Source organism: Anopheles coluzzii, chromosome 2 (assembly GCF_943734685.1).
Source record: "Anopheles coluzzii chromosome 2, AcolN3, whole genome shotgun sequence".
Classification (NCBI taxonomy): Eukaryota; Metazoa; Arthropoda; class Insecta; order Diptera; family Culicidae; genus Anopheles; species Anopheles coluzzii.
Genome location: NC_064670.1, coordinates 87,106,472 through 87,229,533, shown reverse-complemented (window position 1 = coordinate 87,229,533; position 123,062 = coordinate 87,106,472). Strand labels below are relative to the sequence as shown.

Below are 123,062 nucleotides of genomic sequence, written 5' to 3'. Positions count from 1 at the left end.
CTACAGCGTTACTGTTTGTATTCGGAAAAGCAAATCTAATTGCTATCGGTTGCAACGGCACCACCCACCAGCACACGTGCAAAACTCTTGCCCGTACCGCAGCAGCGTGTTTTAAAATTGTTGCGATTGAATTCGATGTAAATCACACCTCCAAACCACTGTTCCACATTCGCTCGCTTTTAATTGCAGACAAACCAGAAACGGATGCAAAACTCATCCTTTTCTGCTCGGTGCAGTCGTTGCAGAAGCGAAACAAACTAGTGCACTCCCATTCCATTGCGCTTTGCTTTGGTGCGGTTTGCGAGGACAATCGTCAAGAGCACGTACTGTGATGACAATTTTCCGACAGTGCATTGCAAAGCGTTCACGTACACAGCGTTCCTACCGCATTTTCACCACGGAGGAAGAAGGATGCAAACACACACACATACTTTGTTTTACGTGTTGTGTTGATGTTGTTCTTGTGTTGTACCCCCGGTTTTCCGCAGGTGAAAAGGAATGCAACAAGAAGGGAAAACAAAAAACGGTGTCACAGTCAGTACGTGATGTGTTTTGTGAGGGAAGATGAATGATGGTCGCATTCAGGACTAGAACAAATCACTTTTATTCTTACCGGTGTAGTTGTCTTTTGTTTTTTTTTTCGCATTTCAATACGACGGAGACGCCGTAACATTTTGTCGAGAACGGATGTGTTTTAATCTGTGAAATGTAAAACCACACCTTGCAGTGCTTCGCCTGATGCGGGACGTTCATTACAGTGCGGTCGGTTTGTGGGACCCATCCATCCGTGAGTGACGGATCTTCATCAGCTGAAGAAGCGGGAGTTTGAGCAGAAAAACAGTGAACAGCACCGCCGCGTATCTTAGCATCGCGAGTAACGTACGAACCGGTTGCAGTTCCTGCTTTGAATGTGCACGATCGTTGCAGAGAAGTGCACACTCGGTCGTCGAACCTACGCCACGCCGCACTCGCTTATGACTGTGAACATGCAACCTGCATCAACGTCATTCATTCGACGCTCCTTCCATTGCAGCGAACTGTTACGACCGCTAGTGCAGGCCGTTGTTTTCCTGCAAAGGGATAGGGGAAAGCGCGCGGGTGCCAGTTTAATCAAGGAAAATGACAGTTATTCGATGTGCAGCAGTCGATTGGATAAGAAGGCAGCTCGGTAGCATAATTGAAAGAAATTGTCGCAGGTTCAAGGTTATTTGGTGGGTGGAGGTTACCAGGAATCGAATGGATCGATACGGTCGAGTTTACAAATAACAAACTTTTTATGGCGTTATATCTCAATTTTTTATACATCAATTAGAGTATGAATACATTGAATTGAAGCATTCAAGTATTGGTTGATGTAAATCTTCTTTCGAAATAAATCGTAATAATGTCCACAAAACAATGATAAACATGGATTTTCATAAATACATTTGCAATAAACCGATAAGACAATGAAATTCAAACTCAATAATTATAAGTAAAATTTAACTTATTACTGGCATTGAAAGCCGATCGAACAACAACTTTGCTAATCGGACTTTTTGGTAATGAAATACTCTCGTTTAAGATGAAAGGATATACGCACCAAACAAACACTGCCGACCTTGAATGCTCAATAACTGGTTATGGTTACTTATGTCGATGTATAGTGCACTAACAACACGTGTTATATGCTTACGTCATACTGAAAGTAAAACTGGTTTTATTGCCTTTCTGTTGGCGTTAATACATTATTATTATGGTTTTTTTTTATAGAAAAGATTTTTATTGTACAAAATTTAAAATGGTAGACATGGCAAAAAATGAAACGTTTTCTAGGATTTTTATGCTCTTTCAATATTTAGCGAATGTTTTACGGTTATTTTTCTTAATCTAAAAATTTTAATAATAATAACTGATATTGAAAACGCTTCAAACTATGCCCTAACGACAAGGGCGTACGCATCCACTTACCCTTCGTGTGGGAAAAAAGTGCTGAAGCAAAAGTTTTAGCCTTGAGATATATACACAAGGGGCGAAAAGGAAAATCCTTGGAAACAATTATCTATGCTACGGTTGCAGCGGGCAGAAGTACAAAAAAGAGACAACACTTTGTAGCTACTAGAAATGTCTTTGCTAGGGCACTGAAACTCGAATGCCCGTCATCGTTGTTGCGTCTTGTAATGAAGAGTACCAGTCGAAATCCGCTAGGGGATTAATGAACATGAATCCGATACTGGAAAGAACTTTTCCTGTCTCATGTATCGCCACTTCCTATGGGATGAGAATCGAAGGCCGCCTCCGCTGGGAGCAACAGTGTGTAGGTGTTTGGCGGTCGGTTAGAAGGCTTCCGACTTTTTTTAGTTCCCCATCGTGTATCACGACTCTATCTGATGCAATGTGAAGCATGTAGTGAGTTTTTGTTGCTTATTGTGGTATTACACATTGTCAAACTGTAACTATTTGCTTTGAGAATAATTTGTTTTGGTGTATTAAAATATTTTGCGTATTGAAATATTTTGTGTCTTTTTTCTTGCAGTTCCCAGTAGCAATGCCTCCGATCCAGTGTGTGGTACGTATACAAATTATTATTTTAGTAGTAATGCAGTGACCCAGCATAAGGAGTTGAATCCACTCCTGTCACTCATGAGTTATGCGTAACGCTCGTTAAATGGCACAATATTATACAATTTATACAACGTATGAGAAGTCAAATAGTTGGTTCCATGGTTAAAACAATGCTAGTACATACAGACTGCATATGTATTTAAAAAATGAAGAAAAAAAACATTTAAAAAAATATATCAAACAATAAATGTATCGAGAACGTAATGGTCGTTGCTCTCTGTTGACATTTTTGTCAATTAGTCTATATTTAGATTTATTTGTTAAGGGGAAAAACCGTTTAGTGGGTTAATCGTTATGAGACAGTCCGATGTAGTTGTGATATTTCTTTTTAAATCTACAGTTTAGAAAAAGTCATCTGCTATTTTTTTTTGCTTTTGAAATTGAAATTGAAAGGACTTTGCTATGATAAAAGCTTTTCGCATAAAAGCTCACATTAGCTCGAGCATTCGAGCAGTTGCTATCCAATGTAGCGCAACTAGTCGAAAGCTTTTTCTTTGCAAGCTTATGCTAAGCAACATAACCCTTATCATCGCAGATGCTTCTTTTTGGTGCAACATTGTTCCTTCGAGTTGTTTGAATGCTAATTATAGAGTGAATAAATGGTATAATTGTTTTATTTTGTCAAACTTTACGAATTATGTGCTTTATTGGGACTATTTAGAATTAAGAATTTAAATATTTATTTAAATCTATATCTCTAATGCAATGCAATTACGACTGCAATTTATTTATTTTATCTTTGTGTTATTACAAAGCATAACTGAATGAAAAATTAATTTTAAAATGATTTATTTGCATTATTGTGTATTTTCAATATGATGGTACTGCAAAACAAAATCAATTCAAAACACTCCAAGTATTTCCATTTAAGAAAAAGAAAAAAAAAATCGTAATAATAATGTAAGTTTTGCTTATGCTAAGAGTATACATTTAAAATATTTTTAAATAAAATACCTTCAAACATTGTTAACCAGCCGAAGTTAGATGCAACATGAAGTATTGCAACTTTGTCAGAAGGGAAGTCAAGCTGTCGCGCCGCTAGCTGTCAAATTAAGATGACGTTTTCCGTTTATCCGAACTGATATTTGTTTGTTTTTGATTTAATTTTTTATTCAAATTTTTCAAATATTTTTTTATTTATTAAATGTATCCGTTATGCTTTCTTGGTTTGTATGTATTTTTAAATAATACATTTGCGAGTTCGTTGTAAAGCATCAACGTATATGAAGTAATTTTATTAGTATGAAGTAATTTTATTTGGATTTAAATTAATTGTTCACTCTAATGAGCGCAATGATTTTATATATAAAATAAAACGGTTCTACAGTACTTACTCTATCAAATTACGTATAAGCCCATAGTTTGCAAACACGGGAACGATGTTCGTAGCGGATACTCTGACTCAGCTTCTCAGTCGAGTAAAGTCCGTAGCGGAGAGCAGAACGCAATTTTTTTCTCGCGAGTTTATTTTTAATAACAAAAAAAAAAACTTTGCCCTTCCGTGCGGCGTGCACGGCAGCTGTGTTGTGTTGTTGAGTTGTTAAATTTGCGTAAGTGTGTGAGTGAGGACGGTGTTGGGTGGAAAAGAGAACCTGCAATGTTTACAGTGGTGTTGTTGTTTTTTACATTTTTTTCTTGAAGAATCGCACTTAATTCAGCTCTTAGCAACCGTAAAGGGTTGTTGTGAGGTTTGCCTTTTTGCCGGAACGCCTCAACTAGGAAGCGTGTCAGATATTTTTGTTTTCAAAGCAAAGGGCGATGGTAATGCATCGAAATGTACAGTGGCTGAAGCTTGGTGTACAGATATTCGCATAGCGTTGATGTGTGCAAAGTGTCAGTGAGCAAAATTGTTGTGAAAGATGATTCTTTCCAATCCGATGATCCGACATTAGCCATCCTTTACATTCCATAAGCACGCAAAAACGAGTCATTATTTGCGAGGCGTGTTATATACATTGCTGTTGTGGGAGAGATGAAAGCCCGTGTTACAAACAGTGAATGAAAAAGAATTGAAAGATACTTCAGTGTGACACATAGCGTGAGCAAGAGAGAGAGAGAGAAAGAGGGAGAGCGTTTGCCTGCCAATTCAGATTAGGAATATGTTTGGGTGAAACAAGCGAGACGAAGTGAGGAAGGCAATCAAAAAAGGAAAACAAACCAACTATTCAGCTTGGTCGTACCTTCCACTTTCCGATTCCCAAGTAAATAAAAAACAAAACGATAGATTTTGCGTTCACGAGACCGGTTTTTGTCAAATAATCTGTCGCTGTTTTTATCCCAATGTGTAGGGTAGTGATATGAAATAAAGGAATTAATATATTTCAGACACCATTGTAATTATTCCATAGTGTTGTAATACTGCACAATTGTCCTTTGGTGTGTATTTTAACATCAACATTAGAGGAGAAGGCTACAGGAAAGAGTCGTTTTGCAGAAAGAGAAACTTTTTTCGTTGCCAAGATGTTTGTATCGTGTGCGGGATTTGTGGTTGCGTGTGCGCGCGCAGATGTGTCTTGGCATTCGCAGTTGTGTATCTCCGAGGCGAATAGTGCACAGAAATGCAGTATCAATGACAAAAATTTGTTTTGCTAAAATTGTTCAAAAAGCTCAAATTTGCAAATGCTTGTTTGGGTTTTACTTGACCCGTTGAGATCGTTTTGCAATGAATAGACATTAAAAAAATAAACACACAATTTTGGTTCAATTGTAAGAACAGAAAACAACGAATTATATGCCACATATTTTGTTTCCAGCTTTGGATGTGGTCATTTTTCTTACTTGCTTTGTACTATTTCTGCCATTTTTTTTATTTCATTGTTATGCTGCTTTTGAATGAATCAATGAGTTGTCGATTATTTAATTATTAATATTCATTTATCAAAGCTACATTTAAAGCTACAGTGTGTGGAATATTTTTTTTTGTTTATAAAAAATCGATTAAAAAATCTATTAATATTCGTGCATAATAAATAAAAAAAATGTCCACAATTGAAATAACAACGTATCAGCCCAATGTGCAACCCCTGTGCGCTTTACGAACAACATCGACGGGGTTGTTGCGTACGCCACCCCATTTCAGTCGCATCGATTCGTCCGTACACTCAAGTTCGCGCTAGTGTTTTGCGTACGTGTTTCTTGCCGCATTGACAACCGGGCGGGCGACTTCGATTGACTTTTCTTAGTAGTAGAAAGTTTACTGAAGCCTAAAGCAGGCACACAGAATATCGCAAAAAAGCGTCAAATCAGTTGCGGCCGATTTGGTAACGCATAGTTGTGATGGTTGTGAAATTAATCCAACCGTTGCTCTGCTCAACAAATGAGGGTCAGTTTGTCGAACGCCAAAGTAAAACATTTCGATAGTGGAACAGGGGTGGTTTTTGTTTTGTTTTTTTTTCGTGTCGCTGCTGTCGCTTCTGTTGCTTCCGTCGAGGCACAATGCTAATCGTGTCAGTGTGGCAGCATTCTGTGCCCCGCTAGTCGCTAGCCGCAGTGAATATTTGTGTTGTTTTGATTTTGTGGGCACTTGCTCGAATTCAAAAGTGAAGGGCCGTTCAAGCACTGGCTTTGTCAGTGGTCGTGTCCTAGGGGGAGAGGTTAGTGTGCCGTGCACGAAGCTGGGCTGGCAGCGAAAAGTGTCGCTGGAATGAAGGAGAGCCAATTCAACCATCGTGAACTTTGCAGCATCCGTGTCGAGCCCAGTGCTGGGTGTGTGTGTGTGTGTGCGCACTGTGTCGTGTGCAGCTGTGAAACCAAATAATTGTCTCTACCATATCATATTGCAGTCCAGGCGGGCACCGTGGCACGGTGGTTGTGCTGATTAGAGTGAGTGTGCAAACATGCCACGACTGGTGTGATGTTCCGTGGTGCTAGAAGTGTCGAAAAAAGTAAATAAAAAAAAAAGTAGATAGCTAGCAAAAGAAATAAATACAATCGCACATCAAGTGCTGTTTGCTGTGCTTGACGCGCGGGTGTGCGATGTACGGTGGCGCGGTGTGGCGGTGCCTGGCGGGGCAGAATTGATAAGAAGTGTAAACATCGCGAGTTTCTACGGCGCGCGAGGCTCTCGCGTGCGATTTTCCTTCCCTCGTGCTGCGGCGTGTGTCGTGCCCTGCGTTTGAAATCGAGCATCGAGGGTAATTGCAGTGCGCGTGTGTGAGTGTAGAAGCATCTTGTGAACTTGACCGGAAGATAGCAGAATCGATCTCTCCCCGTCCGAAGGCATATTATGCTGGTATTGATGTGGTGAATGGTTGCATTTGAGTGTATGTGTGATGTGTGAAGAGGCCTGATGTGAAAAGCAAGAGATAAAAAAATAACAGGTAATAGCAACATGATGCATATGATTGTAGTTGGCAGTTGTGAAAAAATGCCGAACCTAAGAATGTCGTTTTTCGTGTGTGTCGTCAGAGCACAACATAGCGAACCAGCTAAAGCTAAACATGTATGTTATGTACAGGGGATAAGAGTTTTAGTGAGCAAACGTAACGAAAGCTAGTTCTTTAAGTTTTTAAATAATGCTCTGATTTGTAACATTCTTGACCCGATTTTTCCTCGCAACAACACCGCTCTGATCTATAGTGTTCGTTATCAAAACAGTCTTTTTTGTGACAAAATTGATATCTGATGTATAATTCCTACCTTTATGGGCGTATGTTTCCAGCAGCGGTTATATTTATAAGTATCATGACGTATTTAAATCGCACCAACTGCAAAGCTATCATTATCGTCATCGTTGTTTCCAGTAGCATCATTACTATGTTTATGCAAACTGTTTACGTAAAAATGTCAAGACTACATCTAGAAGTGCATTTTTTTTCTTTTGCATAAAAACAAGTCGACTAGTGTTTGGATAGGGCCAAGGTAAAGGCCGAAAGGGCTAAGGTTTGAAAACTGTTCCATTCCTATCGAAATCAGCACTGGCTCAAACGCAGTGTGATTGAACCGAGCGAAGGGCCCCGGTTACGACAGGGTCGGGCTTAAGTCGGATCCAGCTTGGCCAGTGTCAAACGCGCCTCAAGGTGACGTCGCCTTCATTATCAACCTCCTCTCCGGCAGGCACCGTCACTGTGTGCAGCAGTGGCCTGTACGACTCCATGGCTCCTCGTTCCATGTGCGTTGTTTTTGCTCTCATCTCTCGATCGGTGACTTAGTGACTATGCTCTTTAGTATCCGAATTTCGGAAAAGTGACAACTTCACGCCATCACAACCGCACAGAAGCGTGAGGGTTTGTCCTTGAGCGATTTTACTGCTCATTTATCATACCTGACTTTATCATACAGATGAGTCTAATCATGCTCTTCATGCAAGGACCGACGTTTTTCGTATGCATTTGGGCCTGGGCCTTCCCCACTGCTGAACAGAGCCACACAGCACAAGAGAGAGTGTCCAGCGATCGCAACGACATCAACAGTGCGGCACCGTTCGGACGACAATGGTGATGTAATATTGTTGAACTTATCAGCTGACAACCACGGTGACGAATGTGGCTGCGATAGCGTACGTTTCTTGCCGTCCCTTTTATTTTGTTATTTATATCTCGTGTTTAAATTCAGCCTCCTGGCGGCAGGAAACCAGTTGCGGTTGACAGTGCCTTTGCTTCGCTCTTCAGGGCTTGATCGGCCGGGTCCGGTGAAGTGAAGTGTGTGAAGTGCAAATAATTGATCTGATTCCGATCAGCACAGAAATTTAATTTCACATCTTACGCAACACCAATTGAACCGTTTGAGCTGGAATTGATCGAGAGCATTTGCACGTGGAAGTTTATTTGATTATAGGGTTTTTTTTTTGCTTCTCTCGTTTCCTCGAACCCTGAAATCAGCTTTGATTTCGTATTCCACAAACAAACATGCTCGCAATACAGCAAACAAGCACGTGTGTGGCTTTTGTTTTGTTGAAAAGTATCGAATGTCATAATAAATCGTATCCCTCGGCAATTCGCTAGCTCTCTCCTGCTCTCTCTCTCTCTCTCTCTCTCTCTCTCTCTCTCTCTCTCTCTCTCTCTCTCACTCTCCCTCTTTCTCTCTGTCTGTCTCTCGTTTCTTCTTGAACCAGCGGGACGCGTGCAAGGGCGCACATGTTATGCAAGCGAAAGTCAAACATCGGTTGGCGTTCAAGACGCAAGATTTTGGGGGAGCCCCCTTTTTTATATATGCGCTTCAATCGAGCCAAAAGCAGCCCATCTTGAAATGTACAAAAGTTAGTCGTATTTGCCCTCATCGGGGCCTCTCATCGCGCCTGCACTGCTGTCGGTGGTGGTGGTGTTTGCGTGAAAGTGGTTTCACGCAGGCGCTACTAAGCGAGCCGCAATCGTACCAAAACTCTTTAGCCCGGCGCACCGCACTTTTGTCCCCAACGTGTCACCATCAAAGGCTGAGAAGACAAGAAGCCTTTCCGTTTGGTCCGGTTTGGGGCTGAATTTTGTGTCCACACTTGGCCGCAAAAACGCACTCCACTCTACCGGTGACATCGACACTTTAAAGCTTGACTACGCAAACCTGATTCACGTCTTGCGCGTGTTCCCGTGTGTTCCTCGCTCGCTCTCTATTGCTGCGGGTGAAATGAGGGGGGTGCTGGTGGTGGGGCACGGCGTGAAAGTGAAAGTTAGTGTTCTCCTTCACCCGGTGCCGCGGCCAACCCACACGACCGATTTTGCGCACCCCATTCCCATGTACGCAGCAGTACTCCGTTTCCGGTTTTCCGGAGGGAAAGAAAAAGAAACCAAACTGCTTTGCCTAACTGTGAAGATCGAACGGATAGAGCGAGCCTAGATCGAGGGAAAGAGAGACAGAGAGAGAGAGAGAGAGAGAGAGAGAGAGAGAGAGAGAGAGAGAGAGAGAGAGAGAGCGAACAACAATGCAGCAAAAAAACTTGACGGTTGTACTAACCATACAAACCCTCATTCCTCCCGTCATGGTCTGCTGGGGTCGAGGAACAAGTACGCCACTTAAACCGCAGCAGCAGCAGCAGCAACAGTGCAGCAGTTCCGCAATGTTTTCTGCCGTGGAGCGTGGTGAAGCGTCGCGAAAGAAAGTGCGCGCTGGCACTGTGGGTACGGATCTATGCACTTTCCTTATGCGCACAGACAGACAGAACCTTTCCTCTTTTCGAATTTGTGGGAGTGGATGTGTTGTGAATTTCAACTAACAAAAAAAAATCTATTTAATTTGGATAACAATTTTTTCTCTCCAAGCATTTGGAGCATGCTAATGTAATACGCTGTAGTTGAGTGAAAAGAAAAAATGCAAACGTGACCGCAGTCGATGTCTGTAGCTTCCTTCAACCACCCCCACTTGCGTGTGGAGCTTCCGCTGGCGGAAGGTTGTTGCGTAACGTTTAGTGCGCGGTTTTGGTCCAAGCTCACCTTAAGCACTTGAAACAACTTATCAACGTGCGCAGCAAAAGTGCCATGCGTGCTTGTGGTCGCCATTTGCGCAAGGGAGACGTGCATTACCACACTCTGGCACTGTGTACGTTTGGTTTGTGTTTTTTTCCAAAGCACATGGAGAAAGCTCGACCAAACCTTTTGCTTTTTTGTCATCTGGAGCTCCTAACGGTTGACGGTTGTTGTTGCCGCGATTGTTTCCTGCGCACACCGGTGCAGTGTGCACTACCGCGATTAGGTAAAGCAGGTGAAGGTTCCCTATTTGTTCAACCGTTTGACGACCTGGAGAAAGAATTGAACCAAGCAAACTGATGCCGTACGTGTGTATGTGTGCTATGCTGTCGGAGACAAACAAAGCCCAAGGGTTACAAACACACTCCCAAAAGCTTACGTCAACCTGATCGGATCGGTGCGGTGCAGTGCGTTTTTATGCGTGCGGTCGCGTGCATTTGCATGGTGGGCATAATAAAATTTTCTGTGACTTTTCATGCGTTCGGTGGTGTTGTGCGCGGGATCGGTGGCGTTGGAAAACCGAGCGGAGTATGCGTATGCGTTTGCATATGAGGGCGAACTGAGTGGGGGACGAGCAGCGATTTCCACCGAGTTCGTTGCCTTTGGCTGGTGATGGTGGTGGTGGTAGTGATGATGGCCGTGGCACTTTACTGGGCGGAGATGAATGTTATGCGTTTGTCCAAAACCTTTGCTAGCCGTTCGTGTTTTTCCAGCTCCTTCTCGCCCAATCGTCTCCGCCAGCTTCCCTCACGCTCAGCAGCAGCAGCAGCAGCATTCCTCCGTCCCTGATGCTTAGAGGTCGGTCGTTGGTTTCGGTTGTTTGTTTTGGTTTTGGATTTTGGGCTCTCGAAATAGTGCGGCACGTACGTGCGCTGTTGCATACGCGGTCTGGTCAGCAGCCGTTCGATTGGCCAACACCGCCACAAACAGCATCGGTCAGAAATGGTTTAGCGTTTAGCGTCTGAACGGTCTACGGATTAAATTGCGGGACAGTAGCATAATAGTGAAACATATACGAAAAGGGACTTTATTGTTTATGTTGAACGGATTATGAATTTGGAATTTAAATTATTGCTACACATATTTGGAACGTTTGTTCTTTCGCGTAAAAAAGGGCTTTGACAGCGCTTGGTTTAAATAGTCAACGTCGTTGTAGTTAAAAAAAATTACGCTCTTTTGAAGAATAAAACAAAAAAACAAATCAATTCAAGCAGAGTTTGGGTCTTCTCGTGCCAAGATGTTGCTGGTATTTTCAAGCTTCAGATAACTGTGTGATGATTCAGCTGAACACGGGTCTTTTTCTCTGAAACGCAACCCGAGTAATCCACATGAGTAATCCTCATTGTATTGACGGAAAATTGCTTTTTTCTCTCACATTATAGATCTTCATAATTGCTGGTAGTCCCCGAGATACGCGGTACCTCCCATTCGCGGATTTAGAAATACACGGTTTTCTGAATTTGACACTTGTTTGAGCAGATTGTACTGATTTGACATATAAATTGTCAAATGAAAAATCATTTTCCATTCGATCAAATTTTAAATTTAGTTCACAAGTTTACCGAATAATTTTTAATATTCGGTCAGAGTTATATCCAACAATCAATTAAGTTTTCAGAACCGGTTCAAGCAAACTTACATGAAAGTTAGCAACCTTTTGGTTGAAAACCGTGAAATACGATATGCGTGGAAATGATAGATACGCGGATTCTTCTCGGTCCACTTGTTTAGCATATCTCGGGGACAGTCTGTATAGACCTCGGAGGATGGGAGTATTAGACCAAATCCAATTCCAATTTTAAGGTTTCGCACAAGAGATAAAAAGTGGAATTACATGTTATGAGGAATCCGAACCATACGAAGTTCAGATAATCCTAGTGGAAAAATAATTACACGTAACCACCAAAGCTACCCATCCAGTTGACACTATCCCGTTGCACAATCAATGGCTTAAAGACCTCCACGAGCAGTTCATCGTGGTAGTGTACATGGAATAATGCATAACCGCGGAACGCGTCGTGTGAAGGGCAGTGCATGGTGATGACATATTTGAATCGTTAATGTTCTTCCTCATCGACATTGATGAGCTGACGGGAGAGATATCGTCGCGCCCAAGTGGTTGTGAAAAACATTGCCATAACAATATCCTCCCATCACTACCGCACGCACCGTTACCGTTGGTGTTGTACCGTGTTTGTTTCGTAAAGCGGAGCAAAGGAAGAACACTCAACACCCATCGAACGCTCGTCGCAGAAGGTGGGTAAGCGTAGTAGAACACAATTCTCGACGGTGTGAGAGACCGTGGGGGGTGGGTGGCTTTTGGGTTGACATGTCTGTGTCTTCGTTGGGTGTATTTAGTGTGTGCCTGCTAGTAACAGCCACCAACATCTACGGCCAAGGACGAAGGTGTGTTAATCGTCCGTGCGCTGCTAGGCGGAAGTCGTAGTAGATTGATGTCACGCTTCGAGTGTCACTTTTTCGCGTAACGCGAACCGCGAACCGACGGACTGTAAAAGCCTCTTCCACTTGCGACGGATGGAGCACACCGTGAAGTGTGTGAACAAATTGTTCACACACACACACATACACTCACTCACTCACACGTACGCAGCCCTGCTGCCGTGGTGAAACCAAGAATAAAGGTATGTGACGCGTTCCTCGGCCCTTGGATGTTTATCCGAAATGTAGGCGTTGTCACAGTAACCTTGGACTTGAATGTACTGTGGTGCCTGGTGCGCAAGAATCGTATTTCGGAAGGCCGTTTCGTTTCGGTTGCTAGATTGTTGGTTACGAAATTGGCGGAAGCTGCAAAGCTCGTTTCACTCCAATACACTCAAACGCACACACACACACTCTTACTGCAAGAGGCAAGGTCTATCGGCTAGATGCATCCGTTTTATTATCATGCTCCTTGGGTCATATGGCCGATAGAGGTATAATCATTTATATTCCGGCCACACTAATGATTATCTGCTGCTAGAGAGTAAACCGTGACTCACTACGGATCGATGTGTGGCCTCCACTTGGGCACGTGGAGCAGGGTTGGCATTGATCCAAAGGGCCAAAAACTGGGCCAGGCTCTGTGTTGCTGTTCATTTTCTTGGCAGCGTTTGATGGCATGATAAATTGTACGGATATCAAGATGAACGGAAATATTCGTGCATGTTTACGAAGCGGTTGTAGATCAGACGTGCTAGAAAAGGGAAAGGCGAATCAGGCGTGTTGGTGTTGTTTATCCACCAGCTGATACACACTATCATAACGTACGACTCCCAACCCGTTACTATAATTGAATTAGTTTTCCACGGAAAATTACCAAAAATACGACAAACTGCCATTTATTTGCACGATGGTTGAAACAATTTTCACCGATCCTGAACTAATTTGATTACCAAATCCCCAACTATCCGGTTCTAGTACGGTTCTCTTAAAGCTTTGCCGGGCTAACCACACAGCAAAGTGTAAGCTATTTTTGCTCGATTGTTTTCAATTAGTACACTAAGCTGCAACATCATGCAGGACCACCGTGCCTACCGGACCGATGCGGTTAGTGGCCGATCGGGCAGGAACGTGACCATTAAGATTTAGCCAGAAATCGACATTTTCGAATGTGTGCTTGTGTTTGAATGTGAGATTGTGTGTGCGAGCATTTGACATTGAACAGTATCATCGTATGGCAACGTACATGATAATGTGTGTCTTTAAGGAAGAGAATCGGCGATTTGGGAACGATGCCATCGGCTGGCCTGTATTGATTGTTGGGGATATTAGTATGCTTCACGTTTTAAAGCATGCGTTCTGTGGGGTTTTCGTTTCAAGGGCGTTCGGGCGCAGAAATCCTACAAGTTATGGCACGTGGAACGGTTGCGCACGTGTAGCGTTTGAATTGTGATGATTGAAATCGTTTTGCAATTTTCGTTCATTGTACTTAACCAATGGAGCTAATGATCGAAACTAGAAAGTATTCAGCGAAAGTTTGTTGGCGAAATTCCGTATTTTGTTGTGAGGTTGCCAATTCTAGTTGTATAGCTTCGGAAGACTATTATTAAACGAAATATAGATAAAGACTAAGCAACTTTAACAATAGTCCACAAAATAGGTTTTTTAAACATAATTATAATGTTATTGGGCAAGTAATTGTAGTTGACGAAGCTGTTGTGCAATGCACAACGTTCACCAGAACACCCGAAAAGGGCAAACCATTCATGTTTGGTTTCTGAATTAAAAATGCATAGCACTGCAGTCATTATGAACCATTTCTAAGTTTGCACGGAAATTAGCTATTTGATTATTAAAAAACACCCTGCAATGATTTTCTAGCAATTTGCGTTTTATTGTTTGTTTTGTTTTTCCTTTGGAGAGAACTGTGAGTGTTCGTGTTGATAGGCAAGAGATATAATTAATTAAAGGTTACACGAAGCGTATCCAATCAGACATTATGATGGCCAGGGTGGTGTGAAAGTAAGTCAAGGAACCTTTTTCATCTGCCCTGTGTGATAATTTAACGTGCCACGAATATTTGCTTTTATTGATGGCTGAATTTGTGCTTGTATAAATGGCAATTTTTAATAAAGTCTTAAAGCGATTTTACGCTCATTCAAGATTTAATAATATTTGTTAGTAAATTAATAAAAATAAATCGGTATTTAAAGAGTTGACGAGTCTAAATTAATAAAACACACCTTGCTTAAGAGAGTGCAAAACAAATGAAACAAAAACCATTCGCTCCCATCGTGAAAGGTTAATTTTTATTTATGAGTCTTTCAGCACCTTCGGATGGGGTCAGACAAGCACTATGTAAGAACAGTACAAAACGTACGGGCAAGAAATAAGTATAAACCCATTTGCGTGGTTTTGTGCTGAAAGCACTGGACCACAGTGGGGACAGCGTAAATGAAATAAATTCATTCCCAGCCGTGTGGGGATGGGAAGTTGCATATGAATACTTAACAAGAAGGATTTTAGCGGTGCCCTTGTATCTCAATATTCAACTCGTTTACAGCAATTAACTGGTAATCGTTTCCCGATATACTTAAAGTAGCATTAACAGTCATTCTCTTGTTTCAAAATTTATGTTTTGGAATTTAAAATATTATTTCCTTTTTGGTTGAAATCAGTTGCTTTAACAAACTATGCCACATCGCTGTAATATTGTTTTTAATTTTTAATTCTGTGTGATTTGAATTATATTTTTTTATTTATTCTATAATAAATTAAATTATATATTTTTTTATTACCTCTGCATGTCAATACATAATCATTCCAAAAAAAGGAAGAACACCCTAATATAATCACTAAACCATCATATATCGTTTGTACTATATCTTCGACTCTGACCGCTCGCCACTACGGTTGCATCTATAAAATCCATTTACGATCTCACTTTGCAGCCTACTAATTTGGTACGAAAGCAGTGTAGCATCCTTCCCCATCGAGTAAGTGATAATGGGAGGGTAACAGAACCGGGTGTCCGCTCGTGTAATTTTGTACCGCCCCAAAACATAACCGTACCGTATGCGGGGCTTACTATAAAGTACTACGTCTTCACGTGTCTTTGCAGTGTCTGGGTTTGTAGGTTGTCTTTTTCTTTACATTGAAGTTATGCTCTTAACGATTATCTTTTGGGCTTGGTTATTATCCTGTCCCATTAATCCTACCCATCGCAACGGGGCTAAAGCTAGTACGATGGGGGAAAGTAAATTGTTCAATTAACCGAAATAGTACGGCACCGCGCACACCGTTGTCAGCGTGTGAGAGAGAAAACAAGTGCCCGTGCGTGCGGCTTTCCGAGCGAGAAGGCACTTTTGTAGGTTCGTATTTTACCTTAAATGGGTCTCGGTGTTGAATGGTAAAATTTATGCAAACAAGCACTGACTTTTTCGCGCCCAACAGCAGCAGCAGCAGCAGCAGCACTGTTGTTCATTAGCATAAGGTAAAATTGCTCCTGTCAACGACAATGATCTTTGACCAGAATTTATCGAAGATTGTTGGGTATCGGGCTGTTGCCTGGTTGCGTAATGATTTGCTGCAATCTGAGCAGCGGCGTTGGGTGTCATATTTTGTGAATTTTAATAAGGATGCTCACGGTAATGGTTATTAATTGAGCTTTATCCTTGCAAGGCTGGAGAGATAAATCGCATCTTTATTCCGAATCTGTTGCCCTTCTCGTCTTCTGTTTGCCATTGTATGATCAGAGAAAACTGGTAAATCTGTTTAATGGAAGGCAAACTTGTTTTAAATAAAAAAAAGCTTTCGAACAAATTAAAATCAATATGCGTCATAAAAAAAGTGTAACGAATCAATGTTTGTTATTTCATAAGAAAAATAAAGTGAACAACTAAACCTTTTACCAGAAGCATGTATTTATTAATCCGACATGTTTTGCTGTCGCTGTGCATGCTGCTATCCACCAAAGGTTGTCATAAATCATGCGCCTCCTGATATCATGCGCAGGTCGCAGGTTGTGTGTGTAGGGTATGTCAAAAACGATTCTAGCTAATACAAAAAAGCATAGCAGAATTTGGGGCAAGTGTGCCACCTTAAGCATTTCATGTTATAACTCATTAAAACCCGTTTATCAAAAACCGATTTATATCTCATAACTATTTTACACCTATTTTCTCACTAATAACAAAGATTCCGTGGATATAAGTGCAAACAAAACTGTTTTGAGGCGTTTTAAAAAGGGTCAACAAAGACGTGATGGGGCTATGGGGCAAGGGTGCCACTCGTATGGGGCAAGACGGCCACATGGGTAAAATAATTGAATTTCTTGGATAATTGATTTTTTTTACTAGTGTACGTGTTCCCACTTGTCTTGTGTCACCAATGTACAATTTTTGGCCAAAAAGTGTACTGCAATATCTTAGCTACTGATCAGTTTTTCCGGGGCAGAATTCGCACCTTAAAGTGCACCATTCCGCTGCACGCTACAACAATGTTTACATATTTGACAGCCCACGCCTATGATGTATATTGGCACACTTGCCCCAAATAGAGGTGGCTCTCTTGCCCCAAAAGTTGTAACTTTTTTAAAATTGGATTTTTCAGCGATAATTTTTTTTTCGACTAACCCCATAAAAAATACTTTTCTTAGCTTTACGGTGGTATAAATATTGTCTCAGTTCATTGTTCCTATATTTTTTAACGCTTATTTGTTGTGGTTGAATTTTTTTATGTTTCTGCCCAATTTTGAAATTCAACATAAAATAGTTGAAAACGATGAGAAAAATTGATTAATCTATATGAAATTTGGCACAGTAACGAAACGTCTAGTCATTGGAACGAAACCATCAGTATACTCAATTGGTCATTTAACTAAAGTTTTAATGGAAAAAATGCTTGGTGGCACTCTTGCCCCAAATTCCGCTACCATATCTTGCCCAAAACAGCCCATCACGCTGATCCGTGGCCAGGATCCGTTATCGACGGAGACACCGACACCATGTGACCGGATCGTTCGCCGGTTTGCCCTCGATGTGCTGTCTATAGACTGTTTGCCGCACAACCAGACGAATGTCAGCCCGCGCGAATCTATTGTGCGCTTTTGTGGCCGCAGCTCGCGAAGCTACAGTACACTGTGCGCGGTTAGTTTTGTTACGTTAGTGGGCTGGTCAACATGATGCTGGTTCGGTGTTGGTGGTGGTGATATTGGGAAGGCAAAAACGCACCTTCACTGTGTAGTGTTTGTGACATGCTATCCCGCGTTGCCGAGGGTAGCGTTAGCGTGGGTCATCATTGGTACCAGGGCATGTAAATGGAAATGTTTTGTTGTTGTTGTTGTTGTTGTTTCGCTCCATTCGTTCGTGTGTGCCTTCCCTGCCACACAAAAATATCATCATCACATCTTCGTTCGTTTCACTCCGGCAGCGGGGTGGTAAATTAACACGCGGCGGCTCCACTGCGATGTGCGAAATTACGTTGCAAGCGTTTCGCGCTCGAACGGATGCGCCCGATGGAACGGAAACCGATCTGATTGATCGTGTAGATACATTATTGACTGGCGGCAGAATTTCCCATGTGTGTTGGTGTCGCCGGTTTGTGTTTGGGTATGTAGTTATCGTTTCATCGTTCCGGAGACGGACGCACCGAGATCGACGTTTGCACATACCATTCATAGCGTCTAACACCTGCACAATGATAATTGTGCCAGTCTGGAGGAACACAGAGTCTTACCGTTCGTTCCGTTTTTAATTGCGCCTTTCGATTCGAGCCCTTATTGAACGAATGATGCCGATGTCTGAAGCAGGTAGACATTTGTCGAATTGCTGTAAATTACAGTGAGTTATCTTATTTATGCGCTAAGTACGCACTAGTTGACACTGATCAGCTGCTTGTAAACATCCTTAAAGGAAATGAATCGAAAATGAATTCTTTTGAAACCGTGACACCATCCGATTGAATCACAAATGAACACACGTCACGAGAGAGGGTGGCTCGGTTTGGTCGAAGGGTTCAAAAAGTTTACCACTTCACATTTATCACTGTCATTCATTAGGCACACGGCTCACGTGTAACCTTCTTCGAAAGGCGAACATTTATGGATGTGTTTTTTTATTCTCTCTCTCTTTATCTCTCTCTCTCTCTCTCTCTTTTTCTCTCTCTCTCTCTTTCTCTCTCTCTCTCTTACTCACTCTATCTTTTTCTATGCGGTTTGCATATGGAAACCAATACACCACTTACAAACGCCATGGCGTTTGTCTGTCGATGGTCGATTGAAATTTCACAGCTTTTACGATATGGTCGTACCGACTGTCGTAAGGTGTGCTGCTCGTTTAATTTTATGTCATTCTGTGTCAAAGGTAGTGCATTATTAAGCCTTACATGTATTGGTATATTTCCTGAAGAAAAAAAAAACAGAAAAAACTAAATCGACAAGTTGAAGCTAAATGGACGGACGCAACCTCAAAGCACAATAACCCTCACTATCGAACAAAAAGCCTACGCTAACGTTGTTCGGCATACACTAATGTTACGAATCAGACCGCACAGAAAGCAAAAAAAAAGCAAAAAAAACGCATACTTCCCTTGCTAATAGTGCCATAAAATTAGAGGTCGTCCTGACTCGTCGGCAGCATTAGGTATTCCACACTCGCCCAACCGCTGTGCAGTGCCTTCCCGCGAGCTACTACACGGAGAACATATTGGGACGAATAAATAATTTATATTGCAAAAGTGTGCTACTCGTTAGCGGTGACAGTTATTCTCGGTGCTCGGTCCTCGAATTGGACGATAAAACGAGGCAACAACGATGACGCAAATATCTGTTGACGATACAAACCGCACCTCGGTCGGCCAATTTCCGAAGGTCGTATGAGATTTGAATGACAAAATCTGTTCTCCACTATCCCGCGTAGGGGTGTGTGCAGGGTATAGTGTGGCCGTTAATTAAACTACAGAAAAAGTATCAAAGCAATATGATTATACGTGGTACATCGATGTTCTCAACGGCGAGATTTAAACAATAGATCGTTAGATTTGAAGGCACCTATAAAGCAATCTCGTAGTGTGTTTATCCATAAATTGTTCAAGAGATAAGCGAAATAGTTTTTAAATCATACAGAGCTTCTTTATTATGAATTCTAACCGTGGAGTTTATTAAACTGTCCCCAGACTGTCTCTTAGTCGCGAATCACGAAATTTAGTCGAAATCTACGGCATATTTTTGGTTGTTTTTTGTGTTGTATACCCACCTTCATGGTAGGCAATTTAAGACTCACATGATTGGCAAAAAGTAGACTCTTCGTAGAAATACCTTTTCGAGTTTTGAACTGGTATCAAGCACCGTAAGGCACCAAAAACATACCAGTTGAAGGTGCAAATTTCTTAGAAATATACCCTTATTAGATGATTATTTGAAAATCTCTTCATGTTTGTACCCAAACTGTGTTTCTAGTCATCTTTTTTATGTTGGCAAAACAAATCAATACTTTTGGGTTAAAATTGACCATTAGCTCGGAGTAATAAAAAAGGAATGCTCTATTACAACTATTTGTAATTGTTTGAATATTAGAGTACATGAAATATTACACCTATTTATAGTATACATGAAAGTTTCGAAAAATATTAGTTTTACACTTTAGTTTACTTCCTTTGTATCATTAAATAACATCGCGACAATCGATTAATGATTTCATTTGAAGATTGCATAGTTTTTTTTTTATAACTGCAGCATAATTTCTTTTCCTAAAGGCAGAACATTATTATCGCAAAACCGTCCAGCACGCTTTACGGCGCGTGTTCCACCGTAAACCATAATCATTCTAAGCCACGAGGCCGCCGCACGGCGCCGTCGGTCGCGAAATATTGTGCGTGCAGCACGAGGCGTTCCGTGCCATGCGAGATTTCGTGACTTATCGAATGCGTGTTCCAGCCATCGCGATGCCGGACGGATTGTCGAACATCGTCATCGTCCATCTTCGTCGCGGGATGTTTTTACTTTGTGCAAAGACCTCCGTGTGCTTCACGTGCTTTGCGCTGGAAAAACGTGATTTTTACACCCACAAAAGTGGGGAGGGAGTCCCCAACCGTAGCGAGGTAGCTTGCAAGGGGAATTCTGTCCCGGCGCAAGCCCACCCCAGGTGCCCCTTCCGCTGTAACAGGTGACTTACGAGGATTGCGGAGCAGTTTTGCATGCTTCCGAGCGCATGCGGGAAAGATGCTAGCTGGTTTTAATTAACCCCTAGAAACACCCTACGGGTGACTGCAGCCGGTTTGCGGTAGATGGCGGTTCGGCCGTTTGTGAGTGGGCCTGGCGTTCACCCGGTCTAAAGTCTAAAGATAAGTGTGCACGTTCACCTGAAAGTTCAAACCCACCACCGTCACGGGTTTGATCTGTTTCTGGTTCGCCGTTCATCACCGCCGTTCATCGTCATCATCACCATCATCATGATCAGCTGCATAATCCGGGCGGGGATTGGTTGGGAAACAATTATCCCGACCTGATCGCTCCCTGCCCTATGATAATGTCTCCCGAGATTCCACCGCTTTCCGACTGTACATCACCCTCCCTCTAATGCGTATCTTGAACACATTTGCTTGAATCAGCCGATTGGAGTTCAAAGTTCGCGAAACCGATCTTGCCCGGCTGGACAGGGTGACGACATGTTTCGTATAAAGTGTCTCGCCGGATCGACTCACGTTCCTACTCGCACGACCGGGGAGACATGCGATGGTTGTTAGCCCAAGAAATCTCATCTGGTAAGACGATTTTAATGTTTCCCACCATAACCGAGGCCAATCAATTTGCGGTGATGAATTTCATTCGGAAGAGCCACACACTACCGTCAAAGTACTTTTGCTGATGTGGTAATAATTCGATAAACTGTGCAATTTCTCTCGCATCATGCACTGGCGAGTGCAGGATGTTGTGCATTGCTGTAGCAGTTTTGCCGGCACTTTTACGCTTCAGCTGTCGTTGCAGCTTTGTTGCACCGTAAAATATGGTGAAATATGCAATATAATGTCTCGCTCGTGTTCAAACTCCAACCATAACAAACGCATTCCTTGAATTTCGTTTGCCGGAAATGTTTATCGCTAGCCTGTGGGTGTTGTCGGTGTGGTTTGGAATCTGAATCTGAGCTAAAGTTGTGTGCATGCTGAACCGGTTCGAGTTAATGTAAACATACTGTTCGAATTTATAATTGACCGTTTGTAAAGAGATCCATTTTATGCGCCGTTTTGCATATGAAGTATGAAATATCGAGTACTGGAATGTATTCCACTTTTTATTGATTTAAAACTGGACTTAGTGGATCAACAATTGTTAGATATAGCAAATTGTTTACTTTTCTAATACGTTGTTAAAATAAGATATAAAATAATAATGTTTATGTTTATGTTTATGTTTATTTGTCTATCGATGGACAATAATGCCCTCTCGAACCATTTTTGCAATGTTTTACAATGAGTTCTTTACAATGGATTACAATAACATAGAACATAAAAATGTGCACTATGGAACCAAGTTTAACACAGAAACACGATCATTAAACTCAGTTGGCGAAATCCTCGGCTCAAAAGCGTCGCTGACTGCGTTGAAAGCACGGCACATGAGTAGGAACGGGTCAGAGGAGCCAAATTGCGTTCTACGGTCGTCGAGGGCCAACATTGCCCGAGTCCGGAGCGGCCTGGCCGGAACGTACAGGTTGATGGCAGCCAGTAGTGACGGAGAGTCAATACGGCCGTCGAGAAGTCCCGTGATGAACGACAACCTGGCTTTTCGTATTCGCTCACTTAGGGTGGGTAGCCCGAGTAGTAAACACCTAGTCCGGTAATCGAGCCTTTGGTTCCATGAGCGAAGTGCAAATCGTGAAATTTTGCGCTGGATTGATTCCAATCGAGCTAACGGACGCGCTGCAGTTGGCCACCATACGATATTTGCATATTCCATTAACGTGCATATTAATCAACCTATGCATTTAAAGGAATGATCTACAAAACTATTTTTACAAATTTACTGCAACATTAATTATGAGTCTTTTAAGTTGTTTTATTTGTGACTTTCCAACAATAGCGCTATGCTTAACTTTCAGTAACTACTATTTTTTTCAAGGTTTCAATTCATATTAATCTAGCTATTTTTCTCGCGCACTGAATTGAAAGCTTCTATCATCACCATCTCAACATAAAACGCTCGCAAAGCGTCTGCTTGTGCATGTTTTTTCCTGCGTGAGGATTAGTGGTTTTATGGCTCACTACTGCAGTGTGAGATCATTACAAAGAAAAGAAAAAAATAATAGCTTTTTGCAGATGATAGCGCCTGTAATGGGGTTTACCTTTTTATGCGCCCTCTGTTCATCGTGCGGTGTAGCGATGCTGCATTTTGGCAACTAACAAAAAAAACGCACATGTTTGCAATTTTTATGGCGTGAATGCTCTTTGTCGACACGCAGCGCGGTGCATTTAAAATGTGTGATTGACTGTGCACATTGTGGTTGAGTGCTTCTCTTATCATACTATGGGATTTGGGAGCAGTGTAAGGTTACGTGTCAAGACATGGAGTCTCACGAGGCTCGTAAATTACACCGCTGCCGGATTCAGTATGCAAATGAACTTTGCGATGTTCTCTTTTTGTCTTAGTTACCAACTACCACGAAGGGCTTAAACACAACTTCATGTAAACCGTTGTCATTTCACGCCGAGGAAAGGCAAAGTATCGTACTAGTCCGTTGTATGGATTTTTGGTTTCAAAAGCAATTTCTTATGTTACTTACTTACTAGAATGCACAATATACCATGCTAAAATTGAAATAAACATCCAAAGAATAATTATGAACTTTTCACAGTTCGCTGGAATATGCAAACGCATATTCCAGCTGCTTATCTAGTTCAATGCAAACATACAACGATCTATCTCATGATTCGTCGCGATAAGCGATAAGATAATGAATGTAGAATGTTTTATGGCTGGGTAAATGAAATAAACGTGTGTACTTAGCCAAGTGCAATTAGTTGTATGGGGGAAATTTTTATTAGGCAAAGTATCCGTGGCAAAAAAACAATATCTAAAAAAAGCTTTACTTGAGGTGCCTGTGTTTATCGGAAAAATATGCTCTCAATTCATGGAACGACATACGATCTGTAACTAATATTATTTTGCAGAAGTGTCCCAAGGCTTCCGGGAAACAATATTGTGTGTCTTGTAAGCTCTGGTGGACTTTCTGCACTGCTTTGGCATGTTCACGAAACGTGGTGAAATTTCACTGCTGTTGTCTCTATTGATCCTGCATGCTGGCATGTTCCGAGAGCCGTGACATCGGTTAGCTGAGTTCCAAGAAATGTTTCATCAGCTTACCAAAATCCAATCAAGCGTTTTTACCCCAGCTCTTCATGGCTCGTTGTTTGACTCGTACTGGTTTCAGTGGCAACCAGTCTTTGTGGCGATTTTGATTCGAGAGCTTTATGCATAAGACACCTAAAGCAATACGGATTGCGACAGCATTCAAAATCCTGAAACATTTTCTTTACGATTTTCACTTTATAGTATCCCAAAACTAAATAAATATCTCAACAAATATCTTTAGCATATCAAAAAATAATATGAAATATTGATTCGATGTTAATTTGTTTTGACTGTCTGTGGTTACAAAGTCTGATAGAAACATGTAGTGGAGTCAAAACTGGAATGTTTTGTAAATATTTTCATAAAAAAAGATTTAAAATCTTAATCTATTTAACAAAACGTAACATAATATTGTAGTATTTTTACAAATTAAATTGGTGAAATAACAAAAAACGTAGTTATTCTAAATAGATAAAAATTAATAACAGAGTTTTTAAGCACTAGTTTTTAGCAAAATTGCTCGTACAAAGTCAACGAATATCATAGTAATTGAATTTATTTTTGGGTGTCAGTTTGCTTTGCGGCTGCAAACCTTTCCAAAGTTTACGGTCGGATATTTCATATCAAATTAAATTTCCTTCGGCTTGGTTTCTCAAAGCGCATGGATCAGATACAGTGCGATTTTCCACCTCCAGAACTGAGGCAACCTTCCGTTCTTTTCCAGCAGAACAATTTCCGGCGCATAAACAAATATCATCCGGGTGCCGGATGGAAGGATGGGCACGATTTACCGATAAGACATCATCCCATCCAAAGCAGAGGTTGAATCATGACGATACCTGTCGGGAAATCACATCCATTCATCCACGTGTCGTGTCGTGGGTGGAAGTTGATAAACAGTTAAGCTACTAGTAAATTTCTGTGTCAAAATATGGTACATTATTTGCAATTTGCAGCCAAACCGATAACTCATTTACTTCTCGAACTGGGAGTAGATAGCACAAATTCGATAAAAAAAAATCGTTCTTGTGTATTCTAGGGATGAAAGATGGCATGATTAAATCTGCTCACTGTTTTCTTGTTAGCCTTGTTAGGGAAAGTCTTTTCAGTGAATCATAGCGTGCACAATTTCAATGATAATCAGTATCAATGTAGCAAATCACAAGCGTCACAAGCGCAATCAGCAACATCAAATTTTAACTACATTGTTTGTTTTTGGCTAAACGACTTTATTGGCAAACACATTTCTATCAACTTTTTAAGTATTTCATGTGGTTGTGAGGATACTGTTGGAGAATGAGACACGATCGAATCAAAATGGGCCTTAAAGCTTGTTTGCTCAAATGAAGTGTGTGTACTCTTTTTGAATTTGCTTTGTTATCACATAACACATAGGTTGTTTTGTTGTGAAAAATGTTTCAAATCTACTTGCCCTCGGGAAAGGTTGTTGTCCTGCATGAAAGTTTTAACAATTATCCGATCTTTCGGATGTAGGTTTCTGTAGGTTAGACGATGATTAGGATTGCACTTGATACCGGCTGCTTTTACAGTGTATTTTGACACATTTAATCTCACAAACAAGGTCTCGAATTTTACTGATTTGGTCAAGGATGGTGATATCTTATTGGCATCATAATGTATTTTGAGATGATTTTGATAGCTAACCGTTGTTTAATATTGGCCAATTCTCACACTATCCAGCATACCTTGGTATTTAATGGCGATCGGATGATTTCCACACCGCAGAAAATTTAGTAACGTGAACGATGTATTACAAAACATTCGACTGTTGGGGAAACTTTCAAGTCCTAAATTTACACACAGCCACCGAACCAGATTTCCTTCGCCTTTGATCGTCTCAAATTAAAGCAAGGTTTTAACTATTTCATCAACCTGTCTTACTTCACTCTCCAGCTACCTCGAGGCTTCTTCATCTGCTTAATCATTGAGAAATGATACACATGTTACACGCTGATAAGAAACTCGATGGTGACAACTATCCGGTTTCCTCCTACTACTCTAATAATTGGTAAACAGAATGAATTAAAATGTCAGAAAATGTTTGCCAAGACAACAGGGGAAAGAGTTCACATTTTTGGTAAAACCTTGGCGACCAAACCACAACCCTGCTGCAACGATGCATGAGTTTCAACCATTTACACCAAGGTGATGGTAAGATATGCGATGCCATCGAATACTTTCAACACTCTATTATATAATGAAATTAATCTGTTCATCATTTCAACAATTCATCTCTAGTTCTGGACTTAATCTGTTGCCCTCGATGTAAAATTGCACAGCTGGCAAAGCGGAGATTAGCTTTCACGCTCTGATTGATTGCTCCATTTGACGTTCACGCTGGCCAGGGTGGATTTTTGGCAACGGCAGCGAAGCAGATTTCCGTACAATAGAATTGCGCGCGCCACTGCTATGGTGTATGCTTTTAACTTTCGGAAGAAGCCTTCGTGTATCAATGAAGGTTAGCTCCATATTGGGAGCTGCACGCTCGAAAATAGGTGTGCGCAAACGGAACATTGTTTTTCGCTTGGTTTGTCGTTTGCTATGCGAGTTGCTATGTTTGCTGGAACTCGGAGTGTAGCGAACGCTTCAAAACGCGTACGGCTTACATTTAGACGTGGATACGGCTCTTTTGGTAGGGTACGGCAGTAAAGTTATATATTGTTTTTCAAGTCAAACTGTTTACACTGCTTAAAAATCTACCTTGGATTGTTGCGTAGTGAGTTTGAACAGCTAAGTGACTGTAGATTTCATACCTTTCATACCTGTTTCCTACGTTTGGGTTGTGCTCTATGGATTTGTGAGGTTCGTGAATAGAATTTGATCATAAAAGGGAATGTCGTGTGTTTCGATTTCAACACATAATATTTCTTTTCGTGCTTCGTGCTATTTTTAAAAGTAAAATGTACCACTTGTGAAACATGAATACCAAGCCATCCGGTGCGAAACGACTGTGCCAACTAACGTGCACTTACGTTGGCTTCTTTTTATCTTGAAGAAGGTAGTACAACAAAAAAAGTACACATTAAACATGTTTATTGTCACCCTACAAAATCGCTCGTTTTGCCCATTAGCGCATCGGTGTTGGCGCCGTTCTCGGGATCGTTCTACTTTATTCTCCTTCACACGCTGTGCAACGCTGTCGCCGGTGGTGACGCTGTTGACTCATCCGAAAAAGGTAGATGACCAGTGACACGGATGACACCTGGATAATCAAGATATATAGTTAAAGTCAGTCAAGGTGCTGTGGTCGGTCGTTGTTTACCTCGCGCCGCTTGCGTTCGGGAGGAACGGTCGACCAAAGGTGATGCGCAATTCCTAACGGTTACCGTGGTAAGACACGCTTATATTTCCTGTTTCTTTGTCGTTTGGTTCTCGGGCCACACAGCGTTTGGTGTCGTAGCAGGTTTTTGCGCGAAACTGCGAACAAACTGCCTTATGTACTGCAAGGCTCAGTAAGTAATTATTGGTTATATCGATTGTGACATTTTTTGTGTACTCAATAAATGATAATATATTGTTTAGCGTATTTTTAAGCATGCCTATACAAAGCATCGAATTGTTTGCAGATACCATAAAAAAAAACAATAAACAAAAGCTCTTCTTCTACCATTCTCTCGCTGAGTATACTATAGTTCTACTTCCGATCATATAAAAACCACCATTATGAAGGCATTTATATCATTCATGTGCATCGGAATGATCGTTCATAGCATCGAGGCATGCTTCGAAACGTGTTATAGATTGCTATGTACTAAATGTATGTGCGAACATGCACACCAAACCTCTACTTTAAAGAGCTAAAATAGGAAGACAGTGAACGAGAAGCAGCAAATTTACCATAAATGTGAGTCAAATGATATGCGCATGCCGGCAAACGACGAGCTTATCAGGAAGTTGTACCGCACAGCATGTGCATGCATGCGCACATATGCGTCGGCTCGGTGCAATTTTCCGTCTTTTGCATCGCGCACAGCCGCTTCCCGTCGTTGTTGGAAGCGTTGTTTATGTGTTGCTCCCTTCACACAAGATGCAACTCACTCGTTCACGGTCGATTGCACACACACACAAACCTTTGCCGGTGACGTCACCTAGCTTGAGTTAAGTCATCCGCTGTTGTTTTGGGCAGTAGTTGAGATGTGTTTACGCTGTATTCGATACAGGAAATGGAGTTGTAACGAGAATACCACCGCTAAGCTCACTAAATCGTAAACAACATACTTTTGATTCGCTTTTGTACAACATCACATATTATTCGTTTTTGAAGCGAAAAACGTTTGAAACACGAAAAACATTCTCATTAGTGTAGAAAAAAAATATCACACAAATGTTATTGGATGTGGATTGTTTTTAAAAAGAAGCTAATTGAAAGGGATTTGCTAGCAGGAAAAAGCATCGTGCAACAAATGACTTTAAGTACTAAGATTGGAAGATAACAATGGAATGGAGTAGTAGAGACGATTGTTTGTCTTTAAATGTTGTTTCGCATGTTAGAAGTTCGTTTACCCAATGTTTCTTTAGTGCAATAGACTGCATGAGATTGTGTGGAGATTGTTTTGAATACAAAAAGTGTAACGTTTTGTAGTTCTAAGAGCAGCATATCAGTGATCTTATGTTATTTGGTCTTTGATAACGCTAATAGACTAGTTAAAGTTGATTATTAAGATTTATGGGAGATTTAGTGTCTCATTTTAAGTATTATTAGCATTCAACGAATCGTTCAATTCCTTTCAAATTACATAATGTATAGAGTAAATATAACATTTCAACAAAGACCACCTTCAGCTGAATGCTCCGAATCAACCAATAGAGATAATGCTCACCAATATACACATGTACTCAGTCAAAATCAAACAATAAACACCATCTTACTGGAGCACTGTGCTTTCAGTACGAAACAGTGAAGTGCTTTTGCTTCTGTCGATGCTTTGTTTCCTGCCCAACCGTTCTCGGGACTATAGACACTCATCGATTAGAGTATATTTTTGTTAAGAGCTGACGCGAACGTTTGTAACCGTACAATGCAGCACAACGGACCAAGTGCAAGTCAACAAAATAGACACACGAACCCAGCACACGTACACGTTGGATTAAATATCCCACTCCAGTCTATTGGTCTTATCCAAGGCGACCGGTGACGTCAAACGGCGATCGACGACGGTCGCATTATCATCGTTGCTCGTGCGAAACACTCGCCGGGTGTTAGCAGTGTCATTGATTTTCTCCTAAACCCAGTTCCTGCCGGACAGAATGCATGCCTCGCAAGTCATTCTTTTGCAGCAAAAAGAAAGGAACAAAAAGTGCCACCCAAGTGTGCTGAGCTAGAGATAGTAGCACAGTATAGTCTTTACTTTTTTGTGCTCTTCGGGAGAACATCGAATCCTTCCTAGATCGATTGACATTACATGACTATGAAGTGTTGTATGGAAGCTTCTCTCGTGTGTAGCTCGTTGCAATGCCATCGCACGCGCGTAAATATTTGACCCCACCGTCGACGGAATGTGGCGATGATTGCTTTCCACTCTAAAAACGAAGGCTTCTCCAACGAGTTGTGCCCTGTGCGGAAATAAACAGCATCCAAAGCAAACAGTTTACTCCGTGTAACTCCTTTTTGCCATACAACTAGCGGCTTGTTGGCACCGTGTGGCTTCCGGTTGCACGCACGAAAGTCCTTGGTAGTGCAATATTGTAGCTGATTGCTGCGTCTGATAGTACTTGACGGTCGGTTATCCTATTGAGCAGAAAATGGTCGTGTAACGAACTGCAAATTGTTGCTTTCTTCTCATTCGTCATTGTGTGTGTCGAATGCCATTTTTTCCTATTCCTTTTTTATCAGAACTCGGATAACATTACGTTTTCTATCATTGAAACGTCACTAATTTGTCACCTTATCCAAAACAGCTGCCTGCTGAAACCAATTATACCTTAAGTGACCAAATCCGTCGGCAGGATAGCGCGCCTTACGTCTAATTAAGTTGTTATAGCGGTGTGCCTTGGTGTGTGCCGCGGCCAACCCGACCCGGTTTCGGTCGGCCCCATGCGCACGGAGCGGCCCAGTGCAATGTGCGACGGCAGAGATAAATTACGACCTGACCTCGGCCGTGATATTGAACGCCGTTTTGCTAACGAAGTTTACAAACAACCGCCTGTAACTCGTACGAAGGTGGAGGACATCCGTCATCCGTCGGCAGGCGAACTAAAAATAGTGCTCCCAGCGTTGTCGAGGCTTGTCTTGTTCGTACGCTTTCTTTATGTATTTTTTTCTTCTGTTCCTACATGTTGTTTTTCCGATAGAACAAGATCGACCGAATGGATGTAGCACTATTTATCGTCCCTTGTGTTGGATCGAGTAAATTAGAACATCGTCTCCAGCTCTTCCAAGCTTCTGAAAATGACATGTCATGGAGATGTTAAAGGTCTCCCAAGATAAAGAATCGAGATGGTACCTCTTTGTGACGGAAGTGCTAAATTTGCAGCTTAGTGATAGGTACAAAATAGAGAAAAACACGTGCATTAAACGGATCTCTTCCGGCACGGAAAGCTCTCTGCTACATCGGTAGCACCCAACCCGACCAAGCGACGATGGGACACCGCATCCGGTGATGAAACTGTGGCATCTGATAACGCCGAGAATCACGATGGCTACATAGTAACATCCCAACAGTATTGTACCGCCCATGTGGTTGCCACTTTCATCGGATCTTGTTGCGGACCGCTATGGGGACGATGCGAGCTTCCACTGAAGGGTTGCAATTTATGGCTTGTTTACACTGCGCGGCAGTACGCGTCTTGTTGGATGCATCTTGTTCACTCAGACCTCGACCCAGTGGCTGCTGATACTTAGCATACCGTAAACTGTTCTGTAAACACAAACAAGCACCCACATCTCGGGTGCGGTTTGCGGACGGTCTGGCGTGTGAGGGTGGTTCGTGATAAGGGCCTGAAAGTTTCGTAGCGACATTCGACATGGTTTCTTGCCAGTTGGTGGAAAAATTATCGCCTTCAGTTGGAAAACTAATTGAAATAGTTTCATAAGAATGGGACGGGGCAAGGGTTGCGTTTACATGCTACACATGATTATGGCGCTATAATCTTACTAAAATATATGTCTTCTTTTGATATCATTTTCAGGAAGCCGTACGTCGACAGGTGGACAACGTTAATTTACACGCGTACATTTGTCTTAGTTCAAGATGGTAAGTTTCCATTTGATTCGTGACACATAACACGCATTATTATTCTAGTATGTTTAGCTTTCAACATATATATTCTTAACCGCCCAATGCTATGCTTAATTGATGATAATAATTGATGAGACGGTTGTTCAAGAAAATTCGACTTGCAATTTGTAGAGGAGAAGCATAATATTATTCTAATTTAATAGGTTTAGCATTGAATTTGATATTGATCTTGATTTGATTTAAACTTTGACATCAACATATAGTCTTATTCATGATTAAAACATATTTTACATTGAGTGGACCTTCAAACCAGTTTACTCTCGATCCATGTCAACATAATGTTTCCTCTAAGACACCAATGTTTGTCTGCAAAGCATCCATTAAAAACAGCAACTCACAATGTTTGCCTCTTCCGTAACAACACTTGCCTGGTTGTCATCAATTTGTTTCTCAAATTTATTTATGTTTTCAACCGCTTTGTTGACTAAGTTGAACTTCATTTTTGAAACTATGTTAATCCGTGTAAATAACATAATTTTCTATTTAATGCGTATACATTGAAAAATTACGATTTTTATGTCGATTTTACAAATTCTAATGGAATATTCTAAGTTGCCATGTATGTTGATGTAAAAACAATGCCGTAAATCATTAATCAATTTACCTTTTTTCACTTTGATTTTGTAGAAATACAATAGAGTTGCCATACAGTTGCTACAATACTTTATGAATGTATAACGATTTCTAGTAGAGCCAGAAATTGTTGTTTTACAGATAAAAATACATGCCTTAGAGGCAAACATTGATGTAGATCGTCAAACATTGGTGGTTTAGAGCCCACATTTAGCAACCAAGGTTGTATCTTTTTTAACTAATTCAATACTGCAGTAGCATCACCATAGTTATTTTTTTTTTTTGCCTGTGATCTTCCTACGTCAGTCCTACGTGTGGTGGCACGGTCCATTTTGGGCTTAAACCCATGACAGGCATGTTGTTAAGTCGTACGAGTTAACGACTACGGTACGGTACGGAACGGTACCACGAGACCAGCCTATTGACCGATCTTTTGAATTACATACGTCATATTGAATGAAAGTAATTAATGAGAGTTTTTCTTTACTCATCAGGCTACTTCACCGGCAAAGAATCCTCTCCCTGTCATCTCGCTAAACAGTGCGAATTTCAATGATTGTAAGGATCTTGACTCGATCACCTTCGTAGATACCGTCGCATCCTTTGCTTTCGCAACTTGCTACCGTCCGACCAGCGATGACATCGACAACGATCGCACCGATTGCACCGACAGCGCCAACGCTGGTCGCTCCCTCTACCCCAGCCGTCCTGCCGTCTTCGTGCCGTTCTGCCGTGCCGGTGGTTACAATTCGCAGTGCTGAGCTGCCGAATACCGGCGACGGTACGGGTGGTACAAACGCCGGTGCCGGTGGTCGTTTGATACGCAGGAAGGAGTTTCTGGGCGAGTCCAATCGTACCACATCGCTAAAGACACTGTCGTGTGATTTGAGTGAGATTCTGGTGAAAAATCTAAGCCTGAGACGCAGCGAAACGTCCGAACGGCGCCCACACGCCGACACACTCGAGCAGCTCGAGCCAGCGACGTCATCGGGACCGGTGGTGCAGCAGCACCCACAGTGCATCGGCACTGAAGGAAGTGGTACTATCGACGGTCGTGTTAGTAGTAGTGGTAGTGGTGCCGCTAGTGGTGACAGTCGCGCACAAACCACCCTGTGCGATACGTTCACTTCGGTGAACAAACTCATACGGTTGAAGCGCGTTTCGAGCGATGGTAACAATCTGAGCCGGCTGTCAACGGTAGTCACGACCACGAATGCCAGCGGTGGCTGTGGGGGAGGACCTGGTGGTGGTGCTGGTGCGAACTATACCAAGATCTTAGAACCTGATCCGGGCAAACCGCCGCCGCCGTCCGGCTCGTTCAAGCGGGTGGAGATAAGTGTGTGCGAACGAACGCCCAGTGTGACACAGTGTGGTGATCATGGTCCAGACCGTCAACCGCCAGTGAGTGAATCCGAGTCGGAAAGTGGGGAAGAGTGTGCAAATAACGAATATCCGAAGCAAAGGGCAGCAGCGCCAGTGCACAAAAGTGTCATCGTGAACCAGCTCGATCAAGTGGACGAGCACTGCCCGCTGCTAGCCGTGAACGAAGATGGCCGTGCGCCAACCGCACTAGCACTTCAGAAAAAGAAAGCGACCCTGGTGTTTACCAGAAAGAAGATTCCAGAAGCAGCGGCGACCGTTCGCCGTTCCAGTGAGCGTGATTTAACGTCACCTGGCGTTGGTGCGTCATCGTGTAGTGCATCGAAAGTGCTTGTGCGCCGTCGTGTGCGACTCAGTGGCGATTGGTTGGGCAGAAGTGTGGATAACGGTGAGAAAGTCGAATTTAAAAGGCGCAGCTTACAGTGGCCCATCGGTTTAACGTCCGGTGATAGCAGAACGACGACACAGCTGGCCGACCTCGTCGAAGGAAATCGGCGGGGCGGCGCAGATACTGCGAACAAGTTTCGTCACTCCTGGAACGCACCAGGATACGACATACTCGAGGAAGACTCGGGAGTCGAACGAAGGGGTGGAGATTTTGGGAAGGTGCGTTGACTTTAGGACGTCACGTTTCCTAGTGAGTGATGATTTTGACTAATATTGCTTTCGGGTTTTTTCGTCCACAGGACTTTGCCTCTATCATTCACAACCTGGCTGGGCTAAGGAATCACCACCTTGCGAATGGGACGCATGAGTCCGTGTCCCTGCTCGAGCAGCACTCGCCTCAGATTGTCCCGACGCGGGCAGCGCGCCCGACCTCGCTCGGAGGCTCCGGGCAGGGGCTTCGGCGGGGTCCAGCGAGCTGGATCCAGTCGTCCCCGATGGTGCCCTCGAGTGGGGTCGCCGGTACGGGTGCTGGAGCTGGACCGGGCGGCGGTGGCGTCGGGGGCACCGGTGGCAATGGGGAAGGCAGCCCGCACACCGGGTCGTTGACCGGTCCGGTGCCTCGCAAACGGCGCTTTGAAGCATTTCTCAAGAATCTCGTCGGCCGGCGACCGTCGAAAGAGCCTCCACCGGCAGCTCCTCCACCACCGCCCCCGCCACTGCTCAGCTCGCCCGAAATCAAGATCAGCAAAAGCCCGTCCGAGCACAATCTGGCAGACATAGCGCGCAGCCGGCTGAACATCTCCACCACCTCGCTGTCGTCCGTGCACCAGCGGCTGTGGTCGGTGGTCCCGCTGCTGAAGCGCGATGTCAGCTGCAACAGCCTCGCTTCGCCCAAGACGACGCCCCTGCTGCTGGACAGCCACATGGCGTCGTCCGGCGAGGGTGGTGGCGGCGGCCCGGGGCTGCTCACTCTCGGCGGCCTCAAGGCGGGTGCTGCCGGCGGTCCCCGCGGTCTGCGGAAGTGTGAAACCGTGCTGGCACTGACGAACGCCACCTCCCAAACGCTGGAACCGATCCGGCCGCTCAACCGGCTACGTAACTGTGCGTCCGTAGCCACCTGCTCCCGTTGTTCTAGTCTACTGTCACTGGCCGCGGCCGGTTCGCGCTACTCGCTCAACGCATCCAATGGTGCGTTCGTGCCCGTGTCCGCGACCGAGGCACACGAACCGACCGAAGTGCCGAAAAACCCGAAAAAGGGCTCCCTCGACGGTGGCTCGAAGCGGAAGTACGTCGGCAACCTGCTGCGGCTCACGACGACCAGCTGCTCCTCCTCCAGTTCGTCCTCGGGCGCTTCGTCGCCCAGCTCGTCGTCCACGCCGTCCTCGTCCTCGTCCGGGGCTTCCTCGCCCAGCCCCAACTCGGCGACGGGCAGTCCGGCCGGTGCGTCCGTCTCGTCCAAAACCGTTATGTTTTCCCCTAGTCCCACGCAGCTGGTACCGGTATCGCCGATCAACAGCCACTCCGCAACGACGACGACGACAACGACGAAGGCCTTAACGCCTACGATTAAGTTCACCTGCAAACTGTGCCTTGGCGAGTTCAGTGCCGAGAACCTGACCCGCATCACGCAGTGTGCTTGCTCGTTCTGCACCGAGGTAAGTTACGTCTCAAGTTTCCCAAAACTTTTGGAAATCAATGTCTGCGAAAACCCCGGGAGCAATCAGTTTTTTCCTGATCTCCAGTTAAACCCCAGCGTGAAAACCATATGGTACGATCATACCAGTTCACTCCAGCTCTGCTTAGGCTCGAGCTTGTCTGGGAAACACTCATGTTGGGTTTAAGAATCGGTGGCATGTTTCTAAATCACTGCTGCTATAGATCTAACGGAATTCCCGCACTCTTGAACTAAGACGAACGAACAGTGCTCTAGAATGTCACATGGTGTCACTCTAAGTGTGATACGATACATGCCGCTGGTGTTAAATGACGGATGGCCTCGGTGCGCGACAAGTACCGTTTTATGCCATCGAACTTCCGTTGCGTGTGAACTCGCACGATGCTCGATTACAGATGCAGTGCCCCCCATGTCTCATACTATAATTCCTTGTCGCACCAACACACCTTTAATCCACCTTTCCGGAAGGACAGCTAACACGCTTGCTCGTTGGACTCCCATAGAGCTGGTTTGGTTGTCTTGTTTGAAACGAAACGTAAGGGGGGGGGGGGGGGGTACGTGCCCGCCACTGGCCACAGATATAACTGTAGTCCGGCGCCATTTCCGTAGACACAGACACAGCTCGTGGTGTACAGAGAGAGAGAGGGGGCACTAGCCATGATGTAGTTCGTGAAAACCGGTATCGTTGCATCCGCGGAGAAGAGTCAGTTGAGTGTTGAGCACACATTCGGGTCATGTGTGTGCGTACGTTTGTATGTGTGTGTGTGTGTGTTTGTGCAGTGTAGGTACGACTAGGAAGCCTGCTGAACGCGTTCTGTGTGACCCAACAGTTTCGCGTCGTAAATAAAGGGCGATATCCGCGATTGGTGTGTGCCATCTTTTGTCCAATGCATGACCCGGTACATGATGGCCGGTATAAAAATGTAGGCACAGGCTTATTCATTCGCACGCTTACGCTTACACTCATCATTCAATCTCAAGGTGTGTCACCGCTGCCGTTATGTATAGGTGTACACCGTGTTGTTTTGGCACTTGGTGCGCATTGCTAATAAAAGCGAGACCACATTATGAATGGCGCTAATAAAACAAACAAATGGAGAGTTGCTTACGATGAAGCCACGCAGAGAGCTGTAATAAAATCCTTGCCCAAGCCAAAACTCATCTCATGTATAGCACATTTCGCTTACATTTGCTCTGGTGCGCCCTTAAGCTCTTCATCGAATCTAGTGCACCAACGCACACCGGTCGCGTTAAGCGTAATCAACCTTATTAGCTTGTTATCTTTTCAGTATTGCTGAGAGTAACCTACACCTCATTTCCACCTTGAACCACCATAACCCGAACCGAGGGCGAACCGAGCTGGGGAGGGGTGTCTAGTTTGATCTGCAATTTTCCGCAACTTTCCAGCTCCTGCTAGCACCGCCTGCAGAAGCACTTTTTCAATGCAGCTTACGGGCAGTGCTGAAAATAAAGACGTTTTTCGGGGCTACGGGGTACGGTTGCTCTACGGAAGGATGGTGATGCCACGAAATTCTCCAACCGCGTGTGGTACGTTGTACATAGTGATGAGAAAGAGAATGAGAATGATATACCGACGGTCCCAAATTAACGGCAAGATTCCGGTTTGGAACCGGTTTTTCTCTGTCGGGGCAAATATTTGCCATTTGATGAATTGCATGACATTGCAGACATTCTTTTTCAGCTGTGTGTTGTAGTAGCTAGGCTATTGCTACCGATGCTGCTGCTGCTGTTGTTGTGTCGTCAAAAACTCATCAATGTCATGCTTGCTTTACTGCGCATGTATTAAATAGCGCAACAAAAGAGAGAGAAAGAGGGAGGAAAAAAACACCTAACGGGTCTTGTCAATAGCGCACATTGTTATCATTGCGTTCGGTTTGGGGTAAAGGATTTTTTGATAATGTCTAGGTGGCATTAGTATCTGAGATTGGGGCTGTTTATAAAAATAGAATATGTTTACTCATTATATTAACTTCTTTTTTTATCTAAAGGTAGCTAAAGCCATCGGTTTATTACGTAGTACGTTTTAGGTAGTTATTAATATAATTTTCATATCCAATATGAGCCGTTTTGTGTGACCGGATAGTTGATATCTGTTGAAAGGTTGAAATTTTGCAAGAACAAGACCATGCGGAAGAAGAAGGAAATGAATCGATTTTGGGCATGCTAGTCCACAAGAAACTATTCTAAAAATAGCCAGTCACGAACAAGCATTACGATGTATAACTTATTATAAATTCGTCGTTGATCGATTTTTTAAGCGAACAAGTCCGTTCCAGTGTACTCTGAAGCATTCGATGATTGATTTACTTCATAATGTCTTCCCGTTGGGTGCTAGTTTCTTCATTACAAAAATCACCTTAAGTTCGTCTGTAGATATTTTGGTAATTAACATTTGCTTCTAATTGGTTATTATACCCTACGCAAACACTGTAAGTCCGTTATCGCATCGGCAAATAACGTGTCCAGCCTGCAAGGCTTCATACTGCTTCGGTTTCATCAACAGCACATCAGCCCCGTTGCTTTCTCTTCAGCAAGCCAGTCAGCCGCCCTGCACTACACAACAAAAGACCGTCTAAATTATTCAACACTGCAAACACACCACTTCATGGCGTGGAATAATGTCAAGCAGATTTTGTCCCAGCACAGTGCGCGCGTCGCCGGCACGGCTGCTACCACTCATCCACTACGCCCTGCGTCCATTTTTGAATGGTTAAGAAAAGGCTGGTGTGCCTCGAAGTCACTGAACTCCTGCTCGAGAACTCCTCGGTCCACTTGGACACTCGGCAAATCGTGTTTGCATGACTTTCTTCAAATTTACATCAACCCATGTGTGTGTGTGTGTGTGTCTAAGGCTGTGTGTGTGTTGTACGTTTCACATGGCAATGCGATTATGCATAGGAAGCCATGCGCCTCCATCGCACGCCTGAAGCACGCAAGACGTTTGTTTCTCATCTGTGTAAAAGCAGCAGCAGCAGCCGCATTCATCGTATCTGCGTTTCTGCGTTCTTGATGATGCCTGCAAGAGCGACTGCCGGTGTAAATTAATCCACCAGTCAGCAACATCGCTGGGTGCGCCCTCCAGTCTCTAATGATCTGCAGCTCCCAACGGCGTACGCTCTGGTTTGGCATGTGCAGCGGCTATTGTGGCGGGAGAGGTTTGTAGTGTTTTCTTTCTCCAGCGTGGCTATGAAGCGACCCGCCATCTAGGAGCGTAAATTTACCCCCTTTACGTTGTGTTGTATGCATAGTTGTTATTCTTATCTGTCTTCATGCAAATTCTTGACAGGCTGTATGCAGTTCGACTCGTGTAGCATATCAGTGCGAATTATTGTATACACTGTTTCAAACTCTCCCTCGGCGATAAAGCTTATATTATCATGTTTTTTTATTATTCTTTTAAATTGTTCAAGCTCCAAAGGAGAAGATAATATAATTGTTTCAATCTCAAACAAGAAAAAACATGATAATAGAAACTGTAAAGCACTCTTTTCAACAGTTTTGCTCCCCACTTTACTGATGCCACCTCCGTAATTGAAACTTTTTTAATTGTTTGTATTGCGAGAACGTGCTGCTAGCTTAAAAAAGGATAGAACAAAACGAAATCCCCCCGAAGGTCAGTTGCAATTCCCCTCTTCAGTCACTACAGGCCGGTGAAACGAAGTCGACAAAAAAAGTGTATAAAAAATGAGAAAATTAAATGGAGCTCACTTACACGCTCACCAGGGTCAGCCTTTTTTTGTGTTAAGTAGATTACATAGGACAGTGGTTGTTACCTTTACCCTTCCGGGGCACACAGGACTCACAGCGCTGTGGAGCGATTTTGCACAAAAGTTTCCTTTTTATTTGAATTCTTTCTTTGCCGTTTTCCGTACCTCACCGGAACACCGCTCACGCTGCACCGATTTTGCCCACTGGACGTTTGATCGTATTTCTCTCTCTTTGCTCTGATCTTTCATCTCTGTGGTGGAACAAAGTTTTGCTTTCGTAGCGTAATGCTGTGACTGTGCTGTGATTTAAGATACCGCCCCAGGAGAGCACTCGGATGTGTGGCATTTTCTAAACGGCTTCTTGCGCTGGTGAATGGTGCCTCAACAATAAGAATTGGCTCGCCAACGTATGGCGTACGGGAGAGCGCTGTTTCGGTATAAAATTCATGACCTACATTTTTTACAAGAGCGCCGCGTACCATTCTTTCGAGACTGCGTAGGATCCTGGATACAAGCGCCCAACGCCCTTGCATGTCTGGAATGAAGCGAAAAAGGGGAAAAAAAGAAATGGCCCGCCGAGTGGATGGGATGGAGATTTGCGTTTCATAATGCAGTTTCTTTGTGTTGCATGAACAGTGTTTAGCAAAAGACCGACACTTTTATGCGCTTTATGTAAGAGAATAATTATTGCTATTGTTAACCATTTACGGATTGATGGTAGAAAGAAAATTACAACTACTATAAATCTCTTCACTTGATGGTTTTTTATTATTATCATTGATTAAATATGGAATAACGTAAAGTGGAAAATGTGGAAAAGCTACACAACTACACTTCGTACTTTGCTGAATGCAGCTATCAGCGCAGTGATTTGAGGTTTCTCCACACACCCATCCGCTAATCGTTCCTCGATCGATGCCAGATTGATCAGCAGCTGGGAGGAAACGCGCGGTGGTATTTCCAACCGATTGACGACCAAATGGATTTCCGTCAGAATGTCCTCCAACGCTAAACCTTTCTGCGTTTTTAGCTGCTGGATTTCTGCAACACAGAGCACATGAAGAATGAAAAAATAAATTATTTCAAAAGCTCATAAAAAAACTTAACACATCATAGGCACACATACTCTCATAACACGCCTTGAACGACTCCTCGTTTAGCAGCCAGAATATTATATTATTGATGTCTTCCTTCAGCGGATGCCCGACGCAATTGTACACGTTCACCTCCGTCACTTTTTTGTACGCCATCCAAGTGCTTTGCAGTACGTTCAGCACTTTTCTCATATCGCCCCCAGCCAGTGTCATGAGCGCCTTTTTACCGTCGTCTGTCACATCGATTCTGCAAGACAATAGGGCAACGTTTTAAACTGCACCTACTCGCAACAACAAAAACGAAGGCTCGTCGTTCGTTAGAGCGTTTGTGCGCACATACCCTTCCGCCTCGATGACGTGCTCCAGACGGGGCAAAATCTGATCCGGCGACAGCGGTGCGAAACGGAACCGCGTGCAGCGCGACTGGATGGCCGGAATGATTTTGCTGAGATAGTTGCAAATGATGCAGAAGCGCACATTTTCCGTGTACTTTTCGATGATGCGCCTCAGCGCGTTTTGCGCATCATTCGTCATCGCGTCCGCCTCATCGAGGATAATCAGCTTGTATCCGCCCTTGAAGATTGTTCTCGTGGATGCAAAATCTAAAATCTGTCCCCGAACGATGTTGATGCCCCGGTCGTCCGACGCGTTCAGCTCGAGCACCATCGAGCCGAACGATTGCGGTTTGTACAGCTGCCGGGCACAGGCCAGAATTGTGCTAGTTTTGCCCGTGCCGGGAGGTCCGTAAAACAGCAAGTGTGGCAGTTGTTCTTCCTTGATGAATTTGTTGACTGTTGAACGATAAGCAGAAAATGAACACACAACCAACCCCAGGAGCCAGGCTAGCAACACCCGGGTATTGCTCAACGCCTTCGTTTCAAGGACGGGCGTGTAGCCACCGGGTGCCTATACTTACTCGTGCCAATGATTTCCTCGTGTGAAATAAGGTCGTTCAGTTTGGCCGGGCGGTACTTTTCCACCCACGGAAGGTTCGATTTTACGTTCGCATCCATTCTAACGAAACTGTACACGAATAACACCGGATTTAATTCGATTTGTTGTGGAAAGCGCTACCGCAATGGATGGATTACATGCACGCAATAACAAGCAACTGTCTGACAGAATGTGTTTGTTTTGGCGCGCTGCCCAACTTTGACAGTTTGAGAGGTAGCGTTTATACCCCTAGTTTGAGAGGTGAGCAAAAGTTAACCCTTGTGGCATGGCAAAGCACGTGGCGGGAATGTAAGATTAGCACATTTCATGGAAAATTGAATAATGAAACGATTTTTTGATGTTCTTTCGCTCTATTTTTGTCGTTTTTTTTTTATTTGATTATAAAGATGGTGGTTATAAAGATGGTCTAATACAGGCTCATTTATTTACTTTTTTTGTCAGTAAATATATATTTAAAAAATCATTCCAATTCAATCCAGGCCAATTGTTTTATAATACTTTACATGGTTTACATTGTTAATTGAACTCATTCATTTTATAAGTTACACTTTTAACAATTGTTATCTCTCTTTTTTATTGGATTATATATAATTTTATATTTATTTTTTTATTAAAAAATGTGTTGGAATCCTAATGTGCGTTCGAAATGTTGTTCATACCGTATTATAATGTATTGCATTTTTTTCAATTCCTATCGCGATTTAAAGCCCTACAATGAAATCAATCGTTAATTAAATGACAATAATGAAATATTCAGCATCAATACCGTCCGGAATTGCCTTTCAACCGATGATTAAATGCAATGGAAGTAACGATCCACTTGAACACAACCCTCACATACGCCATTTGTTCACGGCTGGGGTGTGCGGCTCGGGATGATCGACGCGTTTGCTAAAACTATTCGACCGTCTTTTCCGGCCCTCTCCTCTGCATTTCATTTAATATTCTGAGCGGATAGAATGGAAGCTGCTTTACGGCTCCCAATACTTGCTCGCGCATTCGGAAGTCAGCCGATAAATTCTCGAATTACGACGTGGTGGTAGTACTCTTCCAATTCAATGCTTCTTCACCAGTGTCGGCAGGAATTTGTCCGCTTCTTTCGTTTTTTTGTGCTACCGGTAAAGAAGCTTCCCAATGGTTGGAATAAATTGCACCAAGTACGGAAGCACCCTTTTACAGTGAGATCGTTTAATCGAATATTCATTCACCCGTACCGACTCGCTCGTAGTCGGAATGCCGAAACGTGAACCGTATTTCTTAGCAGTTCGGGAGACTGCAATAAAGCTCCGCAGCAAGCAGCACACTGTCGCTGTAATTTAATGTGCTGCCTTGTCGCTTCCCATCCAACGTCACGATGATCCCGGTGACATTATTAAACGGTGCTTTTCCTTCGGCCAGAAGCTCGAAAGCAGATAAGAAGGTTGTGTACTTTTCATGGTACCACAGCATCCATATCACACGCTACCTTCTCTTGAGGTGTCACATATCGAGATCCGACACATTCCAGCCAGCTTTTCGCTGCTCCGATCCAGCTTCTGTGCCGTGAACCGCTCAATCGGTTTTGAATTACCAAGAGTCTTAGCTAAACAATTTTCGTAAGTGGTCCAGCGGCGGAATACGACCGCGGGAGCGGCAGACTATCGCCTTAGGTGCCGATGATGATGATGATGGCGCTGCGACTGTAGTCATCGTTTCGTTTTCTCGATTAAAGCTCCTTTGCCAACGGGCCTAGAGCCGCTGTGTTCTCAGCAAACAGGATGTTGTTTTTGGGCTCGTTTAGTTCTGCACTGTTTACGTAAGATACTTTTTAAGCTAAGCTAAACTCAGCTCTTCACCGTTTCCCCGTGGGGAGCATCGCGGGAACGAGTCGGTCGCTGCTCGGCTGGGACGTCGCTAATCGATATACGAATGTGATGCTGACGATGCAGAAGTCGTTTGTGTGAGGTTTGCCCGAGTACGGCTTGCAACGTTTCAGTGCGGCACTAGCTGATGATTATCGAAATCCACCAAAACGGCTGCTCTTAAGCTAATGCGGAAACCGTAAAGAGAAGGCACAACTCTTGATAAAGTGTACACACTCGTCGCGATGACTTGAAGCGGATAGAAATGATTCAATCAACAAACCGACTGAGTGGGTGTGTGTTTATCCGTCAAGAGAGTAGGGGCAGGGTAGAAGTAAGAATTTATGTTGAAAGTAATATCGACATTGCATCACGTGCTACAAAATTATAGAGAAATGAATAGAATCGAATACATCTGATCTGGTTCTGCGTGTTCGTGGCAAGAATCTTGTTTCAATATTTCCTTTTTTTGCCACACGGATTGAATAATTTGCTCAAGATGTATCAGAACGTATAAGTTCTTTTGTATTTATTTTCGTTATTTTTTGCAATCATTAGAATTAATTGGACGCTTCAAACAACGATCAAATTCTCGATCGTTCGACGCCAGATCGAACGATAAGTGATACTATTAAAAGAAAAAAAATAATCGAATGAGTACAAAAAAGAGGCTACAAGTGTTTTGACTTCGTTGGATTGAAGCTTACTTAAAAAAAGAACTAAGCATTAAAAGAAACACCAATTTCAAGAGGAGAGATCAAGTGGTTTTGTACGCTTGACCGTTCAAGAGCAATGCCTCTCGAAGAAGGTTAAGCACAACTCATACCCAATTTGCAATCTGATCTGACCCACTGGCAATTAGCTGGTTTGCAACAAGCCTCTTGACGCTTATGAGTTCGAGCTTATCTCTACCAATTTGATTGATCGTGACGGTGCCGGGCCAGCGGAAAAACGGACACCAATAGAGCTAAATATTACGCTAAACTGGCAATTGTTCCTTTCAACGGCCGACCGTTCATATGGCACAGGCGAAACGAGCGACTTTTAGTGGGTGTTGATCGTTTTGCAATTTCAGATACACAAAAGCACACGATCGCCGGGCAGGCTTGGGGGTAGGCTTAGAATGAGGGCGCACGCTTCTCGCTCGTTATCTTACGGCTAGAATCTCGCGGTCTCGGTATGTCCGGTTCGTCATGGGCCGGTTCGAAATCGGAACTTGAGTAACAATTACCGGGCGGGAGATCGATTACAACATCGTCGTTAGACACGCGAAACATTATTGTACAGCCCATCGCTTCATGTCGGACCGTTTTGAGACGGACTTGCTGCGCTTGATAAGCATCAGAACACGGAGGAGGAGAATTACCGTTCACAGCGTCGAGCTAGCTGATGAACGTTCGATAAATGACAAAATGTCGGTTATATGGACACGGTTTCGATCGGTTTGCAATACACATCACACCTGGTTGCAACTAACGCGTGGCCCAACTGCATACACAGATGTGTGAAATCGATCGGTCAGGAAATACAATGCATTTAATTGTACGTTAGTGAGAGGATGGTGGAACATTTGCATCATGCAGCGGGATGGGATGGTGGGCAGGTGGCCAGAGTCACGAAGCATCGATTATCATTTTGTAATCACTGCTATCGCGGTGTAATGATACTTTTGCGAGGGAATATTAGTCTCTCCCGTACTGCAATACACGGCCACCTCCGCGGCCACTAATGTTTTATTTGTTTTATATTTGCAACCGTTTTTTCAGTGTCCGAGCTTTACTTTGAATTGAATTTGTTTTAATAAGTTTTAAAATGTAACGATAACGGGACGTTAAACGACACAACTTAATTTAGCACCAATTACGATGTATTAAGTTAAGACATCAGTCCCTAATTCAATGCCCATGAAAAGACAGCAAACTGACGCCTTCGAAAGCACAGCTTTAATGAAGAAACACCAGATGAGCGACACACAAAAAAGAGACAATAAACCCTTCTTTTATGTATGTGCCGCTTTTAAGACTTGACCTTTGTCACGCAAGACGGAAATGGTAAAATGGTGAAGAAATTTTTGGATTGTGGCGAAAAATTTAAATAATTGGTTGACCCTCACATGGAAACGACTGACTGCCGGTGCAAGTGATTGGTTTAATTAATTGCATTTTTGTCCGAAGGGGAAATGGGAACAGCGAGGCGAACTTGTGCTTTGTGCAAGCCATTTTGCCACTCGAGCTGTGTGTTATTTCTTCATCATGGTTTTACTACATTCGTTTGGATTTTAAATGTTAAGTTCGTCGTTTACAGCATAATTTAATTTAATTGTTCGATCATTTCATCTCTCCATCCCCAACAGTGCATGACGGCCTACATCGAGTTTGAAATTTCCGAAGGTGCGTACGAGGTGTCCTGTCCGGATGCGATGTGTCCCGCGCAGGGTATCATAACGATCGCGGAAATAACGGCGCTAGCGTCATCTTCCCTGGTGGAGAAGCACCACCGTTATCGACTGAATAGAGGTGAGCTAGTAAAAAATACCCGTAAGACTTGTATTTATTTACTTTTCAGATCTGCATGTGTGATTAAGTTCTAATAAAATATAATTCTTTATTCCTTGATTGTAACAAAAAGTTCGTATGATGAGTTTAGGAATCAATTTAAACAACTGTAATTGATTACAAATTGCAAAATTTAGTTGAGTTTTGAGAAAAAAGAGGAATTCCTGCTAAAATCAATCCATATTATCAATATTCGTATGGATTGGTGATAGTGATTTAGTGCAACATTTTTAGTTTGATTTGATATATTCAGATTAGTATTTTCTAATAAAAACAAGATTTGAACTTTTAATCATTCTAAAGGTAACAACGTTATTTGTGAAGCAATGAGGCCCTCTAACAGAAAAGTTTAGAGACCCCTGGTCTATAGAATGCAGTATTTATAAAAGATTACATAGTACTAGGTTAACCCTGTAAACCGTGCTCAAATAATCTTACCGCCTAGGGCCCCAGATACCCTAAATCCACCACTGCTACTACACAGCTCATGAGTAATTTAAACGTCATGAAGGCTCCTTCTTAATTTGAATTTGATTTTATTTAGATAAATAAATAAGTATAACGCAAACTATAAAGATTGAAAATTTTAGTTACTTAATTATATGGTTATTTTCATTGGTTTTAAAACTCACAAATATCAGGCTTTAGGCCCAAAGCTGCTATAATATTCATTATAAAATATTTAAAAAAATAGTTTTTATAAAAGTTTGCCTTTGCCAATTTGATAAATATTGGAATAAGCTTCTCTTCAATATTTCAACATAATTATCCTTTAGCCACATTTTCTCACCGAGTTATGTGAGAAATGAGTTACGTAAATTCGAGTTACGCAAATTTTAAATTACAGTACAATTATCTCCAACAATTGTCAAATGAAAATTAAATTACATTTTTTCTAAAAGTTTGAAATCGCTAAAAAATAAAAATGAAGCGAATTTATCACTAGAATTGTATTTAATAAGTAAATAATTGCATATGAGTACTAAATTTAATCGTAAATAACTATTTATCAACTATCTTTTGGATAAAAACTTGATATTCGACATTCGTGAAAATTAGAGCTACGCGAAATTCTTCGGAACACAATATTCACGTAATTCGGGAAAGGACTGTATCTATTTTTGTTACCAAAACAGAATTTTACTAAATCATGCGTTAATTAACCTTTCCATAGAAAAAGACAATTATAATAGCTTTTGCATATGCTGTTCTAAGGAAATCTCCTAAATTTAAAAATAATAATGTATGAATCATCTGAAAACTATTTATTTCTAAGAGGATGTATTAAAAAAACAATAGGATAGTAACTAATTTCAATGCCATGGTCAATTTAGCGCATTCAATGCGGTTCTTTATAGCATATATTTTTAATATACGTGCAAGCATTAATTTTGTGCTGATTGAATGCATCTTTAAACTTTATAAATTTTAAAAATTATCACAAAAGAGTTGTTCAATCCAAGAACAAATTTGCAATTAATGGGAATTTTCTCTTTTCCCTTCAGCTAAAATTTCTAGCTCTTTCAACCAATTTAACCACAATTATTAGTCTGAATCAACTTGAATCTGTTTCAAGCGGCATCGAACGGCGACATTCACGAGATGCATTTGTCACCAGTTTGTTGGCTGCACGCCAAACGCTCGCTATCTTTCTCACTCGACTGCTGTAAACCGCGAAAGTACAAAATGCAGTTATTACAACCGGTTAGGATTCGTGGCGAGAAAGTTCTTCTTGCGATGAGCGAAAATTCCAAATCAAGCTTCTTCTCCCAGCCCGCCCGGGTGGTTAGCGTGAAAGTGTTGAGGTGTCTTATGTGGAAACGTATTCAGCTTTGAATGGGAGCACAACGGCGTGGAATGAATGAAATAGTTTGATTAGTTTAAGTGTCTATTTAATTTGTTTCTTTTGTTAAAGTCAGTGTCATATAAGTTCTGACGAACGGATTACAATCATGTTTAATTAAATGACACTGTATTCTTGCGATTGAATCGATCAAGAGTTTGATTTAGACATTGCTGCCCACATTCAAACTGAGCTAAATGAAACGCATGGCATTGACGTTGTACATCAAGAAACGCAAACAAACGATCACGCCACCCTTCCATGATAAGTGCATGGGAAAGCATCGCCCTATCGATGAATTATTTCATCCAGAAATGATAAATCAATCCGCGGCGAACGGACCGACGTCCGTTCACATTCGTACAGCCGGACGTTTCCACCGTCACGTCCTGCCTGTGGTCTCACTAATCGCGCACTACGACAATGACGAGCAGTTTGCACGGTAGTAGCAGCATCAGCAAACCAACCAGTACCAGCAAATGGGATGAATAATTTATACAAATCAGCAGCAAATGTACAAACCGTCCCCACAGCAGGAGCTTTGATTTATGAAGCTTCATCAATTCGCTCTCGCATAAAGGGCGTACGAGGCATAGGCCACCGGAAGCTTCAACGTTTCCCGAAAAGGGATTAGCATGTTAAGTTTCGCTTTCCGGTCCGCTGCTGCGGTGAGGTTTATTAGCTGCCGGCGTGTTACATTTATTTGGGGACGCACACAAAAGGAAGCTTTTCTTTTCCGTACGACATACTAAAGCGTTTGTACTTCTTCTCTTTCACAGAGGTAGAACTGGACCGATTCCGAACCTGGTGCCCGAAAGCGGGCTGCGAAACGATCTGTCTCGTTGGGCCGAGGGAGCAGCAGGCAGGCGACCAGGCCGGAGCAAACCAAACAGGCTCCTCGATCTGCTCCGACCGTATCGTGCCACTGTCGCCATCGTCCTCCAGCATGCCGTCGCCGTGCGCCGTGCACTGTCCCACGTGTCGGGAGGACTTCTGTTCCGGCTGTAAGAAGGCGGTAAGTTTTTGGGTTTTCACCTTTCACAATTTGATCGAACCATTTAAAATTAAACACGGAGAAAACTGGATGTTTTCATGCTAATAATGGTTAATATCAAGGACCGTATTTCCATACCTTAGCTACACTAAATAAGAAAATTGCCCCATTTTGTAATAGCTGCTATAGTTGTTTCAAAATTGTCAGAAGATTTCCAGCGTTTACCGCTTTACGCTTAATTACTCCGGACACTCAGTCATATTCTGACGCGTATGAAATCGCACTTACTAGATAGTTACGTGATGGACTTGTTAGTCTATTCCCAGAAACATTTAGTAAGCAGTTGATCACATATAATCGTGATACAACTATTTACGGATAGCGTTGCATTCTAAGCACATAGAGTGTGGAATTTCTTCGATATTCGAATCTCAAAGATTCATGAACCTTCAAAGAAAGAATCTCGAAGGATTCATTAATCTCGTAAGATTCATGAATCTCAAAAGATTTATGAATCTCAAAAGTTTTTGTATATCTAGAAAGATTTTCGAATCCCTAGGGATTCATTAAACTCTAAGGATTCATAAATTTCTAAAATTTATAAAGCTTAAGCTTTTTGTTATTCTTCTTTTTTTGCGTAACAACCTACGTGGTTATGCCAGCCTGTACAGACTTATGAGACTTATTGGAAAGTACCACGCAGTTGAACCGACAACGGGCAACTTGTAGGTGGGATTGGGCAAATTCAATATTTTGGAGATCATACATCTCTAAGTATTAATGAATCCCAAGAGATATATGAATTTAGATTTATAAATCTCTTAAGATTCATAAATATTTAGAGAATCAAGTTTTTTTTAATATTCATGGATGTTTGAAGATTTGTGAATCTTTACAGATTCATGAATCTTTGAAGATTCGTGAATCTTTAGAGATTCATGAATCTGTGAAGATTCGACTCGAGATTCGAATCACTCATTACTGAAGATTCATATGAATGAATCTCAACGAAAGATTCATGAAAACCAACACTATCCGGAATCGTTCCGAGTCGTTCGGAGCCGGAGTCGTCCGGAGTCAGTTGGAGTCGGAATCGGCCGGAAACAAAGGCAACGCATAACAACATACGACGACACCGACTCCAAACGACTCCAGGCGACTCCAATCGACTCCGGACGACTCCGAACGACTCCGACTCTGAACGACTCCGGTAGACTCTGGACGACTCCGACTCCGGGCAGCACTATTGGTTCGGATTTTGCCCGAGTCAGACTCGGACTAACAATAGCCCGGAGTCAGATCGGAGTGCGCTCCAAAGAGCACATCACTATGGTGGACTCGGTCCAAATGTGATTTCAACTCATGGCGGGTATGTTGTTAGATGGTATTTGAGTGCAAATAAAGAAGCTCAATGGACATTGATATTCCCTTATCTAATCGGTATGAGTATCGCAGTCTGGTATGAGTTGGTGATCAGTTCCAGAATCTGTTTGAGTTCTGTATAAGTTCCACGAACTGCATGGGTTTAGAATTAGTTTTAAGACCAGTATGGGTTCTGGATGCGTTCCAGGACGGATATGAGTGTAGGATGAGTTCCTGGTATGATCATGAATTTATGATCAGCTCGACGGGACATATGGTTATTGGTGACGAATCTGTTCCAGATGGGCTCAGGAATAGTTTCAGAGATTGTATGGATTTAGGAGCAGTTGCCAGACTGGAATCAGTTCAGGTTTAGTTCCTGGATCGGTGTGGGCTTAAGATCAGATCGATGTCTGAGATGAGCTATGGAGCCGTTCCAAGAGCGGATAAGTTCAGGAACAGTTGAGATCAATTGCAGGACTGGCATGGGTTTATCTTTAGATCCAGGATCAGTAAAAACTTACTAGTCATATCAATAAATGAACAAATGCATAAAAACTAACGCTTTCTCTTCGGTGTCTCTCTCTTTCTTTCTCCCATTGTGCAGTGGCATCCAACGATGTCGTGCGAGGAAAATTCGCGCCGCCTCGCGGTGGATGGCCAAACGGACGCGTTGGGCATCCCGTTCGACAATGATCTCATCAAGTGCTGCCCGATGTGCACCGTGCCGATCGAGAAGGACGAGGGCTGCGCGCAGATGATGTGCAAACGGTGCAAGCACGTCTTCTGCTGGTACTGTCTCGCCAGTCTGGACGTAAGTGTTCTGCATCTTATCGTTGTGCATGAACCCCACTAACACCTCTCTCTCTCTCCCCAATCCCATTCCAGGACGACTTCCTGCTCCGGCACTACGATAAGGGCCCGTGCAAGAACAAGCTGGGCCATTCGCGCGCTTCGGTCGTGTGGCACCGGGCCCAGGTGATCGGGATCTTTGCCGGGTTCGGCATACTGTTGCTGGTGGCGTCGCCGCTGCTCCTGCTCGCCGCACCCTGCATAGTGTGCTGCAAGTGTCGCATCTGTAGCGGCGCCGCCAAGCTGGAGGAGACCGAGGTGGACTACGACGATGCAGCCGTCGCCCTGCACAGCAGCACTGGGCCGCAGCGATAAAGGGTCTACGAGTCGGCACCATCGACCGAGAGGACATTTTGGAGCACGGTGAAGCCGACACCTGCGGCAGCCGTCTTAGGAGTAGAGGGTTCGCGTTCGGTTTCCGTTTTGCGCGCTTCCGAGGGACAGGCGAACCGTGTGGTTTCGATTCGCCGTCCTCACAGTAGCTACAGAGCTGAAGGGAAGAGACTTCAGGACTTCTTGCTTACGGGTTACACACACAAGTAGAAAACCACACTGTACACATACACACATACACACCGTGGTGGTGATGTTTTAAACCGTGGGCTCCTAGCAGGCAGCCACGTGCGAACGCAGTAGGCTGTTTTTTCTTATTCTGTCGCTTCACGTCAGTATTGTGGACTACTTTCCTTTCCATTGTTTCTTTACATTTGTAAAGCGTTTAGGTGAGGGAAGAAAGAGAAAAAAGTCGTTCGATGCACATCGTACACGGTCCGGTTTTCCCCTAGTTTGTTTGTCTTTGGGTTTAGTTCCACATCCGACTTGATGTGCTTACCGTACGTTCTGCGATACATTTCGGCCGTATTTGCGCATAGAGTAGATAGAAAAGATTGGTAAAACCCCCGTTCCGTCTGAACAGAGCATTCCAGAACGTGCGAATGGTGAAATTCGGGAATCGAACACGGGTGCTGCTTACGCGTCTACGCGGGGAAACAACGCGCGTATTTCGTTTACTTTGCTAGAAAATTAAACTCCGGCACCATCGCTTCATTGATGGTGTGCATATTTAAAAGAAACATATATAAGAAACAAATATATATATACAAACATATATCTATATACAGAGAATACAAAACACACACACACATTAACCATACGAACGTGAGCGCAAACAGTGCAAGCCCGCGCATACATTAATTAAAGTGAGTAATAAAAGAATTGTGATATTTACACACGTGTGATTGGTTTGCAATTGGCATGCGACGCGTTTCGCCCAATCGCTCTGCGTACTGGGTCATGTCCCACGTGCTACAACGACTCCATGCGACTGCCTGCGTGGTATACTGTGTAGTGTATATCCTTTCCTCTCCCTGACCTCTTACCACCCCCCTCCAATCTGAAGCTAGCCAACTTCATGCATACACATAATCGCTTCGCAACGTTGTACTTATGCTGTGCGTATATAACCGCTGCAAACCTAACTCCTACTCCTCCTCCCCAAACCCATGTCCTTTTACCGTCGTAATTTTTATTCTCTCTGTCTCTGAGTGTGTGTGAGTGTGTGATGGGAGCAAAAGATCGAAGCCGATTTTAGTAAAATAAACTAAGCTAGTTTACTGCAAACAATTGCAAGCTTGCACTCTGCGGTGCACGATCGCGAAATACAAACATAAACACACATACAACACACAAAATGTGGAAGAAATTTAAACGTAAATAAAAAAAAAACCCTGTTTGTAGTTAAATTATTCAATTTTACCGATTAGTAAACGAATCGCAAATGTAAGCAAGTGTGCGGTGGGTGCGTGTTGTACAAAAACAAACAAAAAACAGGAACGAGGAATTGTTTGTTTAGTCGTCGTCCTTCCCTCCCATCCCAATATACTTCCACCCATTTCTTCGTACTTATAAGCATAGGGAAGTTTAGAGAAAACGTGCGAATGGGGTTGCATTAGAAACCTTAATTCTTGGTGTGTTTTATGTACGTCTAAATATGTTTATATGTGTATGTGTGTGTGTGTGTGAGTTTGTGCAATTTGGCAGAAAGATGAATTAGAGGCGGACTCCACAACAACAGCTTTGCAGTTTTAATGCAATTAGACAACATTGTTGTCCACAATTGTACACATTTTGTTTAAATCGCATGATCGCGTGCAAGTTAAATAAACAAAAAAATCCACTTACACACGCACACACACACACACACACGCATACACAAGAACAGGAAAAAGGAAACCGTTTGCCGGGCAAAGCACGCAAGAAACATTCTATCGAACGATCTGGTGATAATTTTTAATTATGTTTTAGTCGATCGAAATTCAAATCTAACTGTTAATAAACTGTACTCAAAGTAAGAGGCTGTGTGTGTGTGTTTGCTTTTGTTTCTTTTTCTCAATCTCACCAAAGCGCAAAGGGGGAGTCATCAGCGGGCGGGTGGTTTTGTTTTTAAACGCTGTCTTGCGGGAATTTATTTAACTATATAGATGTGTTCTGCACAATCTCTCCATTTCTCGCTTCTGGCTACTGCCGCTGTCTTTCATCCTTTTCGACTTTCGTGATCCAAAGTGTTGCTTCCGACCGAAACTTCTTCAGTCAAGTTATGCTACCTTACAAACTAAGCTTTCGCTTCAAAACGAATCCGCATTGCCTTACGATGTATGGATTAATGGGTTCCATAATCAAATATAATGTCGTCACTTTTTGCCCTTCCCTTCGCACCTCGGCCCAACTAACGTAGCTTCTTACACAGCTCTAGGCGCCTGTGTTTGCGCGTTCTTGCAAGCTCGATACAATGCAAAGACAGGAGGAATGGTTACTGGTAGAAAACGAGTGACCAGTCCGTATCCATGGTAATCCAGCGTGGTTGCGTGGTATTGCAGTACCAGCAGATGAGAAGATGAATCGCAGCATAAGGAAGGTTGTTTGCTACGCGGGGTCGATTTTCGAGCTAGCAGCCCGGAAGCGTTCGAAAGTAGAGGGCCCCAGGCAAGGCGCTCGAGAGAGAAAACAAAAATTGTGGTTGGTTTAAAAATAAAACATGTCAAATACTTCCAATCTTACTACAACCAGTAAAATAGCAAATTGGTCACGCATCGGGGGCCGCTCTCCGTTCAGTCCATTCCCCCCCTTCAGAGGCTCAGTGTGGCCGGGGTGGCGGCATCAGCTCGGCATCCGATCGAAACCCGTCCTTCGCAATCAGGGTCAGCAGCCGATCCTCGGTGACCGGATTGCGGATGCTTTCCCACACGTTCTTGGCCGTTTCGTAGCTGTTGGGGAACGACTTGTCCGTGCGCTCGCGCATCAGCACCCAGCCATTTTCGAACTTGCACTCGATGATCTTGTTGTTCAGCTTGCGCAGCTCCTTCGTCAGCTTGATCTCGCCGTAGCTGTGCTCCATGCCGCCGACGTACAGCAGCCCCTTCTTGGTCGGCAGCATGCCCTGCCCGGTTTCCTCCTTTATCACCAGCCGAAAGTCGATCGAGTTCATGTGATGCGGTTTCCACTTAAGTACACGCGGGCAGACGCCCGACTCGTACGGATCGATCGAGGGCTGAAAGATCAGCCCGTCCGGCTCGTGGCCCAGCCCTTTGGTGAACTTTGGCCCGAGCAGTGCCCGCGACTGCATAATGTCCCAGAACTGTTTCAACCGCACGCCGAACGGTTCGCTCTCCCGGTCCAGCCTGCCCTGCCGTATCGCGTTGGTGCGCGGCTGTATGATTTCGCGATCGATCAGGCCCAACCGGTCGGGGAAGAATCGCTGCTTGCGCACCTCCCGATTGTGCAGGTAGATCACATCGTACACGAGATAGCGGGGGATTTTCTTCCCCTCGCCGTAATTGTCCAGCACCATCTCCCCGTCGACAAGCGTGTCGGTGATGTGGACGGACGTGTCCTTCAGGGTGGGGAACCGGATACCCTCCGCCTTGAACACCGAGTTGTCGCGGTCGAGGAAGTAAATCTCGCCCTCGCGATGGATCAGCATCATGTAGCGGGTGCCGTCCGCCTTCCAGGACACCCGGTACGGCATCTCCTTGAGGTAGCGTATGTTGTGCATGTCCATCGAGACGGGCTGCGCGCCGGCAAAGCCCTGCAGCTTGCTGCCGCACATCTCGCGCACTCGCTCCTGCAGCTTGGCAATCAGGGCTTCGTCCCGCACCAACGTCACGCCCGGCACGTCCTCCATAAAGACTGCGTTCGGGTTGTACGAGGCTCGCTTGAAGCGCTTTGGCGTCTGCGGCGCCCCTTCACCGTCCTGTGATCGCTTCGAACCGCGCGGCCTGCTTTCCTCACCACCACCGTCGTCATCGTCATCCTGCTCCACCTGGTGCGCACCATTGTTCGGCTGGTCGCCATCGTCATACTCCAAGCACCAGGCCGGCAGTTCCGGCGGAGGCGGCGCATCCTCCACGTCCCCGTAGCGGGCAAACAGTTCCTTCAGGTAGTCGCCCTTGTAGATGCCCGGCGGGCGGGCCTGGGCGAATGCCATCACGGCCGCATCGACCGCACAGTCCAGTCGTTCGACCATGTACGAAACGATCAGGAACCCGGTCCGGTTGAATCCGTGCGTGCAGTGAACGCCAATCACGTCCAGCGGATGCTCCTGTATGAACTCCTCCACAATCTCAATGAACGATCGCACATGCTCGACGGACGGTGTTTCGCCGTGGCCACGACACTTCAGCTTTATGTACGTAGCGCCGGCGTCCTCGATCTCGTTCTTATCGTAAAACCGGTTGGTGTTGGTCAGATCAATCCACAGCCCGATGCGTCGCTTCTGTCGCTTCATCAGATCGAACAGCATCGACGGTGCGAAGGAGCATTGGACGGGCATCTGCGACTGAAAGTCGCGCTTGAGCGGCGTCTTAAACGCTATGAAGCGATCGGCTATGATCGAGTCCGATTTCCGCGGGCAGTGCAGCCACCGATGCGGGATCGGACCGGGTCCACGAGACATAGCTGGTGAGTGAGTGAGTGAGATTTGCTTGTCTTCCACACGGGGATGATGTGCGGCGGTGGTAGCTCTACACAACCACTACCAATAATCCCGACGGGGGGAATATTCTGGCGGAATCGAGGAGCTGTTTCCCCTGAGTTGTACCGTTGTACCTAAACGTCTGCAAAGATAAAACGCACAACCGCAGTTAGCAGATTGTGTGGCAGAGAAGTAGGGGCTCCATCGCGGAACACTTCGTAGTTACCTTTTGTAGCAGCTCACTGCACCGTCATCGTCGCTTTTCGATGGCTCCAGCAAACGCTCTAATACGTGCCTTACCCCTACAGCTTCGTATTCGCCGTAGGTTTCAGGGGCCAGAGGCCAAGCACAGTACACTGGTGGACGTATCCGATGGTGCAGCAAATTTCCGATTTCGCTACGCAAACAGTTGTACCAGAAATCGCAAGTCCTCCCAGTGCTAGACAAGGTTGGAGAACGTGAGCATTAATTTGGCAGCAAGAAAAAAAGTCGCTGGATGACAGTAGGGGATTGAACGAGTTTATCCGAATTGGAGCGCAACTGTCATTCGACGCATAAAGTAGAGATGGGCGAAGTATGGCTCAAAACGACAGTTTAGCCCAATTTCAGAAAGATAAAAACGTCCTACCACAAATCACATGCGAATAAATACTGTATCGTTCAGAAATGGCTACAAATAAATCAACAATCGCCAGATAAAGGATATGGCTAAAAGGATGAAGCCGAAATGACATAATTATTTTGGTTAGGCCAACAATGACACAAAAACAAAAGTAGAAGTGATAATTTGGTGTTAATTTACTGCAATGCTGAATATGACTTAGATCGTGGTCATCCAAGATGCTGTATTATTCCATTAAAATTGCAAGAATAATCAAGCGCATATGTGTAATGTAGCTGAGACTATCGATGATTTAGAATTGCGGAAAATTTTAACATGTGATATTATTTGAGACGGGTTTTTAAATTTTCGCGACTAGTGGCGGAAGCTCGGAATCGGACATATCGCCCGCGTACACATGACGCCCACGGGCCTGCCCACGCCCGAATGCAGAGCTAATTGCATACAATTCTATCTTTACCATTAACATGATAGGGACAGGGCTTATACCCCGAACGTACCCGAAAGGTATGCATGCTTCACTCATCAGGAGCTAAAGGCAAGGACAATGCAAAATAGACACAGAAAAGTTTCATCACTGCTACACATGTCCTCTAGACGCATTGTCTATGCGTCTCGCTCGGTATCACAGCGGCATACGGCAGGTAAGCAATACTAATACCTGATACGCACAAATGTTTAACGAACACAACTATTCAGTTCGGCTCGGTAAACTTCGGAAGGACGCCGGAACAACAGAGGGCAGACTTTTTCATGATTTTGTATAACTTCGGCTGTTTTGGACCACGAGTGTAGGCGCTGACATCCGATTCCGATTCCTAGTTCCGATTCTGATGTTGGAATCGAAATCGACGTGGGAATAGCAATTGGCTCCGGTAACGGAATCAGAACTGACTCCAGAATTGGAATTAGCTCCGGAAGTAGAATAAGTTCTTGAATTGATGTATGAAGTTGATTGATATAAGAATACTTGCAAGTAATTATGTATTTGCAAGTATTCTTTGCAGCCATCAATACGTAGCATAATTGTATCCAAACCTCTATTCTTATGGAGATGCCGAAACCGAGTACGATTGCGAAGCCGATTCTGATTTCGAAGCCAATTCCAGAGCCAATTTCGATTCTGGAACCGATTTTGATTCCAAAACCGATTCCGATTCCGGAACCGATTATTATTCCGGAGCCAATTCCGGATCCGATTCCGGAACCAATTCCGGAGCTGATTTCTGAATCGATTCCGGAATCTGATTCCGGATCTACTACCCGGAATCTGATTCCAGAAAACTTTGGAGCTAGACGGAATCGATTCCGACGAAAACTTATTTTTTCCCATCACTATTCGCGTCTATTGCAAAGTTTACTCCCTATTTCAACAATGGTCCTCTAGATTCAAACTTACACATCTTTTCGCCAGTAATTATAAATATTTATTTAACAAAAGAAGCTTTATGCTGGAAACGCCATTGCGCTACCGTCTCTGACAAAGCGTCAATCGAAAAGACATATTTCATTGAGACACTTACTTTTTTTTCTATTTATCATTTGTTTGCCATAAGTACCAATGTTGTATCATTAATGCAAAACGTATGATTTATATTTACCCTTGAAAAACTTGCAGATACTTGGAGATACGTTTGCAAACCGCGGATCAAGCGAGAAATTGTTAAAATGTGAGTTCAATGCAGCAATGCATGTACGGTTGAATTAGGAAACCGGCGCAATGTTATGTTTAAATTGTTCCTTATATACCACACTACATTTAAAACGTACAAAACACTCCACACAGTATTACTAACATGAATCGCGTACTATTACCTAGACGAGTGTGCTGTCGCTTTGCTTCCGATGACTCCGTTTGAAGCTGATCTTTGCTATCTTTGCCAGCTACTAAATACTTATGACTATTTATCGCACCAGGCCACGATTCTCGAAACTCGTGAGAAAAGCAGTCTATCAAGTACTACGTTACAGCTAAGTACCTTTTCGTCGCTCACAATGGCACACACACACACGCAATCGAAAAAGGATTTGAAGGAGGGGAAGGGAGGGAGGATGGTTTCGTACATCGAACAATGGAATGTGGACAATGGGCATAAGATACCTCTGGGTGGGAAAAACAAAGGAAAATTAATTCATTACACCCTGTTAAGTGAACCCAGCAATACAAACTAATCGATAGTTTAGTAAATATTTAAGAAAAGAAGAAGAAAATCATAGAAAACAAACCACAGAGACACATCTATCAAACCTACACCCATAGCAAAATATGTGCAAATAATAGCAGTGAAAAGGGTAATGAAATCGTTGTATCAGCATTTTAAAAGGAAAATTCAAACTCTTGACGAGGGCGCACGGTTGGTGAATATCGAAAGACATTCCCTCCCAACCCTAATCAGTTTTTCCTCACTCTCTAACCCAAATCTATATCGAACCTAAATAATCACAGACAATAATCATCAGCAACTGTAATCGCACAGATAATAAAGGTAAAAACACTTGTATGGAACATTTACCGACAGGATGATTTTCACGAAACGCTCCTTCTCTTCCTAATAATCCTAATCGTGAATTTTGCTAAACTCTAGCATTTCCGCATTTTGAAACGGTTCCGTTTCGGCTTCGGAGATTATTTGCTTCAGCCACTGCTGAATCTGCATCGTGTGTTCCTTCGTTTTGCCCGCCCCGGCATTCGCTAGTGTGGCCAACCCGCTAGGCATGCCGTACAGCTCGCCCAACACAAACGAAAGGCTCTTCTCGCACATCGAGGAAGGCATGTCCAGCATCTGCCGTAGTTCCTGCTCTGACAGTGGAATGTTGAGGTTCGTTTCCGGCTCGGCTGGACCACTTGGGGCGACGATGCTGCTGCTGCTGCTGCTGCTATTCGAGACGCCGTCCGCCGTTTCGTTGGACGGTTGTTTCGAGTTGGAAAGCGTTTCATCGGTCGCAGACGATAGTGAGCGGTCCGAGACGGACGAACTCATCACGGCAGGCTGTGATTTTACGCTTCCGCAACCCGTCCCACCGCCCAGCTTCGTCTTTAGTATATGGTTGCGTAGGATTTTGTTCTCCGTTATGAGCCGCTTGTAGAATCCACACTCCGGACTGCCTTCCTCGGAAGGTCCCTGATCCGCGCCCGAAGTCTTCGGTACCGCGTGTTCCTTTTCCCTCATTTGGGGTCGCTCCGAACAGGAGTTGATCGTCAGATTGGTGACGTTCTTAAGATTTATCGTACTGCCACAGCTGTTCATCGTAACGTGATTTACGTTTTTCATACGCTTGTCGACCGCCGCTTTGCAGGCGGCAGACGACTCGTGAACGTTTCCTTCGGAATCGGTGCTGGTGGTGGTATTGCTGGGTACAAGCAGTCCATCCGTTTGCGAGGCTTTCGGTATCATGCGCTGGGGCGGCAGCGAAAGTGAAATCAACTTTTCCCCATCACGCGACACATTGCGACCATGTTTGGCGTTGCCGTTGGAAACGCTTCCCTGCAGGTTGTTGTTACTACCATCGTCCTGCTGCTGTTCACCTTGAAAGGAAAGCGAATCGAGCGGCGGCAGATCCGGTATGGAGCAACGACCCCTGTACAATCGGTGCGCTGTTGGGTCGATTTTACACACACGCAACGTTTCTAGGCCATCGTTTGTCGGTTCGTCGGCGGTAGCTGCATCCAGGAACGGTTTCGGCATGCCAATCGTCCGATCGATCAGCTCACGACTCTCGCTCAACGTGAGATTTATAATTGATTCGCGTACCATCTCGGCACTGTCCTTGATAAGACTGCGATTGTTGAAGAACTCCACCACAATCTCCTCGCTCTCGGGATTGCGCTCGTCATCCGCACCCTGGCGGCAGCTTTTATGCATCAGATCGTGATCGTTCGAAGGCAGAATGTAGTCCTCGTTCTCGTACGGTTCCTTCTGGAGGATTACGTTAAAATTGTCGATATTGTACCTGCCGTACGTGCGGATGCGTCCGACCAGCTCATCCTCACCGTCCCCCAGAAAGCGGATGCTATCGTACTCGAACGTGATGTGCTGCGCCTGTTGCACCACTACGGTCAGCTGTCTCAGCAGCAGCTTCTCTCGCAGATCAATCGCTTTGCGCAATCGATCGAACGAATCCGTAACGTTTTGTTTCAACTAAGGAAGGGAAAATTAGCCAGAGAGCCAGAAAAAAAACACACACGCATAAAAATCACAATCTCCCCCAGGGTCACGCTATCTTCCAGCTTGTGTACCTTTTCAAAAAACGCATTGTTTCTGTTGATGTCCATTGTTACGGATTCAATGCCGTCCAGCTGCCGAACGGGAATGATAGTCCCCGCAGGACGAGGGCAATTTGGAAACGCAAACTATAAACTATTTTCACTATCTAATTCTCGTGTCTGGCTGCATGAACACCACTTTTATTTTTCGTTTCGATTGTTTATATTCTGTCAAGGGAACGAGCTGCACAGCTGTCAGTTGCGCCAGGAGCCAGCACAAAGGGCGCTTCGTTTTTGTCGAGAAAATTTTAATTTTTTAATTTTTTTTTTCGAAGAATTCATGATTTTACAGTAAGTTTGGAGTATTCAGATTACAATTTCAATGCTGTCCCATTTTGTTATGTTAGTTTTCAACAAATATTTCAAAATTATTTCCAACACTTGGCATATCCTTTTTTTGCGATGTCAACCCCATCTGACAGATGAAGTAAATAAATAATCCTGAAAAAAGGGGCAATCATCTGTACCGGGTGGCTAGCTGGCTGTACGGGGGTGGTGATTCTTTCCGGTCGAACGAAACAATTCACGGTTACTGTGTGCGCAATAGCAAGAAAGAAGCGAGCTCGGGTTCATTGTAACTTACTTTACAATACTGTCTGCTTTCAGAAATGTGAACAATCCCGTGGAGTGCGTTGTTCTAATTGCTTTTGTTTACCTCGGACAGGAGACTCCCGAGAGCGCTCCTGTTTGGCACGGAAGCTTCAAGGATAATTTACCACCACGACACCACCGTCGTCGAAGTACGTTTAGTGCTGTTACTACGTCATCGTCAGAATCTACTGGGGGATTTTCACCTGATTTAGCAATGATGTAAATGAGCGAAAGCATCCCCCCTCAACACTACCGCCGGATATCGCTTCTACTGCAGCGAAACGGTATTTGTTCTGTTTCAGGATGAATGCACCGTGTCGGAGAATTGTCGGTAGATACGGCAATCACAACAACGCCGATGATGATGACGATGCTGCATGAAGCATCACCCGCGTCACCACTTACACCTGGTACGATGTCAGTAGCACACGATCGAGACCGAGAGCGCGTATCTTCCTCTTGCTGCTGCTGCATGTCTCCGTCATTTCATGCGGTCGATAGAGGCGTATCATCGTCACCATCACCATCAGCTTCACCATATAAATCAAGGGCACAGCATGCGAGTGGACCGTCCGTTTGGTGGCTAAAAATAAATAACAATGCACGGAGAGCATTGCTACAGTACCGGTCGTCGTGGATGTCGTCGTCGTCGTTGTTGCCGCCGTGGTGGCCATGAACGTCAGCTCGCCGTAGTTCGTTACCAGCTGCAGTGGAACCCGATCGTTGCAGCCTTTTGCAGGACGTTCTTCTCGCGGGACGGGATGTTTACCGTCTTATATAACGACAGTGTGTGCAGTGCAAGCGACAGCGTGTTTGGACGATCGTGTTGAGCGCCTCCATCGCCTTGCGTACGAGAAAGTATAGGAAATCGTTTGGTTTAGTTCGTTTGTTCACAATGGATAAAACGGTCCCGGAGCCAAGTGCTTCGAAGCCTCCCGCCGCTGCGGTGCATCCTAACAGCAGTAACAGTGGCCCCAGCGTTACAGCCAGTGGAAAGGGCAAACGACCATTTCTCGGTTTACTCTCGAAACGCTCGTCACGTGTTGAGCCGCAGCGATGCTCGGAGAGCGAAGACGAGCAGCAAACGTTCGACAGTGGGTCGAGCTTCAGTCTGGTCGGTAATCATCATACCGCTCCCGCAACACAACCAAATGCATTGCGGAAAGCGACAACAGCAAACAATAGCAGCAGCAGCAGCAACAACAACAATAACCACAACAACCGCAACAACAGTAGCAGCAACAGCAATGGAGGCACCGTTACCGCTACGACCACATCAACCAGCAGCGCAAGCCAGCGGCAAGATTCGTCTAACCCGAGTGATACCAACTCGTACCAGCTGCTCTCGACGTCATCGACGACGACTACTACCACCACGACCTCGTCCACCGGGCCGGAGGGTTCAGCGGTGACGAAAATACCGACCGCTGTACGAAAGCGTGACGCGTCCTCTACCCGACTCTCACTCGGCAATCGTTTGAGCAATTACGTTGCAGGAGCAAATAACACATCCGCCAGCACTGGCGGCGGAGCAGGCGGACAGTTCAATCTCTGCTGCTCGATCGACGAGGCAATCGTGAAATCACCGCCGCGCAATCGATACTCGCATCCGGCGACGGGCAGCTCCAGTGCCGGTAGTGATTCGTACGATCTCGAGATGCAGCAGCGCCGGCAGCAGCTAAAGCTGGAGCTAACTGCCAAGACGTGCACCAGCTATCCGATCGAAAAGACGAGCCCGTTGCGCCACCGGCGACCGCTGGAAGTGGGCCCGCGGGTGGAAACACCCCAGGAAGAGGAAGACGTAAGCGGGCGCAGCCCGAAAGCAAACGTTTCGCTCGTGAACAATCGCGTGGTAACGAAGCCGATCGTTTTCCGCGAGTACCAGAACCACACGCAGCGCGCCATCATGTCCAGTAAGTCACGGTTCAAGGAGCGCTTTCTTCCACCGCTGCATCGCTGCAACATGGACGGGTACGAAAAGATGGAACAGCACTACAGCTCGCCGAACATTGCCGAAAAGGAAGACGATCTGCTGCTGCCCGGTGGGTGCGATTCGCTCGATCAGCACGAATCGCGCAAATCCATGTCGTTCGACATGGTACCGACCGGTGCAGTCGGCGACGGCGGTACGGACGAATCCGACACGGGCGTAAAGGGACCGCCGGGCTCGGCCGATTCACTCGCCCGGCAGGCCCTGATGGCTGCCCACGTGCTCAACTTGATACCGGCGGAAAAGGCACGCCAGCGCAACTTTCTGCACGGCCGGCTCGGCTCTACTTCGCTGCTAGGTGCAACGGAGCTGGACAAAATACTTCCCACCCGCGAGGTTACCATCTTTATCGGCACGTGGAATATGAACGGCCAAAGTCCGCCGCGCCAGATGAACGATTTTGTGCTGCCGACAGCACTCGAGCACGTGCCCGATATTATTGTGTTCGGTACGCAAGAGTCCTGCTCGGAGCGGTTCGAGTGGGAGGTGACACTGCAGGAAACGCTCGGCCCATCGCACATTCTGCTACATTCCACCAGTCTCGGTACGCTCCATTTGGCCGCCTTCATCCGGCGCGACTTGATTTGGTTCTGCTCGGAACCGGAAGACGCCTGTCTGTCGGTGCGGCCCGGTACAGCCTTCCGCACGAAGGGTGCGGTGGCGATCTCCTTCTGCCTGTTTGGCACATCGTTCCTGTTTGTAACGTCCCATCTAACAGCCCACCAGCAGAAGGTGAAGGAGCGCGTGTCGGACGTGAAGAAGATCATACACGCGCTCGACCTGCCGCGCAATCTTACGGTGAAGCACCGGAACAAGGACGTCACGCAAAACTTTGACAGTGTGTACTGGTGTGGGGATTTAAACTTTCGGCTGAGCGAACCGCGCGACAAGCTGATGCAGTGGATCGAAACGACCCAGTTCCCGCTGCCGGCCCACCTGCCGCACGGCTTTATGCACACGGATCAGCTCACCTCGGTGCTTTCGGACGGGGCTGCGTTTCGAGGATTCCGCGAGGCTAAAATTACCTTCCCACCTACGTACAAGGTATGGGCAAACGCTGTTAAAGAAATGTTCACAGTGTTCATTGTAACTGTTTTTAACTTTTTTTTTTGTATGTTTAATTTGTTTTAGTACGATCCCGGAACGCAGCGTTTCGATTCGTCCAGCAAGCAGCGTGCGCCCGCGTACACCGACCGTATCCTGTACAAATTTAAACCACTCCCTGTGACAACGGTGCACCGGCGGGGGTCAAATTTGCCAACAGGAGGCAAAATATCGCATCCTCCCTCTCCGGTCAAATGTATTGCGTATGATTCAGTGCAAAGCATAACCTCGTCCGATCACAAACCGGTATGGGCACTGTTCCGGAATATCATTCGACCTGGCATTGACACGTAAGTAGTCGTCTTTTCTTGTGTGTGTGATTCGTAGCAATCAACGGTTGCAATTTGTGCATTTTTTTAGCGTTCCATTAGCGGCAGGACTGTTTAACCGTGAAGTTTACTTGGAAGGCATGAAGCGGCGCTTGGACAATTCGGGAGCAGGTTCATCTGCCGTGTGCAATATTCAATGACGCCGGCTGTTTGACCGTTAAAGGTAAGAAAAGATACGTAAGAAGGGCTCTGTGGAAGATTGCGGAAGGTTTTTTCAACAATAGGATCATAAGAGGACATTTTTAGCGCGAAAACAAGCAGGGAATTTTAGTGGAACAATGAATTGATCAAACCAAGCGATTTGACAATGCGCAATGCTGGAGCTTACTATTGATAAGACATATATAGCTTCCACAGAGTAAGGTGTTAAAACTAGATCGAAACTCTACCATTACATAGAGGTGGCGTAAAATTAGTGGATGAAACGTATTGTGGTAAGGCATGCCGTATTGGCAGACGTATTGGCAGACTGATATGCGGTCCTTTAATTCCTTTACGAGCCACTAGTGCGCTTGAATACGATAAAAAAAATACTATGAGCGTCAGTGTGAAGGCGTGAACATTAGCCACTTACAAGAATTTTCTCTCTCAACGGAAAGCCTTAAGTGTTCCTTCTCCATTTACTCTAGTCAGCGATGTGCAGTAAGTGTCTCGTACATGTAAATGCCATCGATCGCAACCACTAGTCATCTACTCGAGTGCACAGTTAACCGAGTAAAACCAACCAAAAACAAATGATTCTCAAGGCTCATTGGCTCATTAGCTTAAACTAGGGAGTAAGTGTTTTAGCACGTTTGTGAGTGTATATGTGTGTGAATAGAAGCGTTACTAAAATGCAATTGAGACCCAGAAACTGATATGGAACATAGCGGTAGGCATCAACTAGATGTGGTAATTGATAATGACCGAACTGCAGAATAGATTGCCAGTGACTGTAACGAGTAAAAAGACAAAAGAAAACCTTGTAGCCTTTCTCTGTAGTTTAGATTGATTAGAAATTGTATACACTATACTTACTGCAGCAACGCAGAGTGGAAAGGTTTATAGCACTAGACCAGCATCGTGATGTGTTCCGATAAGTGTTTGTGAAGTGAAGGAAACTTAACCATTTCGAGTAACTGAAAGACAAACTAACTGTTCCTATCCTAGCTAGCTGGTGGGAAGCAATTAGTAGTGCATATTTCGAATCAGCTTTCAGACCGTGTATCTCACACAACTGCAGAGGCTGAACAAACATATCTAATGCACTAGAAAACGTCAATTCGATGCTAGGAATGATTTACTTTTTTTTACTACAGCTTTACTTCTTTGCGCAGAACGGCATTGAAAATTTACGCGAGTCGTTATATGTTTATTATATTTATATCAGTTGTGATCTTAAAAAACACGGTTCTAGTCATCAGGTTCAGTGGATAACATTTAATTTATATGGTTTTTGTTTTTATTCATTTTTATTCATTTGCTTTTTTATATCTTCAATTGCGTGTTTACTGATTCATTTATAGATTTACTTAGCTGCGTATGGATCTTTTGAGTTGATTTTATCTTTTAATTTTGTTATTTTTTAACTCTACATAAGATAACATACTATAAGCATGATCATTCATTTGAAACTAGTTTGGCAATAATATAATCTACAAAAGTTGTATCTTAAGCTTTCAAATCGCTAATTAAGAAAAACTGTTCCACAAATAGGAACTTGGTGTGATAGCTCATGTAGTAGTAGATTGATTTTTCGTAACAAAACAATATACACCTATATGAAACCTCTACACTCCTATATGATACAGTACTGTAGATCAGCTGAAAGCGAGATTCATATTATTAATACCAGTAGCGATCGTGTTCGACCTGAGCCTACCAACCCAACTATCTCGAGTAGTGAAGAAGCAAAGAACTTTCTTATTCCTGTGCCTTTTGCTGTTTTACAAAACAACATATACGACGCTCACTGGCGGTTGAGCAAAAACCGAGCTACTAACAAACATCAACAACCAACTGTCAGACTAGTCGCACGATACAACATTGGAATGGCTAAGTTTATGGCCGTACTTAAAAACAACATTATCATCCTGGATGCTTATAAACAATATATTCGATTATTATCATGTTCCACTAACGATGCATGCATTCCTTTATACATTCTCCAACGGGAACCGGCCCTTGAATGAGTGAAAACATAGCGTTCTACTACTACACGATTGGAAATTGTTTTGTGTTCTACCAGTAGTTCACATATTTAAATTTGGCTATTAAAAGTGTAGAATCTAGCGAAAGTACTTTAAGTTTAGCCAGTTCCAAGGACATCAGTTTCATAAACAAACAACCACAAAAACCATCCATTCCCTTGTGTGCTGGTCAGTTTAGTATAAACGTGTGAACGACAATTCATAAAATTCATCCAATTCTCAACGCTACCAGATAGGTGATCTTAACTTAACACAAAAAAGGCTACATAATATACATATACATCTCTAAGGCGTCTCAAATGGGAACTGTATCGATATCTTCCAACTGCGTTATGGATTAGCAGAAATATAAACAAAGGAAAACTATCTCATAACGTGCAGTAAAAAAGAACAAATAGCAGTCTTATAGCATCTAAGAAAATGTACTCGAGTAGCGCTCTTCTTGGCACACAGCAGAACTCGGTGCCATCAGAGTTAAACTATGGCTCTCTAGGTTAAGTAGCAATAGTAATGCATCTCAAAAGAACCAGCTCATCTTGATCAGCAATGAATGTACGAATAAAAGCAAATATCAAATCAGTGATGAAACGCTGATTTCTTTTACCATTTTCATTCTTCTCTAAAACATAGCGTACTACTGCTTTCCCTTTTTTACCAAACTTACACTAATATCACTAGAACATATGCTAAATGTGGGAGAGCATTAGAATGCTGTTGCGCTAAAATTATTCAAATGTTCCAACCGACTGAGGCGCAGGAACGTACGCAGCTAAAAAGAACGCGGTCATTGCAAACGCGCCATCTAGTGACGATTTTGATGATGCATCAACACAAGCCCCGCCTTCTTTTTCGCTCATCCGCCATTTTTGTTCTCAAGGCGTTTCTCCGTTCACTGTTTTTTTTCCCCACGCGATGATGAGAATTTTTATTCCTGGTGCTGCTTCTCGTTGTTTTCCACGGGTAAAAACTGCGTTTACTTGTAACAAAACGTTCCGTCCCATGCATCGCAAGCTTGGCGGCTTATCCATTTTATTGTGATACTTCCGGTGTTCGTTTGACAACTTTACTTCCCCTTCAATTTCTTCCCCTAATCAGCCAATGTTTCAGTAGCTGAAAAAATGTGCTTTTCCTTCGAAAAAGAATTCCTTCATGATGACAAGATAACGCTACCACCCCAGCCAGCACTTGCTACCTACAGCCAACATATACGGTGAAGACACGGTTTCCGCTTGTGTTGCTGTGTGTCAGCCACCAGCAAAGCATCCTAACCTCACACTGAACAAGCCTTATGTGTACGCCGAACCAGACCACTGCACACGACCGATGCGCTTGTTTACTAGACACAAAACGAAGCCAATCGTAGGATTCGCTGGCAGATGGATCAGCAGTCACCTTGTATGTTCTGGCAAGGACCGTAGTGTTGATGGTGTTGGATGCAAACTGTAGTAGTAGTGGCCGTAGTAGTGGTGGTAGTGGTGCATGCGTCTGTACGAGAATCGTCGGAAACATATCCAGAGATCTTTCGTCTTTCGATGCGGGATTAGTGCATCGTTATGAAGAATCGCCAGTAACATAACCTCTCTTTCGGGGCAGATACGCGGAAACAGAATTCATGCCTCCGCCGTAAACGTCCGTGCATGGGTGTGCTGCTGAGTTCTTTAAAGATTTTCCCAAACTAAAGCTTCCCGTACACAAGTGACATCAGTGAGAATCAAAAACAAAGAGACTGTGATATTTGTTGGTTAAAAAAACAGCAAATCTACTTCCAAATGCGTTTGTTGTCAGTTTGTGTATGTGTGTGTGTGTGTATAGATTGAATTGAATTTCTTCCTAGCATATGGGAAGCAACAAGATGTTTAGGAGACTTCCATTCCGTTCCGACGCTAACTAGATTGCATCCAATGACGACCAAACCGCACACGAAACGAACGGAATAACAATCCATAACGTTAACGTACGGCTGAACAGTTTCCGTGTCAGTTGAGTTCATTTTCAGCACGAAAGTCACTGCAAGCAGTTGTGAGGCCATCGTCAGAATTTGTTACTGGTGCATCATTGTTGTGGTGGGATTTTTGAGGCATAAATATGTGTGTTACTAAGGCGTGTGAGGTGTATTGGACAAGCAGGTGGTTGGAGTGGATGCAAATGTAATGAGAAAAATAATAACCAACAGCATTTACCAGCAGAACTTGTAAAATTGTAAGTGATTGATTGTTTGTACGTAACAATCCAATGGGTGAAAATTGAGTGAAGCAAGAAGTTGGTGCAATATCGTATCAATTGTGCGCACGCCATCGCTACAACCCTTCCTCACATGTGATACCGGGAAAATGATCGATCAGCAGCCGAAGTTATCATACTGTAAGTTAATTTATGTATGTTTGCTTTAGATAGACTGTGTAGATTATTGAGCTTACTTGGCGTGTTTGATGCAAACAGTGCAACGAAGTGGTGATATTGCAAATACCGTCGGTAAAGCAAGGACACATTCAACCTTGTAATAGCATCTGTGTGTTGCATTATACACGAATCAACGAATTTTAATAATTGCTTACTGTATCAGATTATTGTGTCATCTTTGTTCTGGAGGAATGTTCTGTTTCTGAATTTCTTTTCAAAAGTTGTCTAATTTTATCTACTGTCCTGTAATCAAAAGACTCAATTATTTTATGTTAAGAATTTAACAACATCCTTGTATTATTTATAGATATGTAATGACGTATACTGGTAGTCCCTGAGATACACGGTATCTCTTAAAAGTGAATTCGAAGATACGCGGTTTTCTAAATTTTAGTTCTTTGAGCAAATTGTAGTGATTTGACACATCAATTGTCAAATGCCAAATAATTTCCCTTTTAAAGGTTTAAAAACGTTATATTCAGTCAGAATCATTTCAATTAATCAATAAGGAGGCTAAAACTACCCCCTACTTGTAAAATTACACGAAAATTTGTGATATTTTGGCTGAAAATCACGCGATTGGACTTACGCTGTATTTTCCGGCCGTTTTCGTTCCCATTAACCGCGTATCTCGAGGACCGCCTGTGTATTTAAATAATTTTATAATAGATAATTTAGAAATAAGTCAATTTAAAACATCAACACATATTATATTTTCAGATATAATGGTATGTTTTTGCATATTTCTTCAAACTGGAGCGCACTGTTTTTGTTTCTTTTTTCATTGAACATATTTACCTATTTTGTTGAAACATTTTAGTTTTTGCACATTTTTCATGAGCTGATGTTCAATATTTGGTTCCATTTATTCGTTTTGTGGCTAAATTTTTCTTGATTGCTTTCTTCATGCTTTTTCTGATAATAGAAAATGCAATACATCTATTATAAGGGCTTAATTGAACTTATAATGCCTAAAAGATTAATCTACTTATTGTGTTATCTGGTTGATGAATGAAGTTTAGCTTTAATTCGAAATTATTTCTTGCTTTGGCTTACGTTTGATTTGGTTTGGTTGGTGAGCAGTTTTCTTGGATTTTTAGATCCCTTCGCCGTGACTTCAAAATGCAATGTTGCTGTAAAGTATTCATCACTTTCGTCAAACATGTGTTCAGATTGTTTTAATTTATTCAACCTGCTCCTTACAATTTGCATGTGAAACCAAGCACAAAGCAGTATTTAATTACATTCAAATTCAAAACATCCTTCATAGTACGAAACTCCTCGCTGTATTTTTGCAAGTTTTACAACAAAGTCTTTACTTTCTTTACAAAGCCGTTTGCCGGTTATTCCAGCATCAGCATAAAAGTTGCGTATGTTGCTACTTATTTAGCATATTTTAGTAATTTTGTCCACACGACTGGAACCAATGTATCTGATACAGATTTTCGTGCAGGTTTTAGAACCATTCCATGCTCTTGTTTTGTGGAATTAGAAATTCTGTCTCTTCCCTTATCTTGTTCTCTCTCGCTCTGTGTGGGCTAGGTTGGGTTGGCTCGTGCACACAATACAAGGGAAACACGATATCCGTCACCTTTCGAACCACGAATCTGGAAGCATCTGGCGGAAGAATAAATCGATGGCAATAGGCAGACTGGAATTAACGAAAGTAAGGGAGCCAGTTTGGGAGGCGAAATAGCATCCTAAACGGAGACACTTGGTGACTATTCTATTATGCTTGCTTGCGTCCATATAAGGCGGCCCTGGTGGACCTCCTGAAGCGAACCCCCGCATCTCCGTGTCAAGCTACACCCTTGCCCATTCCCTACGTTTTGCTCCGTCGGGAGTGGAGAGATTTATAACTTTACGAAAGACAATGATGACGACGACTACTTTTGCTGCTGCTGCTGCTGCTACTGCTTTCGCTGTCTCATTAAGAGCGACGAAACCGTCGGGACGGTGATGATGATCGCCCGATGGGTTTTTAACTCTTTTTCCAGGGAACTCTTTCGCCTCCATTGTCAGTGCGACCGATAGGGCCGACCGACGGCGCTCAGCCGGATGAAGGTGTTGATAGGAATAAATGTTACATAATGTTGAGCGAAATGTTTATTTAAGTATTTCTTCCTGTCGCGCGCCACATGTCGTCGCGCTGTCGTCGTCGTCGCTCGGCAAAGATCGATGTGTCGGTGGCGGCTGGCGGTTGCACTGATTTGCTTTTGGACACGAGTACAGTGTTGTTGGCTTAATTTGACGTTGTATTCAGCTTTAAAACAGATTCATAATCAGGAAATATTATGCGCTTTTTAAAATTCGTGGGACTGGCAAAGGGTTGATAAAGCTATGATTAAAAATTATAATGATAATTGAGCATTTGAAATGATAACAAGTACTTTTTTATCGTTATTTAAGTTTTATCAATTTGTTAGCTTAGCATGACGGCTGCATACATTTCAACATATAAATCCATAATAAGAAATTTACATTAGTAATTTCATAGAATATAAAGCTTATAACATTTATAAATGATGTGCTATTTTAGAACACAAGTCATCAAGGGCCTCGCAAGTCCTAAATAATTGTTTGGATTATTTTAATAAACGAGACGATAAATCGAATCCAATAAAATTGTTATAAAAAATCGTCATAGCAAATCGTAATGTCGCAACTATTGACTTTTAGATTAAATTTCACAAAATGTTATGCCTTTTTAACGAATTTTGAAGACACTTAGGAACGTGTTTCGAATCCTGTTAACATTTCATGTGACCGATTTAGACGTTCCGACCAGGCAAGTGAAATGCCAGCGATGCAAATGTAATTTATGCGAGAGTACGCTACATAATTACACTGCTTCTGGTTAGTCGTACAGAAGGGAAAGGCGTTGAGAGAAGGATATACATTTCAACAGCGAACCCGAACCAAACCCGATGGTCCCTTTAATGGGTGCGAGGTGTTAACATTCTGCCATTTGCACGCATTCAAATTACCATGGACGAGCCGCGCTGGCTTCCAGCGATACGAACCTTTCCAACGCGGGGTATGAAGAGACAAAACAAAAGAAAACAGCATACTTTCTCCTCTAGCTAAACCCTCTCCCGCTATGTAGCAGTCAGCCAGTACGCGTTGTAACAGGAAGGCAAGGTACGTACAAGGCTAGCGAAATTCTAACCGTTTGACGGCATCAAAAGTTTTCGTTACGTCGGAAACAAACGAATTCCATAATTAACACCGAGCGATGAATAGTGAATGAGCTGTGAAATGAGACGCGGTACACGCCGTCGCGGATAATGCGGATAGCGGGAGAGCGGGTTCAAGGTCTTCGGTAGAGAGGAGCCTTCAGTTGTCCATTACAACAAGGCATAGGACTTTTCTCGGATTTCCCTTCCCTGCTACCTGGTGCGTAATAACTAATTGATATGTGTGGAAAAACATACTGACCATCTGAAAGACACAGAAGATTGAGAGGGTTAGGCGTGAAAAACATGCTATTATGGATGGTAAATAAACAGCGGATTGTGTGTTGTGCTACGAATGAGGTGCAACATTAAACAAATAATAAGAACAATTAAACAACATCGAATGTTTAATGGTTTTCATTTATGGAAATAATGGAAATACGATTTCGGCTTTTTTGCTGTAATAACTTTTCTGCATGTAAGTTAATATCCTCTACATCTTATTTGGCACAACAACTTTAGTCGATCTAAGTTTCTCTAGGCCACTCTATGGTCTATGTACGTTCCATGCGGATGACTTATTATGGTCCAGGCATTTGTTAAAGCTTGTACGAATCGACAAACCTATCGAACAAGACCTTCTAGTGGCACCAAAACTTTAATAACAAAAAGTTGATTTAAATTTAAGAGAACATTAACAGCAATGCTCTGCATTAAAGCTGGAATCAAAATGAGAAATGAAATGATCATAATGAATAAGGTGCATAGCGGTTTACACTCGATGTAAAGTGCTTAGCGGTTTTGGATGCAGTTTCAAATACCTCAAGTAACAAAGCAGAGGTAGTATATTTTAGTTATTTTGGGCTGCTATATGTAAGTGTATAGGGGATTGAAAATAGAAATCTACTAATATCCAACTGTTTCCAAACAGCAGGAAACAAAGCTATAGCTTTCATAATATTTAACATTTATTTAAAATGTATGGCAATATTGTATGATGTGTAACTTTCTTTCAAGGTTTTAAAGTAGATAAGGGACATGTTAAAGTAGATATGGAAATGTAAGATAAGAAGGAAGATCGCGGTTATAGCCCAAATTGCAACCATGGAAAATCACCCAAAACGCAAATCCGAAAAATGAGCTACCCTGAATAGCCTCAAGCTTCGTATTAAATATTGCATGACTATTTGCTTCCAACAATCAGTTGTTTCATTTCTGTGGTCTTATGGAAATTTGTTACATAAATTATACCGATATTTATGTATAACTATTGCCATGCGAAGTACTCTTTACGTAAACGCAGTTTTTCTTACATTTCTTGAAGTACAACGTCAAGATATTTTGTACAAATCTATCGATAGGATTGAATATTGTGTTCTTTAACATTAATTTAATTGTAAAATGACGATGGTGTATAACTAGCTTTCTGTACACATTTTTTTGATAAAAAATTACTTTCATCATCAATGGCCGAAGAGAAAAGAGCTCGCTACAAAGCAATAGCCAGAAACTGGGCCTCTAATGAATCAATCAATCACATTATATTGTGCCACAGTGACAGCCACCAAATAGCTATTGACGTTGAATCACGTGCCTTTTTTCGTCCATTGTGTAATATCCCTTCACCTATTTTTAAATTATTATACTATTTTAGTAGGAAAAGCCAACAATTTTGATAATATATTTCTGTTTCTCAATAAATTTAAAGTAGCAATTGCAAGAAAACGTTGTACGTCACCCGATGCTTTAAAACAAATCCAGTAGAGACAGACAAAATCCATACAACATGCTATCGCTATTGGCTTCCCCTGTCTCGTTTGTTTAGGTTTCGCCAGTTCCGCAATCTAAGCCACCACCCACGGTGAGATTAGTTCCGCCAAAATTTTACACACGGCACCACAGGGCACTCGCCCTCTACTACCACGTTGTCCTAGTTTCAAAAAATGATAACAAAAAAAAAATACATTCCCCCTTCCCTCGTTCAGCTGTTACCGCTCGTACAGCAAGTGCATCGATTTCCGGTTAACTTTAATATCGTGCGCCGTTTTACGCCTCGTTCACTGCGGACAGATTCTTGAACTGGCTGTCAGGAGCGGGCAGCCAAGGGAAGCCAAGTATACGGTGCGGAACGAAACACCACCAATACCACCCCAACCCAGAGCGAGAGAGAGGGGTCGCGGTTTGAGCCTCAGCTCACGGCGTGCCATTTATCCTTTCGGCTCGGCGTCAAACATACGCGGCGTAAAGCGCTGGCGGTGGCAAAGGGACAGGGCAAGGAGCTCAAATATGTTGCCTGTCTGTCCTGTCCGTCCGGTGTCTGCTGTCGGTCCCCTCCCGGCAGCCGGGTGTGCTGATGATAGAGGGCAAAATAATTCATCGCAGTGCGCGTCGGACGTGGCGACGTGATCCCTACTCTTCTGGTGCATGTCTTTTGTTACGTTGATGCGATTAGCATAAAAATGGTCACTGGTATGTGCATGCATAATTAGGATTCTTTGGGCGCGGGATGCGTCAGCCGGGCAATAAAAATAATAATAACCAAGAAGAAGATGCGGCATTGTTGCGTCAGGACCTTCGTTCGATCAGAAGCATTTACTTTGTTTTACTATTTTTTTTGCACAAGTGTGTGTGCGTTGCAAGCCGCGCCAAACAAACCACCACTGACAGGGGAAGCTCATCATCATCATCATTCTACTGTCATTCTATTCTACCATCAACTCTACGGCTCCGTCGTTGGCCGAGAGGCGTAATTGTTTATGATCGATTAGTTCCGGCACTGTCAATGGTACGCACACCTCCCCTTGGCCCTTTCATCAAAGGGTGCTAAACTGTGAAAGCTAATCGGATAAATCCATCAAACGAACACCCGACCCACAGTATTGGAAGGGCGTAATGTGGCGCCGCACGAAAATCAGTCACCAAACTCCGGCACAGGTGTCTTTGGCTGCTTAGGCGACTGCTAAATCCGATCATAACACTGCCAAGGCACGCCAGCGCAGTATGTTTTCTCTTCTTTTCATTTTACCCCGGCCCAGCAAATGGCACTGTATTTTGAAGGCGAGCCTAGTCACGGACACCGAACTCCGTAACATTTGTTAGTTTGGTATCCTGCTGCTGATAGCATTAACGCTTATAATCTGGCATGTTTTCATTGCCGGTGCTATTGATCCCTGACTTTTGGACAGACAGTGCAACAAAGCAACAAATGATGCTCGAAGTGCTCGAACCAACCATCAACTAGCTGTAGCAATGGCGGTAAAGAAGCATGTGTTTTGGTAATTTTTGTGGATATTAGGATCATTTCAGTAAAGAGGCTCCTAATTTAACAATACAGATACGTTTGAAGTTAAAATTATATTTTTTGTAGTTTTAAATCTTCTTCTTACCACGGCACTCGGATAGTCAGAGCTTGCTAGGGAGGGACGGTCCATATGAGGCTTGAATCCATGACGGGCATGCTATTAAGTCGTACCAGTTGACGACTATACTACGCGACTGCTCCGTAGCTTTAAGCCTATTCAAAGAATTTTGTGGTAAATGGTAAATGGTTACAAGATACAGGCGTCCCCCGAGTTACGACCCCCTCGAGTTACGACGATTTGCAGATACGACGATTTTGATTTTGACAGTTAAAAGTTGTCATTGACAAGAAATTGATGTATTTTTTGAATATCTGGGCTGATAACCGTTATACATACATTTCCAAAGATTCCACAACTACCCTATCTTGAATATCTATATTGTGTGCGGTTTTTAAAATATAATTATTACATTATCGAACATTATTTTAAATAAAATACACGATATCATAAATTCCAACTCTTCAACTTCGGTTATAAACTTTAAATTCATAGATACTCGACATACGACTTTTTCGACTAACGCCTTGCTTTGGGACATTTTTTCGGTCCCAAATACAGTCGTATCTCGGGGGACACCTGTACACTGATACGGATACAATTCAACTCTCACATCTGCCTTTGAACTCGGCGAACCTTTGTGATCTCGTATAGGTTTCCTTCTTTTTATAATATGCTCCTCTTTATGTCGCAGATGCAACATGTTCACTGTCTCTGATCCTAGTCATTGTTCTGATATGTTGGAAAGTTTAATAACTATACCTGGGCAGTATGAATTTACATGTTCTCGGTTTGGTTCTGGTTTTGATCACAGAAAAAAGGAAACCTTGTGCTAATGAAAATCTAGAACTTTGTTGCAGTAGTGCAAGTTCTAGTGATATTGCTTTAGAGTCCATTTTTGAGTACAATTTATTGCAGTCTTCCAGTAATTCTTTATCAATTATCAGAATCCTTTATAAACGTTTGAATAGAAAGAGGGTTAGATTTTTTTGCAAAATTTAGCAATAAGTGTAAACAGTAACTATTACAATAGCTTAATATTCTGTTGGTCCTTTTCTAGTTTAAAGATACAAACTCTTCAAATGCTATAGAAATGACTGAGGTAGAATAACATTACTCAATGTGCTACGTATATTCCCTCATCATATCTCTACCCACAAAAATGCCACTATCAAATGTTGCTCAATTCAATGTTACTCTTCTATAGCCCCTTCAGTAAACACTTTACCTGTGGCCGTTTGAAGTAAGCCTTCTGTGTAATGTATATGCATATTCGACTGCCACTGCCGTATGCAGCATTGTAGCAGCGCGCAGTGCCGGTACCGTATCATGCCAAGTTTTCCGTGCTCCAAGGATCGTGTTTTACCACTCAACCACAGTATCACTTAAATTACAGTCAATTGCACAGTGAGTGCACGTGTGCACGGCACTTGCAGCACCGTTCCGTTGCAGTCGCAAATGGCAGTGCTATCCCGATGCACTCATGCAGCTAGAGCACCGCGCAAGGATGGATGGATGGATCACAGGAAATTTTCATAACATCACTTGAGCAACATTGTAATGTCAATAAAATGCAAAACCTGAGCATCCCTTGCGTACGTACCCAGCGAATGCGGATGGAGCGGTGAAACGGGCGACACGTACGTACATCGGCACACTCGGAATCGCTCGCCTTTCACTCTCGGTGCAAAATGCGTACACGCACACACCGGCCCGCCGGCTTACGGTTACGGTGAAAAGTGCAATTTTAAAACAAATAACTTTATCCCTGGTACACCCTGTCGACACATTCTGGGGGGGTGGAAATGTTAAACGCAACCATAACGACCAACACGGTCCGTTCTGGTTCTGGATGTGGGGAGTGGACGAAGCGATGGTCAGTTTACAGGAGCTGCAAACACAGGGATATTGAGGGGTGATGCGTTGGTTGGTTGGTTGGATCGCATAATATCGTTCGCAGGTGCAACAAACGTGTAAATATGCAGCCTCCAACACAACACCGGGATCGTTTGATGTGCACGTGCAAGCAGCACCAAGAAGCCGGCACCGGTCGACGGTTGGAGGGTTTTTGATTAAAATTAATTTTTCCCTTTTTACACTGATTACGGATCGGATGGTCGTCTTATGGATCAGGGCCGTCCGGGTGCGACATAACACACAGCAGGGGCATATCCGAAGACCTTTGTGGCCTTCTTTGGAGCGGTTGGAGCAAAATCAGCAAAGGATGGAGAAGAGAGGAGAGTCGATTTCGAGGGACAAAATTACCAATCCCACCCGTGCTGCCAGGCTGCCATGCCTGAACTGGGCTGAAGATGTTAGAGGAGTCACCGTGCGACGAGATGTTGTTGTTGTTGTTGGAGGGTTGCTGGAAAACACAAACAACACGACCGGCACCACTATTGGAGCGCAAGATTCGAATAATTTGATAAATTTACATAAAACTCGTACAGCGGCTGCTCTATTTTGCACTATGGGAATGGTTGTGTTGGTTTTGACGCGTATACCATTTTATTTTATTCGTATCTTGAGTACGTGTATGAGCAGTTTGGCACAAAATAAGATATTTTAGAATTAATATCGCACAACCAAAATTTAATGTTTGTACATTGGTTAATTTATTTTTATATTTATTTTTGTTGTACTGCAATTCATTTGTTTCCATGGTAAATATATAAAGTTTTCTTATATCTGGTTAATTTTCCAATTTGATGTATTGTTGAGTTTTGTTTTATATAAAATTTGAGGTTTTGTTATTGCAACAGAGTTGTACATAAAACTTGTTAAAAATGTACATAAGTGAATCAATCTTACAGAAATACAATTACCAAGAAAGAATACTCGGTCTAGCCGTCAAGAAGAAAATCCACTCAATTCTACTAAATTCTACTAAACAGATTTTCAACTATTTCGTACCATATACATGCCCTTTAGTATTCGATGTTTGCTCCCTGCGTCATTGCAGTTGTGTCAGTTTCGTAAAGTGTAATTTTCCCAAAAACCTGTTCCACGCGCACCAAAAACTCGCTGCTTTACATCGAATCCGGGCCAAGTTTTCGGACAAACAAATGTCAAAAGATGATGAGGACTCTGATTTCCTATTTCATTTGTCCCGCCAATACCCACGATTGACACGGAAAACGGTTCGAAATGAACCGGGGTGGAAAACCATCATCCACCTTCTCCGTCATGACCTTCTGGCGATAGCAGTGTTTGCCTTCGGGTTGACTGCCTGCTTGCTCGTTTGCTTACATAGCCTCTTTTTCCTTCTATTTGCGCTGAGCAAATAACATTTCCCGCCTGGGCCCCTTTTCCGTCCGACCGCTTGCCCGGTCGCCGTAATCGAACCCACTGAACGTGCTCTCTGATAGGCCTCGTACGATGGGCTCTGAACAGCAAACAACAGTTCCCATTGACGTGCTGGGAGAAAAACATATTATAACGCAACATTACCTAAACCCTTCTCTCCTCTCTCATCTGTTTCAGTTCCCATCGAGTCAAAGTGCAGCGCTGGGCAGCCGGAACCAGATACGGGCGGTTCGTTGACGAACAACGAACACGCGAACGGTACGAACGGTGTAAACATCGGTGCGAATGTTACCGCTGGCAACACGGCTACACCGGGCCCTGGCATGATCCCTGGTAGCAATAGTAGCTGCAGTGCAAAAACACCAATTACAACGACCGGCACACCCACGCTCCAGCCGTCGGTGCCACGCTCCTCGCAGCAAGCGTACACGACTACCGGTGGCAGTGTGACGGCCGCCACGCTGGCCGAAGGACAGCGGCTTCTCCTCGCCGCTGTAATGACGGCGGGAAGCGGCAACGGTGAGATCGGAGCGCAGCAGCAGCACGGCGATGGTTCCGGTGGTGACGGGCCCGAACACCTGGCCGGGCTGCTGGGTACGTCCCTGTGCGGGCAGTGCTGTGGTCCGATCTGCGATCGCTACATCATGAAGGTGGTTGACATTACCTACCACGAACGATGCCTTCAGTGCACCTCCTGCTCGATCCGGCTCATGCATTCCTGCTTTATGCGCGACGGCAAGCTGTACTGTCGCTTCGACTATGAACGGTGAGTGTAATTTTTGCTTCCTTTTGTGTAAATCCCCCAAGTGTACGGCGGTGGGAGGAAACGTGTACTAACAGGACACTGTGGGTTCTGTCGATCTAACAACCACCATGTTTCGGTGTGTGATTAGTACACACACACATACACGACTTTTAGAACATCAAACTCGAAACGGCGTATGTGTGTGGGGGGGGGGGGGGGGGGTGGAGGACCCGTGTTTGATGCTCGTGTCATGTGTTACGGGCAGACAAACATAAAATTAACCACAAAATAGACCGTCGATCTTTATGTTTATGAAGCTGTGGGATAGGAAAAACTTAGGTACGTACTGTCCATCACCAGACGTGCGCTGGAATGGGGAGCAAATGGATGTTTTGTGGGTTGTGTTACTCGATAGTTTACAAGCTTATTAAACATCGTTCAACTCGTAGTTCCCGTGGAGATAGAACGCTTGAGAGGATACATTTTAATTCATTGGGATTTACAGTTAAAACGAAATGGTTGCTCTATGCAAGTTGCCACAATATGAATCCTCAATCATAAAAATAAATATTAAAAGTTGGCTGCACTTTTTCGCTTACAGTGTTTCCTCCAAGTAGCAAAAGCTACGTAATACCATTAATACAGTCGTTGCCACCTAATATTGGCTCAAAAGCATAATTTTTTATCAATTTTTGACTCTTTAGGGCCTATTTTTGCCTGTAAGGCATTCAGTTTATACTCTTGTTGGAATCATGATGTTTTGTTAAGGTTTTTGAGCAGATTTTTACGAATTGCAATTGTAAATCACATAAACAGTACAATTGCCGTGTAATTTGATTGTTTGCACCTGAAAATACATGAAAAATTGGCATCATAATTATTTTATTTTAAATTCTCTCAATGAAATTATTCAATACTTAACTTTATTGAATTCAAACTTAGTTTCAATAATTTCAGCTGTTGTTGAAACATGTTCTGACAAACAGTTTCAGAAATTACTTATTAACATAATTATTAGTTAAAAATTGATGCGCACTGTCCAAAATTGATGGCTTTGAGGCAAAACTTGTGACACGCTGTCAAAAATTGGTGCCTTTGGGACAACAATAAGTGCGTTAGAGTAAAAATTTAGCGATAACGGCTGTAATCAATCAATTGCTACTAAAAGGAAGCAAATCAATGAAGGGGGAAGCAAATTTCGGTCCTTTGTTAGCCTTATAGAACCTCGCAAGTATATGAAAGATTTGTAAATTTGCATTATCACATTATGTTTCTTTTTCGATAAAGGCTTTTCAAACAAAGTTTGTTGTTGACAAAAATGATAGTCGAATTAGAAGGGCTCTGATAGATTTCAAAGTGATTTATAATATTCGTTTAAAAAAAACACGTTCAAACGTTTGAAAATGAATTGAAAGGATTGGGGATGTTTTTACTCTTTCAGCTGTATTTTTTGTTTGTATGCATACTGGAATTGATTATTTATCAGAAGTTCTTCATATCGGCAGATTCTAGAGCATGTCAAAAATTTTGCTTTCAAAATTCCCGAAAAAGTCTCGCGAAACTAAAAACTTATCCCTTTTCCACTGAAAGACCCCATGAACAATTCTGTCCATTTCGATAACTATCTGTGTGGGCTATAAATTCACGATCTGTCAGAGCGAATGCGTGTGTGTGCGTGTTTTTTTTTTTTTTTTTTGAATCTATACAACTGAAATACTCTAGATAAAATCAAATGAAATGCTTTTCATGCAAAGCAACTGTGACACCATACCAACAGATCACCGCCCGAGAAGAAAATCTAATTAATCGAACACAAGTGGTTTCGAAATGTGGAATATTTTCACCGGCTATCTGGGGCATACCCACCATCCAACCGGGAATGACTTTCGCATGAATCACAGAGCTGAAACGTTCCAATCAGAATGTCAACGATTTGCATTGCAGGACATTACACTCATTTTGTGAAAGCGCACACAAACCTGCCTCGATTCTGGTCCTGATGAATGAATGGTCCGCTTGTGCCTCAGTTAGCGCACCAGAAATACGACGCCATTTTTCACAGCACTTTTTTTCTCTTCTCCTCAATTCCCAAGTTCCCACCCCCAACGGCAGAAACACACAGTTTTTGGGTTTTTTTTTTGTTTTGTTTTACGATTGTACAAGAGATAGAGGTTTTATTTTCTTTTCATCGCCAATTCCCTTTACCCTGCTGCTCCCTTGCAGTCGTCGTGCTATCGGCTAGAAGCACCACACATAAAAATGTCTTCATCCCCGATACATGGCAGCAGTTTGCGTGCAAAGTATTTGGAGCAGCTTGGAAATCCGGCCAGCCGGAACCGAAGCGAACGAACGACACCGATTCCACCACCACCACGCCCGCCGTTTCTCTGGGACGGAAAAATGGCTCTTCAAGATAGAACAAACAAATAAATTTGAAGATTTTATTGTTATACTTGTTTCGCTTCCTTCCCGTGTCGTTCTTAAGGCTTTTGATTCTTTAATCTTTGCTCCGGCGTGATGTTGGCAGCATGAAAACCGGCGACATTTCGGGTGAAGTCATGTAGACATCGTTTACAATCGCTCGTCACACCCAGCACAAGCACCACTCTTTCCAGCGCAGCGAATGAATCCTTGCCGTGTCGGAATCTGCTCCTTTGTGCCAGCAAACGAAATCCATCCCCAGCATCATCAAACCGGCTCCGGGTTTTGCCGGCTTGTTTTCTCGATGAAGAAAGGCAAACACGACGACGCCCGACGATACACTCCATTTTATTATTGTCTTTTGCCGTTTGCCTAGAAATGAAACGTTTCTTGGTTCGTTTTAACCCCCGCCAGAAGGATCACAAACGCTGGTTCCCTTCTCCCCCGCTCCTCTCTCCCCACCGCTATCCCTTTACAATGGTGGGACGGTTTCCATCGAGATTTCCATTCATGCGCATGTGTGCGACAGTTAAAGAGTGGGATGGGGAAGCGTATTCGCGTAGGGAGTGGGCGCAATAAGCAGCAGGATGGGAGCATATCCTGAACGGATTTGGATTGAAAGGGCGTAAAATGTCAGTGAAATAAAATGGAGCGTATTTTAACACGAGCTTCTCAAGAAATCAGCATAGATTTGTATAAAATCAAGTTTTTTTTTGGTTACTAAACGTTCTGCAATGTAATCTAATGTTTTGCTCAACGATATGGGATACATTAACATTTTCTGCATATATTTGACCTTGTTACAAGTACAGAAGTTATACCATCAAATAATATGCCGTTAAAAGTTGTTCCTTGTTACTCTAATTGTCACTCTAGTCAGGGCATTAAATAAACACCCAAACTGCCCTTGGACACAAATACACAAATGATCACAAACTATGAAATGAGGCAACCCCAAATAAAGAGAAGAAGAATATTGAACATAATGTTGTTTGTCCTTTGCCTTTTTTAAACAAGAAAAAGATATTATGGTTTATTTATATAGATTTGTTGAAATACAAGACAAGCAAAGATATTATGGTTTATTTTTATAAATTTGTTGAAAGACAAGATTCTATACCCTCGTTAGGTTTCCTACCATTTGGCGCTTAAACTAGATACTTGTTACACGAGATGCTTATAATTCGTTAGAACGAATCAGCAAGCTGTTCTTCTTAATGTTGTACATGGCATTTAAGTCTTATTCATTGAGATCAACTCTCTATGGGAAAAATAGCGATAATAATTTAAGTTGGTTTTTGTTGTTTGAACCGTTTTATATGTTGCTTTATTAGCAGTTGTCGTTGTCGTCGTATAATATTATTGTTTAAGTTATTTTGAAATATACAAGGTTTCCAACGATTTATTGTTTGGTTCCCATAAATGTTTGGTTATTTCCCATATTTTTTTGGTGCGTTCCCACGATTTTTTGGCAGTTTCCCAGAATATTTTGATCCAATTGTATTGATATCCAATCGGACGATACCAATAAATTATGGGAACGAACCAAAAATCTATGGGATGCAATGAATAAATCGTGAGACGATGAATTATGGGAACTGACCAATAAATCGTGGGAAACCCTGTAATACTTTGAATCTCGCATGATCACTAAAGTTTAAATGCAACAGACATTGTTTTGAGTAATTTATCATTTGATAGGTTAATCGGACTCTTTTAAAGCTATGGTACTATTACATAGCTTCTTACCGTAGAGGTGAATGGATAGATTCTGGGGCAGATCATCCAGCACGGTAACTAATCGGCCGCTTACCCAAGACCCAATAGCCCCGGAATTGCTGAGGAGCTCTGAAAAAAGCTCCCGCAATATGTATTCTCCGATTGAGTATTCCTTTATCAAGCTTCCCACTGGAAACTACAGCAGGGCTTATATGAGTATGACAGACTCTACTCATGTTAATCCGCCTTTGGATAAACATTACCAAAATCATCCCATTTATTAAAACATTACAGCATCTCAACAATAAATGAATGTAATGAAGGGTTGCATTTATTAAATGAGGCATATTTCTTAACATTCATCCAAGAGCTTAGTCTATTTTGAAATAGGGTATCGATTTTCTTTAAATTCTAGCGACAATATTTAAAACAAAACAAATCAGTTTATACAGTGTATACTACTGTACCAGGTGTTCTGTGTTCTTTGTGTTCTGCGCCTCTGCGTATAACTAATTTCGATTGTAAAGATTATGCTTTTTTATCTAAAAACGAATTGTTTAAAAAAAATCCAACAAAGGGGTCCTTCACGATTCTAGTCAGTTTTTTGTATGGAGTTTGACAGTTGGAGGCTGAAATTATGTCAACACTCCATACAAAACCACACACAAAACTAGCCTGCGATTTTCAGTCTAGATTATTTCAGTCCCAAAGCTAGCTTTAGATTCGAGTGCCAGCTCAAATAATTGGCAAAACAAGGTGGTGTTTTCATTTATCCCAAGGTGCATTAAAGAGATCAGGTGATGGAATCTAGAATCAAAGAGTATGTAGTCCAGGTGGTCTCATAGCATGTTTTTCATAACCAAATTTGAATATCACTTTTTGACAGGATGACTGAAAATCTTTGTTCAAACTAGCTTGCTGGAGGTTTGACGAATACACAAAATACTCTTAAAATCTTCATTCAGAAGCAGAAGCGATAAAAATCTGCTTTCTAAATTCATACACCTTAGGATAAGTCCACCTGTACATTATACCCACTTAGATAGCTACTCGAAAACTGCTATACAATGCAAACAGCTGACAGGCTGAAATTTTAGCCTACGAACTTAAAAAAAGGGCTTCAAATTTAAAGTTTGATCACTTGGACAATGTTGTTTATCGAATTGTTGTGCATTCATGCACACTAGCATATTACCCCTTCAACTGCTAAGTTGTTAATAACTTATAGAAAGAGTAGTTCTTTTTTTCTCATTTTTCGTTTAAACAAATCCTGAAATCTGGTTAGTAAACGGATGATTCCGCTTATGTTAGAAGGAACCACACGCTTTTAGGAAGTGGCACTAAGCCCCTACCAAATCACAACTCGCTTTGCAATGGTACCGCATGCAACCCGCAAGGGTTCATAACTCGTACCTTTATTTTACATTTGTGAGCAACCCTCGGTGCATATTCTACACTTACGCTGCACGATCTTCATACCACACCACTGAAGAAGAGAAACGAAAATAGAACAGGGGACGCCGGAAAGAGAAAATATGTATGTGTGTATTGTTTGGTGAATATGATAGATTGAATTTTAATGGCAATCACAATGTGGTGTAAAATAAATTATGGGCAATTTGTCAATTCTTACGTGCGCGGTACGTGAACCTAGGACAACGAAGGATACCGCGCAGCAAGAAGGATTGATTCATCGTTTTCCTACACCATGTCCAGCATCGTTGAGCCGTGGCAAGTTTACAAACCCACATTGAGCCATTAGCAGTGCACGTGGATAGCAGTAGGGGAAAGGGCTAACACAAGCAACACATAACACCGCATACACCATAACGCAGTACAGTGAAACGTTGAACAGGCAGGCGATAAATGTTCCAATCGGGGTTTGATCGTTGTCCTCTCTACAACGGCAATGATAGTACACTATTTGGGGTTTGCTATTTTTTTCGTTTAACTCTTTTCTTGTCATCGCAGCATGACTAGTTTGTTTCATTCTTTTTTGCATTTACGCGTGGATTGTCGGTAAAATGTCTGTATTCCGTTTGTTTTTTTTTGTTGTGTGAATGAAAATACCAAAAAGCGAAAGGGTAACCGTCTATGGTTTGCAATAAAATCGATCATCATTCATCTAACAAACGGAAGCATTGTTGTTTGGGGGGTTTATATTGAATTTTTAAAGAATGAAACACACAAAATGATGAATCCAGGAAAAAATAGTCAACTTTTTGGAATCATTTGTCACATGTGGCATAAAAAGAGGCTATATGTACGATAATTTACCATAAATGGTTCAAACAATTTACATTTCCTCTCAATACTGGTTGAGCCAACATGGTTCATCACTCCCGACAACTTCTTCCATCCCATCAATTCGCTCCGTTATAAGCATTCAAAGAGTCGTTAGCAGCAAACGAATCGTTTTAAATGTCTAGGAATTGATAACAAGAAACCGTGAAATAAACGACCTTAAAGGTTTCCCCCTTTCCGGACTACTCAGGCCCCTCCTCCTCCGGTCGCATCGATAACGCCATACCGGAAGCGAAAGTTTTGCAATGATAATCTAAAACCGTTTAGCTAAAATCTGTGCCGCCGTTACCCGCCCCCACCGCAGCTCGCTTACCCGTACTTTACCCCTTAACTCTCCCGCAGACTGTACGGCCGGAACAGATGCCTCGGATGTGGTGAGAAGATTGGTGCCGACGAGCTGGTAATGCGCGCCCTGGATAATGTGTTCCATCTGAAGTGCTTCATCTGCGTCGTCTGTGGCGTGCGGCTGCAGAAGGGCGATCAGTACGTCATCAAGCAGAGTCAGCTGTTCTGCCGGCCCGACTATGAAAAGGAGGTGGAAATGTTCCAGGGCTACAGCTACGGTAGGTGGACGACGACGGGAGGGTGGCATAATCGCGTTCGCGTCTAATGTTCGGAGCTAATGGCAAAACGATCTCCTCCTGCTTTCTCTTTGGCCTCTTGTGGGGTTGCGGCAGATGATTACTGCTGTGATGACATGTTCCAGACACGCATCGACGGTCGCCGCGGGCCGAAACGACCCCGGACCATTCTAACGACGCAACAGCGCCGCGCCTTTAAGGCTTCGTTCGACATATCACCCAAACCGTGTCGGAAAATTCGCGAAGGATTAGCAAAGGATACTGGACTGAGCATAAGGATAGTACAGGTAAGGCAGGTGTTTTGGGGTTGTTTTGGGGAATAACTGGAGCTGAATTTATCCGGCAAACAGCAACGCTGATAAACAACTTCCATCTGCGACATCACCTTGAAACCCATCCAGTTTATTGTACCATTTGTTCTTTTATCCTTCTAAATGACAGGTATGGTTCCAAAACCAGCGGGCCAAGATGAAAAAAATCCAAAAGAAACAGCTCAAGGAGGGTGGCAAAAGCTCACACCATGGCGGAGGCAACGGCAGCTCGGGCGGCAACAAAAACCACAACGGCAACGGTAAAGGGAACGATTCCCAGGAAGAGCTGTCAGATAACGAGAGTGCTGTCGGTGGTAAATTATCGCTTCGCATCAAAGACGAAAACTCGAGTAAGTGTACGAATTGTTTTGCTCTCTCTCGCTCTCTCCGCCCCGGAAAGCAGGGCGGAAGAAGTCAATTTTTCACATCGACAACTTCGAGTTGGTTTGCCACATCCGTACAAAGAATCTCACCACCGGCTCACACCCCGGCTCAACTCCTTCAGTATCAGTAAACAGGAAAGTCAACTTCAAATGTCTCTAGAAAACGGATCACCCCGGCTATGGGGAAAACAACCAGATGTAGCTGGAATTTGTACCTTAGCACCTCCGCATCTAGTTACACCACATTTGCATTTTTACCTTTCCATGGCTTTCCCAAAACCTGCCAACCTGCCGAGTGCCAAAAGACCTTTCCACTGTGCCACAGTGTCGGCACAGGCATATTTCAAACACCCACAACGTTTAACACTTTCTCGCAGGCACAAACATAGAGATCAACACCCATACCTAGAGCGCTAGCCTTCTCCTTCTGCTACTGTGCAAAGTCACATGGTGAAAGGCGGCTGGGCTTACTCCCTCGAAGGGTGGCTTTTCAATGAGCTTCCAAAAATATCATAACAGTCGTGACAACCGTCGTCGCCCGTCGTTTAAGTTAACCGGGCGTATCTTCCCTTTTCGACGCGGAAGAACGACGGGTGACGGTGTCAAATATTCCATTCCAACATTTCCCATTGCCACAGTTCGCAGTGGCTACGTATTTTACACCGAAAAGGTGTCGAATAGGAGGGTGGTGAGGATTTTTGGCACCGCTTTAGACTAAGTTTATCCTTTCACTGTCACTTACCTTTGAACTTCAGGGTTGCCGTCGTTCAATCCTTCGGTAGTCTTTGGTTCAGAGAAACTATTGGCAAGAACTTTGGAAGTGATTTCAAATTTGTTGATGCGTCACATAGATCTTCAAAGATCTTTTTTGTTTCGATTTGTATAGTCTGGATACATAACAGACGATTACGATAGAAAATAATAGCATCAGTAACATTTGCACATCATATTATTCTGTCTATGTAATATTCGTGTACAAACGATCTAATATTTTTGTATATTAGTTGTGTGTAAAGTTTTCTAATATTTCAATTTCAGTTTGTAGTTTCAATTGTAGAAACTGAAATGTATTCCCATAATTTTAAATTATTTGTTTTAACCTTTCCCAATTCAATAGATTCTCATGACAGACTCTCGCCAGCCGCGTGTGAGGCTCTCCAGGGGCGTCTTGAACCAATAGGCCTTAGTTTGGATGCCCCTGGTCTATTGTATGACTGACCAGATTCCCATCGTGAGTTTAAGTCTCGTATGGATTGACTATCCCGCAAAGAGCAAAGTAATTAGTAACAGAAAACGAAACCGTCACGCATTACAAGCAGTTTGGAACATGGTTAAGTTCACGTGTAATCGAAGCAGAAGTAGCACAAATACATATGCTACCTTCAGTTTCAAATAAAATTAAAGTAGAGCATATTTTCAAACATTGTGTTAATGCCATGGTGTAACTATTGAACACAACATTTCAATTACGCTATTTGGGAAGTCCTTTGGGAGACGCCTTTGTTTTAATTAGCTTGTTCGTGATAAATTGCTACTCATAACTATCTAATGTTTCGTCAATGTTTTCTTGTAATAACTCAAAAGTGTAACTTCAACAAACAAGATGAAATCGTTTCGTTGCAACGCTTAAATTTATTCCTCAAACTACGCTCAACATCTTCAACAGGGTCAAACAATTATCTGCACGATAGCTGCAGTGACAACGAAGGCACAGTTACCGACAACGATGGCGGCCCGTACGGTGGCTCGGCAGCCCGCCTTGGTCTTGGCGGCTCGGACCCATACAAGATCGTGAAGGAAGAGCTGGATCTCGAGGACGACTACTTTCGCATGGCCATGTCTACACCCAACCACATTCACCACCATCATCACCATCCCAACCACCAACAACAACAACAACAACACCACCACCCTCACCATCATCCGCAAGCACCGGTCAGCAGTGGCCGGTTCGGTGGGAAATCCTTTGCAAATGGTAAGCAATCCAAACAGTAGCAAAACAACTTTTGGTTCCGGTTGCCCACACAATTATTCCTAAATTTGTCGACCACAATCACCTGCACTTTGTCATTGCGCTATTCCAGCGGGACGTTGCTGATAGGGTGAGGGGAAGGTGTAAAATAATGCAAACAAAACATATCCCCACTCGCATGACTTTCAATCCCCAGCTCCACACACACAACAACAGGTAGCTCTGAAAGGGAAGTGAAAAAACATACCGCTTTTTACGCCTAACTTTGTTTTTGCGATCGTTTGTTGTGTGTGCGTATGTGTGTGTTTGCGAGGGATTTTTCACAAAACTTTATCCACACCGGGCTTTCACTTTCACGTGCCCGAATGTCCTTTTGCTCTCGCCACATGAGCCGCATCAGCGGGTTGGCTTATGATGGTCGCAGTATTATGGAGAACACTGAAGGGAACAATATAAATAGCAGCTACAAAAAAGCGGCGAAATAAAGCAACACTACATGTCCAACTTTTCGACATACATACGCACATGGTGCTGTGACAGTAAGCGAGGTGTTAGTGGTTTAACCGTAAACAGTGTCGCAACAAACGAGCGAACACAAACATAAACTACCTTTGGTGACAATGGAATAAAACAAACACAATTTCACCCCTCCCCGTACGTGTGTGTGATGTGTTAAAATGTGTCTTCGCTTTGCTTCATAGGAGGTCATCTTGGGTGGAACACATGGGAAATGTATACAGCAGTTAGGCTGTTCTTAGTTGTTCTTAGCACTTAAATGTTTAAGTCGTTTATTATAAGAATTACTTTTAACGCTACCATTTAAGCGTTTACAGCGTACGGTAATTATCCGCAACATGCAGTACTTTTCATACTTTGGTGCGTAGTACGCAACTACTTTTCTCTTGACAGTTTGATATGTATTTTTACAATTATTTTAAAGTGTTGTTGTAATTCATGCATTTGTAAATTTTTTTAAATAATTTTATTTATGCCAGATTTTTAGCCTTTTCCATAATTGTTAAATGAAATTAATATTTTATTTAATAATGAATGAAAATCGTAAAACAAATGATGATTTATTGGTTTTAACTTTTTTGCAAAGATGTGAAATCTTTTACCGAATTCCTAATCGACAGTATAAATCTTTTATCCTAAGAAATTCGCTATACTATAAAGGTTGAGATAAGCTAGATAGCGGGGTTTTTACAGTAGCATGAAATTAATGAAGTCAATGATGTGTATATTTCACAAAAAAAAAACATTTTGCTGCAGTTTCTTTATGCATCCATCAGTGCGCACTCTATCCACTAATAAATCCCAGCTATTTACGAATTTGCGTACCTACACGATTCTAGCTTTTTGCGCCAAAGCTATCAGCAGTCAGAAACAAAGAACATGCAGTATATTTTGCACAAACCATCGTCTCATGTTCAATCTAAACTTCTAAACCATCCAACCAGCGCGGGTAAATCACTTCCATCCACACATCGTAAACGAGCAAAAACCATTCTATATCTACTTTGCAACCCAAATGTTTTGCTGATTTCGTGTGCTTTAGCTCCCACACACACACATGAAGGGCAGCGTAAAAGAGTGTGTAAACTTTGAATGCTGTAATACTATAAACCCTCCAAACGCATGTATGGTTGGCAAAGCAAACCACAATCGAGCGCTGTTGTGCTGGGCGAAAAAAAAGACATCGAAGCGAACTGAACTGGTCTGTGCTGTGCAGTCGTAAACATCGTAATGCCGGTGGATTATGAGAGTTATGTTGCTGCGGATGAACAACCTGCAAACAATTTGGTTTGAACCGGTAGATTGAACGGTTTATTTGTTTTCAGTATTTATGCGCTTCTGTCTGTGTGTTTGCATGTTTCTGGAAAGTGGATGCTTTTTTATTTGATTCCTTTTTTACTTCATGTTGAATTTAACATTCATCTGCGTGTTGGAATAGCAATTTCGAAACGATTTGCTATGAAATTTCTGTAAGCACAAATGTTTTAAAAACAGACCCAGAATTGTGATGCAGATTCCAAACATGGAAATTGTATAACAACTATTGAAGACAGATATAAGCTGCATGAATGATAATTCTTGAAATTAGCGTTGAAATTTGGAGCTAAGATTAAAAAAAACTATAATTTTACACATAAATTGGCTCTTCATCGCATAAATTGAAATATAAAATGTTGTTTAATTTATACATTCACATTGTAAATATCAACAGAATTACTTTATAGAAAGTTATGTTTGCTAGTAAACATATTTTTTGCAACGCATTTGGAAAAGTTTGGAATTTTGTGTTTTTGTATTCATTATTCAAAACTCCAAAATCTATGATCAGGAATACTACCTGAAGTATACTACTGTTTTACTCATCTTGAAAACCAAACCATTAAATAAAATACATTTTTAAGTGGAATGTATGACGTAGGAACGTATGGCGGAACGGTCCACTCGGGGTTTGAACCCATGATGGGCATGTTGTTAAGTCGTACGAGTTGACGACTGTACCACCAAACCGACCCAAAAGCATTAATATATTGTCTCAAAAAAGACAACTGAGTGAAAAGTATTCGCAAACTACTTATCAAGAAGTTGCAAATTTTCGGAGTCATGGAATATTTCAAACATATTGTCCAAGGGGACTGCGTCAAACATATTGCCTTAGGGGACTGTTATTAATTTTAAATTCCTTTAAAAAGTCAAATCAAACATTAAACTAGTATGTGTCTTGCCTTTACCATCACAGAACTACGATTTAAAGCTTTAAACACCTGTTTAGCTTAGCCCATTTCCATATCAATTACAGGCGGTCCCCGAGATACACGGTTATTGGGGACCGAAAACGGCCGCAAAATACCGCGTATCTCGAATTTCCGCGTAAGTCGAATCTCGTAATTTCCAGCCAAAATATCACTAATTTCCGTGTAATTTTGCAAGTAGGGGGTGGTTTTAGCCACCAAATTAATTATTTGATATGTTTCTAATGAATTGAACAGTTTTAAACCTTTTTAAATGCTATTTTACATTCGATCAATATGGAAATTATTTGGTATTTCACAATGGATGTGTCAAATCAGTACAATTTGCTCCAAGAACTGTCAAATTTTGAAAACCGCGTATCTCCGAATCCGCGTATAAGAGGTACCGTGTATCTCGGGGACCGCCTGTATTACACTTTAATTTGATACTATGTTGGGAGGAAATTAGAACTGAAAAACGGTTCCACCCTAGCTACGACTGTTTGTAGCAACTGAAACTCTTGCAAACGTAAAATTCATTGAATTCTTTTCCAAACTTCTTTGTGTGTGCTTCGTGTTCCCCATTTGAAAGCAAAATATGGCGCCATGCTCGGGGCTTCACGCCAAACCCTAACTGCCGGACGCTTTGTCTGCCTATTCCAAGAATTGATCACATCTTGACATTTTTTTCTTTTCCTTTCTTTCTTTTGGTTCGCTACGATAGAGAAGCGAATTCTTTTGTGTTATCGTGCAAAACGTACAAAAAGAAATCTGAAAGAAAAACCCAAACATCTTCACGGGTTTTTACGTTTCGTTCATGCTTCGCGAAACCGTCATGGAGACAATTTTCCGCCACTCGAACGCATTCCATCGCTACTGTTACCATTTTTTTTTGCTTCATATGCTCGGCCATTGTTGTCTTACTTGAAGCAAGTTTTCCGATCAAACGCGCCTAGCTCTCTAAGTTTTCCAGTTGGTGTCACCGTGCACGAAGGAACGAAAGTTCGTGCTGACGGAGATAAAAACCCGTTGTACAATTCGTGACATTTCCGTCCATATTCTTTCCATCTTAAGAACGACAGTTTTGTGAATCACGGTGCTGGTAGACTACTAAAACCAACAGAAAAACGATCAACAAGAGCACTCAAACAAGAACGCCGGGCATAAGGATGTTGGAAAACTTTTACTTGCTGCTTGTTTGCTGAAGCTGCTAACAAAAAAAAAATGTTGATCTTGGGTTTGTTTCAAAGTTTTATTCTGTTTTCCTTATCCCCTTGCATAATAAAGTAAAACAAAAATAGAAAATAAGATTGCAAAAAAAACAAGTTGAAAAGTTTTCACCGCCTTAATCGACACCTTAAGGTGCATAATTTACGTGCCAGGAAATTGTTTGGAAGTGTTGATCCGGTCAGGTTTGGGCCCCGTTTCGGAGTGAAAGTGTTTAAATTACAACTTTAAAAGTGTACTGTTTAACAAGTTCAGAGCATCATTCTGAAGGTTTGGTCATTTAAACTACAACGCTTATCTTTATCCATCTTTGTTTCTCTTTTTAATCATTATTTTAATTATAATGATTAAACAGTAAAATCTCTCTAAAGTTTAGTCTCTTCAACATGAATTGATTGTTTAAGAAAGACAGGTTGTCAGTTGATGTCATGGACACTCCATAGCAAGACGATGATTTTGTTAGCCGTCTCTGAAGCCTTATAGATACTTCACTATAATTATAATTGCCTGTAATGTCTTGAAATAGCTTTAAAGCTGTAGTTATATTATATTTAAATGTTGGCTCAAACATTGTACTATCTACACTGCGAACCAACATGCTACCTGTACTTTCGATATCACCCAAAAAACCGTGGAAAGATAACTATGAAAAAAATCAATAACATTTCCTTACCTTTGGCATACCCCAGCCTCAGTCATTGCTCATCGCGTTCGCTTTGCTGTTCGGGGCAAAAAAGACCACCAAACCCATCCAATCCACCACCGCCTACTGCGAAGCGCAAACACGAATTTCCCGCGTGGAACAACTTCAGACATCGGACATCCTTCCCGTAGGATTTGGCTACTAACTGCTCTCCCAGTCCGGTGCCGGTGGGTGGTGAACCGTCGCTCGTTTCATGAGCTGCCTTCTTTCTCAAAAAAAAGCATTCCACTATGCCTTTCCTACTTCCCCACACACACACAAACACACACCGTTTCGCTTCTCTTGAACAAACCCCTTGGTAGGTTCAGAAAAGAATGCTTGCAAAAGAAAATTCCTTCCCATCTCAAAACAGGAAGGGAAACAGGATGGGACGGGAATGATTCGTCCCTTTTTTCTCAATGGGGTTTCTACCACCGACTACAGCTCGAATATGGCGCTGCCCCCCAACTGGTTTGTGTGTTGGCAACGGGATTTTCCTGTATGCGCTGGTTATCGGCAAAAGGATGGCCGCCTCTTTTCCCTTGATGCTGCTCGTATTGCGAAGCGTATACACCACATCCTTGAAAAAGCTTTGAAGACGGTAAAGAATAGAAAAGATCCCCAACCGGCGCTTGTACGCTGGAAGATAGAGAGTGAGAGAGGTACAAGAAGAGAAAGAAAGGAAAGTCTTGCGACGCTATTTACCGAAGGTATTAGCAAAGGAATTCATGGCGCGTTTCCACACGATACACACACACACACACGCTTGCACAAAGCCACAGACAAACACCTTGCAGCCTGCCGTTTCTTCCGTTGAAGCTGTGGTGGTTTTACCAACGGTGGTCCAAAGCGCCGGCAGATGCTTGGGAAATGGACGAAGATTCATCGTTTTGCAGAAGAAGCTATCGTTTGAAGCAAATCCTACAACATTATTCGTTTCACTGCCGCGCTTCTGGCCATCCTTCCTCCCCGGCAGACGGCCCGCATTGCTCTTTCCATCGGATCGGAGCTTACTCCATCATAAACGAGCTTAAGCCCGTAGGATTTTTGTCCGAGATGTGGTTCCTGCACTCCCTGCCAGCAACGGTGTCGTCGGGCGCCAAAGCCAACGAAGGGAAGGATGATGTTGTGATTTATTAAGTTGCACAGGATTTTCTCACACCAGCCCACCCGTAGTTACTACATCCCATCGGGTGGAATGAAGAAGAAAATAAGAAAAACTGGCCAAAAACTTAAAGCTGATCGTCGGAGCTCGGTGCGTACAAACACGAAGATTCACTCGTTTCCCCGTTCGTAAGCAATCGTACGACTCACCGTAAAAACCCTGTAAGACAAGGGACCATTCCTAACCGTTATGTGTGTTGATGTGATTTAACGCTGTCTGTGGGGTGCTTGCCTTTGCACAAATCGTGATGGTACGTACCCCGGAAGTGTTGTATCACCCACCAAAACCCCGCCGATAATCTGCAGCAAAACCCAACATTTCCTCCTTGGAGGTGGCGCATCTTTTCCGTTGAATGTGAAATAATTTTACACCATCGCAATTCATGTTGATCCCGAAACATTATGAACCATCTTCAGGGAGAGCCCACGTCCACATCGGTATGTGGGAATGTGGCCACATCGTGCTGTTAGCCATACAAATAGTGCCACCAGCAAGGTTGGCTGGTTGAGCCATTTGAGGAAATTGAATAAATTGGACAACCTCTGCACAGAAGCAAATGCATCCGGAGGGTTGCCCGTAAACAACAGGTTGTCCTAAAAATAGATCACCAAATATGATTCCGAACAAATGGGTTAGTGCGATAGGGGGTGATGATGGTGAGGCGAGTAAATGGTTCTATAAATAAAATTATCCCTGAACCAGTTGCAATATAAATATTATACTGCGCATTATGCATGAAGATCATTCTCATTATGTTTGGGTTTTTATTCATTTCTGGATAGATTTGTTCTTATTATTTTTGACAGATATCATTATTTCGTATTGCATGAAAGTGTCATAATAATAACAAAAATATGATATTGTTTATGTAATATTAAGATAGATAAGATCATTTATGACAAACATATATCTAAATCAACTACAATTATTACGCCAAAAAATTTTCAAAATATTCATAACGGGGCCACCTATAAAGTTTCCTTCTTATTAATCTACCTAACAACTTGACTCGTTTTTTGGCCTTGAGACATGCACTAGTTTGCACAAGCTCTTTAACTGAATGCTTTTTCTACCACGTTATGGTGTCATCAAAAGTGAATTAAATAGATAATGTTCAAATACTTCAGATCCGATCCCACTTTATATCAAGACTGGGGCAATTGATTCTTCAATTATTTAGAGTCGATTTGTTCTCATAGCAACCACAAAGCTTTTGCAACATACTTGGCTTTGTGCTGACCAAGTGACAATTTTGACATCTAGGGAGTACAAAGTTACTTAGGCATTGTTGTAATGTTATTGCGCGCAACAATGTTGCTCTGAAATATATCTGAGCTGAGGTGGTCTATGAATTTTGCTGGCAACATTTAGATTTAACTTTGTATAGCGTCACAAAGTGGGAGAACTAACAGTTTCGAGTTTATTTTGTATCATCCATTTGCTGAATTAAGCGTTGAAATAATAATATATACACCAAAAATTGTACTACATATAGTAATGCTCAATAGAAAATGTTGCTAGACCAAAATAAAATTGGTTTGAATTTGGTCAGCAACAACGTTGCGCTAGCAGTCAAATCCATACATTTTACCAGCAACAATGTTGCGCGCAACAAGATTAGACCAATGCCTAAGCAACTCATTACTCCCTATCTGCAAATATCCGTAGAAATATCCAAAGTCTATATAATACAGAGGTCAATGCATAGCTTGATTTTGGTCCACCATGTTTAAAGCTTATTTTTGACAGTTAGATGAAAAGTGTTTGGCGCGTATTTTCGATTTGTAGGAATTTAACGGGGAAAGAGATGTGATCGAGATCGATTGCGAGATAAGACTAACTTAATTTTATTCTGTACAAATTCAACTGGAAGATTTCGTGGTAGTAGTGTAATGATCCTTACATAGCGTAGGTAGTATAAGTTTGTAGTATTAGTGTTAATAGAGGAACGCGTATTAGTTTCGCAATAGACACGAAAGCGTAAAGGTGTGTACGGAACCTTACAAAGGTTAAAAGCTTTCGGCACTTTACAGTGCGTTGCAGTAATACGCAAGGTTGCCACAAGTGCTTACAAACGATTCCACACAGCCAAACACTTTTTAGAGCCATTTGGGCATTTTATGCACAGAACCTAGAGTAACTATACATTTCCTTCTCATGTACGTGGCATGGATTAGTTTTTTCAGTAGTTCATCACTTAAAAACGACCACAATCAGAAATCTAGCCTCTTAGCTTTTGTCCACCTGAGCTGCACATGATTTCATCCTAATATTGGGCACTGACCTTGTTATAATCGATGATTGCATTATAATTATATCTTTTTTATGTTCGCCAACTTTTTTAAGTACAAAATTATAAACAAACGTTGTAAAAATGACCAAAAATTCATTGAGACCACTGCATGCACAACAACTAAAACCTCAATGCATGCTCATCTATTGAAGCTTTTTCATCGATCTATCAAAACTTTTTCCACGCTTTTTGATTAAATGTTCTGGATGACTGGACCTCTGTATTATATAGACTTTAAAAAAATACATCAATCAATACATGGCTACCAAAATTTCATGGCTACCACGGGGTTGTCCCGTGGTACAGTCGTCATCTCGAACGACTCAACAACACGCTCGTCATGGGTTCAAAACTACAATGAACCGTTCCCTCGTAGTAAGGATTGACTATTCAACTGCGTGGTTATGAATTAAGTCTCGAAAGGCCGGCATGTCCGCGTAGGTCGTTACGTCAAATATAAGTAGAAAAAGGCTACCAAAATTAGGGCTTAGGAATCACCTGTAGTATATGACCAGTATTATTCACCTCCGTTTTCAAAAGCTGTCACTGGTTCTATTTTCATCACTATAATTTTCAATTCCTTCGATATTATTCTCAATGCATGGGAGGTTTTATTGCAATCGCTTTTTTTTAAATCAAATATAACAAATATCTATTTCAACACTTAAAGTTTCACCAATTTGGTTCTATTAAATTAAATATTACTACCCTCATCTAAAATGAAAACTTTTCATCAAATTTAACCACATTTCCAACCCTTTGATTTTGCTTATCTATTGCGCTACGAGAACAGAACACCATGGAAATGCAGGTATAAAGACGGAAAACATGACACTCGACACGACACCAATGCTGACCGCGAACGGACCACCGCTAGACTACGGTGTTTCGCTGCAACAGCTAGCCTCGTCGCTAAATGGGGTAACCGGAAATGGGGGTCCGGGTGCCGGGTGCCCAACGCCCCACGATTCCGTCGGTCCCATGGTGAATCCCATCGATCGGCTTTACTCGATGCAGAATTCGTACTTTTGCAACCAGGAAAATCCCATCTCCTGCCCATCAACCCCGACCGGACATCCTGGTACGCCGCCCGGTGGTAATCAACATCGTCCAACGCCCAATGGTTCGGCCTGCCCACAGCAGCAGCCGAATCAGTTGCATCTGCAACACCCGGGATTGCAGCAATCGGCAATGCCACCGCATCATTTCCCCGCACCGTCAAACAGTGGCCCCAACATGGGAGGGATGGGACAGCACATGGTCGGAATGTGCAATCCTTTGTTAGATCAGCATCAGCACCAACAGCTACAACAACAGCAGCAACATCAGCAACAGCAACAACAGCAGCAGCAGCAGCAAGAGAGCGTCATGTAAGAAGGATGAGCTGCAGTGCAGTATACAGTGGAGGCAGTAAATGTTGCAGCAAAAGAGCAAAAATGCAATCAGACAAATGATAATGTGCAAGGTGGACTCAAAGCGGAAATTTCTTTCATTTAAATAAGTGAAAGTTTAGTTACACATAACTTGGAAAGCGTTTTGTTGCTTTTTTATCGTTATAATCTATCCAGGCGTAATAACCATTTTGCTTTGCATAAAAACTACCTTTTTTATTCACCCCCGTGCTTTAAGCAAACAGCGCAGTATCCACTGTAAATAAATAAACACCAGCAGTACAGTGCTTTACCTAATCGTATAAACAGCTCTCCGCGTCAAGTGCACAACAGTATCAAATTGTCATCCGTCAATTTGCTGAACCATCCACTGGTGCGTAAAGGGTTGGTAAAGGTGACCACAAGCAAGCAAGCCCAAAGGACATTGATTTCGACATTGACACATCGTAGTGAATCAAGCATATACTGTCAATTATCATGCGGTTGAATAACATCGGTCATTGAGAGGTGACATTGGTGAATGGTGGCACCTTTCATTGCAACAAAACAGTTTGAGGTTTGAGTGAGGCGAGTGAGAAAACCGAAAAACTATCAACTCTTTCGTGCACCGTGCACCGTTCGATGATGCTAGTGGTGGTAGCTTTTGTACTGAGCTTCATCAAATTACACGCTCATACAGTAAAGTGAATGTAGCAAAATTTAAAGAAAACTGCAATCTGCAAAAAAGAGTTCCGTTCTACGTTCAGTATGATTGATGTGTAATAAGAAAATAACAATCATGTGGTAACTATTCAAACTATCAGACTTTTAATTGTGTTTTTTTTCTTAACTTTTTTCTTGAAACATTTTAAAAGTTTTCATTCTACAATTTGTGGTAAGTATGCAATACATTTGGAAGCTAGAAAGAACGACAACGGTAGAACTTGATTTTACTAGTAATATTTTTATTACTAAAATATTTTGCTTTATTTTTAAGCTTCTTATAAAAGATTGACTTGATTATGGAACAATATGCTACAACAACACGTTGGAATTAATTGTTTTAAGCATATACAATCCGTATTTAAAAAATTACGAAATTTAAAATGAAACAATTATCCTTTAACATTTACACACTCAAAAGTAAATTAGACATTTGCTTTACTTACAAGTTTTACAATTTACAGTCGTTGCCGCTAAATTTTAAAAACTTTTGTCCCTAATGCTCGGATTATAGTTCCAATGAAATTGAACGTGAAATTTTGCGGTTTTCTGCCAGATTTTATGAAATATTAATTATAATAAGGCTTGCAGTGTATCAAAAGAAAGTTAAAGAAAGTATATGAATTTCTCCAACAATTGAGACTAAAAACATATAGAATTAAATAATTAAATGCAATTCCTTGTGATTCCCCGCTTTTTTCACGGTGAAAAATAATGGCGATCGGGGAATGACAAGGAAATGCATATAATTCACTATTTTAGCATGTTTTATAAGTGCCGATTATGTGACTCAACTGCTTGAGAAAAAGTATCAAAAATGCTCATTTTCTATTATGATTCGTGTTAGAGAACTCGATTTGTCTCTGGTTTGATATATCGAACTGAACGAAGGTCATTTGCATTACCTGACTCAAACGGAGACCGTTTTTTGTCAAACAGCTTTCCGTCAGGTTAAAGCTACGGAAAGCGGTTTGTTTTACGGTTTAACTACTAAATACATATATTTAAACCACATGAATTGCATGTAATTAAATTCAAAAGGGATTTTTTGTAATTATTCACTACAAAAAGGGTGGGAATTACGAAATACACAGAAATTAGAAAATCATACCACAAGCGCTACTTTTCATGAGATTGCCAAACACATTTAAAGAACAATAATATGCCACACGTAGAAATAATTATAAATTGGTACGATACTTCCTGCGTTACGCGTTGCAGTTTGTTTTGACAAACAAATCCATTTCAGATCAATTTGGTAGCAATGTCTCGAGTTAACGAAAGAAGTCTCTAACAAGCTTGTATAATACCGATTTCGTTTCAGTTCGTGTAGCGCGATTTTGTTTGACACATTTCCGTTTGAATCAGATAATCGACACTATAGTCTCAATAGATGGGAAATTGAATTTCCATCGTTTTGGTGTACCATGAGCAATTTTCCGATTAATATTGAATGAAATATAGCAACAAATTAAATTATCACGTTCACACGCAAGGTCTAAAGCGACCTTAAGGCAGCGGCGGGCATCATTTAATACCGTCGAACTTTTTTAACTTTGAGTATCGTAATATTGACTGGGTTATCATTATGGTCGAACTCGAGGTTAAATTTCCTGTGTGTGTAACACTTGCATTATTTCTTACAGTTGCTTTTTATACAAGCACAACGATCAAATTCAAAGTCCTTTTTATAAGGAATCAGCTAATCAGTTTGTCTGACATGTAATTATTTGTTCGTAAAGCATTTTGAAGGCTACTAAATATACATTGAATATAAATATATTGCTCTTTGTTTGTTGTTTTTGACTGATCATACTTGAAGAACTCTATCGTCGATTTTTAACTGATGAATCTTTATAATACTTTTTTATAATGAATTATCAATTGAATACCATACTTGGATTATAAAATTACAGAAAAATAACAATATCAACAATCGTATTGCTTCATATCATTGACTTTGTTTCTAATTTTTTTAAATATATTCTTAAATTCATATATTAGAAAATAAAAAATGTTTTAAAAAATAAAAAAAATGGTGATTGTTCTAAGAAAAAAAAATTGGTTAATAATCCTCTTTTAAGTCCCACCAATTTGTTATGTTGGAGAATGAGTTAATAGTTTTAATTATAATTTTGACATTTTGCCCCTATTAATTGATAATTATTTAATGTTTCATCAGGTTAACTCCATTATGAACTTTCACAATACATTAGCCAATTTAACATGTTTTTACTATTGTTTCGTGCAAAGGCGAGTCGATGGTTGATTGGTCGCTTAAGCAAACAAATTCTACTAATTGATTGATGAACAAGCCAGCGAAAGCCATCCACATTTGGAAACGATCTATTAGGTAAATACTTCGATCTATGACTCTCAACCTATTGCTTCCTAATGTTTTCACCGTAATGTTTCTATAGCATGGGATTTATCATTCCCCTAGCCACCAACGCTTACACGCTCGGTCAACGGTGAAACATCCGCGGAATGTCATTAATTATCGATGCAAACAAGGGCGCTTCCCTGGCTGTGTCCGGATTTCACCGTATCCGAGCACGAAGAAACCCCGGGGCACCGGAGAAATAAAGGAAAAATGTATGACTATTCCATTTTTCGTGCAAAGTTTCTTGCGAACACGAATGGAAGGGTTCACTAGCCAGCAAAAGATCTTAGCAAGCAGTTACAAAGCCAAAAAAGACAGTAAAAGAAAGAGAAAGACAGAGAGAAAGAGATGGAGAGAAATATCGTCCTTACCGCACATGTAGAACCCCTTACGCTGTCGTTAGTGAATAGTGGATTGTTCGACCGGGTGGCATGAATAAGCAAACGATGCACATTCCAAGGATTCCATTCCCGTTCGAACTGTACTCCAGGTTGCTTCTGCTCGAGCAGATTCCGAATCTTCCCCACTTTAACATCGCTCTACCTCAACCTCTCGCTCTGGCACCCTTTTGCACACGTCATAAAAAAAAACGCAAAAGAATCACCATTTACTAGACGATTTGTTACGGCTGCTTAGAGCTTCCTTCCCATATCCTCCCCCTTTTTCCCCCGGACAACAACAATGTGGTGCAACATCAGGAATGTGTCCCTTTTTTCTCCATGCATTGCAGAAAGGGGTTGTATAGTAACGGGACGCACTAATTTTTATATCCAACATCTACCAAAAGGGTCTTCGACAAATTCGACGACGACCCATTCTATGCCCTGTGTGCACAGTTGAAACTAACGTAAGAAAAATTCCTGACTTATTCCCATTTAGTTGCTTCGGAGTCCTCTGCGCGGGGGGGGGGGGGGGGGATATTTCCCCCAAACTGTTTCTTATGATCCCTGCTTCAGCCATTGACCACACCACACACTGACCGTACGGAACCGAATGAGGATAAACGATGGTAGATCATAAAAATATCACCCAACTAGGGCCACCATTTTCTCGAAACATATCCGATTTGTCGGAAAATTTCCAGCCGGCATGAGGGGTTTCGGAAAGGGCCGCCGGCCCCACCCAAAATCCCAACTAAAAAGGCAAAGGGATCCGATTTATCAACCAAGCGATCGAAATGGTTCAATAAAAATAAACGAAGCGATAACGATAAAGCTTGGAACCGTCGCTACTTCCCCCCTCCGTTTCGGTTGACCAGTGGCCGTTCGTTGATGGACGGGCTGGGTCATCAGTGCCACACAAATTTCAAGATGCAGCATTCACGGACACTTGCGTTGCCTCAAGCGCCACGTTGAACCATAATGGTTTTGGTTTCTTTTCCTCTCCCTTTCTCTCTCTCTATCATTCTCTATCTCTCTCTCTCTCTCTCTCTCTCTCTCTTAAAAAAACACCCGGGAAAAATGAATAGACCAAACCAAAGTCAAGATGTTACACATAGACCACCGTTTGCGATGTGATCTGCACGAACCATTTCACCCCTCACCGGGGGCTCGTATCGTTATCACATTAGGAAGACTTTCTGCTTTATACTTACTTGGCTGGGTGAAAGTGATAAAAACGGTAATGGATGTGAGTGCGTTTTATGGTGCCGGACCGACCCGATGGCGGTGGCTTAGGCTTAGGTGCCCTGGTGTTTTATCTTTATTTTATATTTGGCTTTTTTAAGCCGGACCTTGGCAGCGAATTTCGCAAACGATAATAATCATTACTGTGACCAGTGTCATTTGGGGGAAAATGAATTCGTGCACTTCATTTACAGCACAGTTGATGCAGTGTAATTTGCGTGTTTAAATAGCCATTTGTGTTTGAGTAGAGATGGAGAGCCGAGGATTGAAAGAGATTACAGGCAAACGTGTTGCAATATGTGTGACGGTGTATCCCACTCGATTAAAAATGCATTTGAGTATATTTACATAAAATAGACCTCAAATTACCTCGAAGTTTAAAGGAACAAAGCTGGAGAAAAAGGTAAAAAGATGTGTTATATCTTTATCGCCAGTTTCTTTGTTGGCGAAAAGGCTTTAATTTAACATATAGTATGCAAGATATGTTTATGTAAAAGTTATTTTTGGAATTCATTGCCATGACTCGAATCGAATTGAATTCAAAATAGAATAAGCCTGAGTGATTCAGATGTGTGAACCGGGATTAATTTTAAGGGATTAAGTGAATCTTCATATCTGAATCCCAAAATCCTAAATTCATCAATATTCAAAGAAACTTAAATATCTAAAGATTCTCATTCGAGGATCTCTCATCCGAATATCACAGTGAGTGAACAGTGGGTGCAAAAACGATTCGTCTAGCTGAATATTTTACATCAAAAATCAATTTATGACCGCAATAGGCAAGGGTCGGTAAAAGTAATGTCCAAGACACCACGTAGCGTCTAAAACGGACTCCATGCGGCCGTTTTTTGCACGTAGTATTAACCTGTACCGGCATTTACAACATCTTGGCACTATTAGACAACAATTAGAGCATCGAAAGAAAGCCCAGGAATGACCGACGAATCTGAGTGACAAGAAGCTCCAAATAATGTTAAAAATGAATGAAAAGAAAAGTCGCTACAACGATGTGTTCGCTTGGCCGGGAGATCGATGCAACTGTCCAAAAAGTGAAATCTGCTTCTTTGGCACAACAACCGTTGTCGGCCAAGGTCTGCCTGAACCACTAGTGAGCTTGGCTTTCAGTGACTTATTGGTTATCCATAGCTGGATAGTCTGTTCTACCATATGGAGACACGATCCACGAATAGGGGCTTGAACCCATGACGGGCATGTTGTTACAGGGTTTCCGAGGATTATATAGACATGTTCAGCGAGTTGTTGATTCGTTCAGGCATATAATAGACTCTTTCAGCGAGATATAGAATTGTTCGGAAGTAGGTGTAGACATGTTCTGTTATACTGTAGAGCTGTCACTTTCGTACCCCTTGGACTGCAAGTTGGATCATTCTCATCAGAAGGTAAACAAACGGTTTTCGAAAAATATGCTTTTTTCAACTAATTTATGTATTAAACAGCTTGGAGAATGATTATTAGCTACTTTTAGGACTTTTAAGAATGAAAAATTGAACCCTGCGGCACAGTGTGTAAACAAAACAAATGACAGCTCTACAGAATCGCTGAACATGTCTACGCCTACTTCCGAACAATTCTATATCTCGCTGAAAGAGTCTATTATATGCCTGAACGAATCTACAACTCGCTGAACATGTCTATATAATCCTCGAAAACCCTGTAAGTCGTTCGAACAAACATATCAGGAAGCAGAACTCGCATCCATTGGCTTCGCAGCGGCTAACAATGATGCCTAAACTCAATACGATCATTTCAGGTGAACTTTGGTAGAATTTCGAAGTGACATCCTAGTCCGCGAACTGGTGCAACAACCTCCAGCTGCGTGTCCCATCGAAATGTTCTGAACCAACATGATGCAAAAGCTCTACTCCAACAATTTTGTCGCGCAAATTGAGAAATTGATTAAATTCGAAGGTAGATCATACTTTTTAAGATACGAATAATCTATTTATTACCACCCTGATTCGTGATTATGAATTTCTTAATATTCAAAAATAATAAGCGGATAATGACTACTTAGAGTTTCATTAATCTTAATAGTTCTAGTCAAATATTGAGATTCTTGTTTGTTTGGAGATTTATATTTTTTATTAGAGATTTATGAATCTGTAGATATATGCTTCTTTGCAGATTTGATTCGGAATGCGATTAATGCAACAATGAAAATGCATGTGCATGAATAAAATTGTGGAAAAATCACACTGTGTTATGCGATCTCAAAGTACATAAATGCAATTATGAATTGGTAAATACCTTATAATGATACACAACACGACAAAACTAGAATAATAGGATTAGGATTTCATAGTTTAAAATAAGCTTCTTCAGATCTCCACAGTTAATGTGGACATAAATGTAGATAAATTAAAAACACGCTTTTGCAGATCAATTAGGGTCTGACAAAAAAGTAAAAGAACGTTATGTTGTTTCACATTAAAATACATCATGAACTGCCAACCGTTTGATGCTCTTCATTTGTATGATATTGTTATGAGAAATGCCTTGAGTGTCTGGGTCCCACGCGCTGCGAAATTCGCACACTTACCGTGATTTGTATTTACCCTGCAACTCTTCCTTGTGTCAAATGTTTATTTTACCTTACCCCTCTAGCCAAGCGCTGACTCATTTCGTCCGATTCACACACTCGCCCTGCTTATTATTACACGGACCGATGTCCACAGGAGACACTGTAGCCCCGTTTCGAATTTCGGATGAAAGATCGCACCACGAACCACGATGCATCAATGACAATTGAACAATTCGATATTTACTTACGATAGTCACTTCGCCCACTGCTCAGGAACGGCGTGTGATGCCTTTTTTTGATGCGCCCTTTCTACCATCGCAGTTGGCTTCGGGGCGTTGGTCAGCCCTTGTTTGTTTACCAGCTTCGACAAGTGACAGACACACCAGCTCATCGCCATCGGCTGACATGGCCGGGGTCGTAAAAATAAAAGATCAACGCAGCGCACCAAAGCCACCAAAGGTAAATAAATATAAAATCCCGGACTAGTTTTGTGGCGCAGTGATGAATTTATTGTTTGTATCAGCTTTGCTGTGTCTGCTCGGTGGCGGAGGCTTTTGGGGCAGGGGACAGGGGCGGTCGATTGGATTGTCCGATGGGTACACAATTTCCAGCATTATCCCACCGTCGCCTTGTACGGTGGGTTGTCGCCTTGTACCAACGATTCGTCGTAGCGCTGGGTTCCACTTTGGTTTGGCCTTATTAAAAGGTCACGTGTTTTCGGACGGGACAATCGTTTGATGTCAACTGATTTGTAGCCCGAAGGCAGACAACACAGCACCAACCGATATGGTTGGCAATAAAATACGAACGCAAAGCTGCAAAAACTGCCGGATGTTGGCTGAAGTGTTCTATTTTTTTGTTTGAATCACTTGTGTTCGCAGATTCAATGATTTCAATTAAACATTCGCCGAAATGTTTTTGGAAAGTTATGACAAACGACAGAGCGGTGTTTATATGTGTAAAATGAGTGTAAATTCATAGTTTATTAGTATAATTTGTATGCTGCATTCTTGGAAAACTTTAAATAATGTGATATGATTTAATTATTGTGATACAAAAACACTTTATATGATTTACGACTCGTTAATGCTTGTACAAGAGGCTAGTGATGGAACAATCAGTTATATGCAATAAATTAACAAGAAGTTAAAAATTAAAAATTAAATTATTATTACGGACCGTGCTTCTCCGGTAAGCCACGCGAAGGATTGGCCCTTAGCAATAGACGCAGGGTTGTAGCGGAAGAGAAACAAATAGCGGGCTTTTCGATACAGCCTTCTTATCCAAAGGTTGGGAAGCCTATGCAGTCGGAAGGGAGTGTTTAGCTAGGAAATTCAGGGGCTTTGTATTAAAGGTGTTAACTCCATGAACTTCTGCGTTTGAATATCAATTTATTGAAATCAATGCCTACTATTATACTAATAGTTACCCTTGCCCGTTTACCCGATTATCCGCTCGGATTGGATTGTTCGAGTTTCCAGAATATTCTTATTGTGACGTGGAAGAATTTAGAAGGATAAAACAATTATTACTTGGATTAGGATAAGCAAATTAGCAAAGGAAGATATTTATATTCGCATGCTTAACAACTATATTTAACCGTCAATATTTCAATTAGTTTGCTACAATTCTTAAACATACAAATTGCTGCAGAGCTATAAGAACCTGCTAAATGTTTGTTTTTGTGTTTAGTTTAAGGGGTAAACGGGTAAAACGACCTCCATTCCGACATTCCTTTTTTTACATCACAAATATCTTGATTACACACTGCCAGACACGTTGAAAATATAGAAAACCATCATAATACATCCATAACTACGAGAGCTGCATACAAACGACCTATATTAAAGCCTTTTGCCCCGGAATCTTTTCCCACTTTTCAATATCGCTTTTGCCAGACCGGCTCCGATCGGTCCTATGACAATGCGCAACAGCCTATTACCGCTACCGGGGCAAAACCTAAGGAAAACACAACTTTAACAAAAAGCTGATACCACGCACAAACAGCTCGCGCTACGCAGAACCAACCCAATCGTGATGGCATAATTGTGTCAGGACGAAACTGCAGCACATCAAAAATTATGCACCACCATCGGCCGTCGTGGTAGGGTGCGCCCAGCTCGGTTCCAATTGTCTGCACGTGTTACCACCGAAAAATCGTAAAATTTCCCTCCGTTCATCCTAGCCGTGCCGTGCTTTCTTTCTACCAACGTCGGTCTGCCTCAAACCTCCGCGTCCGCGCACACACACAGCATCGCCGAATCAGCATCGCCATTCGCAACGCTTGCCCCGATGTCAAACCCTCCGACAAGCGACACCATCCGTTACCAGGGGTTACGCAAGGATATGGAAGCGAATTGGCTAAACAAAAAAAAAGCATACACCCCTCCTATGTTACCATAGGGTTCCTGGATTTGCCAGCAGGGGAGAGAATAGCGGAAACAACACACCCAAAACCAAACCTCACCACCAGTGCTCGCCTTCTCTCTCTCTATCTCTCGAGCGCGGGCACACACACTTTCGTTCGAAAAGCGCTTTCTTCGTTTGAGCACCGTCAGAAGGTCCTGTGGTCCTCTAGCGCAATCGAAGCGCGTCACCTGTTCCGAGCCGTGACAAATTTGGAATTTTGCGTATCATCCCGTTCCCGTCCGCCACCCCAGTGGTGGTAAACGGAATGATTCTTACCTTTTTTCTGGTTTCATCTGTCTCGTTCGTTTCGCTTTGCTACAGATCCCCATCCGGAGGACCTAGACGAACGGTGCCACACTCCCCAACCGGTGAAGTAAGCAAATTTATTGACATAGAACGCGACGTGTCCAATAAAATTTCCAAACTGATGTGACTTTTTGCAACGCAGCCCAATTGAGGGCATGGAGATGGAGAGGATGGAGGCGCCCGGGTGCGCGTGGTTCAGCATTTTAAGACCGACACTAAAAAGCAAACACCTCGTCCATTCAGAACAGAGCAATGGTAGTGTGGGCTACGTTCAACGTACGGCAGTACAGTGGACAGTACAGGTAGAAGAAGCCAAAGGGTGTCTCGTTTGATCGGTACACCAGCGCCCCCCTCTCCCCCCCCCCCATAAAGAACTCGCGCGCTGCCCAAATGATGTCGTCGTAAACGGGTCAACTAGTCTAATGCTGCATAACATTACGGAGAAATTTGTACTCCTAGCACATAAAGCACCATAAAAGCGTAACCCTCTGATCTGATCCTGACGCGAAGCTGTCCGGCCAGCAGTAGGCTGTGCTGTTTGGACCAAACTTCTTCGAACCCTTCGCACACGTGCACCGAGCAAAGAGACCGCTGTACAGCTTTCCCCAAACCGTAAACCGCTCGCATAAAATCCCAAACCGTCCGCCTCTCGCAAAGCCATACGTCAACCATCAAAGTGAGGCGCGAAAAAATACACTCCTTACACGAATTGGGTACGGTAAATTTTATGCTACTCAAATAACCATTCGGAACGATTACGCCACGGCAGATGATGGACCATTTCCATTTTCTCCGGGGCACAGAAAGGGGACGGGGCGATGGGTCGAAGTGTTCTTTCCGGTCCTTCTTCTTGTCCTGTTTTGTGGGGGAAACGTTCACGACACACGGGACACATTCAGGTTTACGCGCTGTAAATACCGTGACGGTGATGGACCATTTAAAAATGCCATTCTTGGATGGTTTCAACCTCTACACTCGTCACTTGGGGGGGTTGCTGCGTGATCGTGTTGGCTGGCATCCTCACCCTACTACGGACGCTTGTTTCTGGAGCGAACAAGTGTTAAATGGATGGTTTTAGCTCGGGCGGGCCCCGGTTGTTCAGTGACATCGATATGGCGCTAATCGATGGAACTAATTTCAATTACTGATACAATTTTCCACCACAATTCGATTCGCACGGTTCGTGTTTTGTTGACGACGAACACTTGCACTGCTTTGTCCGGATTACCGGAAGGTATGGGTATGGGTTTGATTTGTAATTGGCATCATTCGGATAGTTCAATGAAATTTATATTGTTAAAAATATACTATATTGTACAATCGATAGAAAAATGTCAAATGAGTTCTAGTTATTCTTTTTTTCCACGTAACAATTGTAGCCGATCTAGGCCAGGAAAATCCTGTCATTGGATTGGTTATGTATGATTACAACTTAGCTAAGAGATCAACAGCCTTTTAGGCGATTCGTGTTTTGAGGCAATTTATTTCCATGCCGGTCTATACAAAGCATTCGAGATTTGTTAGTAATACGCAGCCAGATAGCCAGTTTTTGTTACGGGGGGCTTGATCCATACGAGGCTTGAACCCACGACGGACATGTTGTTAAGGCGTGCGCGTTGCCAGCTTTACCATGGAGCTACCCCACTGTTGAGTATCTTGTTTGAAATAATTTTTAAAATCAATCTATAAAATATATATTATCTATTGTATCATTGATATCCAAGGGTAAACATAGATCAGGAGTGTTGGAATTTTTAGTAATGCAGATTGCTAGACAATGATATCCTTGGCACGATCCTCTACCGGTCTCTCCAATGTTTTGGCTGTGCGGTTGAAATCGACATTATCGGCAGGATAACAGCGAAGGAGTTTGAAGGCGTACTCAGGCCGACTCAGGCGAGCAAAAATTGGATTGAAAATCAATGCAACGAAGACGAAGTACCTGCTTTCCAGAAACTCAGACTATCTGGGAAGCAATGTATTAGTTGACGGCGACAATCTCGAGTTCTGCTATCTCGGGACGGTTGTTACTTCGGACAACGACATCAGCAGCACAATCCGGAGACGCATTGTGCAGGGGAATGGTGCATACTATGGACTTCACCGACTTCTACGGTCCAGAAGACTTCTAGTCCGCACAAAATGTGAGAAATATCGATAATTCGCCCAGTGGTTCTGTATGGATACGAATCCTGGACCATTCGAGCATGCAAACGCTTTGGGCGTGTTTGAGCGACGCATCCTCCGGACCATCTTTGGCGGTGTGTTCGAGCATTGAGCGTGGAGGAGAAGGATGAACCACGAGCTTGCTGAGCTGTACGGCGAAACGAGCATCCAGACGGGGCATGTCATGAGGATGCCGGACTCATGCCCCACCAAGAAGGTGTTCGACTGCAATCGCAGTTCGGCATAAGGCGCAGGGGAGAACAGCAAACTCGATGGCTGAATCAGGTGAAGCGAGACCTGTCGGAGATCAGGTATCTACATGGATAGGAGGTTGCAGCCAGGGATCGAGCGTCCTGGTTGTTGACCGGGCCATGTGAAACCTACGTGCTCTATCGCGAGCAGGTCAACAAGAGAGAGAGAGAAAGATAATTATTTAATATTTATATTTTACACAAATTGTGGCTAAAACCTACTGCTGTATCTGTGTATCTTTCCAGAAACAACGATTTTACTGTTAATTGAAGCAAATTCAAGATAATAAAAAAAACAACTACCGATTTTTTTTAAAATGACTATTCTACTAGATTTCGGTAGTTGTCTAGACTTCTAGAGAAATAAGTCTGTTTTTGTGCATTTAATAGCGCTATTGTAGAAAAAAAAGAAAACGGTTTCAACACATACCGATTCAATGCATTCAATGCAATGCAATTGTATGTATAATAGTGTGTTTACAATAGTAGTTAATAATTTATAATAGTTGCATGCAATATTAAAGATTTTTTAGCATGATAGTCATTCACATCGTAAAGAAATACACAACTTTGCTTTTGAAATCCTAAACAGTTAGTTTAATTCACTGCACGCGACCTCCACAGCCATTTGCTCGATCGAACGATCGAAACGGGTTGGCTGCGCTGCATTAAACTAATCAGAAACAATGCCGCAATCACGTGTACGATCAACAATCGATCGGCATGTTGAAAATGCATCAGGTTTAGCAAGTAAGAATAAAAAACATGTTTCAATTAGGTATAAAAAAGACAAAAATAGTGCAATAAAATCAATGTTAAGCATCAGATCTACCTTTTAGCTTAGCCGCAGCCGAAGTCAGCGTCATGTGTTACAGGATGTTTAGACTTTTTCTTATTACAACAGCACCATCAACATTTTAAACGCCATTTAAAGGTTTCAATAGCTCAATTGATTTTTAAATTTTATTTTGTAAAAGTTTTTCAATTTTCCACTATCACTATTAGTACTATCACCACTATTACATTAATGCTTAAGGGCACTTAAGGGCACTATCAAAACGCACACTTTCATGCGTTCACTTCAAAGACAATATCGAAAAAGACATGTCTCTGCCTTTTAACGATGTTGTATTGTTTGAGCCTTCAACCCGAATCAAAACCTGTCACTGGACGCACCTAACCATGGTTCAATTGTACGAAATTGCCTAGTCATATTCTACATTTCAGCAACAAACAGAAGAAAAAAAAACTAAACCAAAACCTCACGCCATTTTGCGATGAATCGTGGACCGTGTGCAGTCGCACCGTTCATGTTCGCACCGTATGGCACCTTTCGCGTAAAAGTCTCCGTTTGTGTCGCTGCTGCCGTGCAGGAGGTGGTGGCCGTAGTTGTTCAACGTCTGTGTAGCCTGTTGGAGGCTGGTGAGCAACCCCGTCGCGTCGGTTAGAATATTTGTGCTCGGTGATGGTCCTTCTCGTCCGCCTGTCGGGAGGATTAGAAGATAATACGCTGATGTTTGATTCCTGCGCAATACAACATGTGCGATGGAACATCGTATTGGTTTGGGAAAGGACTTTAGGACGGCTTCATGTTTGTCCTAAGGTGTACTGAGTGTTTTCGAAAGCAAGGGTATTTTTTTGCAAGGATTTTCAATCAGCTTGCATGAACGAAAAATAATCAAATAAGTTTACAAAAGTTAAACAAAATAAAGCATAAATTACGGTTTTGCAAATCAAAGCTTTATTATGAATATTGAATAGAAGTATAGTTAATAATTCTAAACTACTTTTCCGTAATCAAATTAAATACATACAAATGATATTATTCACACACTCTGCAATTCACGTTTGATATCAACATTTACCGTACAAAACTGCAATAAACACCAACAGAAGGCACTTGCTCAACTGGAAAACAAAGCTACGATTCACCTTCAAATTTGTTCGATGACCCAATCTGTACTGAAACCCGTCTCCCGTTTCAATGTGCAACTTCATACGCACCTTTCCTTCATCCTGGCTCAGACCCACAGGTCCTAGGGATAGGCAATTTTTATTCCACTCGATCCACCCTTACCAAAGCACATGGGGATCCAACCGTCATACCTGCTGTGCCTATGTTTTTATCCTCTTTATTCCCTCCCACTGATACTCGCTATACCCTCCAGTGGCAGGACTCAACTCAGCGTTGCTAACTCAGCGAGTGTGTAAAACGCGCAACCGAATCTCAACTCGCGTGCCCGTAGCCCTTCACAAGAAATGGAACACCCTTTCCCCAATACAAATGTGCAGAATGTAAAAAGAAGCTTACCCCTGCTCACCCTCGTACATTGGCAGCAACATCGTGCTTGTTGAGTGTGTAGACAACGGCACCCAAACACCGGAACCGGAACAAGTAGAAATTATTCCCGGATAATCCCTATGTGCCCGCACACGTCGAACGAGACGAGACGAGCCTACCTTGGTATCGTTCTTAGCAATATGCTCATGTCAGCAGCCGGTTGTTGTTGCTCTGCGCCCAGTTGTTTACGTTTGCTGATGCTATTTTTATGCACACTTCACTTGACAGGAGGACTTCCTTTGCCGAGGGTCCGAGATAGATTGGCAAAGCTTGTTCGAGTAAAACGCAACAAAACGAACGAACGAACGAACGAACATCACGGTACACGGTTTGGCACCGGATGGATGAGCGAGCGGACTGGACAAGTACTGGTACGGATCGGGTTAGAAGTGCATGTGATATGCTTGCTTGTTGAGATCAGCACATGAGATGGTATTGCATCTCAGCGTGGACGATGGTTTAGATCAAGGCAAGAATCTGGCTCCTACGATGGACATACATGTAGAATCTGGTAACGAGGCTGTTGACGTACAGTCTACCAATTTTGAATGAAATCAAAGTGTTGCTTTTGTATGGCGTTGAAATTTATCGTTTTATTTTTTTAACTTCTAGACTACAAAACAAATCACATTCATGATATTTTTTTTCTTTTTAATTTGATGTATATATTTCGTCAGAGCATTTAAATGATATTTGTCTGACACCAGCGATTTACTACATTAAACTAGCTATTTACTCGTTTGGGACAATTGTTCACCAAGAGTTCTGAAGCTACAAACACTTGGTATAGCCATAAAGCACTTCAATCGGGAAAATCCATGTTTTCCTCGTTCTAAAAACGAAATGAGTGAAAATAAAGTAAAACGAAATGTTTTCATACAACATTTTTCGCTCTTAAATTAATTGTTTTAACTTGGAAAAATTTTACAAGGGTAATTGAAAAGTCTAAAACTAAAGATGAAGATGACACTACAACGCAACACGACGCTACTACAACTGTTAAGATTTAAATTAAGATTACAGTCACAATGATGTGTCCAGTGCTGCAAAATGTCATGAGCATCAGTTGGTGGACTAAATGCCCAAATGCTTGGTGACATTTTTTGTAGCACCCAACTCTTGGTCACTCACGTGGTCATAACAATTTCTCCCCATGATAATCACGACATTCTTGAGAAATACTTGGCATGTGGTACCAAGCAACAAAATGAGCATGATTTCTCGCTATGACTGCTTTGATGGTCTGTTGGATAGAATGATAAAGCGTTTGAGAGAGAAAGTATGCTCATTACGTTGCTTGGGACCACTCGCACGCACTTCAAATCTCTCATGACCATCGCGATGATCACCGACAGCAAAATGTCCCGACTGACCAAGAGTTGGTTGCACATAATGTCACCAAACATGTGATAGTCGCACCAACTGTTTGAGTCTCAACTCTGATCATCACAGCAAAGCTCGTGACACTGAAATGATTTTGTTTCAGCTCGAATTTATCATGACTAACTGTTGTCATGACTACGAACTGTTTTGCTAATTCAAATAGTCATCAAACCTAGCCACCAAGCCAGTACAATTGACGGATGTATTTCGGATTGCTAATGACCACAAATGCATCCAGACGGGACTTGTTTCCAAGTTTAGGATTTTAAGATTATTATGCAAATATCATGACTAAGTCAGTGACTTTTTGCAGAGCTGATCACAGTAAAAAAAGTCATGACATAGTGACACTGACCAAGGAATAGTCGCAAAATGTCATGAAGCTTGTATTGGTCACACCAATCGTTTTGAGTATCACCTCTGAACGTGACGCTGATATGGATTTTGTTTTAGTTTGATTTTTTTATGACATTGACAGTGACATTTTGCAACTCTGGATGTGTCTTTTCTAACTATTTATAAATTTCTACAAGGCCCGAAAACGTTGTATTATCATATTTATTCGTACCTTTGTTGATTAATCTAACTCAAAAAAAGTATCAATATAAAATTATAAATTTCTTGAAAATTTAACAAAATATTAACATGCTTAATAAAATTACCCTTAAATATCGCTGCATTTAGAAAGACCCTTACACATTCAAGTATGGAATGGAAAATGTCCTAATTGACTCAATGATTAGAACTAAACCTGAAAAAAATAATGGTGACATAAGGTTGCACATAATGTCACCAAGCATGTGATAGTCGCACCAACTGTTTGAGTCTCACCTCTGATCATCACAGCAGAGCTCGTGACACTGAAATGATTTTGTTTCAGCTCGAATTTATCATGACTAACTGTTGTCATGACTACGCACTGCTTTGCTAATTCAAATAGTCATCAAACCTAGCCACCAAGCCAGTACAATTGACGGATGTATTTCGGATTGCTAATGACCACAAATGCATCCAGACGGGACTTGTTTCAAAGTTTAGGATTTTAAGATATTATGCAAATATCATGACTAAGTCAGTGACTTTTTGCAGAACTGATCACAGTAAAAAAAAAGTCATGACATAGTGACACTGACCAAGGAATAGTCGCAAAATGTCATGAAGCTTGTATTGGTCACACCAATCGTTTTGAGTATCACCTCTGAACGTGACGCTGATATGGATTTTGTTTTAGTTTGATTTTTTATGATATTGACAGTGACATTTTGCAGCTCTGGATGTGTCTTTTCTAACTATTTATAAATTTCTACAAGGCCGGAAAACGTTGTATTAACATATTAATTTGTAACTTTGTTGATTAATCTAACTCAAAAAAAGTATCATTATAAAACTATAAATTTCTTGAAAATTTAACAAAATATTAACATGCTTAATAAAATTACCCTTAAATATCGCTGCATTTAGAAAGACCCATATACATTCAAGTATGGAATGGAAAATGTCCTAATTGACTCAATGATTAGAACTAAACCTGAAAAAAATACATAGCACAAACAATACAGTCTTACCATTGCACTCCAAAGATCATGTGTTTAAAACAATGCAATTTCAAACAGTTTTAGCAACAAAAAAGCGCATTAGTTCTTTAACACAAATAAAAGATCACTTGGGGAACCCGATACGAAGTACATTGCCAGAACGATACAAACGGCTGCAATTATCATACGAGATGTGTGTGTGTGTATTTTTTCCGCTTTTTATCGTTTTCCAGTATCCAGCATATTTCCGTTTATTAGTTCCGCGAGCGACTGCTCATTTGACGTTGCAAAGCGCGAATACCTCAATGAGTGCATGTTTGGGATGGTTCTAAATCTCGTTCGCTCTCTCTTTTTTTGATTGGTTAGGGACTTTTCACCAAGAACGAACCATTCTCGTCCAGCATCTAGCCTAGCGCATTTCATAAACAGACTCACCCGACCCGACGAGCACACAACTTACGTACGTACGGTACGTACGTACTTCACCGTTACGCCTTTTTGCTTTGAAATATTTCACATTCAGCTAAAAACCCATCCTGCTCAACGATGAATTTGCCCCTAGGACCGATCCACACAGGCTGATGTTTTGGGGAACCGTCGAACCGTCGAGAGTCGCTGACCCATCGAGAAGGATATTGTTGCATGTACTGCCGATAGAAGAAGTAAAACAAAAAAACAGACAGGGATAAACACAGCACAAAAAGCATACACACTTACCCCCTAAAAACCTGGGTTGAAACGTTTCCGGAAAATTAATTTTGCCCGCTTTTTTGTCTTCATGCAAGTCCAATGTTTGGCTCCTATGACCCTATCGACTTTTGGCTGCTTGCAGCATCCCACGCAATACAGCAGCGAAAGATGGGACTCCTTTTTTTGTTGGTTTTTTGGTTTGCTTCACTCTTGTTGAAGTTGGCAGCAAATACTCTCCGTCGTCATCATTCATCAGATGATCGTGCGTCGAGTGGCGGCGAGCGAACGAGCAAAAGGGTTGCCTTTTGCGGTGGCAATGTTGAGGATCCACACGCTTGAGCACAAAAAGAAACCCATGCCCAAAAGCCAAACTCAATCGTTCGCTTAGTGTGTTTCATATGCACAGCCGCAACGCGTTCGAGGTTCGTTGCCGTTCATTCCCGTTTGGACGTTCTTTTTGTTTGTGCCGCAAACTGTTTTGCTATTTCAAATAGTCGTCAAACCTAGCCACCAAGCCAGTACAATTGACGGATGTGTTTCGGATTGCTAATGACCACAAATGCATCCAGACGGGGCTTGAAAAACGGGTTTAGGATTTTAAGATTATTGTGCAAATAAATATTTTTACTGTAATATATAAACATTGTTTCAACGTTATGACTGTTTTAAATTTAATTAATAGATCAATTACTTGAGTTTGTTGGTCACAATATATTGTACAGCTCTTGTTTTATTACACTATTTTTCTTCTAGTTTTTTCCATCCACAGTTAGGTTAAACCTTATAATCATCAAATGCATCAGGAATACAGTAATTAGACTTTACTATGTTAAAAAGGAAAAGCTTATTAGACTTCTATTAAAAGAAAGTCAAATTTATGTAAGTATCTAATTTGATATTCCAATGTCAATTATAATACCTAATCCATTATACGGCCTAACCAAACAAAACAAAGATGCCCTCGACCCCAAAACAATGAAATCCTTCCCAATCTTTGCTCATTGATAAATAATAAGTTATTCATCATGAAGGAACTGCTTTCAAGTATAGTTTTTTTTAAATAATTAAATAATTTGAACCTTAAGTAATTTGACCAGATGGAGAAATAATGCAACTTATAGATTCAAACCATGACAAAAAATCAATAGACATTTCTGCAAAAATGATCGACAATGACATTAACTTAACGATATATTGCTTGTAATCCAAGAACGACTCATTAAAATAGTAGTCAAATGCCTAGATCAGCGTTCGGCAAAGTACGGCCCGCGAGCCACATGCGACTCTTTACTCTTTGTCTAGATGGTGAATCTTTTCCGTTCGTATGATTCACATAATTTTTAAACATTTTATTAATTGAGTTATCTATTGTGTTCTACAGATAGAGCTCTTCAAACATTTTAGTAATTGTTTAATTGTTAATTGTTTTTATGAGTGGTGTGTTCGTTACGATATGGCACTGTCCATAGATTAATGTAATTGTATACGTTTTTCTGGCAAACTACGTCCTATTACACATAACTACAACATACACAATTGGCCTGTCTCAGGAATGTCCGAAACCGCTTACGGTCTCGATCCTTCGACTTCCAATCCGTTATCCCGGCCTTAATGGCGGACGCCTCCATGACATCCTGCCGCCTCAGTTTGGGCCAACGCCTTGTGGATCGACTTAAAAATACTTTACGGGCTAAAAAGACTTTACACAGATATAACCCCCGTGCCAAGTTATCTCTATCCTTGTGGACGGCTTAAAAAGACTTTACGGGCTGGGTCGTTCGTTTCCATGCGTATCCATCAAGGATCCATCTGAGCATCTTCCTCTCGAACGCGGCTGAGAGGGTTTCGTCAGATTTGGACAGTGTCCATGTCTCAGAGGCGTATGTACTATATAGTACTATATAGTCATATAGGTACTATATAGTCCCAGCTTCGTCCGTCGCGACAGGTTCTTTGCCGGTTTCCGGTTGGCAGGCAGCATCTTTGCGCGCAACTCAGCTTCCATGCTATTGTCGTTGCTGACCTTTGACCCAAGAAAGGTGAATTCTGGAACGACTTCAAAAGTGCGTTCACCTATCTGTACGTCACGCCTACGTAAGTTTAGATTTGTTGTTGGTAGGGTTGCCTCCATCAGTGTGGTCTTTGCTTCGTTGAACTGCAATCCGAAGTTCTCTGTCTGCTCTATCCCTTGGTAGGCTTCTGCTATATAGGAGAGCCGCAGACCAATGATGTCTATATCATCAGCGAATGTCAGGTCCATCTCTACCCTCGAGTCATGGATGGCTCTCTCGAGTGCCAATATTGGCATCAATATGCCTGATAGGACTATTCGTTCTGGTCCATTCATTAGATCTTCGTGAACCAGATCACACTAAGCCGACCATGAAACGATTGCTAGTATGAGTGGAAGCTTTAATAAACATGATCAATCCTTCGATTGATCATCATAGTGTGGACAGTTAAAGAAAAGAATAGATTTCCTGCAATTAGGACAGATTAGGATTCATATGTATTTGTATGTCCTCTTGAAGTTATATCCATAGGTAATTTAAATGATTAAATAAATAAATAACAAAATGGTCTCGCATTCCAAATATATTAAAATCGTAAACTGTTCTAGATACTCGACAACGAGCTAAAAAATGGAACTGGAACTGTTTGCGTATCCAAGGAAAACAAGGGAATAATCCACGTGGTCCCGTAATACTGTCGTCATCTCACACGACTTAACAATAGACCCGTGGGGGGTTCAAGTCCCGTTCGATCCCCGTACGCAGGACTGACTATCCTGCTATGAGTTAACCAATAAGTTATAGTCAGCCAACCCCATTAAAGACTCAGGCAACCCAAGACTTTCTAAGGTTGTTGCGCCAAATAAGAAGAAGAAGATATAAGGATAAACAATAGCAAAGAACAGATATTTTGGCCTTCAAAGGGTCTATTAATTCTTTATTTTAAAAAATATCAAAATAAGAGCATTACATAACGTATTTTCAAGAGAAGTCTTACATCTTAACCAGTTATCTAATTGTAACGGAATCTGAACTAGGAATAAAACTAAACCTTTACAATACAGTACAGAAGCATAGAACTTAAAACCCACACGCCACCACATTCTAGCTCAAACCACTCATTCTAATCTTCAGAATTTCATTAAGCTATATAGTGTGCTTTGATTTATGTGTTTCTATTTCATTTTCTGAACCATAAAGCTAGTGCCAAGTTCCCCCACGAACCGCATGATTATTAAGGGCTTCAAACGCGCTCATCAAATGCGACCGCGCATGTTTTTATCGCACATATCGTATTCGCGGAATATGGCCACATATATCCAATATAAAACATCAAATGAGCATCATAACCATCTTTATCACCATCTTCGACTTCGAGCGGTACGCGGAATTCACATGCCCCGGTGCCATCGTCAAGTCGCGTGTAAGTGATTTTAATATTTTTCACATTAATTTTCCTTCCCAAACCACAGGAACCGCAGGCTCTCTCTCTATAGATAGAGAGTGTTGCACAGAGTAAATGCTCATAAATCGCACCGACCGACCGACCGATCGAGACTGAAGCCGCGGCTCACGCGCCGCTTAGGGTAGGTTGATGTCTAATTTAACCTAATTTAATCCTCCCAGTTTTTATCGCCGCTACCGAACCTTCGAGGTTGATGGATACACACACCCGGGAACCATAAATATTTAATAAGTTCCCATCGTAGATTTATACGACTGGGTTTGGTGGATTCTGCTGGCAAACTTACGCTGCTCGGCGACCTGAAAAGGATACGCTATTTCTCCGTCCGCCAAACGGTTAAACGAACCACCGATGGATTAACGTAGCATTTAACGCTCTGGCCACAAATGGGAGTATAAATACGCCCGTCATTGTGTGCCATTTGATGCGCTTCTTTAATCGCCGATCCACAAAGTGTGCCGCACGGTCCTCCTCGCACCGGCCCCTTGCCGTAGAGCGGTTCCTCCGTTCGCGTCACGAGAGAATGATTTCTGCAAAGTAGTTCCGTCGTGGTGACAATTCTTCTTTCAAACGTTCCATTCGAAGATGGCGCACAGCCACCAAAACGTAGTACCTAGTGTCGCACAACAAACAACCTGCACGCGGTCGGTTCCCGGACCGGAAAGGGGAAATTTCCGGCCAATGCGGTACTACACGATGATCCCTTCCAGCGGGGGCACGCCTGCCAGCTATTAATATTCAATAAAACCGCCTCTCCGTGTGTGGGTTCACGAGCTGCCGGTGCCTGTGTCTGTGCTGTGTGTGCCGAGCCCGACTGACAATGGTAACGTGAAAAATATTATAAAGTCATCAGCACACTCCGAAGATTAGGATGTTATCCCCGCGCAACAGTGCTTACTGGCACGTGACCTCACCAGCGGGGGAATCGAACCGTGCGCCCTGACCCTAACTCAATAATACTGTTGCTAACTGGGGCTCGTCGTTGAGTGAAGGTGATGGGAAAATGCGTCCGGACCGTAGCAGTGATAGTGAAAAGTTCGCACGGAGCAAATAATGAATGAACAGGATATTCAGCCGTACCGGCGAACTCGTTCGTTCCTGGGAACGTTCGCCGCGACGCTCATTTTCACTCATTTCATAGCCCTCTAGATCAAAAATTAGAAAACCGTATAGATTTTGTACTGGCCTACCTAGTGGTACAACCCTGTCCACTCATGAGCGACGAATGTTTCTCGTCGAACGAGTTCGCCGGTACGGCTGATTATTCTTCTCCTTCGCTCGTGCTTGTTAATTCGAAAATATAGAGGCTGGTGAAGGTTATTAGTGGCGATAAATTAATCAATTTCGAAAAACGATGTTACTAGGATTATCTTGTATTATAGTATGTCTTATTACTGATTTTATTATGGCCCTAAAAATTTATTTTTGTATATTTTTTTACTTTGTTTAGCAGCTCAACAAAGAAAAAACCGTAATCTATTTCATCTTTTTATTTGTCTTTGTTCAGCACATGAGCATCGTATATGCCATTCTCGAGACAAATGTAGTCCTCGTAACCCGTACTCTCTTGTGTGTCACATCAGTATCAATGTGAAGCAGTTTGGAGATCCCTGGTTTAACCTGGAGAGAAGTTTTGAATTATCATCGAGGATAATGTTGTGAGGTATTTTTGTTTACATTGTAATCAGGTTCGATAAGGATCATAATTTATTTTTTGTTTACTACTTATTTAGCTGCTTGCTTAATAATGATGATGAATAACGTATAATTTTCCTTCAACAATAAAATAATAAATAATTAAACGCTTAATCAACATTAAAATGCTGATTTTAATAATATGTTAAGCGCTTGCATATTTAAAAAATGAAATCTATCAAAAGTTAACACTTTTATCATAATAATTTGATAAGACTATTGCGTATCTATCTCTACGGTATGATCATTGTGAAATAACTAATGAATTTCTTTTGAAAATCCGAAATGATCAACAATACTTTACACCTTAGGTAAGACTTAGGTAAGAACCGCACAAGACCTACTTCTACCATTTGTTTCCTAAATTCATGGCAGGATGTTTAGTTAATTGAATGGTGATCACTCTTCACATGAGATAAAAACTTCTGATGCTGTATGAAACTTTAATTACATATACTGAGGAAATTAGACCCGAAAGCTATAGCAATATAGCAATATTAATCTCAACCTGTCCTGTTCGATCAACAGGGCTAAAGAATATTTACCATGCAAATCATCATTTTCATCATCATCTTGATCATTATGGCTGACGTTTCCACCTTTGATTAAAAGTCATTGCAGCTTCACGAGCGCTCGATCACGTTACATGATAATAGTGTCTAGACCGGGCTCAGTAAAAAATATTAGACATATTAAATTACACACAAGATATAAAATTAATGTTGAACCACACGGTATTACAACCTGACAACAATAATTAAAAGTATTTTACAAGGTTGTTTTATCTCACACAACACATAAACAATGAAAAGAAAACTCTTGGCCTTGCGATAAAATTATTCCTTTGCTATATTGTTCAATAAACAATATAAAACAACGAAATTAAAGTAAACAAAACCAAAACCGTGGCTCTTATAGCGAAAAGATTACGATCAAACCCACTTGACTCGACACGAGGAAGATGGAAAAATCAAAGTAACCCCTGACACCACCAGTTGTCTACCAACTCCCTTTCCCAACGTTCTCCAGTTGTATCCGG

At 42.4% G+C, this 123,062-nt stretch overlaps 6 protein-coding genes across 7 annotated transcripts; 3 read left to right on the top strand and 3 right to left on the bottom strand.

The window, feature by feature from the left end:
• The first annotated feature begins 4,019 nt into the window (after window positions 1-4,019).
• Window positions 4,020-52,631, top strand: LOC120952172 (mucin-5AC). The gene is made up of 9 exons (XM_049607507.1): window positions 4,020-4,154; window positions 6,387-6,923; window positions 30,931-30,995; window positions 32,108-33,599; window positions 33,680-35,035; window positions 45,026-45,188; window positions 47,850-48,085; window positions 50,034-50,240; window positions 50,315-52,631. The coding sequence occupies exons 4-9, from the start codon at window positions 32,250-32,252 to the stop codon at window positions 50,591-50,593; spliced, it is 3,591 nt and encodes a 1,196-aa protein (XP_049463464.1). The 5' UTR covers window positions 4,020-4,154; window positions 6,387-6,923; window positions 30,931-30,995; window positions 32,108-32,249; the 3' UTR covers window positions 50,594-52,631.
• LOC120952171 (replication factor C subunit 5) lies at window positions 39,533-41,085 on the bottom strand. Its single transcript, XM_040371351.2, has 4 exons — window positions 40,794-41,085; window positions 40,218-40,668; window positions 39,910-40,124; window positions 39,533-39,824 (listed from the first exon to the last, which is right to left on the bottom strand). The coding sequence occupies exons 1-4, from the start codon at window positions 40,888-40,890 to the stop codon at window positions 39,604-39,606; spliced, it is 984 nt and encodes a 327-aa protein (XP_040227285.2). The 5' UTR covers window positions 40,891-41,085; the 3' UTR covers window positions 39,533-39,603.
• An 81-nt stretch (window positions 52,632-52,712) lies between the features above and the next one.
• On the bottom strand, window positions 52,713-55,717 carry LOC120952170 (mRNA-capping enzyme). The gene is made up of 2 exons (XM_040371350.2): window positions 55,474-55,717; window positions 52,713-55,389 (listed from the first exon to the last, which is right to left on the bottom strand). The coding sequence occupies exon 2, from the start codon at window positions 55,227-55,229 to the stop codon at window positions 53,412-53,414; it is 1,818 nt and encodes a 605-aa protein (XP_040227284.2). The 5' UTR covers window positions 55,230-55,389; window positions 55,474-55,717; the 3' UTR covers window positions 52,713-53,411.
• Window positions 55,718-57,279: 1,562 nt separating this feature from the next.
• Window positions 57,280-60,291, bottom strand: LOC120949134 (uncharacterized). The gene is made up of 2 exons (XM_040366178.2): window positions 60,107-60,291; window positions 57,280-60,008 (listed from the first exon to the last, which is right to left on the bottom strand). The coding sequence occupies exons 1-2, from the start codon at window positions 60,140-60,142 to the stop codon at window positions 58,428-58,430; spliced, it is 1,617 nt and encodes a 538-aa protein (XP_040222112.2). The 5' UTR covers window positions 60,143-60,291; the 3' UTR covers window positions 57,280-58,427.
• A 308-nt stretch (window positions 60,292-60,599) lies between these two features.
• LOC120949133 (inositol polyphosphate 5-phosphatase E) lies at window positions 60,600-66,948 on the top strand. Of its 2 annotated transcripts, none has more exons than XM_040366176.2 (4): window positions 60,600-60,667; window positions 60,740-63,758; window positions 63,846-64,108; window positions 64,179-66,948. In XM_040366176.2, exons 2-4 carry the CDS (start codon window positions 61,620-61,622, stop codon window positions 64,285-64,287), a joined length of 2,511 nt encoding a protein of 836 aa, XP_040222110.2. In that variant the 5' UTR covers window positions 60,600-60,667; window positions 60,740-61,619; the 3' UTR covers window positions 64,288-66,948. The 2 variants fall into 2 exon arrangements, with proteins under 2 accessions (XP_040222110.2, XP_040222111.2); XM_040366177.2 differs by having other exon boundaries at window positions 60,602-60,943; window positions 61,027-63,758.
• Window positions 66,949-67,338: 390 nt separating this feature from the next.
• LOC120948457 (uncharacterized) lies at window positions 67,339-99,317 on the top strand. Its single transcript, XM_040364801.2, has 7 exons — window positions 67,339-68,697; window positions 78,755-79,343; window positions 86,109-86,329; window positions 86,444-86,634; window positions 86,789-87,008; window positions 88,708-89,016; window positions 97,918-99,317. The coding sequence occupies exons 1-7, from the start codon at window positions 68,667-68,669 to the stop codon at window positions 98,496-98,498; spliced, it is 2,142 nt and encodes a 713-aa protein (XP_040220735.2). The 5' UTR covers window positions 67,339-68,666; the 3' UTR covers window positions 98,499-99,317.
• The last annotated feature ends 23,745 nt before the right edge of the window (window positions 99,318-123,062 follow it).

What these genes read in the sequence shown, in the direction of transcription:
- LOC120949133 (XM_040366176.2), top strand. Translation starts at nt 61,620, where the DNA reads ATGGATAAAACGGTCCCGGAGCCAAGTGCTTCGAAGCCTCCCGCCGCT. An exon ending in CCTTCCCACCTACGTACAAG is followed by an intron (nt 63,759 to 63,845) that starts GTATGGGCAAAC and finishes AATTTGTTTTAG; the next exon opens with TACGATCCCGGAACGCAGCG. An exon ending in ATTCGACCTGGCATTGACAC is followed by an intron (nt 64,109 to 64,178) that starts GTAAGTAGTCGT and finishes GCATTTTTTTAG; the next exon opens with CGTTCCATTAGCGGCAGGAC.
- LOC120949134 (XM_040366178.2), bottom strand. Translation starts at nt 60,142, where the DNA reads ATGGACATCAACAGAAACAATGCGTTTTTTGAAAAG. An exon ending in ACAATGCGTTTTTTGAAAAG is followed by an intron (nt 60,009 to 60,106) that starts GTACACAAGCTG and finishes TCCCTTCCTTAG; the next exon opens with TTGAAACAAAACGTTACGGA.
- LOC120952170 (XM_040371350.2), bottom strand. Translation starts at nt 55,229, where the DNA reads ATGTCTCGTGGACCCGGTCCGATCCCGCATCGGTGGCTGCACTGCCCG.
- LOC120952172 (XM_049607507.1), top strand. Translation starts at nt 32,250, where the DNA reads ATGACATCGACAACGATCGCACCGATTGCACCGACAGCGCCAACGCTG. An exon ending in CTTGCTCGTTCTGCACCGAG is followed by an intron (nt 35,036 to 45,025) that starts GTAAGTTACGTC and finishes CATCCCCAACAG; the next exon opens with TGCATGACGGCCTACATCGA. An exon ending in CCGTTATCGACTGAATAGAG is followed by an intron (nt 45,189 to 47,849) that starts GTGAGCTAGTAA and finishes TCTCTTTCACAG; the next exon opens with AGGTAGAACTGGACCGATTC.
- LOC120948457 (XM_040364801.2), top strand. Translation starts at nt 68,667, where the DNA reads ATGATCGATCAGCAGCCGAAGTTATCATACT. An exon ending in GCAGCCGAAGTTATCATACT is followed by an intron (nt 68,698 to 78,754) that starts GTAAGTTAATTT and finishes CATCTGTTTCAG; the next exon opens with TTCCCATCGAGTCAAAGTGC. An exon ending in CATCAAAGACGAAAACTCGA is followed by an intron (nt 87,009 to 88,707) that starts GTAAGTGTACGA and finishes CATCTTCAACAG; the next exon opens with GGTCAAACAATTATCTGCAC.
- LOC120952171 (XM_040371351.2), bottom strand. Translation starts at nt 40,890, where the DNA reads ATGGATGCGAACGTAAAATCGAACCTTCCGTGGGTGGAAAAGTACCGC. An exon ending in CACGTCATCGAGGCGGAAGG is followed by an intron (nt 40,125 to 40,217) that starts GTATGTGCGCAC and finishes ATTGTCTTGCAG; the next exon opens with AATCGATGTGACAGACGACG. An exon ending in GTTCAAGGCGTGTTATGAGA is followed by an intron (nt 39,825 to 39,909) that starts GTATGTGTGCCT and finishes TCTGTGTTGCAG; the next exon opens with AAATCCAGCAGCTAAAAACG.